General features: G+C 37.0%; 1 protein-coding gene across 7 annotated transcripts; it reads right to left on the reverse strand.

Annotated features, from left to right (window-relative positions):
* Positions 1 to 45,630: 45,630 nt before the first annotated feature.
* Positions 45,631 to 121,182, reverse strand: HACE1 (HECT domain and ankyrin repeat containing E3 ubiquitin protein ligase 1). Of its 7 annotated transcripts, none has more exons than XM_084890522.1 (24): positions 120,840 to 121,181; positions 118,833 to 118,887; positions 117,684 to 117,773; positions 116,943 to 117,047; positions 115,143 to 115,218; positions 107,444 to 107,575; positions 98,870 to 98,952; positions 93,236 to 93,332; positions 92,321 to 92,422; positions 91,495 to 91,601; positions 86,202 to 86,448; positions 81,051 to 81,385; positions 79,908 to 79,976; positions 79,584 to 79,671; positions 73,885 to 73,996; positions 73,693 to 73,790; positions 73,424 to 73,511; positions 68,577 to 68,726; positions 67,804 to 68,000; positions 60,434 to 60,565; positions 56,115 to 56,213; positions 55,767 to 55,837; positions 48,349 to 48,476; positions 45,631 to 47,816 (listed from the first exon to the last, which is right to left on the reverse strand). In XM_084890522.1, the coding sequence occupies exons 1-24, from the start codon at positions 120,913 to 120,915 to the stop codon at positions 47,689 to 47,691; spliced, it is 2,865 nt and encodes a 954-aa protein (XP_084746648.1). In that variant the 5' UTR covers positions 120,916 to 121,181; the 3' UTR covers positions 45,631 to 47,688. The 7 variants fall into 7 exon arrangements, with proteins under 7 accessions (XP_084746648.1, XP_084746653.1, XP_084746650.1 ...); XM_084890527.1 differs by having other exon boundaries at positions 48,349 to 48,462; positions 86,298 to 86,448; positions 120,840 to 121,180; XM_084890524.1 differs by having other exon boundaries at positions 86,298 to 86,448; positions 120,840 to 121,180.
* Positions 121,183 to 121,896: the final 714 nt, after the last annotated feature.

The following is a 121,896-nucleotide window of genomic DNA, read 5'->3' on the forward strand; positions in this document are numbered from 1 at the left end:
CTTATGTATGAAAGATATAATAATATGTCTACTGCAGCTGTGGAGATGGGGGAAGGAAGCACTATCCAGCACTATTTAAACATTACATATTCATCTCAAAGTAACAGAAATAAGCAGTTTGAATGCAAATTAGTCTCTAGACTTTTTGGCTCTTAAAAAGAAATGCAAAGGCCATAATCTCTTAAGGAAATGTAAAGGCTATAGTGCTTCTGGGCACTAACAATTTTGAAAAATTCTTACTGAGATGAAGCTAAAATGATAGCATTCTGAAGTTTGCAGCCAATTTTGTCATACACAGAAGTGCTTTACTAATATTTTTTCACTCCTGTGTTCTAAGAGGAATTCTTCAAAATAAAGCTATTAGTTCAAATAAAAAGACAAATTATTAATAACCCAACCTACCAAATATTTAGTGGCTTTCTAGCTCCTTATAAGGAAAATTATTGGAGATGGGATTAGAACTTTTAGAGGCAGCTATGGGAATGTGATGGAGAACAATCTTACCCAGTCCGGAAAGTGGGCATGGAATTTCTTAGGTCCAAGAATAGTGGTCACTCTAATATGAAAGTGAACAGATATTTACATTAAGAAAAAAATGAAGCTCTTTTCCTTAAGGAAAAATTTAAGGAGTTTTTTAAATTGTACTTTTGCTATATAAGACATAAACATCTGGGAATCTGGGTGGAGGGTGTACAGAGTTCTTATTTTTCTAATTTTTGAAAAGTCTGCAATTATTACAAAATAAAAAGTTTTAAAATGTTTTTTAAATCAGTGTTTTTCAACCTTTTTTGGGCAAAGGCACACTTGTTTCATGAAAAAAATCACGAGGCACACCACCATTAGAAAATGTTAAAAAATTTAACTCTGTGCCTATATTGACTATATATAAAGTAATTCTCTTGAATAGGAATCAAATAAACACAAAGAAAGTATTTTATAATTACTTTATTATGAAATATTAAGTAAACAAAATAGTGAAAAATTATAAAATTCTTGTCTTGTCTGCACCTACGGCACACCAGGCAACATCTCGCGGCACACTAGTGTGCCACGGAACAGCGGTTGAAAAACGCTGTTTTAAATATTACTATTTTGGCATGAGAAACTAACTCACTTATCTAAAGGGCTTTCCTTGCTGACCAAGGTGACACCAGTTAACAAGAGCACTGTGCTGAAAAGGCCTCAATGAGTGTCTAGACTCTAGAGCTCAGCTCTCACTGGTTCTCAGCAGTATTTAAGGACATCATTTTCCCTAGAAAGATAGATTTTTATTCTCACAGAGCTGAGTTCTACATAGAGGAAAAACCAAAGCACTACATGTAGAGTACATCAATTATTTTTCAATAAAACTGGGGGAAAGGTTCGTGAACATAAGCCTGAGTTTGGTTGGTATCTGAAATCTGACTTAAATACATTGTTCTTTTTTTTGTGTGTGTGTGTGTGTGTGTGTGTCTTATCAGTTCCTGTCAAATTACTTCCTAACATTCCTACATTTAAAGTTCCTTAAAAATAAATCATAAAATTATAGGCCTAAAATAATCTATAATTATAGACTCATAGACTCTCAGAACTCAAAACAAAATTACTAGATCATCCTATATCACCATGGATGTGAAAGGACTTACCCAAAGCCATGTAGTACAATATAACACATCACATCACACAACTTAACTTGTCAGCCAGCTGCAATGTGGGAACCTAGAATGCATCATATAAAAGACATTCTTGTAACAGCTGGAGATATTTAAATGTGAAATGGCTAATGAATAATGTTAAAAAATCATTGTTACTTTTTCTTAAGTATAATAGATGACACATGTTAAAGTATTTATGGCTTTGGAACTTATCACAAATGTTCAAACAGTACAGTGTGAGTGTTAATGTGTGTGTTATTATATTGAAAGGGCAAGGTAAAGAAGTTATGGGAAAATGTTAAAAATTATTTTATTTATGTGAAGGGCACATGGGAATTCATATTTTTTGTATATTTAAAAATACACAGTAGGACTGTACTTTACTAAAACCCAAAAATGACTCTCAGAAACACTGTATTAAGGACTTCATATAGAGATTTACTAACACTTTTTAAGCAGCGGTAAAAAAAAAAAAAGTTAATTTTTCTTTTTTCTAGAGTACAACAGATTAGAAGCAGGAAGTAAAAAGAGAGAAATAGATGTTAGATACAGTCAAGATCCATTAGACAAACATTTATAACATCTATCAGACTTAGGAGACAGCAATGGCTAAGATATTATCCTGACCCTGGCCACAATCCAGCTGGCAACAGAAACATGTTATCAAGTAGCCATAACAGTAACTAAGATACCTAATATAGAGAAAGAATATTAAAAAGTAGATACAACTGTATTTCTATCCAGTGAGCAATGAAACTCACAATGATAGTCCCAAGTCATAAGGAAAAGGTCAAAATTTATGTCATATACATTTAGAAGGTTAAAGAAATTAACATTATCTTTATAAATACTATAAAAGTATTTTATTATCTAAATGTCTAAAGCTTACAGAGAAATAGTTTTACATACTAAAAATGTATTTCCTGAATAGAAGGACTCAATAGTCTTAAGATGTAAATTCTTCCCAAGTTGATGTACAGAGTCAATGTAATCCCAATCAAAACTCCAGCAAACATAGTTTATATCAGCGTTTTTCAACCGCTGTTCCGTGGCACACTGGTGTGCCGCGAGATGTTGCCTGGTGTGCCGTAGGTGCAGACAAGACAAGAATTTTATAATTTTTCACTATTTTGTTTACTTAATATTTCATAATAAAGTAATTATAAAATACTTTCTTTGTGTTTATTTGATTCCTATTCAAGAGAATTACTTTATATATAGTCAATATAGGCACAGAGTTAAATTTTTTAACATTTTCTAATGGTGGTGTGCCTCATGATTTTTTTCATGAAACAAGTGTGCCTTTGCCCAAAAAAGGTTGGAAAAACACTGGTTTATATGAAAAGGCAAAAGACCCAGAATAACTAATAGAATATTAAAGAAGAATAAAGTCTAAGGACTGACACAACCTGACTTTAAAAGATATTATAAAGTTACTAGAGGCCCAGTTCACGAGATTCATGCACTGGGAAGGTGGGGAGGGTCCCTCAGCCTGGCCTGCGCCCTCTCGCAGTCCAGGATCTGTAGCACCTTACCACCAGCCTGCAGCGGAGGCAGGAGACACTCCCGCCACCTCCACTACACTGGCTGCGCAGTGCTCCTGTGGGAACACTCCTGCATTGAGTGTCTGCCCCCTAATGGTCAGTGTGTGTCATAGTGACCAGTAGTTCCGCCATTTGGTTCATTTGCATATTAGGGTTTTATTATATAGGATAATTGTCAAGGAAGTGTGGTATTGGTAAGAGAAAAGACAAATGGATCGATGAAACAGAACAGAGAACTCAAAAACAGACCCACACAAATATAGTTAACTAATCTTTGACAAAGGAGCAAAGGCAAATCAATGGAAAAAGGGCAGTCTTTTCAACAGTTGGTATTGTAACAATTAGACATCGACATGTGAAAAAAAGTTGAGACACTAGCCTTACCTCTTTTATAAAAATTAACTCAAACATAGACTAAATATAAAACTTCTACAACATAGGAGAAAAATCTATGTGACCTGACAAGTTTTATATTGAACAACTAAAACATAATTCATAAAAGAAAAAAATTTATAAGTTGACTTTAAGAAAAATCAAAAACTTCTACTATGCAAATGAGACTGTTACAATAAAAAGACAAGCTACAGACTGGGAGAAAATATATAGAACATATATGATAAAGGACTTGTACCCAAAATATACAAAATGCTTTTTTTTTAATTAATGATATTAGAGAGAGAGGAAGAGACAGAGAGATAAAAAGAAACTAATTTGTTGTTACACTTATTGATGCATTCATAGGTTGATTCTTATATGTGCCCTAACCAGTCATCAAACCCACAACCAGTCATCAAACCCACAACCTTGGTGCATCTCAATGATGCTCTAACCAACTGAGCACCTGGCCAAGACAAACATCTTAAACTCGACAATAAGAAAACAAACCCAATTACAAAATGGGCAAATGATCCAACCAGGTACCTAACTAAAGAAGATATACAGGTAGCAAATAAGCATATAAAATGATGTCCAATGTCATCTATTATTAGGGAACTGTAAATTAAGACATCAGTGGGATACCACAACATACTTACTAAAAAGGCAAAAAAGAAAAACAAGACAATATCAAATGCTGGCATGGATACTGAACAACAGGAACTCTCATTCATTGCTGGTGAAAATGCAAAATGGTACAGCCAATTTAGAAGAGATTTTGGCAGTTTCTTACAAGACTAAACATAGCTTTTATCATACAATCCAATAATCACACTCCCACGTATTTACCCAAATGACTTTAAAAAAATAATATCCACACAAAAACCTATACACAAATGTTATAGCAGCTTTATTCATAATTTCTCCAAACTGCAGACATCCTTCCAAAAGTGAATAGAGAAACAAACTGTGGAATATATGTTATTTGGCAATAAAAATAAATGAGCTATCAAGCCATAATAAAAATAAATGAGTTATCAAGCCAATATAAAACATGAACGAATGTTAATTGTATATTGCTTAGTAAAAAGAAACCATCTGAAAAACCTACACACTATGTGATTACAACTATATGACACTGGAAAAGTTGAAACTATAGTGGCAATAAAAAGACCAATATTGCCAAGAGTTCAAGGAGAGGAGTGGGACAGGGATGAACAGGTGGAACATGGGATTTTTAAGGCAGTAGAACTATTCTGTAGGATACCAAACTATTCAATGGATACAAAGCATCATGCATTTGTCAAAACCCATAGAACTGTAGAACACAGTGAACCTTAATGTAATCTATGCACTTTAGTTAATAATAATGCATCAACTATTAATCATATAATACCAATATTGGTTAACTATAACAAATATTCCACACTAATACAAGACATTAATAGGAAGAGAAACTGTAAGTAGAGAGGGAGTATATATGGGAAATCTGCTCAATTTTCTGTAAACCTAAACTACTTTAAAAAATAGTCTATTAATTTTTTGTTTTTTTGTGTAATACTCAATTTCCCCAAATGCCAAGTAATGAAGCTCTGTTTTAATAAGCATGTGTTGCTCAGAGTTAAGTCTTTATCTACATTAAACTAACTTTTTCTGAATTGTCAGTCACTTTGGATATGCTCAAATAATGAGCACATAAATTATGAGTAGGCCCTGGGCAGGGTTTCAAAACGTATGGTCTTCAAACTACCTGCACCAGAATCATTTGGATGCTTGTTAAAAATCATATACCTACTAAATCAGAACCTCAAGGGGTGGGCAATCTGCATTTTTAACAAGTTCCCTGGGGACTGTGATACACGACAAGTGTGGAAAGCACCACATTAATAGGGTATAAGGATACTTAAGAAATACTCCTATTTTACTGCTTATAAAAAGCAAACAATTAAAGCACACCAGCTGCCCAGTAATTGAGAACAGGCTTCCCTTCATCTCCCTGGCACAAGATGACAACCAGTGATCACGTTGCAGTTCCAGGAATTCCAGCCGTAAGGACTAAATTCTCTAGAAGCACTTTATTATATAACACCACGTTTTTATGAGTGCTGGTCATTCAAGAAAGAAATAGCTAGACAGTAAAGATCAAAATTATGCTTCTCGCCCTTTTGTATTTTTTTAATTGAAGACATAGTTTTGATAAAGGGTTAAAAAGACTCTTTCTGATGCTTTATCATTTATTACTCCCAAACTGAATAAATAGGTTAATGAAATTTTGGATGGCATTGCCAATTTCTTTTGTTCCCCAAGAAAATTAATTTCTATTAAGTAATTCTGGTCTTGCCCTTTTCAGGAAGATACAATTTTACTGCAGTTATATCAAAGAAGGTCACAGAGCCAGGGTACAGGACAATGCCTCATGACAATGCCCTAGAACAATGATAGAGTGGGCCTAGGCAATCCTCGCTGTCATCATTTCCTTCAGACTTTCCATCTTGTGTGTTTGTGACCTTGGCAATCCACCTTTAAGCTGCATAGTATTGTTATTACCCCCATTTGCCCAGTGATCAAATGTCAAGCAATCTTAGCCATTCTGAACACAGTAGAGAATTGTCTCTTTCGAATCTATGACTTACCTTTCTGCATACTTTTTCCTCTCCCACCAATATTTCAGTTATTGTCTATCCTAAGTGGAAACAATCTGATGTTAGTCGTTTATACTTACAACTGAATGCAACACTGCTCATAATCACTTGGAAGATTTGCTAAAACACCAATTACTGGGCTCCATAAACCCCCAAAGTTTCTGAGTCAGTAGGTCTGGGATGAGGCTGGAGAATTTACATTTTTCTTTCCATGGGTTTTTGTTTTTTTTAATTGATGAGAGAGAGAGAGAGAGAGAGAGAGAGAGAGAGAGAGAGAGAGAGAGAGAGAGAGATTGATTTGTTGTCCCACTTATTTATACATTCATTGGTTGATTCTTGTATGTGCCCTGCCTCTTCCCACCATATATCCAAGCCCCCACTGTCACCCTGCCAAACCTATCCTGCATTTCTGAACTCTAGTCCTGGATCCTCTCCATCTTGGCTCCTGAGGACCTGAGGAGTTGCAGTACACTCCTTCCAGGGTTCCCAGGCTTCTGGGTATGTGATAAATGTCTGGCACAGGCCTCTTGGCTGCCTCCCTAAGCAAGATTTAGAGAAAGGTATTTCCTCTCTTTTTAAAAGAACCAGAAGAATGCCAGGCCTAAGGTGAGGAAAGGGCCACACTGAGAATTGGTCAGTGAAAGTGCCCCCTTGATAGAAGGCAGGAGAAAAGGTAGCTTTCACACGCGAAGTATACTGTTGAAAAAATACCATGTCCTACTTTTTAAAATGTTCTTAGAGTTTCCATAAGTGAAGTGCCAACCAAAATAGTTTCCCTCTTTCATATAAGAGAGGCAAGCTCTACTGGAAGATGTTGCATAAAATCAAGATTAAATCCAGAGGAAACCAAGCAACAAGAAAGTGGGAGTGTCCTAGCTGGTTTGGATCAGTGGATAGAGTCAGCCTGTGGTTTGATTCCAGGGGTCCCAGGTTTGATTCTGGTCAAGGGCACATGCTAGGCTTGTGGGCTCGATCCCCAGTGGGGGGTGTGCAGGATGCAGCCAATCAATGATTCCCTCTCATCACTGATGTTTTTATTCTCTCTCCCTCTCCCTTCCTCTCTGAAATCAATAAAAATACATTTTAAAAAAAAGAAAGTGGGGGCTGCTTTGCCAGGATAGGGCAGCAGACCACATTACAAGAGGGACCTCATCCACAAGCAGTACTGTCCACAGATCTGTAACTGCTGGTAACTGGGGGGATGCTGAAAAAAGTACACTGGGCTATTATTATTGCCTTCATGTTATTATTCCTCATGGTGGGACTACTAACAAGGGAATGTCAGCATCATATAAGAGAAGAGCACATGACCTGGAGTCTGAAAAACTGGATTCTAGCATTGTCATGACTTGGTCAACAACACAGAGCTTCCATTTCATTATCAATGGAATGGAGGAGGGGGATAATCAAACCAATCATGATTACCTGTGACTCATCAAATGCATAGGCTTATTATGGGGGCTAATAAGTAAAAGGAAAAAGTCTATTCACTAACATTAGTTATTTCCCAGGTTGTGAACTCAAAACAAAAGCAGTATGTTAACCCATCAGGTCATTTCAGCTCTTCATTCTAGAGGTTTGACGTCCGAGAATTCTTTAACCTTATCACAACTGTGGAAAGGTATTCTGGCAATGGGCTGCAGAGGTAAAGGGGCTTTCTAGAGTAGGAGTCCATTCAGAGAAACAATAAATCCCACTCAGCAATTAGGGGCACAGACCCCTCTGTCCCAATTCCAGGCACTGAAGTGAGGCTGACAAAAGAGAAGCCAAGAGCCACCGTACAGAGAATTAAGAGAAAAGCTTTAAGAGAAAGACCTAATCAAGGGCTGCCTCTCCTAAACAATCACAAGAAAATACAGATCCACCCCAGGAAACCTCAGGGAAAATACCATTTTGATTATGTGTTGGCATCTTTTACAGAGCACATAGGAGCACCACAAAGCAGAGCTAAGAGACCCTGAACTTACATTATGCCTTCATGGGGCTGTTATGCTTAGCTAATGTTAAAAATAGCACAAATTTAAATGCTGAAGTTAAAATCACAAATTCTGAACTTAACTACAAGACAGAGTTCCACATGATTTCATTCTATTTTTATTTGACAGGCTATTAATTGCAATCATTGCACAGATTTTTCATTTTAGGACAGCTAAGGTTTCTCTTGCCACCAAGTCCCAAAGAACATTGTCCCCTCTCTTGGAGAAATTTCTCTAACCAATCTTCTTGTCATTTGCCTCACGGGCTTGTTTAAATTGACACTTGAGAGTAAATTTACATGTTCCTTTAAAAAAAAAAACACCCAAAAACAATCCCAGATGAAGGTACCAAATGATCTATCCTATTTGAATTAAAAGCATAAATTCTGCTATGGGTTATATAAATGGGAACCCTTGATGAGGAGGCTCAGATAAAGTGGAAAATTCTTTTACCCTATAAATTATTTTCTCAACATATCCATACTGCTACTTTTTTTAAAAATATATTTTTATTGATTTTTTTTTACAGAGAGGAAAGGAGAGGGATAGAGGGTTGGAAACATTGATGAGAGAGAAACATCGATCAGCTGCCTACTGCACACCCTTATTGGGGATGTGCCCACAACCAATCTACATCCTTGATCGGAATATAATAGAACCTGGGACCCTTCAGTCCTCAAGCCAATTCTCTATCCGTTGAACCAAACCAGTTAGGGCCATACTGGTTACTTTAAAATATCCTTCTATATCATCTAAAATCCAGCTAACAAACAAATCATTAAAAGTAGTGGATTGTTAGGGAATCGAAATAGATCACTACTAAATATTTCTAAAAGGAAGTCACCAATGTAGGTGACTGAGTTAGAACAATCTCTGGAACTGACTTTTTTTTTTCTTTCCTGAACCTTAGAACAAACTAGGGACTTTTTAAATTGTAGCGAATAAGTATTAGAATTTAAGTATTAAATAAGTATTAAATAAGTATTAGAATTAAAAAAAACTAATGTATATTTAAAATCAACATAGTTTTCTTTTGAATACATGTGGTATTGTGATATTTACTGACACTGTCTGCTGCCCACCTTCCATGAACATGGTAAGAACTTACCGTTCCCTGTGAAATTAGGCAGGGCCAAGTGAATCGCTTGAGCCAATGAAATGGACACCTTACTTCCTGTCAGAAGGCTAAGAGCCACTGTTTGACTGACCCATTACTTTGCCCAATCAATGTCTCTCTATGTAGCCTGGGCTCTGAGTGAAGAAATCATGAATCAAATGAGCCAAAGATGGACACCGGGGGCCAAGTATCGATAAAAAATAAATCTTTGCTGTTTTAAGCCACTGAAATTTGGGGGTCATTTCTATCACAAAAAAATCCAGCTTATCCTGATACCGTAACACAGTGTTTTTCAACCTTTTTTGGGCAAAGGCACACTTGTTTCATGAAAAAAATCACGAGGCACACCATTAGAAAATGTTAAAAAAATTTAACTCTGTGCCTATATTGACTATATATAAAGTAATTCTCTTGAATAGGAATCAAATAAACACAAAGAAAGTATTTTATAATTACTTTATTATGAAATATTAAGTAAACAAAATAGTGAAAAATTATAAAATTCTTGTCTTGTCTGCACCTACGGCACACCAGGCAACATCTCGCGGCACACTAGTGTGCAGCGGAACAGCGGTTGAAAAACGCTGCCGTAACAGAAAATTTTACCTCAACAATGCACCAGGCCACAGGCCTCTATACCTGGCAGAAATCAGGGAAGGTGTCACCAGGCAAGATTGCAGAGGGGTTTCCTTCTCAAAAAAAAAAAAAGTATCGGAAACTGTAGAAAGCATTAGGCTTTCAAAATAGACAGTCCAGGTTCAAAATCTAAATCTGATACTTACAATCCTTCAATATTCTGGCAAGTTCTCAAATTCTCTGGGCTTCAGTTTCCTTTGCCATAAAATGAGAGAAATACTACCTTTCTTAAATGAGAACTTACATGCAAAATACCTCTCACAAAACAAATTTTCAATATAGATTAATAATAGCTGCCATTATTATACAAAAATCAGTACAAGGTGGACAGTACAAGGGGAGAATAAACATTTCCACTTGTTCATCTTTGAAAAATGTTATGTTAAGCACTGCCACTTATATTTTCTAATTAAACAAGATCTGTACAGGAAATATAAATCTAGTACTGACATCTTCTGAATACACAAAATAATGAATATATAGATGTTAAGTACACAGAAAGTCATGATAGAGAAGGATTTATTTATTTACTCGATTTATGAAATTGTGACTATCCAACTCTTATGCAAAAAAGGCCATTAATCCCATTTGTAAAGTACATGAAACTAGCTGCAAAGTGGTAAGAGATAAAGACACAAGCAGAATTAGAATGGCTTTCAAGGCAACATCTGCCTGCTCCCTTCTCATTAAGCCTGTTTTAAAAGGTGAGGTATACTCCTGATCCTAAAAATTAAAATTTCTCACTCCAATCAATCTGGTTTTATACATTGAGATATATTGCTCTCCTCCACAAACTCTAAAAGAGCTCATAAACCCCAGGGTAACCAGAGATGGGTGTCTTAATAAAAATTCAATTTGTAGGCTTTGATATTATTTACTTCTTGATTTGAGAGCAACATGTGAGCCTTATCCAACATGGCCACATAACTTCTTCCTCTAGCAATGGGAGTAAAGCTGATTGGACCTTTTCATGGAATAACACATAGGTTGATCCAGAGCTTTTTGCTCTCACATATCACCTTGCTATTTATTTTCTGTCAAAATAATCCTAGCATGCCAAGCCACCAAGCAAAACATAGATTTTTATGTAAGAATTTTCAACTTTGTTTAGTAAACGATTCTGTCTGTAACAGCTTCTTTCTGCTCACCAAATCTACAGAAAGAAAAAAAGAGCAGATAACAGGCTTGTCCATTTGTTTCACCTCAGTCAAAAGTCGCAGTCTTTGCTTCTCATTTATACTAAGAACTCCTTTCCTTGTTTTGCGCTTCCAGGGTCACTGATTCTCCTCAATAATCACTCAGGACTAAATTGTACCCCCAGAGCCAGAAGACACATCTACTAGCCACAGCCATGTCAATTACACCGGCCAGTTGGAGGCCCTGACTCTTTGGACTCAGCCATGTTTCATGAAGCACTGGCAAGACAAGATAGATCATATGGTCACTGAAACTCAGGGCTTCCAGAGCCTAAAGGAAAATAAATCCTATCGTGTTCTCTCTGAATTCATCAGTTCAGGTCATAAATACATGGACAGAGCTCCTCTTTCCCACGAGGGAGTCGCTGCTGAGAATGGTGAGCTTGAACACATGCAGCTCTGCAGTGGCACTCTCAGTAAGCTGTGTTCTCGAATGACCTCTCTGACAACTGTAAATCATTCAGCTAAACTTAAAGTAAAACACTTCAATCTCAGAGCACCTTTTAGGGGAGTTTCATGCAGTATCCATAAGCCAAATAACATAGGTAACTATTTCAACGTTGAAATCTACCCTTGCTTTTCTCTCTGGGGTTAGGACAGAGGGCACAGAAAATAAGACTAGATATCTAATTGAAACTGCCCAGAAGCCTCCAAGTGCTTCAGGCTGAGGGTCACAGAGCACGATTAGCAGACTGGCAGAGAAGTCTGCATTTCCTCTGGGCCACGTCCTAGGAATCTGGTTGTAATCATGGTTGTTAATTATCAGAACCGGACTTTGGTTGATGATGTATGAAGTGGCATGAGGATGTGGGCTCTTGTGTGCAAATGTACACAGTTCATTGACTTTACTCTCAAATTCCCACACTGCAATCATCAAAATGGTATGGGAGCTGCCCCTGAGATGAATACCCATCCAAAACAGTCAGTTACAAGATAGGCCAAGGAGACTGCAGCCAGAGAAAGGAATTCCAACATGACAGATGTTTGGCTGTTATAAGTTTAGAGAAAATGAGAAACAGAAGCATGAAGCCGAGGTTAGAAAGGCTTCTTTCCTGGAGGCCTCGACCACAACAGCAGCTGCTCAGAAGGCACCAGTTGCCATGAGGCACCTCTAAAAAGATAATCAGCGAGAGGGCTTTCCCCAAATACTAAAGGTCAGAAAGCTGTAGACGTTTTGATCCCAGTCTTGCACATCATAGGTCAGAGAGACCTGGTTTACAAGCCTTTGGGAAGAAATGTTAATCATTTATTTTGAGAGCATGCAATCCAAATAAAGTGCCTCCTCCTGCTTTAGAACAAGCCTCACTACAGATCTATTTTTTAAAAAGCAAACAAACAAACAAAAGCCTAATTCTGGATGGTTACTGGAGATTTTCATCAAGAGCTAGTTGGGGAGCAAGAGGTATAAATTATAATACACAGTAACACTTTCTATAAACCCTCTGTGTTCACCTCTGTCTTCCAAGTCCTACTTCTTGGCATGGTGGCCCCTGTTCCCATTTTCTGTCTCTTAAAATACTCGAGCATCAGAAAGCTCTACTTCTCAGCAACCTTTCGGCATCTTTCCTTTATTACTCAGAGCTTTCTACTTTATTACCCAGAGCTTTCTGGCCCTTTCTTATGACCAGTCATCAATCCTCCAGGGCTTCTTCAGTTTTAACTCCAACCATGTCCCCACCTGGAACCAGCGGTTTTGCAGGGAAGAATTCTAGCTCCCGATAAGATGGAAGAGGAAAAGGGTTTATATAAACTGCCTTTTGGATATCCGTTTCTTGTACAAACACACACTGGCACTTATAGGCTATATGGAGAAGCTGAAGTCATTAAAACATTCACTGATGAACTGATTTTGTCTATCCCACACCCCTCACAAACTCATCTATCCAATCCTGTGCTCTCTGAGGGTAAGCATTTTGATTAGCATCTGGCTGTATTCATTTCATATTACCACACCCTAAGTGCCTTAAAACACCACAAATTTAGCCTGTTACAGTTCTGGCAGTCAGAATTTGAAATGAGTTTTGAGGGGCCAACATTAAGGTTTTGGCAGGGCTTGTGCCTTCCGCAGGTTCGAAAACAGAATCCATTCCTTGCCTTTTCTTACTGCCACAGGCAGCAGGCTTTCCTTGGCTGGTGGCTGTGTCACTCCAATCTCTTGCTTCCATCATCATATTTACCACTCATGCTGATCTCCTGCCTTCTTCTTATCGAGACCTTTGTGATTATATCATTCCTACACTAATAATCCAGGATAAGATCTCAAGAGCCTTAACTTAATTGTATTAAAGAAGTCCCTTTTATCATATAAGGTAACACTCAACAAATTCCACAGATTAGGATATGAACGTCATGAGGTGGGGTGAGGGAATTATTCACAATATCAGATGTCACAAACTTTATAAAAATCAGTACAAATTCAATGTACAACAACTGCAAAGTGAAATTGCCAGGCTTGCAAAAGAGAATGCATTCATAAAGTCAACAAAACGTATGGGTGAGAGCTGCTAGAATTATGAGCAAAGCCATTGACAAATGGAAATTCAGCAGAGACAGAACAGAACCCCATACAACTGGGGGAAAAAACCAAAAAACAGAAAATCAGCAGGATGGTAACAGCTGGCTAGAGCAAAGAAAAGAGTTATTGAAATACCACCTGATTAAAAGAGAATATTGGGAAAACTGATGAAGCCCTCAAATTTTTGCTGTGATGAAAAAAATGTGAGATAAATATAATATATAATGTCGAATTGTCTTGGAACATTTTTCTACAAAATGAATCAATAGGGTCTTGATTATTTTCCTTGTTCAATCTTTTATAATTATAATTATTATGTTAATTTTATTTTAATAAGACTTATTTTTATAATTTTTAGTTTCATTTTTTAAGAAAAATAAGCAATTTAAACCTTTTTTCACTCTTTATTATAAAGTTTTGGTCCCTATTCTAAGCAGATTCATTTTAAATAGCTATTAGCTAGTAAAAACTAGCCTTAGAAATAAAGGCAGGGGTGGGGAGAAACCTCCCATGGAAACAGAACGTGCTCCAAAGTGCAGGCAAGAGGCTCAAAGCCATCCAGCAGCTGCACAGGGAAAGCTGGGAGAGCAGGGCCTGTGCCACCTGACACGGAGCCCTTCCCCCATCTGAGCCAAAGGTTTTCCTCCTGTGACAGCCTGCAATTTTATCTGGGCGGGGGGTGGGGGGGAGAGAGGATTTCATTAGTCTGGTAAACATCACACTACAAAGTGATCCCCAAAACCACAGTGTCACGTGGGAAAATATTTCACATTTCTGAAGGAGGGGAAAGCAAAACTAAACTAAACTAACAAAAAGAACCACCATTTATTGAGTGCCTCCAAAGTGCCAAATAGGATAAGGTACATTCTCAGTAATCCTCTTCAAATTAAGTACCACCCTCCATTTATTGAAGCTGAGTTTCTTGAATAATTTTCCAGAAACCTCACAGATAGGAAATAGCCCAGTCAGGAGAGAACTGGAGTCTTCCCCACCCGAAAGCCATCGTTACTCACCACGCTTTAGCTTGATTGCACGTGACCACAGGTGCACCCTTGGGCTCCAGAACCTGCCTCTCCCTGCCATAAAGGGATAGATAGACTGAGTGTTCTCTGTCAGAGATCAAGAGTATAAAGGCAGAATACTTAGTCTAGGCCCTTTTAAAGTCTTGACATTTTTGTGACATTGAGGAATAAGGATGTTTGAAATCTCTTAGATCTCTGCTTCCTCTATAAAAAGATATAATTAATACTTGTCCTCATACATTTGCTGATTTCATGAAATGCACCTTAAAATTCAGATGAATAGTAAAACTCAATATTAAATTAAAGATATCCATTTCATACTATAAAAAAAAAAGACATCGATAGGAATTTTTGGAATGAGACAAGTTAATTCTGAAGTTAATATGGAAAAATAAACTTGCAATAATAGTCAAGAATATTCTGAGGAAGGAGAGTAATGAGGTAAGCCCAACAGAGAAGAGGCAATATTATAAAGGTGTATTGAGCTGAAACCAGTTTGACTCAGTGGATAGAGCGTCAGCCTGCGGACTGAAAGGTCCCAGGTTCGATTCAGGTCAAGGGCATGTTCAATGATTCTCTCTCATCGATGTTTCTGATTCTCTATCCCTCTCTCTTCCTCTCTGTAAAAAATAAATAAAATGTATTTTTTTTAAAAAATAAAGGTGTATTAAGCAGAAGGTATTACACCTGAAAGGACAGAACAGTAGAGCAAAACAGAGTCCTAAAATGGACTCAGATACCAGCAGGAATTGAAGATATGATATAACTATACATCTAAATCAGTAGGTAAAAGATGAATTGTCCAATGATGATGTCAAAACAACTTAGTAGCAATCTGGGGGAAATATATACATCTACTTCATACCTTTCACAAAATAAAGTAGGGATAAATAAAGGATTTCAACCTAAAAAGTGAAACCATTATAATTGGAAACGGAAAGAAATTTTCCAATTTCAAATTTTCAAAGAAAACGGAAGAAATTTTCACAATCTTATATTAGGATGGTGTTAACACTACCTTAACATTTTAGCATAAAAAAATAAGGAATTTTACATCTTTTAATTTCTGCTTGAAAAGAACTAACAAAGTAGAGAAAAAAGCCCACTGTTCTTTCTATTCTTCTTCCATACCTCAGGGTACTTTCACTTGCTCTGAAAATGCTTTCTCTAATCTTGCAAACAACAAACAGAAGAAAATATTTACAATGCATATAAAGATTCCAACAAATCAGTAAGAAAATATCAACAACTCAACAGAAAAAAACGGCAAAAACAGTAAGTCATAGAAAATGAAATACAAATGACTCTCCAATATTTTAGAAGAAATTGAACCTTAGAACAAGTGAATCTCTAATAATATTCTGATTCCAGCTTTTGTCAGATTAGAGAAAAACAAAAAAAACTATTGTGTATTATATTGGATAAGTGAAGCAATCACTTTCATACAATGTAAGTAGAACCTCTTCATAGAGAAATTTAAAAATATCTACCAAAAATATATAAAATTTTGACACATAGATTATACTTATATTTACATAGTTCTAATCCTAGTACATCCTATAAAAATACTCTTTTGCATACAAATAAGTATATAAAGGGAAATGAAAATGTAACTTTTTTGTAATAGAAAACAATGAGATAAAAATCAAATACCTTTCTGTTGAGGACTGGTTAAATAAGTGATACCAATACAATGAAATATTCTGTAGTCATTAATAAGAGTGAGATGAGGTATACTACCATTTGTATTTAATGGATATAAGTATAGTTATGTGTGTACATTACAGGATCAAGGATGGGTAAAAACTTGAATTTTTTATCATGTTCATATATTATCTATTCAAGAAATTAAGGGAAAAAATGCTCAAGCAAGGCCTTGAAACATTTGGTCAATTATCTGTGATTTACCATTGCTGGCACCACTAAGCTTTGTTGTTGACATAAATAATGAAAACTGACTATATATATATTTTATTGTTCACTGAGCACTGAACTCAGTGGAGACTGAAATTCAATAGGAGATAGCGTAATGTGATGCAAATGCACAGTAAGCATTTAGAGTTAGAAGACCTGTGTATAGTTTCCAGCTCCATGTCTTAAGAGCTATGTGACCTGGAAAAAGGCATTTAGGTTTTGAACCACATTTTCTTAACTATTTCTTAACTATTTTATTGATTTTTTTACGGAGAGGAAGGGTGAGGGATAGAGAGTTAGAAACATTGATGAGAGAGAGATCAATTCAGCTGCCTTCTGCACACCCCCTACAAAAGATGTGTCTGCAACAAGGTACATGCCCTTGACCAGAATCGAACCTGGGACCCTTCAGTCCACAGGCCGACACTCTATCCACTGAGCCAAACTGGTTAGGGCAGTTTTTCCTTTTTTTTTTTTTTTTTAACTTCCTTTTCATTTTATTGTATCTATATGAGAAGGTGGAAGTTAGCTGAACCTATTGCGGTAATCATTTCACAATATGTATAAACTAGAGGTCCGGTGCATGAAATTTGTGCACTCAGGAGGGGGGGTTCCTCAGCCTGGATTGTGAGAGGGCGCAGGCCAGGCCAAGGGACACAACTGGTGCATGATCAGGGCCTGGGAAGGACGCAGGAGGTTGGCCAGCTGGGGAGGAACTATGGGAGGGCTCCAGGGCATGTCCAGCCCATCTCACTCAGTCCTGATCAGCTGGACCCCAGCAGCAAGTTAACCTACCAGTTGAAGCGTCTTCCCCCTGGTGGTCAGTGCACATCATAGCGAGCGGTTGAGCGGCCTTAGCGTATCATTAGCATATTACAATTGAACAGCCAACTGGATGACTGAACACTTAGCATATTAGGCTTTTATTATATAGGATCAAACTATTATATTGTATGCCTTAAACTTACACAGTGCTATATGTCAATTATTTTTCAGTAAAACTGGATAATAAGTATCTGAGTATAAACTTAAAGTGACATAGACAAGCTAGCTAATATGTAATTAATTTTTAGGAATTAAGAAACTTAATTCAGAAGAAGACAATCATCAGAAAATCTTGTTGAGACCACATAATAATGGGGATCAAATAGATGTTCAATGTACCCAATCAGAGGGTGCTATTCACACTTTTGCCCAAAAGAGGGGGGAGAAGGGAAGTGTGTGAATTTTTTGGGATGGTGATGGAATATATATAATATATATATATATATATATATTTTTTTTTTCTTTTTTTTTTCTTTTTTTTTTTTAACTTGAACCCCAACCAAGAAGTTATTCTTCCTGGTCAAGGAATTCATCGGCCCTGGCAGATGCTGAACACAAAGAGATACAACCCAGAGGCAGCTGGCCACAGAGCAGAGAGCTCACTGAAAGGCAGAAAACAGACATGCCTTTCAGGTGTGCCAGAAGCATTTTGTCAAGTAAATGTGCAAGTCATATTTCCATAGAATTGTTAAAGACATTTTATTTAAAATCTAAATTTGACTAACCACAAATAAAAACTAGGGGGGAAAACCTGCAAATAGTTCTAAGCTTCCTGGTATAAGGAAGAGATAATACACATGCAGCAAGAATGAAGAGAACCATCAGCAGAGCACAGAAAAGTCAAAGAAAGAAGGAATCAGAGGAATCTGGACGTGAGGATTTTAACACACATCTACAAAGTGTCTGACATTCCTGTCCTTAAAAGGTGGGTCTGTGTTCCCTCCCCTTGAGCCTGGTTGACCATAGTGACTGGCTCACCAATAGCATATAGTGAGAGTAGCATTATGTGGCTTTCACGGTTCCATGCTCAGAAAGATTCCATGGTCTTCTGTTTCAATCTTGAAATTCCTAAGAATTTTTGAACAAGGGACCCACGTTTTCATTTCAAACTGGGCCCCACACATTATGAACCTAGTCCTGCTCCTGAGCCTGGATACTGGAAGGAAATGCAGCTTTGCTTGGTTCTCTAGAACGCTCGTGGGAGAGCTATAAGTCACAGGTGCACTGAAGCCTGAAGCCACCAGGCTGAGATGAAACCAACCATCCCACCCAAGATGATCACGGGTGATGATCAGAAACTGTGAAAGATAATCAAATGGCTGCCGATGTGCTACATCTTTACATTTTAGGCTGACTTTAACACACACGCACGCATGCATGAACATAAGCACGTGCACGTGTGCACATGTGCCCATGCGTTAAATGGATCACTGAATTATATGTCACAAATTCTTAATCTTTGGGAAGCTATAAAAGAGAAATGAGTGGTTAAAAAAGAGAAGAGACACTTCCTTTAGACATTTTCTTTAGAGCTTTTTCTCTAGCTGGTAACCATTAAACAGGAAAGGGGGGTATATGAGGGGAGTGAAGGGGCCTGGAGACCAGGAAACAAGGCACAGCCTACCTGACAGGTCACTGCCAGGGATCTAGCCTCTACCTGGCACCTGGCGATCCAGGGGTGAATCAACTCCAACAGCCTAACTGAATGAGGTAAAGAGAGTAAAAAGAGACCATACCTCATTAACCTAACTAATCTCCATTCGGTTTCCAGGTCTCCCGAGATCAGCCCTCACACAGCGGAACCCTCTGCAGCGCCATCCTCTGCCGGGGTCTGCAGGTTTAAGAGAAAGAGGCCACTGTTCATCAAGGACTCATCCTGAGCCAGACTCTCAACCAACACTGGTTCTAATTCCACAAACAACCCCATGGGGAGGTTTTATCGCCCCATTCTAGGAGTTAGGAAAGGAAGCTGAGAGTAATGAAGCAACTTTATAAAGCCAATGTCCACTGAGTGCTGATTAGGTGTAGGCTCTGCTGTGTGCTCCATAACCATTACCCCACTAAATGCTCATAGCTTCACTCTGAAGCAGGGAATAATGTCATCTCTGTTTCGCAACAGATGTACCTACTTTCAGGAGAGTTTGGTAACTTGCCAAATGTCATGGAGTGGCCACTGAGAGAGTAGAGATGCTGGGTCAACACCCAGCTCAGAACCTTTCTACTTTGGCAACACCAAAGGCCAGGCTCAGCCCACAGAACACCTTGCTGCCTCTTTGTAAAACTCTCTTGACATCAAAAGTGTGGTCTTTGGAGGGAGAAGGGGATATATCTCCCTCAAATCCCTTGGCCCTGTTACGAGATTACTGAAATGTTTAGACATTGCAGGTGGGGAGATGCACAAAGGCTATTTGGTAGCAGATATCACAAAACTCAGTGAGTTCATTCTATATCCCACAAGGTTCATCAATGGAGTATGCGATACAGACTAACTATAGCAAATAGTACAAGACTTGGCGGTGGCCTGGGCAAAGCTCTCTGGAAACATACAGGCTCATCTTGCTTCTACTTGCATGAAATGTCTTTGTATATCTGTAAGCCTGACCATTGCTTGGTTCCACTTCTCTCAGAGGATCGAGGCAGCACCTCTTACAACAAATGCAATCAGCTACACCGTCCAGGCTGAGCCCTATCACCATTACAAGATAATGTGGCTCAAACACAGAACTTAAGCCCTTCCTGTCTTTTTAACTTATAGTCACAAGTTTTTTTTTATATATAACTTTCTGGGCTGATTATGCTGTCAGTTCCTAAGGTAGGCAATACCACCCCACAGACACCTCTTCTCCACGTCCTAGATGGGATCTTACACTATCTATTCCCAATCATGGCTTCTTGCTTATTGTGTAAATTGCATTTATCACTCTAAAAGGACATGAAACATCTTGACTATTTTCTCTTATGTGGGGCTTGAAATGCATCGATTTCTGTTGCTACAGCCCTAGTGATTGTTTATTATCTGTCAGTTCTAGTTTACTTAGAAGTTGCCTCTACAGAACCTAGCAGTCTACAACTAGCTCACAAAAAAGAGAGAATTAAGAACCATATTTCATCCACTTGTTGACATTTGCCATCCACCTTCCCGATTCTGCTCAGCATGTTTCTAGTGGAAAGGTCTCTGGCATCCGAGGGCTCTCTCTCTTCCAATGGCAGCAAAGTCCTCTAAATGCCTCCAGTAGTTAGAACACAGTTGTCACTTCTTGTGATCAGATTCAGAACTTCCTGTTATTGCTGTCACTATCATGAATGTATCTCACAGAGCAAAGCCACGTGTGCTGTATTCCCAGGAATAAAGTCAGGAATATGCTTACCCCAGACAGATCCTGGGGAACTGACTATCTCAGAGAAGTAAAGGCAGGTCTAGAGCACAGATGGTGGACGTTGCCAACAGAGATGTGGTGCTGGCAAAGTCATTTGATTTCTCGTGAAGGGTAGTTTTCTTCTCTGTAAATGGTGATGATAATAGCTTACGGGCAGGGTTCATGTTAAAATTAGAAATAAAAATAATAAAATTAAAAATAATGTCTGAAAAACACGTATTTTCATGCTTAGCAGATAGGAGGTCCACAGTAACCAGTTGCTGTTATTATTATGAAAAGAAACTGGTATGGTTCTGGCCAGGTAGAACATACACCACAGTTGCAGGTTAGATCTCCAGTCAGAGCACATGCAAGAATTAACCAATGAATGCCTAAATAAGTGGAACAACAAATCAATGTTTCCCTCTCTCTAAAAATAAATAAATAAATAATTAAAAAGAATAGACACCTTTCTTTAAAATGTTAGTCTTATTTTTAACAAAGTTACACGTGCACTTTTTTTATAGTTCTTTTTTTTTTTTATAGTTCTTTATTGTTGAAAGCATTACATATGACCCCTCTTCATAAGCACATTTTTAATGGTTAGATAGGGCTATTAGTCTTGTTTTAAAAACACTACCCCTAATGTATGTCTCCTTTTTTTGAATGAAATGTATTTCATTTTTTTATTTTTCAATTACAGTTTACTCTTATTTTGTATTAGTTTCAGGTGTACAGTATAGTGGTTAAAATACAGACTTTACAAAATGCCCCCCCACCCCCTATATTTCCAGTACCCAACTGGCACCATAGATACTTAATATATTATTATTTATTCTATTTCCTATGCTGTACTTTACATTCCCAAGACTATTTTGCAATTACCACTATATATTTGTTAATCCCTTCACCTCTTTCTCCCAGTCCCCCAACCCTGCTCCCCTCTGGCAGTCACCAGTCCACTCCGTCTGTGAGTCTGTTTCAGTTTTATTTCTACTGGCAGGCAATACCAAACTATTTCCCACATTGGTTGGATCTGTTTACAATCCGACAAGTTCATGGTCTCTTTGATTCTGGAAACTCTTGTCCTTCAAAAATGGAAAACTGTTTTAATTACTTTTTGGTCTACATTCTGGCTGCTTTCTTAATTTTTTATTCCCGAATGTCCACTGAATTTTTATTTCTTCTATTTTTTTTTCTTCTAGATCTCATTTTCTGAATGTTACTTTTTCATAGCCACTAGTTTTGTCTATGGTAATATAGCAATATCTATGGCAATATCTTCCTTCATCCCCTTAACTATATTAATAATATTCTTTGGTCCTATTTTCTTCTTCCTATTGTCTTCCTAGTGCCTACCCCCAGCCCAACCCCACCCCAGGTGCTTTTGTGGGTTGTTTCAGTCTCTGTCTGCCTTATCAAATGTTTTTCTAAAATGTCTGAAGATCCCAGGTTATCTGCCTCTAACAAGTTTATCAGAAGACAGATGTGCATGGGTGAGGCTTAGCAACTTAGTTTTTTTGTGTAGTCATCAGTCTAGGCTATTTCATTGGCAAACACTCAATGTCAATAAATAAAGATCTTTTCCCCTGGACTGGTCAAACTTTTCAGAGAAGACTCTTTCAGTCTTCTGCACATAGGTGCAGCCTGACTCTGCATGCTGGGCCCAGGAGAAAGGGAGAGTAGAGGCACAACTGTCAGTATGTAAGTATTCACTTTCTCCCTGTTGTTAATATAAATAAACCTGCATAAATAAATCTCCAGTTTCCTGCCAAGCTGGTGCAGAATGGGAGAGAAGTTTTTTAAGATATGTTTCTATGTTAATTAGGAAAACAGTTTCTTTCTCTCTAAAAATAATATAGTTCAGAAGTAGGCAAATGGTCCTGGATGTGTGTGCTTGCTCAATGAGATAATTCAAAGACCCAAGTGTATTCTATTTATTGCCCCTCTTCTCCTAGAAGGTCCTCTTCATCTACAAAAAGTAACATGTCATGCGATATCTACATTCCAGCCAACCTAAGGAGAGGAGGGAGAGAATGAAGGGCAATCAGCTTCTTTTCTAAGGACCCAACCTACCATAGCCATTAGCTGGAATTTATTCATGTAGCCATATCTCTCTGCAAGAAAAACTGTGACATGTAACTGCTAGCTGGGCAGTATGTGCTCAGCTAAAACTCAGTGATGAGGGAGTTCTATTCCAAAGGAGAAAAGGGTGATTGGGTTTGGAGATAGTAGATTTCTCTGCCAGTCTCTAAAAAACAGATTTTCAAGCAGTCATCCTGTTCTTGGCCCCACCAGCACTTCCCCCATTCTTGGCACCCTTCCAACACTTCACACTGATTCTGTGGTTTTCTTGGGGTTTTGCAGTGCTAATCAAATCACTTTTTTAGCTTTCCCAACTCTGGGTCAGGGTTCATATTCCTCCAATCTGCTTTGCTATTTGCAACTAATGGATCTGCTCTCCAGCCTCCAGAGTTTCATGGCTGTTGTCTTTCTTCTCCTTATCTCCTTTTCTTGAAGATTTATTCCTTTATTAAAGAAACCTTTCACTCTTATTTTAATGATTTGGGATTTGGGGAGAAAGTGATTAAATATGTGTGCTTGGCCAATTTTAAACAATTCCAATTTCACCAATTCTGACTTTTAATAGGGATTAAAAGTGATGGGCATCTGGTTTTGGTCTTTCATTGGTCATCTTTCATTTATTCATTTCTTCATTCTATAAGCATCTATTAAGTGTTTATTATATGGTAATCACTGGAGAGACAATGGCTTTATCAAACTCATAGCCCAAAGGCAGAAATAGAACATCAAGACTAAGAGGTAAACATGAAATAACACTTAAGAAACAAGAAACAAAGAAAAACAAACATTACACTGGAACAGAAAATAAAGAGATAAATGCAAGGCATATAATGCTAAACTTGCCTTGTTTTAGGAACTAAAAAGACACTACTGCAACTTTACAGCTTCTTATCTTTACATCTCCTTGCCTTCTGATTTCTAAATAGTTTCCCATAATTTTTTTCTTGTTTTTCCTTCCCAACTTATAGTTAGTGTTATAATGAATAGAACATTACCCTTTGACTCAAAAGGGCTCAAATTCCAACTCTGCCATTTTCCAGCTATGTGACTCAGCCAAGTTATTCAACTTCTCAGAACTTAATTTTCTTTGTAGAAGAATGAAAAATTATAAAAAGCTTATAGTGAGAACCAAATTAGGTAATTTATATAGAAGTATCTGGCAGACAGTAGGTACACAGAAACTGTTTAAAGTAAATCTGAATGTTGAATACATTCTAAGCTAATATTCAACTTGTATTTTCCCTCAAATAGGCAAAGGACTCATGAATTAGTTTTCTGCTCAGATAATGAGAAAAAATATGTAAATATTACAAACAAATATCTTAGGTGAAATCAGAATGTCTGGATCAGATCCATGGCTTCCTCCACTTAGAATTATATTTGAAGGTGACATTCATGCCCCTTGACATCTGTTTCAAAGGTAGGGATGTAACATCCCTATTACAAAATTATAGTTAATGGAGGATCTACTGTGTTTTGGGTAATTCATTCATTCTCATATTCTCTCTCTCTCTCTCTCTCTCTCTCTCTCTCTCTCTCTCTGTGTGTGTGTGTGTGTGTGTGTGTGTGTGTGTGTGTGTGGCATGGATGGACTCTTGGGAAGCATAAGCTCCGATTTGAAGTACTCTTATTTATTTTCCCACTACTTAATGTCTTAAATATTGTGAAATGCCCCTAAGAGATATTATTTAAACTTAATTCAACAAACCTTTATCATTCACTTCAAAGACATACAAATACTGTGTTAATGTGCTGGGAGGAATACTAACATCATCTTAATATTTGTGGTCTAGAATATACTACAGATTACTCCAAAGTCTTTTTCCCCCAGTGATTCAGAGGGCACTTTATGATCTTACAACGTCTCAGAGTAATCATTATGAAAATCAGTAACAATTCTATATAGACCTGCTTATACATAAAGGCTAACAAGGTCTAAAAGACACAAAACATTGGCAAAATGGACTTGCTCTCTTCTCATGCTCCCATAGCACTTTGTTCTAAATAGAATATGGAGATCTGTGCTGTAGTAGCCCAAATACAGACTGTCCCACCCCTGCTTCTAAAGTGTTCAGTGGGCAGATCTGCATCCTGTCCATTTTTGCATCCTCGGTACCTAAAATGCCTCAGGTACATGAGTGTACGTTCAATAAATGTAGACATTGGATGGGTGGATGGATGGATGAGTGGGTGGGTGAGTGGGTGGGTGGACTGGTGAATATCTAAAGGTTTTCTCTTTCTAATTTTTGCCCTAGAAAATATACACTTGTAAATGTTGAAATTAAAAACACTCTAGAAGCACAATGAAGCTTAGCACTTAGCGATGCTACCATTTCTACAGCACCATGTATGAGCGTGAATAAAGGGTTAATATCAGGCCTGGCTAAGGCAGGCCTGACTGAGAATGACCTCAGCTACCACTGCCCTGTTTCCTTGGAAACAGTAGAGTTAAGATAAATGGAGAACAGTTGTCTCTCCTTCTGTATTATGTGAAACAAAAACCTGCTTTGGGGGATCTGAGATTTCAGGCTTGATGAAAACCATATATGAGATTTGTGGGGGAGGGGGCTGTGGTCTCTCAAGGTGACCCCACACACCTTGACCTTGCATGGTTGAGGGGGCAAAAAATGCTGTCCTAGGATAGCTGTGGGGCCTCCTCGGGAGTTGATGACACTGTATCACCTTGTCTCCTACCAGGTTTCCTTCCAGAAAACTGAGTAAGTTTTGGCTGCTTTGGCTTAGTGGCTAGAGCCTCGACCGGAGGACTGAGGGGGTACTGGGTTGGATTCTGGTCAGGTCAGTGGAGGGCATATACCCCGGTTGTGGGCTGGATCCCCAGTAGGGAGTGTGGGGGAGGCAGCCGATCAATGAATCTCATCATTGATGTTTCTATCTCTACCTCTCTCTTTCTCTATGGACTCAATAAAAATATGTTTTTAAAAAAGTAAGGGTAATATTAGATTAAAGCCTGTCTGTGTCTCCTGATTTTCCAACTCAGATTCAAAATAGCAGCTAAACTGTCTCAGTCCGTAATCTTCATACCTGGCTTTCCTGCTCCAAATGTCACTCTCAGTACAAAGATAAAAGAAGGGGGGGGGGGGGGGGGCGGGGGAAGAGAAAAGAAAGATCTCCAATACAGTACTTTGTTCCCAAAGATGGAAAATAAATTGTTTGTAGATTTGGGATGTCATGAAACCCAGGCAAATCCCAAGCCGGCTCCCAAGAGGTCAGCATTATTGTCCCATCAAACACAGAATGGAAGGGATTAAAATCAATCCAAGTGACAATGTCTGAATTAGGCACTGCGCAATTTAAACTGCAGCACCAAAGAAAGGTCATTTGGGAAAGGAAGTGCCAAAGAGCAAAAGCAGGATGAGGGTAATTTGATGACTAGGGAAAGGTCAAGGGGCATATTCACTGAAGGTCTCACTGGATAGGTGAAACAAGAAGGAATAAAAGCGAATGCATGCTCATTGAAATTAAAAACTCTTTTTGGTTGTTCTTTCTGCTAACTTCTTATGGTCTGAAAATGATTCTAAATTCCTGAAAGCAACTCTTTCTTCTCTGAGTGAATGTTTCGATGCTTTTACCTGGGAGTTCCTTTCAGCCAGGAAAAGAGTTCTTTCTAACAGGGTCTAATATCCCTTGCAGGTATATGTAACATTTTCAAGCACCAAAGAGTCCACAAACTAATGAAGGCAAGAGACCATATAGGTGACCAAAAGCTATGCAAAGACCCTGGCTCATAGTCCTTGGAACTCACATCCACTAGGCTGACCATTTTCACTATCATTCATTATCATTCTTTTTTTTTTTTAATGCATTGAGAGCCCACCATGGGAAAACAAATTTGGCCCTAAATTTCTTTTACTTCTTTATTCCATGTGTTTAGTTCTAAAGAGGAGTGCATTAGATGTCATTACTCTCCATATATTTAAAAACATTTACACAATCTTTAGTGGGTCACTCTAAGAAATATTGATGGTTTCAGTTATATCAGCATAAAATAAAGGTAGATGTGAAATGGTACATCTTCCTACAATAAAATGATAAGTACAACATATTTAAAGTAGACTATACATACTATTCTTGTTTTTAGTAAAATTGCTTATATTCCTATAGCCCTTTATATGCCCAAGCATTTTGCATAAATCATCTCATTTGATATTCTAAATAATCCTGTGATATAGTTAGGCAGACATTATTATTACTATTCAGATCTCTTGAAAACAAATAGTGGTTTAAAAATATCCATAGAAACACAGAAAGTTGTTAAAAGACCTTAAACTACAACCTAGATATTCTGATCTCTAGCAAAATAATCTATCAAAGAACTTAATAAAACTAATGCAAATTTTTTTCAGTTTACTTCTACAAGACTTCAAAGTTGGTAAAAACAAATGAAAGTTGTTAAGCATCTCCCTTGATTATAAGGTAATTTGTCTGTACACTATTAATTTAAAAATTCAAGCTTTTATAAAACATAGTCATTTTTGTGAAGCTACTGGGTGAAGAATTTATCCTATTTCTTTTTTATTTCCCAGGAGAGAATTAGTTGGCAAATACAAGTTTAAAAAATCATATAGCTTAAGCACCAGTTCAAAAAATTTAATTCTATCAATTCGAATACTTTAATTTAGTCAGAATAAAAAAATTTTTAAATAAAAATTGAGACCCTGTTCCTTTGGTATTCATTCTAACCACTAAGCTCCATATTTTGTTTCAGAACAAACCTAGTGGGCATTTCAACCCACAAATCTTCAGATTTGCTTTAAATTCTTCTGGAAGATTCATACTTTTATAGGTGGGAAAGGAAATTAATAACTTCTGTAAAAGGGTAGAAAAAAAAGTATTTATAAAAGGATTTAAGGGCAGGAGCTTTGCAATTAAAAATACCATTTAAACATTCTACTTAAATCCAACCAAACTGGAGTGTCAGCGCAATTCTATTCGTTAATTTTGACATGATTTACTGAGTGTAATCCCCTTAAGTCAGAAGCTGACCTCAACAGCATTCAAGCTTCCTGTGGGATCAAAAGGAATAATAAGAAACATGTTACTACTGTAAAATAAGCAAGTCTGGTGTTGTGTGCACGTTTGTTCCTATGTTGTCAAGTAGACAAGCATGCAGCAAATACTCAGCAATAACAAAATAAATGTCCAGAGACCTTTTTCCACCCAACAAGCCGACAACTCAGCAACTTCAAACAGATTTTTTTCCTCTAGGAGCCAATTCACTTGCAGTGTAGGCTGATAAAGCAGTATTAATCTCCTGCTTTAAATCAAGTTTCTGTCACTGGGCTCCATTAATCTCCCCCCTGTTATCAAGTGTCTCCATGGCAGGAAATTATATTTCTAAATTGAATTTTGTTCTGGTTCAATGTAGTAAGAAATATTTTCCAGACTACTAATAGGATGCATAAAGACTGTGACTTTGACAATACTGTTAGATAAATAAAAACTATAAATTAAAACCACCTTTATTCTCGAGCCAGCATAATAGCAGAATAGAAAGCACTGATTACCTGAAAAGAGTAATCAAATAAAAGATTTTAAATGAAAAGTTAAGGTAGCAGATGGTTAACTTTTTAATTTACCTTTTTATAGCAAGTGCCCATAAAGGTAAAAAGAAAAAAAAATCAATCCAATGAGTCTCTTTGTGCTAATAAAACACATATTGATTCTTGGTGCATATGCTTACTCTACAAGATGCCTGAACATGGTCCACCACCGGTAATGGGAGCAGATACTGTTTACGAGCACTTCAGTGGAGACAAATTTACAGGAAAGAAATGTCTTTGAGCTGGATTTATTATGAAAGAACAAAAACTTATAACGATAAGCAACAAAGAGATTTCATTTTATGGGCAGAGATCCACCCTCAGTCGACCAGAACAATACAGCCAAATGGCAGTTCAGTGACTAGGAGAGGCCTTCAAAATTATAGTCTCCTTTTTTGTCAGTGAACAATACAGTGATTTCAATAAACTTTAGTTTATTCTCCATTGACATAAATGCTTTGTACTGCCACCTTTAATGCAGGCGTAGGTTCTCTGACAGTAGCAATTTGGGGAAAATCTCTTCAACATGTTATTGAAAGTGTGGTCCCAAGGTGGTCCACTTAAAACTTCCCATATTTAAAGAAACATTACATGAAAGGAGCTTTTCATCCTGCTTCAATGTGAAGAGTTTATAGGACACGTAATTAATTTTACCTGTACCAAGATGCTTGAAGGATAAGCAGGATCTGATAAATGCACACAGGAATGGGGGGAAAGTTTTGCAGAGATCAGGGAGATGGATGGATACCAGCATCTCTTTCCCACCTATGCATCTTGGCCTGAATAGATAAGATATGTGGATCAAATCGCTATTCCCTCTTCAACTTCGCATTCAGAATATCTCAAACAGAAGGATCGTGATAGACTTAAGTCACGGTTACAGATACTATCTTGGAATACCTTTAAAATAATACACAAATACGAGTCAAAACTGGAAAGCCAGCCGCAATTAAATAAATTGCCATCAAAAGATAAATAAATACAGCCTGCTCTTTTTTTATAAGTAAAAGCTAGGGGTAAATGGGAAGTCAGCATCTGAAAAGCATGCACCCTCCTCCTTTACCCTTTGACCCGTTATTACCTATATGCGTGAGAAAGAAACAGCAGCATCCCAAAGTAGGGGTCATAAGTCACATTCTTTAAAAGCAGCCAACTGGGAATGGGACATTTGAAAAAACTATGAAGCTTATTTTTTAAATTATTATCATTATATAACACAATTCTGACAGGAGAGCAGACAATAATATGCTCCTGGGAAGAATGGCAGCAAAAGAGGTCATTATTTTTCTATACGCTGCAATTCGACAATGAATTTTACATAAACACCACCACCATATGTCTAGCCTCTGGACTCACTTTTTGTCAGAAAGGCCAGCCATCTCGGCAAGTAGGATGTATATTTCAAGCATTTACACCGTGCTTCATTCAATGCCATTTGGTGGGGTTCCACATGGAATTAATTTGTGATCCTGAAAGCCAGTTAAGAAATCCATCTGCCAAAATGTTGCTTCGCATATGAAATGTATTTTCTAGTGGCTAATTTCCAGAAGCATCTCATAGCCACCGATTGATATATAAAAAGTATACTTCAATTACTATTCATGAAAGGGGGGTGGGGAGATCTACATTGCCTAAATGGAGTAAAAAACAGAAGTCACCCAAAAGCTCTTCCATCTTTCAGAAGAGAGATTCTTATACTGCATTTATTATAGTTCTCCAGCATCAGGCATTCTCTTGGACTGAATGTTCAAGATTCTCATTTTTACCATTTAGTCCCATTTTAAGAGAATCTCATTTGTCAAAACATATTTAAACATCCAGTCGTATTGGTCCAAAAGCTTCTCGTTCTAAATGTTTACAGGTAGAAAAGAGAAGTGTTAGGAGCCTACTTCACCTTGCCTCTTCCTTATATCTGAAAAAGTCTGACCAACCACACACCAGAAAATCAGGATGTAGCCAGAGGTTTCATTCCTCTGCCATGAGATAGTTTCTCAGGAAGGAAATCATCAGAAAGGTATCAGGAAACAAAGGACTGTGGCAGTCATCTGGAAAGAGCTCCAAGTACTGTATTTTAGGGAGCAAAGTGTTTAATTAGCTCTCTTCTGGAACAGAAAAATAAAATCTCCAAGTCAGCCAAGGAGAAAAAGATCACAAGAAATATTCTATCTCTAGCTCCCCCCAAATGGCACCCATTCTCAAATTTTTAAAATGTATCTTTAGTACCTTCCAACTTCAGATTTGAATATATTGAGAGCTTTGCTTTGAGTGATAGTGCTGGATTCTCCCTGAGCAGGTTTCCCAGGCCCGTGGTCGGCAAACTGCGGCTCGAGAGCCACATGCGGCTCTTTGGCCCCTTGAGTGTGGCTCTTCCACAAAATACCATGGCCTGGGCCAGTCTATTTTGAAGAAGTGCCGTTAGAAGAAGTTTAAGTTTAAAAAATTTGGCTCTCAAAAGAAATTTCAATCGTCGTACTGTTGATATTTGGCTCTGTTGACTAATGAATTTGCCGACCACTGTCCCAGGCCATTCACCTTGAATGTCAAATTTCCCAGGATGCTTCTTTATGAGAGCCTCACTTACAAAAGATACCAATCCTTTAAACTTGAGCTGAATAGGAGAATAGATGCTTGATTTTAAAAATATTTCATCAAGTTCTATCTAAGCAGAAGGGACAACTCCCAGGGCTAACATAAAGTGTCTTTAAAAATCCAACTTTATAAATGACCAGTTAATCAAGCATGAAAGCTTGATTGAGGAGGGAAGAAGGTTCACTGACGTGACTTCTTCACACCCATCTGGTTCCAAACAGCCAACACTTATATGAAAAGGCTGACGTTAATAACATTTTTCTTGTCTGTGTCAGTCTTAAGATCTAGCAATACCTACAAACTCCTAAAAAATTTTTAAACTAAATTCTTCAACATCCACAGAATGCTGAGGACAAAGCAGAATGCAAACAAACTAAAAGAGCAGGGACCCAGACCTTAAGGGGATTTTAAGAGTTTTTAATTCACTGCCGCCATTTAAATTTTTGAAGATTTTCCATAAGTATCCAAATTTCTGGCTTATTTTTAAGTTGGAAGATCTGGCATCACTGAGCCCTCCTTCCATTCTGGCAATATTTGATTGGCACTGAGTAGCTGCTGTTTAATCCCCAAGCCAGATAATCTCCAAAATCCTCTGGGAGCAAAATTCCGAACATCTAAATATGACTGTAGTTAAGTTGGTTAAACTTTTCATTCCAATAGCATTAACAAAATAGAATTCATAAGTGTGAAACTCAGAACAATTCTCTGAAGTTAAAATGAATTCCAGAATTGTGATTATTTAAAGTGACAGGATGTTTGCTCTTGTACCTAGCAGGATTACCATGGCAACAACACATCATCAGTAGGATAGAACTAACCTGTCTCATCACAATGTAATTCAAACTCTCATTCCCTATTGGTGGGTGAATAATTCAAAGCTCAGTGGATTCTGCTTCACAATGAACATGGAAAGATCATAAAGCAACCTCCCTATGAACACCTGGCTGCCACCAGCCAGATATCTCTGGGGTAACTTTTCTGACACCTCCTGCTGAAAACCCAAAAAGTCACAAGGATCTGAGCCCTGTTTTCACTGTCCATATTCATATACTGAAAATGAATATCAAGCAAGCCGTTCTGCATCATTAGTTTCAAATTCATTGAGGTTTCTGTCCTCCTTAAGCTTGCTTTAGGACTCCTGCCTTATCATTTGACAGGTATTTCTCCCTAGTCGTGGGCAGCAGTGCCAAAATGCTTGTTGAGCTGAAACCGGTTTGGCTCAGTGGATAGAGCCTCAGTCTGCGGACTGAAGGGTCCCAGGTTCGATTCCCGTCAAGGGCATGTACCTTAGTTGCAGAGTGTGCAGGATACAGCTGGTTGATGTTTCTCTCTCATCCATGTTTCTAGCTCTGTATCCCTCTCCCTTCCTCTGTAAAAAATCAATAAAATATATTATTTTAAAAAATGCTTATTGAAGGAGATATGGGGGATAAGGCATGGACTCATAGTACTCCATGTCAAAGAGGGCTGAGGCACCAACTCCTGTCAGGTTCCTCTGCTCCACATACATGGCCTTGAATGGCAGCCTCTGGAAGACCTCTGTCAGGACCTCACAGCCTCTGGAAGACCTCTGTCAGGACCTCACAGGTCTTAGAGTTGAGCTCCAGAACCTCAGTCCTAAAACTCCACACACACCACCCCATGGAACTTAGGAAAGAGACGGCTGGGATGGAGAAAGAGTGGCCCCAGGTCCAGTCAGACCATCCTCAGGAACTCCACACTCACCAAGTGATTGTACCTACCTGACTTCTTCAGCACCTTCAACTGCACCAGCTTCCCCAGTAGCTTGTGCTGCTGCTCTGAGCCTTTCAGCAGGGACAGGTGATCTCCGCCAAGTGTACTGAAGAGTGACTCTGTGTGGTCCCATCAGCATCGACCGCCTGGATGGACCATCTGTACCGACCCAACCCTGTACCCAACTTCATTCCTACCTGACATGCTGAAGGCGCTAACAGTCACTGCCTCTTCTGAAAGCTGCAGTGGTGGTATTCCTCAAAGAAGCCACTCACATTAGCATCTTCAGGCTGGGCTACCTGCATCTCCCTGCTACTCTTTGACACAATCTTGCTGCTGATGGACACGAGCATGCACTTCATGCTGTGGGACTGCTGCATCCTCTACCATTATCACCTTCATCGTCTCCAACAACATGCTCTCGCTCCTGTCCTACATCTTCATGGAGCAAACGCAAGCAACTTCTAGGGTCATCCAGCTTTTCAGCCTCCTGCCACAGTCGAAGGCTACTATGGCGTCAAAGAGATGCTGCTGCAGGTTGAGGAGGTGGCATGTGCTTCCTGTTTCTGCCACCATCTGCGACGTGTGTCTCCCTGGCCATGACTTCCTGCACATCCCGACCCAACTCCAGGCCTCGGCCCTGCAGGCCTCCAGGCGCCTCACCCTCTACAACGGGGTCAACCTCAAAAGCCTCGGCCCCACCACAAAACAGAGACGTCCCTGACCCAGTGGAGACAGACGGAGCCCGTGGTGCCCTGGCTCCCTGGCTGGACCACACCACATTATCCACTGCGAGGATACCTGCAGTTTGAGTCTGATGGGGGAAGAAGGAGGGTTTGAGGATCGGAAGAGGGGACGGAAGTCCAGCCTGAGGACCCCAGGACGCCCCCATAGAGGGCCTTAGGAACAGCGTGGCATACCGGATGGCATGATGGGCAGCTCCCAGACAGACGATGGTGAGGCCGCAGTGACAGCGGGAACCGACAAGGCAGTTGTCCACGTTGCCGGCAGGAACCAAGAGGCCGACCCGGGGGCCCGGAGGACAAGGGGCCGGGCACATCCTGGCACAGTGCGCGCCGAGCACGTGCAGTTCCGGTGGGCTTGGGCGTGGGGGGGCGGGGCCCAGCGGCGCGGAGGATGCCGGACCCCGAGCCCCGCGGGAAGCCGGGCAGTGCGGCCAGCCCGGCGGAGGCCTTGCCCGGCGGCCAGCGAGCCCGCACCCGGAGCCGCTGAGTGGGCCCTGGGCCCCGCTTAAAGCAGCGGAGGCAGCGAGGAGAGGCCCGGGAGCGGCACGAAGCGCGGCTAGAGCCCTCCTCCGCCTCCACCTCCGCCTCCCTCTCCACCTCCGCCACGACTGCGCGCCCAGAGCGGCTCCTGGCCGGCGGCGGCCCGTGTGGCCACCCCCTAACTGTTTGCTTCTTTGTCGTCATTGTCCTCGACCACATGGTCACCGCCTGGACTGCCTTCCCGGCGCGCTGCTGCCCAGGCTGGCCTTCCCGTGCGCCATGCTGTCTCCCCAGACCCAGCAAAAGCGTTGGGGGGCGGCCGTCATCGTCACTGAGCTCGGCAGTCACCAAGGACCGGTCCTGGTCCGGCCTCTTCCCCTGGGCCAGCACATGGCGCCGCAGCATCAGAACAGGCCCTGCTCCCCGACCGGGCGCTTGGCCAAGTACATCGACGACGCCCTGTGGGCCTACCAGGTCCCCTTCCCCTACCCCGCCCCCAATACTCCCCACACACACACACACACACACACACACACCCACACACACCACACACCACACACACCCATACACACACACACCACACACACACACACCACACACACACACACACACACCCCACACACCACACACCACACACACCCATACACACACACACACACACACACACACACCACACACACACACACACACACACACACACACAATCCTCAGCAATTCCTCACCAAGAGGGGAGCCCCTCCCTTCCTTGCCCATGTGTACAGCAGTTTTCCAATTTAAAAAGTTTTTATCTCTACAAGCGGACAAAGAAATAAAAATTCAGTTTGAGACAGGCAGGCTCATGTCCATCTCTCTCAACCTCCTGGAGCACTTCCTTTCCAAGAGAAAGAGCCCACACAGCCGGTGCTGGCTTATCGCCTTCTGTGGGCGTATCTTTCCTGTTTCAGACTTAAGGAGAGCTCCTTTGTTCTGCTAAAGTGCGTGTAAGTGGCTTTCTGGTGCACCCCCAGCTTTCTGTATTTCAGACGCCACCAGAGGGAGGTGTGCAGGCCAGTTGCCCTCTCAGTTGCCTGGGGCACCCACCGGCCATGAGTGACTGTCAGAGCTGACCTTGCTCTGCTAATTCTCTATGGGAGTGAAAGCATGGCTCCATCCAGTGCTGTGTTTTCCTTGGTGACTCGGATGTGACGATGCAGTGGGCAGGAGTGTTTGGACTTCTATTCCTGAGGGCTGGCATTGTGATGATCTTTGCTGTCCTCCATGTATTTGGAATCTTCCCCTGGCATTGATTACTCGGTGTTCTGCTGGACAGACTACTAATACATATCTGGATCTCATCTGGGTGATGAAAATGGTCTAAACTTAGATCATCATGATAATTGTACAACTTAACAAATATACTAATAGATGGACATGGTAACAATGCTTTTTGAGAAGACATTTACTATGAATTCATTAAAATTAAAACTGCATAGCCGAAGCCAGTTTGGCTCAGTGGTAGAACATCGGTCTGCGGACCGAAAGGTCCCAGGTTTGATTCCGGTCAGGGGCATGTACGTTGGTTGCAGGCACATCCCTGGTGGGGGGTGTGCAGGAGGCGGCTGGTCGATGTTTCTCTCACATCGAGTTTCTGGCTCTTTATCTCTCTCCCTTCCTCTCTGTAAAAAATCAATAAAAATATATATTTAAAAAAGACAAAAAACTATAACCAGTGCCTTTTGTAGCTTATGTCCATGTAAGGCTTATACTCTCAGTAGGCTGATATTCCTAAGGAAGAAGAGAGGAGTCCATGCAGGCAGGTTTCTCATCTCCTCCACTTAACCCAGTCAACTTCCAGGTTCAGAGACCTAGGAGCCTAAATATAAAAGGAAACTATAATGAAAGGGAGAGTATGTATGATACTTTCCTCTTACTCAAACTAGTTACAATACTCTATTTGCTGATCCACCAGAGATAGGTTGCATGTCAGCTTAATGTCACCTCAACCTTGATTTTTTTTTTATTGATTTTTTACAGAGAGGAAGAGAGAGGCATAGAGAGTTAGAAACATCAATGAGAGAGAATCATCGATCAGCTGCCTCCTGCACACGCCCTACTGGGGATGTGCCTGCAACCAAGGCACATGCCCTTGGCCGGAATTGAACCTGGGACCTTTCAGTCCAGAGGCCGACGCTCTATCCACTGAGCCAAACCAGTTTCGGCTCAACCTCGATTTTACCTGCAGCTCATACAGGCTGGGAATGTAATTTCATGCATGAGGCTTAAATTTCACTTAAGTCGGAGATTCTCTCCCCTTCTCTCCCCACCCTTTTTTTTCTTTTAATTATTTCAACTTTTAGCATACTTATATTTCAGTACCCTCGATGCTATTGTTTCTTCTATTAAATTCCTGGGCCTATTCTGAAATGGGGAAGGGATACCTACATTCCAAAACACTTGCCATTGTCCAGCTCAACTCAAATCCTATGTACTCCAGTTCCAATGGTGGTCAGTGTTGTATGAATATGGAACTAAGTGGGACTTCAAACATTGTTTAGTGACCTAGCAGTGCACTGGGCACAGATAAAGTTGCTTTTAAAAGCAATGTATTCCGCCCTGACTGGTTTGGCACAGAGGATAGAGCATTGGCCTGTGGACTCAAGGTTCCCAGGTTCTATTCTGATCAGGGGCATGTACCTTGGTTGCGGGCACATACCCATTGGGGAGTGTGCAGGAGGCAGCTGATTGATGTTTCTTTCTCATCAATGTTTCTAACTCTCCCTCTCCCTTCCTCTCTGTAAAAAAATCAATAAAATATATTTTTAGAAATTAAATAAAAAATAAAAGCAATGTATTCTTCCCTCCCTCACATGTGCCTGCAGTCACTTTTGTTTGGCATCTACACTCCTTCACGTTATTACAAAACCATACCCCAGAGTATAGCTAACTCAGTTTTCCTTTCACTACATTCGATGTAATTTTCACATCAAGGTGTTTCTATAGACTGGACAGAGTTAGAGTTCAGCTTCTTCTAGCCAAAGTGTTTAAATTTGACTAGACAGCAGCAATTGCTTTTTAATCTAAGCAAACCGATCTGTCAAAGGCAATCAACTCAGGGAAGTCACTCCAGGAGGATCCTAATAATCCCAATGAATCACACTGCCCTATATGAAACTCAGCCACTGAACCTTGACACAGTGTGTCACAAGTACTTAGAGGAATAAGTACATTCAGCTGAACCCTGTGCTGACCCACACACTCCAGCCTCTCCTGCATGATCACTGCATTTGGTCTGGTGGGGGAAGCACACTGTTGTGTGTGGTGATGTCAAATCAAGTTCAATGATGTTACATCAACGGGGCTTCCAGTTACATAACTCACCGTCCTCATAAGCATTTATCAACCATGTGCTTGATTCCTCCAAATGTAAAGGTTCCTTGTTGTTTTTAATCACCTCCTATCTGTTGTTGTTGTTGTTAATCCTAACCTGAGGATATTTTTTCCATTGCTTTTTAGAGAAAGTGGAAAGGAGGGAGTGGAAGAGTGAGAGAAACATCGATGTAAGAGAGACATATCTACTGGGGGCCTGCACGGTTTGAGAGAGCCTGGGAATGAACTGCAACCCAGGTGCGTTCCCTTGACTGGAAATCAACCCACCACCCTTCCGTGGATGGACTCTGGCTCTACCACTGAGCACCACCGGCCAGGGCTCACCTGCTACCTTTTAAACAACGGTTCCCAAACTCTTAATAATGCCCATACCAATGTGGGGCTTTATAGTTAGCAAGATCTTTAAATACTTTATGTTGTTTAATTATCACAACAACACTGAGAGGTCAGAAGAGATGGAAGCATCATTCACATCATTAACAACTTGCTGAAGTGAGACTCAAACCTAGATTTGATGGTTTTAGATTGTTAAGGTCTTCCAATGCTGTAAGTCTCATTATCGAAGCTTGTTATTGCTCTAGTGTCGGGATTACAAGGGTCGGCGGGGTAGGGTGGGACAGCAGTGTCGAAAGTCCTGCCCCTGAGTTGAGCAGCACTGTCAGAGGAGCCCCACCCCACCCCACCTCCACTGAACCCTATCACACTTTAGATAAGGAAGCAGAGCAGATGGGGGAGGAGGGGAGGCCAGCAATAATGAGCAGAATATGGTGGACAGCAAAGCTGAAAATTCTCCCTAAGTGATGAAACAGGTGTTCTTTGAGAAAGACTTTCTCTTATTAACAGTTGTGGGAGAGCTTTAAGGTAATAATAATATAGATCAGTCAAGGGCAATAGAAAGCGTAGGTTGGCTAGAAGTTAAGTTTGAAAGAATAATAACAGCAATAATAATAGCTAATGTGTATTAAGCACTTAATATTTTCCACCATTCTAAGTGCTTTATGTATATTCATTTATTAAATTTCCATTACAACCCTATGAAACAGGTACTGTTTTTCTGATGAGAGAACTGAGGCAACAGGAGGTTCATAAACTTACTTGGGTCCACACAGCTAGTAAATGTTAGAAGCAAAATTCTAACCTAGGTAAACTGATTCTCCAACATGAGCTCTGATTATTGTGTAACAATAATGATAAATTTGGAGACTTCCAGAATTGTTAGAAATTTTTCTGACTTAAAAGCAGTAACGAATATTTCCATTTCAAGAAGTATTATAGCATAGTTTGACTAATCCTTCCCATTGAAAATACCCAAAATTGCTGTATAAAATTAAGAGGGGGGAGGGGATTTCTTTAAACATGTTAATAAGCTGCAAAATCAGGGGGAAAAACTGATGTACCTAAAATTACATAAAAATTACCCAGACAGCCCTGGCCGGTGTGGCTCAGTTGGTCGGAGCATAGTCTTATGCACCAAAAGGTGGCAGGTTTGATTCCCTGTTTGGGAGTTCAATACCCCATCAGGTCACAAGTGGAAATGGAAGGCAACTGACCAATGTTTCTCTCCCTCTCTCCCTCCTTCCCTCCTTACCTTCTTCCTTCCCTCTCCCCCTCTCTCCTATCATCTCTCTGAAACCAATTTTTTAAAATTTCTTTAAGAGAGGTGAGCTGAACCCTGAAGTCAAGTTTTACTCTGATATTCACTGATCCTGATTACCTAGATCTTTGATTTTCACAGGGTCACCAGGTGAAAGTCTAATTGGAGACCGCATGACTCACAGGCTCACTTTGTACATTAGAAATAATAAGAAAAAACTATTTTCTCAATCCCTAGTGGTAGTAGATGAGGGGAAAAAAATCTCTCCTAAGAATTCAAAACCAAAAAACAGACCTTCTATTGAGTTTCTAGTATAAATTTACAGTACTAGAGTGGTAACAAACTCTAGGTTAAGAGTATAATACATGATCCTGGATTGGTAGTACACTTAGATACCTGGCAGAATCAGAAGCAACCCTACCCCAAAGGGGTTAAAACCTTAAAATCAATTATCAAAGAATACCCACAAATAAACTACCAAATGATAAAAGCTCAGAGAAAAATATCACAAAATACACAAACAAATCACTATTTGTGCCTGAGTGTAGAGTGTAGGGCCAGTAAAAACTACAGTCATAAGAATCAGGCCCCAAAATACACCGGATAGTGCAATTACGCAATTAAGAGTGACCAGTATAATCTGGTAGTGTTTTCTTCAGTTGTATCTCTTATTTCTTGCTCTCTGGGCCTGGGCTTCTCTGATGTCAGTCATGATGTCTTCAGAAACTAACTAGGCACTCAAGCATGCATATCCTGAAGTACAGGGAAGTTGCCATTCCTGGGGCAAGCTTTGATCGATGGTGTGAAGGATAAATGCTCTCGTCTTTCACTCTTTTGGCAGACAATTGCCAGCTTTTCTAAAGTTCCTGGTGGACTTGAGTCCAGGTTGCCCACAGTGGATCGATTCATAGGACTCCCTTGTATTGGCTTTCTCTCTTTCCTTATTTCACTTTTTACTCCTGACAACAGCTAATAGTAGAAACACTGGAATTCAATCCATGCAGTCTAAGTCTGTATTCCAACCATAATGCTCTACTGCCTTCTTTTGTGTTAAACCATTGTAGTCTAAGTACGGCGGCTTGGTCACAGCAACAGAAGTTGACTAAGATATCTGTGACAGATAAACTCAACAAGAGTTGGAGATGGCCTAGATGTAGAACATGAGAGAAAGAAAAGAATAAAGAATGACTTATTGGTTTGGATCTTAGAACATGAAGGTGGGTGGTGGTCTACATTTACTGACACAGGAAATTGGGATATGGTGACAGATGGCAGAGAGACAATGAGGAAACAAGACACATTTAAGAGTTGAGATTGCTAATAACCATCCAAGTGAAGATGTCAAGCAGGCCATTGCATGTAGAATTTTGGAATTTGAATAAGAAAATCCATTTTGCTTTTGTCCTCTATTCATAGATATACCATATGAGAACACTGTACAGACACCACCTTAAGCACTCCTACCTACTCCTACTATAAGCTTTTCAAAAAGAACCAGATTTGCCACTCTTCTGAGAGAAATGGAGAGCCTCCCTCAAATATGGTTGGTATATGAACAGTCTCCAAATAGAAATCCCCAAGTCAGAATTCTCAAGGAATGATCAGAACCTAGAATTAAGCCAATAATTCACTCATTAAAATTTTGAAAACTCAATAACTAACACACATGAGCCTTATTTAACAGTAAGCTTATCATTTTTAACCTTTCCAGTTATTTGGTCAATCAACAGGTTGATCAATTTATTAGTCTCGAAATACAGAGGGCAATTTAATGATTCAATTAGGTCAAATATTGGAAGCAGTTTTGAACACTGTTTCTATTAAAACCTTCTTTTCCCCACACTAATACATTTCTGTAGCTGGCTTTTATATTTAATCATATGCTATGCTGCACAATTTCAAAAGCTGTTTCAAATATGCCTTCCATCTGCCCAACTGAATTTTATTTCCTTTGAGGGTAGTGTGTGGGTCACAATCTCTAAACCAGAGTTGAATACATACAAAGCATTTAAGGGAATTTGTTGACTTGATTTGAAGTTTTCTCCACTAAATGTATATTCAACACCACACAGGAATACTTCCCCTCCATTGCAGTCAATGAGACTCCATTCACACACAAGTATACATCACTAGTCATTATATTGCTTATGGTTTTAGTGGTTTTGCAACATTAGATGCACAACATATTTCCAAGCAAGCACCAAGTATGCTTAAAATTTAACATTTTATAAAGATAATAAAAGTTAATGGCTGTCCATGATCTATGATCTGACAATACATCTGTTCTTTTTCATTTTGAGATAGTAAAATGCCCACCCTAGCTTATTGTTGCACAGTGGGAAAGAAGAAATATAGTCCTATTAATCACTCTTAACTATTAGCTTATTAAGTTATAGTTTCCCAAAAGGCTTATCATACATGACTGTTAATAGGCTGCAGGTGTTTTCCTAAAAGAGTCTTTTTATAATGCAGTTATGCCATAAAGAGACAGCATGGAGTAAAGAAAACCCTCGTGGACTAAGAATCAGACAATCTATGTTCTAAATTCTAGTTTGGTTAAGGAGCCCTGAATCCTTAAGCCATATACCACCTCACTGGGCTCCAATTTTCTGACCTGTGAGATGAAAGGACTGATTACAATAAACAAATTTATGCCAAATTGCATTGGAACAATAAGCAGGTAATCATAAACTAGGACCCAAGAATTTCACAAAGAATATTTTAACAGATATTTTTCCACATTAAAATAGCTTCAACCAAAATGTAAAATTGGTATTTCTGTTACTGTTAACCTTAAAAATAAAATTTTGTTGCCTAACAACTGTGGAAGTGCACAAGAACAGAGAAGCATGTTTCACATTTAAAAAAAAAAAATGACTGATTTATATTGATACGCCTAAATTGTGGTAAAAATAAGAAAAATTGTAATATTAGCTAGATACCCATTCATAGACAGCTGTTATATTTACATTGTCCAATGATCTAAAAGGTTGCACTCCAAAGCTTATAAATCCACTTTTGGGAAACTATAAGTTGAATCTAGGGGTTTCTAGTTTAACTGATAAGAGCATAAATGACTCTTAATATAGCTCAACTATATCTATACATATAAAAGCCTAAGCGACCATTATGACAGAGTGATAAGAACAACCAGTCACTATGACTTGCACTGACCACCAGAGGGCAAACGCTCAATGCAGGAGCTACCCCCTGGTGGTCAGTACACTCCTACAGCCAACCTCCCATGATCCCTCCCCCAGCTAAGGCTCCAGGCACCAGAGAATCTGGGTCTGGGAAGCCTGTAGAAGAAGAGCGACCCTGATGCTGATGGAGACAGACAGAGTAGCAGCTCAGAGGGGGCAGAAGGGGCAAGGCAGCAGCCTAACTGAAAAGACATAAAGTAAGCACCACTGTCATCTTACCTCTGCCACTGCACTGCGCCACTTACCCTTCTACCCACCCTCAGTCACTTCTAGCTCAGTGCACACCTTTCCAGGCTCCCAACAGCTGATTGGCTAGCATTCCTATGGTGGTGTGCCACCACTGGCCAAAGTCAGCTACTAATCATGCTTGGGGGCAGAGCCCTGAGAAAATGTGCAGCTGAGGTAGGACAAGCAATCTGTCTACCTGTCAGTAACTCCACCTCAGGGAGAGTGAGGCAGCCCCAGCACAGGCAGCAAAGTAGAGCTGTATTTCCACTTCAGAGCATAGCTGGTGTCAGGCTGTTTTGGGGCGCGCTGCCTGTAGTCTTTGCTTGCCGCTACCTCAGGACATCTACATAACTAGACTGGGGCCTACTGGCCAGCTTCCTGCAGTTTCCCCAACCCCTGTGTATGAATTCATGCACCGGGCCTCTAGTAATGTAATAACAAATGCTTGAGCTCTGGGTTCTAAGAATGAGGCTATGTCATATAAAAGGTTGATTTTCTCCCCTGTTCTTGGGATAAAGACTGAAAGTAAGCAATTATCTAATTACCCTTCTACCACACTTTTTAACTATTTTTTACCCTCAGATAGGGCACACATCCCTAACTGTGCTGCTGGAACGAGCCTCCCTGGGCCCATCTACCAAAAGGGGTTCCGTGTTCCAACAGCCCTTCCTTGAGTCTTCCTCCAACAGTAATCCCACAACCATAGAGCACCAGCTCTCCAGTTTACAAATAAGCTAAAATGATGGCAAATGTTTAAAAGATGTTGAATAAATAAGGGAAATACTAAATGCTGTTCTTTAGGAACTTTATGGGAAAAAAGTGCATTGAGAAAGACTAGAAGGAAAGACAATGGCTAGGGACTAGAATTATAACTTACTGCTTTTTTCTAGTTAGTACACAAATCCATGAGTACCATATTTTTGCATATTAAAAAGTAATTTTGGTATGGGGGAGGGGAATTAAGTTTCTAATTCATAGAATTTTAGGAGCCATAAACAGTGCTAATTATCACACAATGTGGAAATGGAGCTTCGTGGGCAAGGGAGCATTCCTTTTTTCACTGTTTGCAAAAGAGATTAAGGACCTGATTTTAAATTAACCACCCTAAAATAAGTTCTGAGATTATAAAAATATTGTTTATCACCATTTTATAGATTCAATAATAGCTATTACTGATACTTGTTTCCCTTGATTAAAGACACTGGGTGTTTATATATATGATACACAAAATAACACAGGCTTGTGATTCAGATAAACAGGAAAAAGAAATGGTTATGTAGTGAAAAATAGTTAACCCACTTTATGTTTTCCCAGATTTAGCAACCGTCTCCTGCTCCCATTTTTTCTTGAGTATAACCTTAGATATTTTGTATTTACACACTATCCACTCTTCTGTACACCTTATTTCACTTAGCATACCTTAGAAATATCGACAAGTCAGTACGTATAGCTCCATGTCATTTTTTATATTAATATTCTATTGCATGGATATAACAATTTATAGGCAACCCCTTCCTGATAAACATTTAAATTATTTCAGTTTTCTCTGACCAACAAGGTTTCATTGATATTCTTGTACAAATATCTTTATGTACATGGACAAGTATGTTGTAAAATAAATTCTTAGAAGTAGAATTGTTGAGCCAAAGAGTGTTTAAAAATATCATTTTTAAAATATATTACCAAATTGCCTTCCAAAGTATTTGTACCATTAACACTCCAGGGGAACATTTCTGGTCAACATAGATTTTTTAAAAATATATTTTTATTGAATTCAGAGAGTAAAGGAGAGGGAGAGAGAATCATTGATCCGCTGATTCCTGCATGCCACCCAATGGGGATTGAGCCCACAACCTAGGAATGTGCCCTGGACCAGAATTGAACCTGGAACCCTTCAATCTGGAGGGCAACACTCTATCCATGAGCCAAACCGCTAGGGCTGGTCAACATAGATATTTAAAAGCCAATTCCAATGCTGTCAATGGCCAGAAAAGTAACATATGTTAGTGAAGCAGGCTGGGGTGAGAAAACAGAAAACTGAAGAGCAAATTTCGTCACCAAAAGAAGTTGCTTCCACTCAAGCCCAGTCTCCTAGCAATGCCTTCCAGGAGTCTGTGCTCAATGCTTTAGATTTGTCTGATTTCTCAAAAGCCAAACCCTGGACTTCTGCATGAACTCTCCAGATTTTTTAAAATGTTGATAACTTATTAAAATTTTAGAATTGGCATGACTAATAAAATACATGTGAGTGAGAATGCTGGTACACAATTTTGGAAGCTTCCCCAGTAATATCTGAAACCAGCCCATACAAGCAGAGGGCAAGAAAAGAGAAAAAAGAGACAGATCAATGATTGGTAGGTGGCAGTTTTAACAAGGACCTATTAGTTCTGAGGCTTGTCTTGGACAGCTGCAAGATGAGTAGATCTTTATTATTATTTTATTATTTTGAGAGAATCAATTTATTGTTCCACTTATTTACCCATTCATGGTTGCTTCTTACATGTGCCCTGACCAGGGATCAAACCCACAACCTTGGTGTTTTGGGATGACACTCTAACCAAATGAGCTACCTGGCCAGGCCAAGACAAGTAGATCCTTGCACCCACCTGTCAAATTCTAAGTTTAAATAGAGGCATTAACTGGGCTCTGTCACATATACTTTACAGATGGTCTCAACACGTTGCTCTCTCAAGGCTATGTCCTTGAAAATGACTCTACTATGGGAATGGTGGGTAGAGCATCCATTCCAAGGACAGGGGAAGGGGTGAGGATTGCCCAGGTCCAGTTCTAAGGTCAATTGGTGGTTAAGTCATCTCCATTACTTCCTCAAACAGGGAATCATCGGTTAGCCCTCCAACTTGTAACCTACACTTTAAAATTTTTCACCCCCACATGGAATAGGCTGATTTCAACATACTGTTTTAAAGCTGGATTTCCTTAATTATATTTTGTTTTTCTGATGAATTAGAAGATGGATTTTATTAACTACATGGTCACTATCCACTCAGACTATTTGACTGACTAAACTTTTACCTGAAAATTTTCATTGATGTTTCTTATAATATGCTCCCTTGACTAACATTTGTTTTACTTTAGAATTCTGTGTTTCTGTTTTCCTCCTTATATGGAACTACCACATATTCTAAGATTTAAGAAGTCATTTTCCTGTTATGTAATCTTCTTTTACCCAAAGGGAAAGAAATTTCTAATCATTTTTCTATGCGACCTTCCAGTCAACATATCCATCTACCCCCAGAAGAAATTGTGGAATAAATTTAAAAGACTTGCTGCCTCCAGTTTAAATAATATTTTTAATCCATGTAAAATATGTTCATATTAACTACATTCTTATAGTTTAAAAATAAAGACAATGTGAAAGAATAAACCCTAAATTTTCTAGGTTTACATAAAAATATTCATATTCATGGATAAAATACCATGACATTTTTAATGTTTTATTATCTCTTGTACATAAATACTTGCAAAAGGACCAACCCAACAAAGCCAACAATTGCATAATTATAAACAGAAATTTAGAGACAGACTCATGGATAGAGATCAGGCTGACATCTGTCTGGAAGGGGGTTGTTGGCTGGGGGATAGTGGAGGAATTGAAGGGGGAAAAAACAACAACTCACTGACAGGGACAGTAGTATGGTTGTCTAGATTGCAGGGGAAGTGGAGGAGGATATAGAGGAGTATAAATGGTGATGGATGCAGACTTGATTTGGGGTGGTGAACACACAATACAGTGTACAGAGAGTGTGTTGTAGAATTGTGCACCTGAAACCTGTGTAATTTTGTTAACCAGTGTCATCCCAATAAATTCAATAAAAAAGAAAACAAATAATGTTTGTAGCATAAAACAAAAAAATATATAGTAATTAATGTTTGTAAACATGAAAACTTAGCAATGTAATATTAAACTCAGTTACTTATTTGAAAAGACAGAAGTCAATGACCATTTTTACAATTAAATTTTGAAAACCAAAATTTAAAAATTATTAGCTTCATTTATTATAAATAAAGCATATGACTCTTAATTTTAGAGCTAATAAATTTTAAATAATTCCTAATTTTTAATGTCATCTGTTGAGATTTTTTAATATAAAAAAACACAATAACAAAAAAGGACCAAAAAACACATACCAGAGAAACTTTATAAATTAGCAAAGCTTTCAATGTATATGTCTGTATACATATTTACACAATAAATATTTGTCTGTATTGACATATACATTGTCAATATTTGTCAGTAACAAATATACCGGCTGCTCATGAGAAAATATGACAGGTATGCATATCCATGGATATGCTATGGGATAGTCTACCTTTGATTTCCAGATGCAAGGTCCTAAGCATTACAAATTTCTCCATTAGCACTTCTAACTATGTGCATGTTCCTACTTCCCCCTAAAAAGTATGCTGTAACTACTCAAGTTTGTCTTTTCAAAATAAAAACTGATTAGGTCACCCTAAAATTTAAAAACTAACACTCTACATTAGGCATATTCACTGGAACTCAACATTTTAATCATAAAAAGCAAATTTAAGAAAAACATATTTAAATTGTAATCTGCACATCAGATTACTTAAGTGTGTCATCAGAACTCACTGATAAAATAAAATAAAATAAAATATGATAAAATATATTTTAGGTCTACCTAAAATATAAATTAAGGCATAAGAGAAACTATGAGACCACAATATATATGGAAAACTGACCATTGAAAAATGCAAATAATTCATACAATATAGTATAAGCTTTAATATATAAATTAGATATCATTTCATCAGCTGTTTGTTAGTCACATCAGTCTAAACTTTACATTACATAGTAAAATATTAAAAAGCTAGAAAACATCATTGCAATATAGATTCAATATGGGAAAATACATATTTGTGGTTTTATACACAATTTCAATTTATCCATTCTATACAATAGTTTTTCAAAATATAAATGGCACTTTACATGCGATAGGACATACCAGTTTGGAGGTCCTACTATATTTTAATATATAGAAAAGTAAAGAGAAAACATCCTTTAATCAAGACAGTTTCATAGCAGAGGTGGAATGTAGAACAAGATTTTGCCTTAACACAATCTTAAATGAGATTAAAGAAATATAAGGACAGTTTCTACTACTTTCAATTAGCATTCTTTAAAATGAAGGCTACTGTGATTTTCTATTTTCTAAGTGTATCACAAACTGAGAAAACATAAAAGGGAAAGGGGGCAGGAGAGAAAACCTGATCCTTGATGAATTTTAAACAGCCCTGCCTGTGAGCTGCCTTGAGGCTGCTTTTCTGTTGACATTTCCTAAATTACTTCTGCCACTCGGACTGTGCATCAGCAGTCAGATGAGCTTTCCAGACTATGCCATCGTGTAGCCATAGCTGCCACAATGCAGTGCCACAAGAAGTCTGTCCTTGAGTATTTCTTTACTTGGGTATTCAGGTAACTTGAGCATGTTGATGCTTTAAAAGTAAAATATACCACCATTAAATAGAAAAACAGGAAAATTTCTGATTGTTTTGTCTAGCAATGAAAACTATGAAAATTAACATAAAACCACCCTCTCAAATTTGCATTCAAATTGGAAAACCCTGAAGTAATATTTAAAAAATAAAAACAAAAGCAAAAAAGCCCCTGCTGCATTATAGTTTTCTTTAGCCTGCAAATGTAGTGGAAGAAAATAAGTTCCTTTCAGCCAAAAATAAGCAAGAACAATATCATTTGAAATGATGGTGTAATTTAGTGACACTATGACAATTTAACTTTAATGCTGGTTGAACAATATTCAATTAAGTTATAGATAGTTTCCTCAAACATATTCCTTACCAAATAAGGGGAAAGCAAGGAACTATGTAGCTATTTATTTGTCAGTGATTCCAAAATGCTGACAGAGATTCTTTCTCTTCTTGTAGAAGTGCAGTAATTAGACTTTTGATGACTCAAAATTAATCAAAACTTCAAAATGCATTTAAATTTAAAAAAAATGTAACATACCATGTGCTTGAAGTTGGTAGAAGATTTGGAGTATATGGCACAGCAGCGATTGTAAAGTTTTGCAATCCACTTCCACCCATGATATTAGCAAATCCACCATGTGGGACCCTGGAACTAACAGTTCATATCTTAATATGTTACAATCATTAAAAAAAAAAAATCTTTGTTTTAGATATATTTCCTAAGCTAGAGTAAGAATGTATTCAACTCTAGGTCACTGGCAAAATAATCCTCTTGTATCTGCAGCACCCCAACTTATTACTAAAAGTCATCATGTGACCAGTTATCAGTTTCCATAGAGACACCCTCCACATTTTTATAAGCTGTACTATGCTTTCAATTAGCCACAGCACATAGCTCTACTATTCATTTAGCATACTCTTAGGTGCAGAAGTAGGACATATTGGGGATCAGCTACAATTATAACAAACATTAATCATGCTCTGTTAACCATGATGGTTCTGTTCTGATTAGAGAAAGCACATTCTAACCTGGCTGAGAGTTGTACACCTTGGGACATGGGAACATTGGAATGCAGTCTATCCTTCTAATGAGAACTGCCTATCATTAGGGAAAGATTTACAACCTCATGGCACCTAGTCCTAGAGACACTTGCTCTTTACATACCTCGGCCCCTACTACCTGTCATCTGGTCCTGGGCCACCCCGTAACTCCCCAGAGCTCACGTGACTTGTAACCTGTAATGATTATCCCATGCCCACTTCCCTATATCTGCAGCTATTTCCCCAAATAATCTCATCCTTCTACCCAATATAAGCAGTTGGCTTATGGTGGGGTACAGAGCAGATATTTGTGGATGACAGGCTGCTCTGCCATACTGCCAGCATTACTGAAATGAACACTCATATGTGATACACCCTGTCTTTGCTTAATTGGTTGAAGTAGTAACAGGCGGCCCGGACCCCTTGGTTGTCCAGTTACAATACTGCGTGTACAATTATTTTATTTCATATGTCTCTCTATTAAACTGGGACTGATTTGAGGGCCCAAGTGTGTTATATTTGTATTTGTGTTTGTATCTCTGGGATTAGCAAAATGATTGGTATCTAATAGACATTCACTAAGTATCTGCTGAATAAATAAAGGTTTGCTAGATTGAAGCAACAGAGCATCTTACATATAATCCAAATAATTTCCCGGTTGAAAAGAATCTAGGGTCAAAACGATTTTGTTTTGTTATTCACAGTGCAAAGACTATAAAATTCTTCAGATTTCTCTTCCCAGAGATTCACAATATCAAATGTTGTTGTTTTTTAATGTCACCTAACATAGTCAAACCACAGGAAGGCTAATATAATATGTACTAGTATAAACACCACCAGAAAATTTAATCTTGGGTACATGGCTGTAGAGGATGTAATTACAACTTCTCAAATTCTATTGTTTACACTTGAAAGAAAATTAGTATTTCAAATTAGCATACACACAAATACACACACACACACACACATTAGTATATATACACACACAAACACACACACACATATCATGATTAAACAAACTGATCCTGGAATAAACTTTGTTGTTTTTAAAATGAGATGTTCTCGGAGCAGCGGCTGCCAGGCTGGGAGCGGCCAGGCCCGGAGCAGCCGGGTCTGGTGCGGCCAGGCCCAAAGCAGCGGTTGCCAGGCTGGGAGCGGCCAGGCCCAGAGCAGCGGCTGCCAGGCTGGGAGCGGCCAGGCCTGGAGCAGCTGGGTCTGTTGCGGCCAGGCCCAGAGCAGCAGCTGCCAGGCTGGGAGCGGCCAGGCCCGGAGTGGCCGGGCCCGGAGCAGCAGCAGCCAAGTCCAGAGCAACTAGGTCGGGAGCGGCAGTGACCAGACCCGGAGCAGCTGGTTGTGGAACGAACCAGAGCAACAGAGGCCTGGCCCGGAGCAGCCAGGCCCGGAACAGCTCGCTCCTCACCTGCACCTGCCCCACGGCTACCTCTCAGACATGGCTGGAAACTTTTGTGGGAACTTGAGGGTCTGCTGAATCAAGTGATGAAGGCTTAGATCTGGATGTGTTGAGTTAGTATAGGGCTGGGGTGTTGATCTGTGAGTGCCTTGGGTGGGGCCTGGATGAGGCTGGTTGACCTATTTGGAAATGTCTTTTGTGTGAAATGTATCATTGGGCATGTGGAGGTATTATTGATATGAGAAAATGCTAAGTAACTGATTTACTATCTGAAAAGGGATTTACTATCAGGGAAAGGGAGGGAGGAAGAGACTGAAAATAAACTGCACCTACGGATAAGGACAATGGGGGATGGGGAGGGGGCGGAGGGTGGGGTGGGAACCTGGTGGAGGGGAAGAAATGAGGAACCTTTGTAATAATATGAACAATAAAGATTGATTTTAAAAAAATAAATAAAAAATAAAAAATAAAAAATAAAAAAATAAAAATAAAATGAGATGTTCTAGTGCTTTTTGGATAAATTAGAATAATGGTAAGCATTTAATATATAGGTGTCAATGCATACTCAAAGACAGTAGACTAATATTAAAAATGTTTTCTAACATGATTCATAGTACAAACCATAATTCAGTTCAGTTAAAAAAAAAAAACTGTTGAAATTTGAATAACCAAAACATCTTGAAAAAGGAGAACAAAGTCAGAGGGCTCACACTTCCTAATTTCAAAACTAAAACTACAAAGCTACAATAATCAAAACAGTGTGGAACTGGCATAAAGACGGACAATATAAACCAATGAAATAGAGTAGAGAACCCCAAAATAAACCTTTACATATATGGCCAAATTATTTTCAACAAGTGTGTTAAGTACATTAAGTGGGAAAAGTCAGTCTTTTCAATAAACTGCTGAAAAAGAACCAAGATGGCAGCATAAGTAAACACCTGTACTTGCTACCTCCCAAAACCACATCAAAATTACAACTAAAATACACACTATCATCCAGAACTGTGGAAAGCTGGCTGAGTGGAAGTACTACAACTAAAGGTAAAGAGGTAAAGAAGAAAGGGCATTGAGACTGGTAGGAGGTGTGGAGGTGCAGAATGGGCTGGCACCCAGGTGTGCCACTTTTTTAATCGGAAGGGAGAGACAAGAAAAAGCTAAAGGAGTTCATCACCACCAAACCAGTATTATATGAAATGCTGAAGAGTATTCTGTTAAGAAGAGAAAGAAGAAGAAAAAAGTAAAGATAAAAAATTATGAACAAAATGACAACAAATACTTATCTAACAACAAGTGAATCTAAAAATCAAATGAATAAAAAATCTAATGAACAGAATAAACTGGTGATTGTAATAGAATCAGGGGCATGAAAATGGAGCGGACTGACAATTCTCTGGGGGAGGTGGTTGTGGGGTGTGCGGGAAGAGATTGGACAAAGATATTATATGCATGTATGCAGTACCTATGGATGCGGACAGTGGAGTGGCAAGGGCCTGGGCTGGGGTGGGAACTGGGTGCAGGAAGCTATGGGGGGGGGGAGGGGAGAATAGGGATATCTGTAATAATCTGAACAATAAAGAATTTAAAAATAAATAAATAAATGAACTGTGCTGAGAAAACTGGATATACCAGAAAAAAAAATGAAGTTGGACCATTATTTAACACCACTTACAAAAGTTAACTCAAAATGAATCAATGACCTAAACTTCAAAGCTAAAACTACAAAGTATATAAGAAAATATATGGGAAAAGCGTCATAACACTGCATTTGCAAATGACTACTTGGATGTGATACCAAAAGCACAGGCAACAAAAGACAAGTAGATAAATTGGACTTCATCAAAGTTAAAAATTTATATGCCAAAAGATACCAGGAATAGAGTAAAAAGGTAACACAAAATGGGTGAAAATATTTTCAAATCGTAAGTCATAAGGAATTGACATCCAAAAAATATACAAAACTACAACTCAACAATAACAATAAAAAACAATTAAAAATAGGGAAAGGACTTGAATAGACATTTCTCCAAAGAAGATACATAAATGGCCTATAAACAGATGAAAAAGATGCTTTCTCAAATCATTTGTCATTAGGGAAATGAAATCAAAACCACAATGATGTATCTTCTTCATACACATTAGGATGACTACTAATAAAACAAAAACCACCAACCCCTACTTCAAAAAAAAAGACCAAGTATTAGAAAGGAGATGCAGAAATTAAAACCCTTATGCATTGTTGGTAGGAATGTAAAAAGGTACAGCCACTATGGAAAACAGCCTGGCAGTTCTAAAAAAAATGAAACAGAATTACAGTATATATCCAAAAGAACTGAAAGCAGAGAATCAATGAGATATTTGAACACCCATGTTCACAGCAGCATCGCTCAAAAGAGCCAAAACGTGGGTGCAACCCAAGTGACCATCCATGGGTGAAAAAATAAGCAAAACGTGGTATATATACACAATGAAATATTATTTAGCCTTAAAAAAGGAAGGAAATTCTGACATTTGCTATAATACAGATGAACCTTGAGGGCATTATGGTAAGTGAAATAAGCCAGTAACAAAGACAAATAATGTATGGCTCCACTTAGATGAGGTCTCTAGAAGAGTCAAATCCACAAAGTCAGGAGAACGGTGGTTGTCAGAGGCTGAGAGAGTAGGAATGGACAGTTAGTGTTTATTGGATACAGTTTCAACTGAGGAAGATAAAAGTTTGGGAGATGGATGGTGGTGATGGTTGCACAAAGTAAATGTACTTAATGTCACAGAAGTGTACACTTAAAAATGGTAGCCCGACAGTGTTGTTCAGTGGTTGAGCATCAACCCCTGAACCAAGAGGTCACTGGTTAGATTCCAGTCAGGGCAAATACCCAGGTTGTGGGGCTCAATAACCCAGAAGGGGACATGTAGGAGGCAGCCAATGAATGATGTTTCTATCTCTTTAGCCCTCTCCTTTCCTCTCTCTCTAAAAATCAATAAAAACTAGTAAATGTTATGTATTTTTTAGCACACACTATAAAAGCTATTGAAAATGAACCAAATTTTCTACTTGAAATCATGGATATGTATATACTCACAGGAGGAAAAATTAGCAATCACTATATATGTATCTCTGAAAATAGCCATTTCTTTTCTAGTTTGGTTGCTATTAAATGTTTTCCTGATGAAATGCTGAGCTTACCTTAGAGATCTAAGAGAATATTAAAAGTATGCCTGGGGCTTACTAATAAAATGCTAATGCATGAGCAATTCCTACTTAGAGCAAAGGAATATCTGAAGAAGACATGAATATGTCTGTCAACTGAAATAAAATTCAACTTTAGTTAATCTATGCACATTAACCTTTGCCTAAAAAATTAACAAAGGCAACCAAAAATGAAAAGGGATAAAAAAAATAAAAATTAAAAAAAAACTAAGCTGTCCTCAAGTTCTTATAGAGGCAGAATTTAAAAAAAAAAGTTGAGAAAATGAGCCTTGACACTTATTCTTACACAAATTATAACAGTATTTCATTATTAGGATAATTAAGCTAATGTCTTCATATACCTCAATTTTGAAAAGTAACCTAAGATTTTACAATTTTGATAGAATAAAAGAAACAGGCCCTCTCTCATTCCCTGCTGATCTGAAAACTGATATCTTTCTGAAGGATAAATGAGCAATATGTACCAAGTCTGTAAAAATGATTATACTTTCTATCCAAAAAATTTCCCTTCTAAGAATTTATCCTATATAAATAATGTAAGCTATTGGCCCACCAAGTAAAGTAGCACAAAAATTCTTAGTTCTGCAGCCTTATTAATAAATGAGGGAATTTAGCAATTAAGGACAATTAAAGGAGGTCTATAAGTTAAAGAGTGAGGCAGCCATTTAAAAATTAGATATATAAATGGAATAATTTTTAGTGATATATTGCAAAATTCAAGTTATAAAACAGGAACAATGTCTTTAAAAAGCAAAAATTTATATATGTGAGAAACATTCTGGAAGAATAATGACAATGTTAACAGTGATTATCTCCAGTGATTGAGATTAGAGTGATTTTTTTAAAATTTGAATTGCCTAACCTTCCTTCACAGAAAATGTAAGTACTATGAAATTATTTTCATTAAGTTATGCAAATCACAGGGTATTTCTTGGCATGAAGAAGCCACCAAAAAAGCAAAACCCCAAAAACTTAACAGTTTTCTTTCATAGCTTTAGTCTATAGTCTGAATATTTATGTTTTAATTTATTCTTTAAAATTAGATGTATGGTGGGACTCCAACTATTTTTCTAGTTATATAGTTAAAAGACTAAGAAAATAAAGTAAAATGTTAATAGCATTTATCTATGTAGTAGAATTACTTAACAGAATTTTCATTTTGTTCTAGTTATCCTGCATTTTCTGAGCTTTTATAATGCTTATATACTAGTTTAAAAGTAAGACAACAGTGTGCCCGGCCAGTGTGGCTCACTAGTTGAGCATTAACCCATGAACCAGAAGGTCATGGTTCGATTCCGGCAGGACACATGCCTGAGGGGTTGTGGGCTTGATCCCCAGTAGGAAGTATGTGGGAGGTAGCCAATCCAGGATTCTCTCTCATCACCGATGTTTCTATCTCTCTCCCCCTCCTCCTTCTTCTCTCTGAAATCAATAAAAACATATTTTTAAAAATTAAGACAACAGTGAACCCTAAATTACATACCTATATTTTATATAGGTACACACTCACAATTATGTTTTTAAAAAACACTGGCTGAGTAGCACAGTTGTTTGGGTCATCGTCCCATACAACAAAAGTCTGTGGGCTAGACTTCCAGTTACTTAAAAAAGAAATAAATAATAAGCAGAGGGGGGAAAAAGTAAACACATCAAATTGTTTATAGTAGATATTGCTGGCAGAGGGTGATTTTTCTTATTCTTCTAATTTTCTGTGGGCCAGCTTTCCTAGGAGAACTATGCACATTTGTAAGAGAACAACAGATCAATATTTTCATAAATAGAACAGATAAAATTCCAAATTAAAAAGAATGAAAATTGAACCTTTTTTTTTTTTTACATCTTTCAGAAATATAACTTAAAGTTTTCTAATCTATGATATTTCATTGGTTGCAAAAGAAGAATTTTCAAAGTGTGGCATCACAATTATTTTTAGGGCATGGATCTTAAAATTCAAAGTAACATTTGATAAGAATTGGAGAAAAACCACTGTGTATGGGTATTATATGTGTTATGATGCACATGTGCGCACGTGTGTGTTGCCCAGCACACACAAATATTAAAAATCTGGCTACTACTATTGACCAATCTGCAGAATTTTAAACATTTACTGAGCACTACTATATATGTTTTATTTTAAATGCTTAAGTAAATCTTTGTTTAATATCATGAAAGTGGAAAGGGAGGTAAGAAACTGACAATTCAGAGTAATAATTCATGTTGGCTGTTTATCTCTAAGCCATTAGAAATGGAATACATTAAACTACTTTCACATTATCATAAAAACACTTCCTACCTGCCAGTAACGAACTGCAGGAGAAGAACTCTCTCCTCTGGAGTAATATCGTCCACAACTTCCCAGAACCACTGACAACAATGAGAACAAAAAACTTAGTTCGATTTCAGAGCAATCGTAGACTTAAAACCAAGAAATATGCAGCATTCATAAAGCACATTTTATTCTAAGAAACTCATTTATCAAAAACTATTCCATACCAAGCTTTCATATGCAATTCCCATAAGAAAAATTTAGGGGGAAACTTTACTTCATTAATTAATGTAGGTTTTCATCCAATAGTGCTGAAAAGCTTACAAAATTAAATGGTAAAACTTAACTTCATTCTAAGCTTTAGAGAAATTTTACCTGAATAACTGGATCTTGTCTTTCATAGCCACTTGTGTATTCTGTATTTTTTATCCAATCACTCACATCAATTTCTGGCATGCCAGAAAGCAGTAGCTCCTTTGGGGAAGAAGGAAAATATTTCATTATTCTTCTTTGGGGACAAAAAACAAAAACCTATTACATTTAAAGAGTAAATTTACCTTAATTAGAAACTAATTCCATGTAAAAGCGATTTATTTTTGAGACAGTGTCTGCATGTCATCAATAACAAGTACTATGTGGGAGAGAACCCTTGATACTGATGATCTCAAACACTGTGAACTGTGCAGATGTCTCTACATTGATACAATTTAATTAAAACATAAGGAGATGATACTTTATGTTTATAGATAAACACTTATGCAGCAACATCTTATATGTGAAGTACTTTTATGAACATTATCTTTATGGTTATTTTTATTTTATGAATTTGTTAAATTATATAAAGAGACCATTCTCTCAATATGAAAGTAACAACAACAAACACCTGAATAAATCCTGGATTAAGCAAAGGAAAACATCATAAAAAAAATCCTAATCATTAGGAAAAAGAAAGTAATAAAATAAAAATAGTTGTATTTTTAAAAAAGATTCAGGCCTTTGAAGAACTATTCTGGAATAATTCGAATCTTTAATGTCAACTTTCCCCAAGGTGAGAGAGAGAAAAAAAGTTGCAATTTCTTAAAAACTTTAGTAGCCTCCTTTTTCCTAGAAAGATAATCAATAAACAAAATAGCAATCAAATAACTAAAAAAATGAAATAAAGAATGGCAAAAGTATTTACCACTATGTTTTCCCAGAGAAAAGAAAACATGAAAAAGAGCTTGTCCACACCTCTGAATCACAGTTGGGTTTGTTTACAGAGCCAGGTGAGGCAATAACCACCAGCCTACACTTAACTAAACCACAGACAAGCTGGAATAGCAGGATGTGTTATTACACAGACATCAATGCAATGTGGTTCAACATCACGTTTCCTACAGCAACTACTCCTAATATTTACAGATAGCACAGAGAGTTCTCTGAGGGTTAATGAAAGTTAATATAAGGGGGTGTCTTGGGTGTTTCTGAGATCTGAATAGGAGTCTGCAAGGTTATCTCTTTTCCAACTTATCTAAGGCTAGATTTTCTCCAAATAGTTCAACCAAACAATATATCACAGCAGATAATGTGCAGCTGCAGAAATAAGTACCCATTTTCTTCTATTAAGCCAGACATTAAATTGCAAAAATGTAAAATAATGCCACTCTTCCCATTATTTTTGTTTCATTCTGAAAAATAGTTTTCAATTTAAAAATTTTTTTTAATAGGCAATAAATTATTTTTATATGAATTAATAAATTATTTTACACTTCTGCTTTAACTTCAAATGCAATACACATCAATTAATATAACTCACATAAACAAAAAGGCTTTTGTTGTCAGGAGGTCCTAAGACCTTTTGTTTGAGAACTGCTAATGTTTTTGTTCTCCTTGCGATGGGATTATAAAATACACTAAATAAAGGTGCTCTATTAGTGTCCATTTACCACCCACAAATAGAGTCTCCACTTTTCTTTGCACTGCTCTGTGCCCTAGGAGGCTGATCCTGGCACATTGGCTCTATCTGTTGGTTCGGGTTGGGCTCTGCCACAGAACAGGCAGGAGCCTGGAGGTGAGAGCACTTTCCGCTCCCTCCCTGCGTTAGCACCTCTTTCCAGTAGCCATGTCGCCTCATCACAGGGCTTCTTACAATAACTCCCCCAACTGTCTCTTCAATTCCAGAGGTGATAAAGACTTTCCACTGCTGCTAGTCTCTGCATGTCTCACCAAATCTTATTTATTCTTAACACTGCCTGCACCTCCATAATAGTCCCTTTGTTAAAGCTCCGTTATTTGAACCATCTGATGAAATTCGGTTTTGTGGCAGGACCTTGATAGAGACCTCTCAAAGGGAGGGAGAATGAATTTTACACAGGTCTTAAATATGAGCTCAATCTTCTTGCCTTCTAAGCTAAAGTTAGCTTTTAATAATATTAAGTATGCTCTCATTGGCAATAATTATGAATAAAAATGACTGAGGCTTTATTATCTTAAGATTTTGAACTATTTCATGAAAATCATATGTTATAACTTTTTATGAAGAGAATGAAAGATCTTTATTATCCTATTTAACACTGTTCTTCCCAAATAATCTTACCATCCAAATCAGCTCAACTTAATTTTAAAGCCAGAGTCTAAAACACACCAGGAATCCTAACCTAACTTCTTATATAAGAAGCACAATTGAAAATTTATCAGTAGCAGACCTAAATGTCAAAGACAAAAGAATATAAAGTTTTTAGAAGAAAACATAGAAAAGTACCTTCATGATCTTGGAATAAGAAACAATTTCTTAAAAAGACACAAAAAGCTCCATTCATTTAAAAATAAATAAATAAATAAAAAAAGATAAACTGAACTGTGCTAAAACTAAAAACTTTATTAACTAAGATTCCAGAGTGGAACACATATATCTAACAAAGACTCCTATAAAGAATATATATAAAGAATCTTACGAATCAGTAACAAAGAAAACAGAAAACACAATAGAAAAATTGACAAATTACTTTAACCAACACTTCAAAACCAGAGTACACAAATAGATAATAAATATATCAAACACACTCAACTTCATTGATCATTAGGGAAATTAAAATCATGATGAAATACCACTACCGATCCACCCCGATGGTAACAATACAAAATGAAATTATCAAATACCTGAGAAGAATGGGAACACCCAGAACTCCCAGCCCTGGCGGTGAGATTGTAACTGGACACACCACTTTGGAAAACCGTTTGCTAGTATCTATTCTACTGAAATAAATGCCCACCATATATGCCAATAATTCTACTCCAAGGTATTATATATAATACAGAGAATGAATGCATTTCTCCTAAAAACATGTACTAGAATGTATGTAGCAGCACTATTTCAAATAATCTAAAAACTAAAAAGTACCTACCAAATGTTTAAGAGGAAAAAAGATAAAACAGTATACTGACACAATGAAATACCTGCCACACAGCAATGAAAAGGAACAAATTACACTGCGTGCAATGACGGTATTACTCTCACAAACAAAAAGCCAAGCCAAAGAAGTCAGATATATTCTAGGTGATTATTCCATTTATATTAAATTAAAAAATGGGCAACCTAACCTATGATACTAAGTTAGGAGAGTGGTTGCCCATGACTGGGAATAGTGAGTAAAAGGGGACAAGAAAGGGGCATCTGGGGCGCTTTCTTAATCTGGGTGCTGTTTTCATGCGTGTAGTCAGCTTATGAAAATGCATCAAGCTATACACTTATAATGCCTGTCCTTTTATCTATGTATACTGTAATTTAATAAGTTTCACAGAACTTATCAGTATCAGTAAATTATGAGGCAAAGTTTTTGTCAATGGTTTATGTTGTTGCTATTGGTTTTTTACACCATAGGTCCAAGAAATAATGTAATTCTCTGTTTAACTGTTCATAAGTACTCCATCATTTTTAAATGCTAGAAGCAACTTTTATGGTTATGCTAAAATTAGACAAGTCTATGCTAAACAAAACCATTAATCCTAAACCTAAAAACAGAACCAAAAAATTCAAAACTGGTTTGTTTTTGTTTTTTTATTATTGATTTGAGAAATAGATTTGTTGGGGATCCAACCTTGGTGTTATCAGGACAATAACAACTGAGCTACCTGACCTGGGCCTCAAAACTGATATTTAATGAAACTAAATCACAAGGGACTTCAAAACCAGCAGTCCTGGATTGTGAGAGGGATCCCAGATTGGAGAGCTTGCAGGCTTGACTGAGGGACACCGACCCATTCCGAGCACAAATTTCGTGCACTGGGCCTCTAGTTAAATATAACAAAACATTCATTAGAGAATGGGGGCTGGCAAAGAGAGTGGCTCTCACAGAGTTTTGAAATGGAAAATTATAAAATTATATACATGATGAAATAAGAAACTGAAAAGAAAAGCCAAATATAACAAGAAAAACCTTAATCAAATCTTCTTTTTGGAAGTATGAGAAGTTTGTATTGGTATTCTTTTTTACTACAGATAGCAAATAAATGGGAATTTTGCTTTTGGGATGCAAAATATGGTTATTAAGCTTAAGAGACGCACAATCACAAATGTAAAAATCTAAACACGAACATTAAACCATATGTTTCATACATTATTCCATGCACTTCAGTACTCCAAAATTATTTTGAGTTACACTGATTGGAGTTTTGTATTGTTGTGTTATGATAAAGGATCTGATGTTCTTCCTTACCAACTCAAATTCATCAAACAGTTGTATGAGGGAAGGTGGAATGAACATATGAAAGCCTTGGAGAAAAGCATTGATCTGTGGTTGAATGGCTCTTGTCATTCGAAGTTCTGTAACAAGCTGAACATACTCCTCCTATTAAAAAATAATAATTTTCACAATGACTTTTTTTTTAATTCCACATACTTACGACCGTGTTGATATAATCACTTCTCATTTAAGAGGTAAAGATTTAGAATTAAATTTGCACCAATGTTCATTTACATCTCAGTAAATCAGCACTCCACCATTCACTAAACTGTTTCCTCACACCCTGTCTGTAACAGCAAGTGCTATCAAAATCAGTGTTCTCACTTCTGGGAATATATCCTAAGAATCCCTGAACACCAAGCAAAAAGAATATATTCACCCCTATGTTCACAGCAGCATTATTTACAATAGCTAAAATCTAGAAATAGCCCAAGAGCCTATTAGTGGATAAGTAGATAAAAAAAGCTGTGGCACATTACACAATGGAATACAATGTGGCTTTGTGAGTTAAAAGCAATATATTGTATATAATCCTCACCTTCCAGGAACAAATACTCTAAACACAAAGAGGAGAAAACCTGCTTTGGGACCAACCCTTCATTTATTTATTTATTTATTTATTTACTAACTGCTTACTGGACACTACATTTTTTGCTCCATCCATTCATTAATTATATGTTTAAGATGCTATATGAGATCCCATCTACCCTTAACAAGAAGAGCTTTTATCCAAGAAGTTTTATTTTCACAATCTTAAACTATTACTCAATAGTTAATGCTCAAGACCTTACTAAATTATGAAGCTTGAAAGTAAAAGACTTGTGAATTGCTCAAGTACACTTAACTTATTTTAATTTGCCATTTTAGTCCATATTTATCAGAATAGTACACATCTCTTATTTATCAATTAATTCTTATTTTTTCATACATTTTATTTTTAGAAATTCGTTTTCAGAAGCATACTAATCTTTGCTCACATGTTACCTTCTATTTAATCTAACAATATTTTCCACATTTATTTCTATAACTCTGGTTCATAGTTATTAAATATCAACATGTGAAAATCAGTTCCTTCAGATACCAGTCTCCATACAAGTTAATTTAAATGTGAAAACAAACAAAAAAACCCTGGCCAGGTGGGTCAGTTGGCTGGATCATTCATCCAGTCAGGCACATATGGAAGGCAACTGATCAATGTTTCTCTCTCCCCCTACCTTTCTCTCTAAAAAAATAAATAAAAACACATTATTGGGTGAGGATTAAAAAATAAAAAATGTGAACTTGGTCTAAAAAATGGATCTTGGTATAAATTATTTCTTCGTAAAATAATGAAATCTTAGCCATCACAAATCCTCCTGGGTGTAGTAAAGTAAGTTTTCCAGGTAGTTGAAAGATATAATTGTGTTTAACTGTTAAAATCTACAGAAAACAGAAAATAACCTAAATCCAACTGCTTCTAAATTAGTTGTTCTGCTTCCTTAAACAGCACATCTTCAAACAGAGTAACACCATTAACATTTTCTTGATGATACAATTATTACTATGAGCAATCCACTATTATTATGCGCTAACATTTTGACTGTTCATACTGTGCTACAGAAACACACTAGCTGCATTCCCACTACATATGAATATCTATATGCCTTAAAGAATACAGTGGACACACAGATGATAATCAGTCTACAAAATACTGGCATAAAGAGCTGCATGATCAGCCCGAATGGCATGACTCAGTGGTTGAGCATCAACCTATGAACCAGGAGGTCACGGTTCAATTCCCGGTCAGGGTACATGCACTGGTTGTGGACTCGATCCCCAGTAGGGCATGTGCAGGAGGCAGCCGATCAATAATTCTCTTTCATCATTGATGTTTCTCTCTCTCTCTCCCTCTTCCTTCCTCTCTGATATCAATAAAAATATTTTTAAAACGTTAAAAAAAAGAGTTGCATGATCAAACGTTAAATATATATATCAAACCTGATATCTCATTTTTTCTAAGGGATTAAAAAGAAATTATATAACTTGGAGGGTGGAGTAAACTTTTATCCCCAACAGAAGGCATGCTTGCTCCCATGTGAATTTTTTTGCTAATTCTTTGAGGGCATAAAATAATACCAGATGCCATAGATGCAACTCGAAAAATTAACTATATACAAGAATCTGAGTTAGGGCTTGTACTAAAATAGTTATGTTAACATATAGAAAGTTTTCAACTTAGAAAGCCTCAGCATGGAGATAAGAATAACAAAAAGCCCTAGCAACTTTTTTTTTTTTAATATATTTTATTGATTTTTCACAGAGAGGAAGAGAGAGGGATAGAGAGTTAGAAACATTGATGAGAGAGAATCATCGACCAGCTGCCTCTTGCACACCCCCTACTGGGGATGTGCACGCAACCAAGGTACATGCCCTTGACCGAATAGAACCCGGGACCTTTCAGTCCGCAGATCGACGCTCCACCACTGAGCCAATCCGGTGCCGGCCCTAGCAACTTTTTTCTAGCTTAACCTCTGAGCCTGATAACTGATACAATATAGCTAAGAAAAGAGTAACTGCAAAAGGAAAGGTACCACTAAGATTAAGGAGATGCAACATCTGACGTTAAGCTCCAGTTAAGTTATAGGTCTAGTTACAGAAACATTTTGTTTTAATAATCTAGTCTTCTGAGTGTATGGAATGAATATCACCCTTCAGAAATATTTTTTAAAATCTAACTTCTTTTTAGGCTTTGACATAAATTATGTCTGCTTATGAGGGGTGATAGTGATGTTGAAACTTGGAATAGTTTAAGCTATTTTTCTTCTTGAAAATCTTTTCTACTACTTCTAGAAAAATATTTAAATAAACCATATTTATATAAAAATTAATTTTTAATAGTGAAACCAAGATATTCCTTCTAAATAGATCAATAAACTAGGCCACATTTGTAAAACTATCTGGAATAGTATTTTTTTTGCAATTAACAGTTTCAATGTCATTATTCTCATAATTCAAATAACAAGAATAGCTTTTATCCAAGAGGTTTTATTTTCACAATCTTAAACTACTACTCAATAGTTATTGCTCAAGACCTTACTAAATTGTAATTGTTTAATTGTAATTGTTTGAATATAAATCCCTTGGTAATAAAAGCTTCCTTTCTGTGCTTCCCCAATTGATGAGTATTGCTCTGGTATGTAAGAGTTCTCACTGAAAATTTCTCCACCCATAACTCAAAAGAATACCAAGTAAGAATAAGTAGGTAAAAGAAACATATTCTTTTACCAGTATATTCTTATTTTTAAGGTCACATATTGGTTATAAAGACTGATAGTCTAGTAAAAATCCTATTACAGTATTTCAGTTTCCTTGAAAAAAGTTTAGTCATTGAAAATAGTGGTTCCTCAGGTTACCATTTCATAGAGTTGGTGAAATTTTAGAATATACTAACTAAAAAGGTAGGGAAAGTGCTTCTTGTAAACAGGAAAATACTAAAGATAATTTAAAATCCAACCAAATAATACACATAAACATTTAATATGGAGAACTTCAGACTTGAACTGTTTTAAAAGTTTTAAATAGTAAAATGATTTCTCATAGTATAATTTTCTGAAGATGAAAATAAGGAATCACTTTAAATCAATAATCTATATACACACACCTGCATTTTATGTGTGCATCAAATGTGTGTGAAATAAATCAAGTGAAATTGGCAATAAAATATCATATGAAAGTAAGTGGAGGAAAACATACTAATTCTGTATTTGCAACTTTGTTCATATTCACTGACTTACTGAGGAAGAGGCCTAGCAGTTACACAATCACACAGAACTTGACTTAAATTGAGGGCTCACCACTTACTAATTTTGAGCCCTTAGACAGTTATTTAACGTCTAGAAATAGTGTGGATAAAAGGGGCCACATGCTAACCTGACTAGCTTAGGGAAGACCTTTGTGGCAGCCTTACAAACTCAAGAGATTTAAAGAGATTTTTTTTTATTTTAAATTTAACAAAAAAGCAGTTTATGGTGGGCAGTCATGTCCTAGGCTGGTATCTTCTCTGATAAAGGCCAATCTTTACCTTAACTGAGCCTGTCTATTGTCATTTTTGCATCTAGGATAACATCATTGGAATGTCAAAGTAATTTCCCTCAAAGCACAAACACTGCTCTGGAGACTACAAATCCCCTCATTGTTATTGAGTTAATTGTCAAGTGTTAACTTCCCTGCACCCACCTAAATAAAAAAAAAGTGTGTGTCTATCTTTTTACTTTCTATCTAACCTCCTTCTGCTTTGCTTTCTCCACCTCCCTAATCTATCACCAACAGATTTCACATAACACACTTACATCTCCTCTTTTGATTGTAATGTATAAAACAAGGTGCAAAACTACCATTCTCCAGAGCATTATCTCAATCCCTTGAGATTCTGCTTCCTGGCATCTGTTGACAGTTTGGCTCAAATAAACTCACAAAAATTCTTCACAGATTAGAATGTTTCTTACATTAACAATACTGTCATAGTTACAAATTCATGCTTGAGATTTATAGACTGCATAGATTCAAATCCTAGCTCCAATACTTATTAACCACATGATCTGGAGGAAAGATTCTTAAGTCCTTTACCCTTCAGTCTCCTGACCTGTAGAAAAGGATATCTACACTTCACAGGACTATTTAAGTTAATACACATGAAGTACTTTGAACAGTGCCTAGCACATTCTAAGCATCTGATAAGTGCCAGATGCTTTTAATATTAAAAGCTGTTTCCACATTCAATAAATAGAAATAACTATCTCAAAAGGCTATTATAGTAAATAGAAACGCACAGAGAACACATCTTAATACATGAAATATATACCAAGTACTCAATAAGCAGTACCTATTATCACTAGACAACAACACTGATGGTAATGAGATTGATGAAGAGGAGGATAGCAACACCAACAGTCATTCTGGGGCCAATCCACAAAAATAGTAGTCCTCTTTGAGTTGTTCTCTTTTCACCTTCCCAAACAATTTTCTACATCCTCACTGGCACTGGCATAAAATCCCCCAAGCATGCTCCACAGACCAATGCCACAACAACCTATTAGCTGATCTGCATTGTCCCATTTCAATCCATTCCTCACACTCCAAGCTGAGTTTATTTGATCATGTGACTCTCCACTATAGGATATTCAATCATCCCACAGCCTTTGGAATAAAAATGTTCAAATTTCTGATTGTGAATTAAAGTCTTTCAGAATTTGTCCCTTTCTACCTCCCTCAGCTAATCTTTTTCCACTAACTCACTTTGCAATCTAAGCTAAGATGTACAACTATCATCTATCTGTGGTTCCCCAAATATATGCTCGGTCAACTCTGTGCCTTCTTGTAGCCTAGAACACTTCCTTCTCCCCTTCCTTACTCCCATTCTGACCACTTAATGGTTCTCTGTAATCCAATTCCCATGGCATCTCCTCCGTTCCCTGATATCCTGTCCCATTCCACTCCCATGTTTTCCCCTTCCAGCAGAATGAACTTGAGGATTAGTATTGTAAGTGTTTTTAACATTTAAAACCCAAGTAGCATACTCTTCAGTTCTAAGAGCTAGATCAATTTATAACTATAGGTTAATATTTAAAAATTAATCAGGCTCTTTATTGAATAAGTATTAACTGTTTAAGCATCATCAATTAGATATAAAATTATATTTGACCCTTACTGGTCATATTCAGTTCTAACAGCTAGAGCTTAAGGTTTGGGCCAAAAATATTACTTTTAATTCCAGATTTCATGGTTCTAGGAGATCACCTTTTTATCAAGAATTTAAAAGTGAAAGTAAAATTAAAAGCAAAACTAAAATGAAAATACTATTTAAAAGTAAATATTTAGCCATTTTCAAACGTGAAAACAAGATTCTTTGTTTTTTCTCATCTAGATTTTAAAACAAAACTGATACAAAATAAATTTCAAAGAGCATTATAGTTCCAATGTGGAACTGGGATATATTCTTCTGCCTTACCTTAATTGTATTTTTTAACTTACTGCTTTCAAGAAAGGGTAATTTCATTTAGTTACCAAAGCTTTTCAATAAAACTTAGGAATAAATGACTCCCCCATGTGGAGATGAGCTTACATAGACTTTCTCTCACAAGCTTGGCAAGTCATTTAGCTTCAATATGATTATAAATTTTGAAGATGAACATAACTTCATACCTATAAACGTAAATAAAAGGCTGACCCTAAAGTGACACAAAGGCTCATGATGGAAATGTATGTTAAAGAATTATTCCTGTAAAGAACTTGGTTTGAAAATTTTATTTGTAAACTGAATACTTTAACAATTTTAAAGTGAGTGGTCAATTTAAGCTATAGGTATGTTTCTAAAGATTTTTAATATTTAAAAATCATTCAGGTTGTTTATTGAATAAGCATTAAGTGCTTAAGTATCAACAATTAGATATAAAATTACATTTGACTCTTATTTGGTAATATTAGAAAGCAGAGGCTAAATTTATTGTGAGAAATGTTTATATTCCAAAATTGAAAGCTAAGAATTTACATATTAATGATTGAGATCCTGCTTTTAACTCTATTACCAAAATAACTATTGAAAAGTTTAACCTGTAATCAACCAATTAGTTAATATAGTTAAATAAAAATGTACTAAACTCAGAAACAAAAGTTTCAAGCTCCTTAATATTAAAATAGTATTCCAACCTCAGAGTAGAAACAAGATGATGAGTATACCTTCAGTGTAAGTATGTTCTCATTAGCTATTATTTTTTCAATGTCTCCCTTCTTTCTAGATTTCCATTAAAAAACACAAATGTAGCCGAAACCGGTTTGGCTCAATGGAAGAGTGTCGGTCTGCAGACTGAAAGGTCCCAGGTTCGATTCCGGTCAGGGGCATGTACGTTGGTTGCGGGCACATCCTCGGTAGGGGGTGTGCAAGAGGCAGCTGGTCGATGTTTCTCTCTCATGGACGTTTCTAGCTCTCTATCTCTCTCCCTTCCTCTCTGTAAAAAATCAATAAAATATATTTAAAAAATAAATAAATAAATAAAAAACAAATCAATATTTTACTAAATTGCTAGTCTACAAAATGGTTTGGTAAACATTTTTATAGGTAGATGATTCTAAAGCTTTCTTAGAATTGTAACTCAACTACAGGAAAGGAAAAAGATTTTAGTCGTCTTTAACCATAAGTTTGATTAAAATATTATTCTTTTATAAAATATTATTCTTTTATAAAATTATTATTCTAATAAAAAATTTTTTAGCTAGTACCAGGAAACTTTACAATAATTAGCCAGGAGACTTTAGAATATCAGGACTAAGTTACAAACAGTGGCTAAAGTAAAAATTCAAATACCTACTTTGTTATTTTGTGTCACCAGAATACTTCCACCCCCAGGTTTCAAAGGCACCTCTTCCATTGCTCCAAATACATCAGTCTCAACAGAAAAAGTCAGCTCTAGACCCAGATCACTAATATCATTATCTAAAATCCACTGCAAATTCTTGGCATATTCTGGATCAATAGATGCCACATCTTGGTAATTTACAGGAATTCCTAAAAATATAAAAATACAGCTGTTATATTCTACATGTTTCTGCCTTTCCTTATCTGTTTAATGGTAAAATACTGCCCTCTACAGATACTATGTAAAACTGCAAAATATAATCAAATTCAAGCAAGGGTAATTTAAGTGGACATTAATTCTTGAATTTGAAGCTTAAATTAAGCTTAGTTTCTTCCACATTTTTACAATGTAATCTTTCTTTAAAAGCACCATTCAGGAAATTATTATAAACTCCAAAAAGTGCCAATTCTCTTAAGTATATTCATGTCAAAATACATTCTTAGCATAAATATACATACACTAAAATGGAAAAAAAAAAAAAACTGTAGGTGATTTTTTTCCTTTCTCTCAGGCCCTCATTTAAATTCCTTACAAACACAAATAGTCTTTAATCAAAATAAAAATGTTCTCATTCAAAATGCCATCACTATTCATCATATTTACTTAAAGACTATAGGAAAAACACTTTAAATAAATAAATTAGAGGGGGTCAACTGAGGGGGAAAAAGACAAATGTAAAACTTTAGACAATAAAAAAATAAAAATAAAATACACTAGAGCCATACCAAGAATGTGCTTATAGAATGATCTTGTGAAGTAAATGTTGACCAGCTGCCTATGGTTCAAAGCTAATCCCAAGATCTGTCCAGCAAAACGGAAATAGTTCAGGTGGTCAGGATTTACATAGGAGTTGCTATTAGGCTGAAAAGTTGTTCCTATTAAAATAAATACAAAATAATTTGTTTTATGCAAAAGAGACATTATTTTAATACAGATAAATTTGTTCATATAAAACTTCAGCAAAACTAAAGTTATGTATTAATTTCCACAGAATGTTCTTTGTGGAATATATAACAGGCAGTGAAACTAGAAGTTCAAAAGACATTAAGTCACAAATGTACTAGTATATCACAGTACATCTTTGTGCAGAGAGAAAGTTTGAGAATATTTTTAAACTTAGTTTTAAGTATTTTAATTGGAAGATGTGTCAGAGAGATCCTGGAAATAATATATTAAAAGATCACACATACATACACACACACACACACACACACACACACACACACACGGTTCCCTGGACAGTGTGGATAAATAACTACTAGGCTATGAATTAAGGCAGACATTGTCTCATTCAGGTCCAGTGCAGTAGATGAAAATAAGAACACAGCACTAAACGAAAATAACTAAAAAACTTTAAAAACTATTCTTAATAGAACTACTAATCAGTGAACTTGATGCCTTTTAAGGAAATCACCAAAAGTCCCCAAGTCAACCAATTCATCCTCAAGGCAAATATTGTTAAATAAGTACCTCTGAGGTATAAAAGTAAAAATGGCAAGGGCAATAGTTACCCATTGCTGTCAAAATCTAAAGCAATGGAGTATATGACTCCACTTACCTGAAAAAGATCTGGAAATAAGACAGTGGTGACAGTTACACCACAACTATGAGTGCACATAGTGCCACTGAATTGTAACACTTCAAAATTATTAAAATGGTAAATTTTGTCACGATAAAAAATGCCTCAAAAGTATCTAGTGCAATGAAAAAAAATTAATACCAAGACCTCAATTTTAAGTAACCCTTCTCCACTGTTTTTCTGTGATAATCACTAACTTGAATTACAAATTCTCTTATCATTCAATAAATATTTATTGAGTTTGTGGTAACTAAAATAAAGAATAATTGATAAGAATAATGAAACTTAATCAAAAGAAAATAAAGGAACAATGAAAAAGTACTAGAGAATGAAAAGTTTGGTCATTTAGAATACGTACTTTGGCAATAGTTCCCTTTGTGTTTCGTTGATCTTTGATTTATCAGTGTTGGCATTGGACTAATAAATTGCCGTGACCAATTTACTGAGCTATAAGGTACAAATTTGGAAGCTTATGGCTGAATGATTTAAAAGAGCTAATCATTCACTATTAAGTACCTTTAGAGAATCATAATGTAGGACTGGGTATTAAAAGTCAAAGCAAAGATGGCAGCATAGGTAAATACCTTTACTCGCTGCCTCTCACAACCACATCAAAATTACAACTAAAAGTCAGAACAACTACCACCTAGAACCATGGGAAAGCTGGCTGAGTGGAAGTTCCACAACTAGAGAGGTGATGAAAGCATATCAAGACTGGTAACAGGTGTGGAGGCATGGAAAGTGCTGGCACCTGGATATGCTGCTCTTTTAATCAGGAGGAACATACAAGATCCACTTGCTCCGAACTCCAGTTCTGGGTGAGACTTCGGGGAACCCAGACATATATGAGGAGAAACTGGGCTGTCTGGCATTGGGGAAGGAACACGAGGGCAGCTTTCTCTCAGAGGTGCTTGCAGAGATCATTGTTCCTACATGGGGGCACGGGGTGTGGAGACCCAGGAACCTCTCCAGTTAAAAGCTGACTGGCAGCCATTGGTGTTTACTCCACTCTGGTGATTCCCAGAGACTCCCGTTCCACCCAATTTACAACCCCACCCAAGCTGAGAGCATCGGCTTTTGCATATGAATGGCCTGTCCTTTCTCCACTTAAAACCTGTCAAACTACAACTGGGTCAGAGAGCCCCAGAGCTTCCGAAAGAAGGCCCAAGGCTTGGCAGCAGCAGCCTTGCTTCACAGCTGGGCCTCATCTAGGCACTTTCAAACACATACAAAGAGGAGGAATCTGCAGAGGTGGTGGCCCCAGACAGTGGCTGACCTTGCACCTCCTTGGAGGTCAAAGAGCCAGTATACCCAGTGGTGAGAGTGAGACCATACTGAATTACAACTGTTCACATCCATAAGAGAAACACTCAAGGGGGAGACTCAGTGAGCACCAAAGCCCTAAGGAAGCAAGTCCTGCCCCATAAGGGTGTCTCCTGCACAACAACTCTTCCATTGTAGACACAACTGGTCCTGGAGGTCAATTCCTCCCAGTGACATCAACAGCAATCAAGGGTTAACTACAACATGACTGTAAAAAGGTATGTGCCAAGAGCATCCACCTCAGGTGATTGGGGAGGCTGAGCCACTGGGCCCTATAGGACACCTACCACACAAGGCCACTCTATCAAATCGAGGAGACTCAGCAGCTATCCAGTACATAGAAACAAACACAAGGAAGCAGCCAAAATGTGGAGACAAAGAAACAAATCACAAATGAAAGGAATGGATAAAAGCAAAATACTGGCTATAGAGTTCAAAATCACGGTTATAAGGTTACTCAAGAATCTTCTAGAAACCTCCAAGAAATTCAGTAAGACCCTCAAGGGTATGAAAAACAACCAATCAGAAATTAAGCATACACTGACTGAAATACAGAATAATATACAGAGATTCAACAGCAGACTACAGGACCCCAAGAATCAAGTCAAATATTTGAAATACAAAGAAGCAAAAAACTCCCAATCTGAAAAGAAAAAAGAAAAAAGAATCCAAAAATATGAAGATAGCATAAGGAACCTCTGGGACAACTTCAAGCATACCAACATCTGAATTATGGGGTTGCCAGAAGAAGAGAGAGAGCAAGATATTGAAAACCTATTTGAAGAAATAATCACTGAAAACTTCCCCTACCTGGTGAAAGAAATAGACTTATAAGTCCAGGAAGCACAGAGAACTCCAAACAAGAGGAATCCAAAGAGGATCACACCAAGACACATCATAATTAAAATGCAAAGGGCAAAAGACAAAGAGATATTCTTAAAAACAGCAAGAGAAAAACAGTTACCTACAAGGGAGTACCCATCTATATGACTATCAGCTGATTTCTCAACAGAAACCATGCAGGCCAGAAGTGAGTGGCAAGAAATATTCAAAGTGATGAATAGCTACAATCTACAATCAAGATTACTCTACCCAGCAAAGCTATCATTTAGAACTGAATGTCAGAAAAAGAGCTTCACAGACAAGAAAAAACTAAAGGAGTTCATCACCACCAAACCAGTATTATATGAAATGCTAAAGGGTATTCTTTAAGAGGAAGAAGAAGAAAAAGGTAAAGATAAAAAATTATGAACAGTAAAGTGACAATAAATACATACCTATCAACAAGTGAACCTAAAACTCAAATGAATAAAAAACCTAATGACTAGAACAGACTGGTGAATGTAATAGAATCAGGGGCATGGAAAGGGAGCAGACTGCCAATCTCAAGGGGAAGGGGCTGTGGTGGGTGCAGGAAGAGATTGGACAAAAAGCTTACACCTATGGATGAGGTCAATGTGTGTGGGAGGGAGGCCTGGAGTAGGGTGAGAACTGAGTGGAGGGGAGCTATGGGGAGAGTAGTACCAGGCCAGCCAATGTGGGGGTGAGCAGGGGGGGAGGGATGGGACCCCTGACCACCCTGCTGGTCATCCCACAGATCAGCCCTGATTGCTGGCCAGGCCTAGGGACCCTACCTGTGCACAAATTTCGTGCACCAGGCTTCTAGTTTCTAAATAATTTCAAATACACCAAGTATATCTGAGGAGACCATCACACGGGTGGATATCTACAGCTGCTTAACATCACTGCAGCCCTCCTCCACTTGCCTGTCTTAGAGTCACCCTTCTTATTCAAAGAAGATGCGCTGCTCATTTGGTTGGATGCAATCAGGAACTACAATTAATAATGCACTCTACCCTTATAAAAAAAAAAATAAGCACTGGGAAAGAAAAAAATTTCAGGGGGGAAAAAGCAACTGTTCATAGCATTTAAAAACTGAAATCCTACCTTCACTTAGATATGTCTCTATTAAGTTACAAAACTCTTAATTATACCTCACACACATGAGGTGGTACACTAATCGTTTCCATTTAGCCTACAATGTCAAATTCAGTTGTGTTAAGTGACAAGTACCATTTCAACAAACAGTTTTTTATCTGTGTTAAATGGTAAAATAAGAACTTCTTGGTTGTCAGGTCTTGACACTTAAAAAAGACTGAAAATTATACATAAGTAAATTATAAGTTAAGATTTGATATGATTTCTAGGCTATTTTGTTATAACCAATAAATTTTGAGACTTGGAAAATTAAATAGCATTAGCAAATTTTAATTTTTCCAAATAAGGACTTGTATTATTTTCACATCCATCTACTATAACTATTTCACTAAAGGAAATTTTAACTCAAGAAAAGCAGGCTAAAGGACAATCCTTAAAGTGAATAAATTTAGTTTTAGTTTACAAAGAGCTAATGAAGTTTCTTGGGGCCAGCACTAGTACTTAAGCACTGGAGAATCAACTGTTAGAGGAAAGACTGATAGACTGAGTCAGTTTCCATTCATTAACTATGCTAACATAGACAAAAACTCTGAATTGTGGTTTTCTTTTCTATGAAATGGGAATACTCCACCTATATTATAGGGCTACTACGGGAATAAAAGAATAAAATACACGGAAGTAGTTTGAAATGTGACAAGTTACAGAAAAAGTCATGGAGGCTGTACAACTTACCATCAGCTGACTGGGTAAACAATGCATAATCAGGATTGACTATTTCATTAGACAAAATATCAAACCATTCACGCACAACGCCTTGACCCTGAGTTAAGGAAAATAAAATTAAGTATCAACAGAAATATATAAGATGGGAAAAATTTTTATAAACAATAAAATTAAAAGGGCACTAAATTTCTTCAATTACTAATTAAATATTAAATTTTATTTAAGTGTATTTTAATCTTTTATATACAATGATCTTCACCACTTAGGTTTATACCCACCATGCCTTCTTCTCCATGGAACCGTACAGCAATTCCTTGCTTTAGCTTTGCACAATTTGCTTTTGACACGACTTCACAGCTACTCCTAAAAATGGAATCTAAATATGCAGCACTGGTTAATTGTACATATTAAAGTTTACAATAGCTAGTGTTTGGAGCCTCACATGCACAGCATTTCTTTTGTAAGCATACCTCTGTGAACCAGCAGGATGTCATTCTCACTCACTGGCCTATGCACCATGTCTGAATCTGCTTGTCCTGAGTGCAAATGTTCATAAAACCATTCACAGCGATCTTTAAATGGCTGCCCCAATAAATAACAGTAAAATATGTTAGTGTTTCAGTCACCTACTAAATTTACTTAATTAACATGCTAAATACCCTTTCTACAACTAATTATCCTTATTCCTTTATTTATACCAAGTAGTTCTAGATAATGTCCTGACATTTCAACAACTATTTACAAAAAGGCATAGCATGGCTGACATACTTAGACTATCTAAAGAATGTATTTATTAAAATTCCTTGCATTTTTGCCCAGCTGGTGTGGCTCCATGGTTGAGCATGAACCTATGAACCGGAGATCATGGTTCAATTCCCAGTCAGGGCACATGCTCAAGATTGTAGGCTCCATACCCAGTAGGGGGTGTGCAGGAGGTAGCCAAAGGATGATTTTCTCTCATCATTGATGTTTCTATCTCTCTCTCCCTCTCCCTTCCTCTCTGAAATCAATAAAAATATATTTTAAAATAAATAAAAATAAAATGTCTTGCATTTCAACAGCAAAGACTTGACAAATTAGGTTATATCTAAGAACTTAAATTTACTCTCATTTTCTTTTAAATCCAAAAAGGCTTATACAAAATGAATTTTCACATCCAGAAAAAGTATGTCACATGTTCCATTTAATTTTTCATGAAAATAATCTTTTACATCCAACTTTATCCTTATTTCTAACCTCTGAATACATGCAGCAACCAAAAAAGAATTTGTAACTTTTTTCTTTATTCCTTCCCTTCCTCCACCCTAAAAATTAAAGAATACGACCTCTTAAACAGTAAAGAAAGTCTCTACCTTTTGTTCATTTGCCAGATATGCAACTGCATGTTATTTGTAATTTTTTTATGATTACTCAAAGTATTGCTGAATAGCCAGCATATGCCAACACTGCAGGTAACATAAGAGATATACAAATCTCAAATTCTTTGTTAAAATTTTTAATATAGTTAAAGAGATGAAACTAGCATTAGAACAATACATATATAATAAGTTCTAAATAGTGAAGTACAATAAACTAGAGTACATTAAGAATGTAAAGAAATTAAGAATCCTCTCAGAACTTTAGTTTTCCCACCTGTAAAGTAGGGGAAATAATACCTTAAGTGATAATTGTGAGGATTAAGTGAAATAATGCATATATAAGGCATATATAAATAAATAATGCATATATAATAGTAACTATAATAATAAATTAGCTAACATTTATTAAAGTACCTATAAGTTTTAAGCACTTAATATGCATTTTGGCATGTATTCCTCACAATACTATGAGGCAAAGGGACTCTTACTGTCCTTATTTCACAGAAGAAAAAATGCAGCATCCAGAGGTTAACTTGTAGAAATACTTAATACCCAAAATGCTCAATGAGAGGTGTTGTTCCTATCATCACTCATAACAATGTTAAAATTATTACTAATAAGATTTAAAATTATGTTAAAATGGCCTTGCCATTATAAGATATTAAATATTAAACTATATCTTTTATCTATAAAATGTGAACCAAAAAATAAAAGCAAATGACAATTTTTAAAGTAGTTCAAATGGAATGTAAAAAAAATATAAAATTCTACCTTTAAAAGCTAATAAGATATATTAAGATATGTAAGATCAAAGCATCCACATACATATACAATACCTACAAAGCCAAAGGGCAGATTTTTGTATATAAACTTTCTCAGTAACTGCATTTCCATAAAATAATTCACAAAACAGGACTGAGAGTTTCCTCTTATTAGCATTTGTACAGCAATACAAAATGTTTCTCCCTTTAACTACAAGCCACCTGAAAACCACCAAACAGCAAGAAGCCAATCCCTTAGCAGAGATTGTTTTTGTCTTTAACTGTTTTTTGGAACAGCCTCCAAGTTACAGAAAATTTCTAAGTATAGTAGAATACTACAAAGTATTTCTTTTTCCTGATGTGAGAGTAAGATGTCAACGGGATGTCCAGTCAAGTCTAAAAATTTCAGTGTGCATTTCCCACAAACAAGACAATTCTTCTACATACCAGAAAACTGTCAAAATCAGAAAACTAATAGCCACATTACTATAGTATATCTAATCCTAATTCAAGTTTTTTCCTTTTCCTAATAATGTCATTTATAGCGCAATACCTCAAGTATTTTATTTAGTTGTCATGTCTCATTCTGGTAGAGTTTTTCATTGTTTTCTTAATTTTCATGACCTTAATACTTTTAAAGATTGCAGGCCACTTATTTTGTTAGTATGTCTGATGTTTTCTCACGATTAAATTCAGGGAGTGCATCTTTGGCAGGAATATTAAAGAGTGATGCCATGTTCTTCTCTGTGCACCAAGTCAGCTGGCTCACTGATAGTTCTGCTTTGGTCACTGCCAAATATGCCCATGGTCAAGTTTTTTTGTTTGTTTATTTTTATTTTAATCCTCATCTGAGGATATGTTTATTAGTTTTAGGGAGATAGATACAGAGAGACAGACAGACAGAGACAGAGAGAGACATCGATTAGCTGACTCCCATATTCACTCCAACTAGGGATCAAACCCGCAACCTAGATATGTGTCCTGACCGGGAACTGAATCCACAACCTTTTGGTGTACAGGATGACACTCCAACCAACTGAGCCATCCAGCCAAAGTGGTAAAGGCTTTTTTTAAATCTTTGTAATTTGTAAGTATTCTATAGGGACATACTTTGAAACAGTAAAAATATCCCTCACATCATCAAACTTGCCATGTATTCATTAAATTTTTCAATACAGACTCATGAATTGGTTGTATTTATAATATTTTGTCATCATTATTTATTTTGATGCCCAAATTGTTCCAGATTTGGCCAGCAGAATACATTCAAACTGGTTCTGAGTCATTTTTAATTCTGAGTCATTATAATTCTTTAAAAATTTTTCTTGCACATAAGATGTTCCATGCTCATCTGTACTTTCACTGACCCAGCCCTGTATTTGCCATTTCTCCAATGAGTCTTGATTCATTAAGAACAGTATTTAGAGACCAATAACTGGATGGTAGGTGAGCTATATCTATCTATCTATCTATATTAAATTAGCCGAAACCAGTTTGGCTCAGTGAATAGAGTGTCGGCCTGCGGACTAAAGGGTCCGGGGTTCAATTCCGGTCAAGGGCATGTACCTTGGTTGCGGGCACATCTCCAGTAGGGGGTTTGCAGGAGGCAGCTGATCAATGTTGCTCTCTCATTGATGTTTCTGGCTCTCTATCCTTCTCTTCCTCTCTGTAAAAAAATCAATAAAATATGTATATTTTTTAAATTATAAGCTCACACTGCCATTTCCAATTCCACTCCAAAGGCACATGGTTCACTCCATTTTCCTCAGTTTTGTAACTCCTTTCTCCAACAATGAGAAACAAAGCTCCCAATATATTCACTATACTTACTTATTTGAGCAACCTGTATGTAGCTTACATGAACCATTTGTTCACTGCATGCATGTCCTGCACCCCATTTGGGCTTTGTCAAACTACTCTGAGCCGCTGTCACCACCCTACACACTGAACATTCTCCATATGCCAATGCAACTCGCAGCCTCCATGCTGAGGCCCTCTTCTACATAGACACCCTCCTTACCCACCCAAGCTCCACCATAAGAGGAACACCACAATGTTTGAGGGCACCTTCCTCTCTCTGGTGAGGAAACAAAATACTAGTACTCTGTGTGTCCAAGAGGTGGATAAGGCAGATAGCTGATGCAGATGCTTTTTGACTGAATTGCTCAGAAAGGGGTGGATAAAGGAAGTGAAAATCAAAGACAATATTAAAAAATAGCAAACTACATCTTTTAAAAACTAAGTTTCTTCCACCCATAATCTCATTTGCCCTAGAATGGAATCACACAATATAGGTTAAGAAAATGAACTTAAGAACCAGACAGATTTTTAAATTCTGGTTCTCCCATTAAGTGCTGAATAACTTCACGTACTTAACCTCCTTAGCTTAGTTAAAAGAACCTATCTCACATGATTATTATAAAAATAAAATAACCCATGTAAAAAAATGTATGGTACCTGGCCTGAAGTTAGCATTAACAATAAATGTAAGTTATTATTACTACCTTCCCTTTTACATTACCATTATTAAACAGATGTCAAAGGATACGGATAGACATTTGCATAATTTTATAAGGTTTAGTTCTTAGCTTTATTTAACTTCTGAAAGAATCCGTGTCCCTGAAGACATTTAAACACATCTGTAGTACTTATCCTATGACTACTAACCAAACCACAACCTGCAGTTTATCCTACATTTCTGACAAAGTGTTTCCTAAAATTTTGCCAGGGTCATGTCATTCACCTAAGGCAAAGCTATCGCAGGCTCCTGCCACCCTAGCAAACAAAGGTTCTTTAACATAGCAGTCAAGGTTAAACAAAGGATGACCTAAATCTGCCTTTCCAGAATTATATCTCATTCCTCACCTACACAAAATTCCTGCTTCAACCACCTACTGTCCACATCCTAACTAGAATGTTCCTCTTCCCCATTTATTCTCTTCAAATTTTGCATGTTTTTCAAGGTCTAGTTTGAAAACCATATCCTCTTTGAACTTCCCCTGGATTATAGCAGCCAGAAGCAAATGCATCATCCCTTAAATGCCTGAAGAACCAGGTGAATACTATAATTACTGTCTTATAGGTACATTTATTATCTCCTCTGCTAGTCTGAATTAAGATCCTCTAGGACAGTGGTCGGCAAACTCATTAGTCAACAGAGCCAAATATCAACAGTACAACAATTGAAATTTCTTTTGAGAGCCAAATTTTTTAAACTTAAACTTCTTCTAATGCCACTTCTTCAAAATAGACTTGCCCAGGCCGTGGTATTTTGTGGAAGAGCCACACTCAAGGGGCCAAAGAGCCGCATTAGGCTCACGAGCCGCAGTTTGCCGACATGGCTCTAGGAGAAAGGATAGACGTCTTCTACCTCCAAAACAACTACCATTAAGTGAACATATATGCCAGTCACTATTTAATACTCTTAACAGTTTTATGAGGTTTACTCTATTTTAAAGATGAAGAACCAAAACTCAAAGAAGCTGGAACTGCGAACAAAGTCACATAACTGTTAAGTGGTAAGACAAGCTTCTTCTAACATATTACATGAAACATGAGCTATGTGGAATGAACCCTGTCAGGGGAAAGGTTCTCAGGCAAATAAATTTGGAGAATTATCAGTTAGATCACTCTTTTAAGTGGAGGGCTTCTCACAGCCTTTAACGTAATGCTGATAAACTTCATAAATCTCCAACAGGGCATATTTCCCAAAGGTATTTGGGGATAAAATCTTTTTCTCAAGGACCATGAGCTTTATAGGGCTAGTGTTCCATGAAGATCATTTCAGGAAATGTGGAAACGTGTTCTGCTATCTTGGAACAGCCACTGTACATAGGACCTCAATACACATTTCTTGAAGAAGAAAAATTACTCTTCATACTAAACAAACATACTAACATAACTTCATATATTAAAGAATAAGGTAATTTTACTCCTTAATAGTAGGAGGTTACATGTACAATATAATAATTTCTTCACTAAGCAGAGCTCAAATTTAGAAAGTCAATTTTCATTAAACAGACTAAAAACAAGATTAAGAGAAATTTATACCTGTGCTTTTATGATATGCATAAATCTTGACATCAACTCAGGACATTCAAGGAGGAAGTGAAAGTGATCAAATATAATTTTGGGATTTCTGAAAGAAAAATACATTTTGTTTATATGAACAGAAACGATGACCAGCATTAAGTGAAATGCAGATTTAGATAGATGGATACTGCAACAGAAGGGTAATACACCGACAATACTTTTACTTGTCACTGAACATTATTTTAATAGTTTAACGGAAGTAATATTTTTCTATTGAGATGAAAACATACGTAAAGAAAGAAAAGGCTACAAGGGCAGCCCATGAATCCAAGAAAGCCTTACCTGTTAACAAAGCATTTTAAGACTTCATCGTGTTTGCAGACAAATTCGATGAAACGAGGTGAGGTCATTCTGTGGGGAGTAAAAAAACAAGTCAGAACACAGACAAAAGCTGATGATATAGAAAATTTGAAAACTATGTATTGAACTGAATTGGCTTCTAGACAAAAATTCGGTTTGGATTGTCTTAACAAATTTAAGAAATTGAGGCATGTCTACCCAATCTATAAAATGAAAAAATATAAATTTTCATTAGCATATAAACAAGTGACCTTTTTAAAACCTTGAAATGTTATAAGCAACTCTGGTCTATACATTTCCAATATATAATAAAGTGATCCTATACAAAGTGGCATTCAGATTTCCTCATGCTAATAACTTACAAAATGCCTATCAAATAATTCTAGATAAGTATGAATATCCTAAAACTAGGTCAGAATAGAACTTAAAATCAACAAATTCCCAGCTGTTTTTACTGAAATTACAAAAAATAAAATAAAAAATCTATCAGAGAAGCAATAAGCATGCCATGTAAGCCTTGACAGTTGGGTTTCCCGTTTTGTAATGCAGGCGCCTGACTTAAGTTTTGGTTGCCAAGGCTTCCGCTTCAAAGAGGCATACACTTCAAAGATGGCTATCTTTAATAAACACATTGCCAGCCACCCAACTAGATAAGAGCCAGGCCACCTCCCCCCATTGAGGCTCCTTTGTTTTAGAGATCTTGGTTGACTTGGATAACTGACCATTTAGGCCACTTGTTTTCTTTCTCTTCCCACACTTTAAATTCCCACTCTTATGTTTTAAGTTCACCAATAAAGACTGAGCACCAGAAAACCCCCACCTCCGACCCCCCAAAAGGCAGAACACCAGGGCCATTCCCATACCGCTTGTGTGCTAGCTCTCTAGTGGGCCACGCTCTGGCTCTCGCTCTCTCCCTGTGACCTCGCTGTGTGGCCCCAGGTGTGCCATGTAATTTCCAGACCTTGTAAGTAATAAACCTTTTTTTTTTCCCCCCAAAGTTTCCTGATGGTTATTGCTGAAGGGCGCCTTGCAATCATAATAAGAACCACAAGGGCTGGTCCAGCCACCAGATTGGTTATTGATAGGCTGAGACTTGCACAAAAAACAAAGCAGAAACCCTCTTACCCTGGAGGCATCTGACAAGAACAGCACATGTAAAAAGCTTGAATGACAGCACTTAGCCGGTTAGCTGTCATAGAAATAACATCCTGACAGTCTGCTCCGGCTTCCTGTTTCCCTCCTAGAGCATCTGGTTTAGATTCCCTGGTGCCAGTGGATAGATTTTCATAGCTCCCAGGTCCTGGAGGTTCAAATGGAGGAATGGAAGTACCATCTTGATCTTGGCCTTTTTGTTTTAGTAAAATAGAAGTGATATCCGTTGAGTCCTTTTTGTTTTTCATCAGTTCAGTAGCTATTAAAACTAGCCATTCATCTAATGAGTGCCAAAGCAATTCAAGAGGCTACAAGAAAAAGAAAAGTTTTTTTAAAAAAAAATATATAATTCTGAAACTCCAGCCAAACAAATATTATAAAAGAGAAAATTTACTCTAGATACTATTATTTTCTCTAATGTGACAGCAATCTCTATAGGTAAGTAACAAAAAGTTATGAATGTCATATAAATGACAATTTCTCCATTTATAATGAAAACTTAATTTGTATTTATACATTCCTTGGAATAAAAAGGGAAAACTAAAACCTAACAAAAATATATAAGCAATCCTCTTTTAAAATGTTTTATTTAGCTTTAAAAGCATATACACATATTCCAGTGGGTTCTTATTTTCATCCCTTTATAGAGATATAATTGGCATAAATATTGTATAACTTTAAGGTATACAATGTGATGATTTGATACATGTATACACTGCAAAAATGTGTACCATAATTTTATTTTTTTATTCTTATATGATCACAGAATGCTATAATCCAAATCATGTATTTTGAAAAGACACACCCTTACTACAATACTTCAACTAAAAATAATATTACTTTTAAAAACCACTATGGGAAGAGATTATGCAACCATATTTGGAACCTTAGAATATATTTAAATAACCTGTTCTGCCAGAAATTTATTTCCAATTATTATCTAACAAATCCCTATGCTACATCTTTAGCCTTCCTCCAGGTTTCCATAACATTCTCTTTTTGAGAATATTTGACTTATTAAATTTACAAACAATTAAATCACCCTTAAGTCTCCACTTTAAATGTAAAACCAAAAAGCATAAGAAAAAAACCTAATTCACTCATTCAGCAAGTATTTAATTAGTACGCACTTGGTAAACAGGTAAGCAAAAAGTAAGCAAAAGAAAACTAATTATACCCTTTCTGAGGCTGACATTAGGCCCCTCTTCCCCACAAGAGAGCTTTTCCATTCTTAGGCACAGACTGCAGCTGGAAGACTCAATGTCCCTGAGCTGCTTAAAGGAGAGGCAAAAGAACTGGCTGCCACAGACATAATACCTTCACTGAAATGTATTTTTTTTTTTTTTTCTAATCCTCACTGGAAGCTATGTTTCTTGATTTGAGAGGGAGAGAAGCAGAGAGGAATAGAGAGAAATAACAATGGGTTGTTTCCTACACTCACCCTGACCTGGGGTCAAACCTGCAAACTGGGCGTGAGACCTGACCAGGAATCAAACCCACAATCTTTTGGTGTACAAGATGATTCTCCAACCAATTGAGCCGCCCGGCCAGGGCTTCACTGAAATTGTCTTTAATTCTAATCATGATTCAAGTCTGAGTCAATAGTTTCAGTTCGTGAGCAAAACACTAAACCTGCTATAAAAGATGAAAAGAACTTATGTCAACAAAACTATTCAGCTTTATATCAGAAAATGAACTTCCTAAACAGAAAGAACAGGTGGTGGTGATGTAAAACTGTTTGAAACAAAAGGAAAAAGGAATAATAGGTCTCTAAATGAGAATGGCTGAAACCTAGAAAATCAACCGTTGGATGGAGATGAGCCTAAGGCAGGAAATGATTCCTGCTGCTCATGCAGGCAAGAGCACTGAGCCTGAACCTATCACAATCCTATTTTCAAATACTGACAATGTTCAAAAATGAAAGGCAAAATTTGAATAATCCAGAATACTAAAGAAAAAAGAAATTCCCAATAAAGGAACACGGCATAGAATTAAAAGAGAATGAGCGGAAAAAAGAGAAGTAGTTAAGTCATCTTAGGCCTTTCTTTTCTCTCTTTACCAGCTTTTCATTTTTCATTCAATGCACTAAAACAAAATCCCAACTTTGAGGTAGTTTTTCTTAGGGAGTTAGCCCTTTAAAGATTTGTGCAGAAAATTCATTCCTCAACCACAAAAGAATACTGTGAAAATAACTTTAATTTTTAACTGTGGTATCAGCCACAGACAAAAAAGATTATAATACATTTTAAAAATTTTAAATCATTGTAAACCATATCTATGATGCTTTCTCTACTCATAAATAATGATAAAAATATTAGTCAAAATACAAAGCTCTGGACAGATCAACTGCTAGTGAAAAACGAGTTAATGACTATGGAAAATAGAAGGCGGCTTCTTGGCACTATGGAAACATTGCTTCATTTCAAAATATTGAGTGATCTTCACCACAGAATTACATTCTCCCTATAGTAACAATGACAATCATATATAATTTTTAAAACATTTGTATATGTAATCCCAACTTGCAAAAAAATTAGAGATTTTTCAAGATCCATGTGCCAAAGTGAGATACAAATCTGACAGGAAAACATTACTAACTTTACTAAGTCCATTAATAGTATCTTGAATTCTTGTAAGTCTGACAATTCTCATCTTGATAATGTCAAATGCCACAACTCAAAAGATAAGATTTTAAAGTTAAAAGTTTCTCAATCTTTCTTGGCTTCCAATTCTCCCCAATTATACTTCTATGAAGTTGCTAACAGTCGCCGCTTACTATTCACAATAGATTCAGGACACCTAAACTGTCTGGCCCATGCTCTCCCTTCTTCTAAACCAGAACTCCCTCCTCCTACATATGCCCCCAGAGTTCCATGGCACAAGATAAAAATCTCTTAACACTAAAAAACTAGCTAAGTGTTCAGACAAATTTAAAGGACTTCCAAGATAAATGAGAAAACTAATAACAGGATGTTAAATAAATTCACCTACTAAAAATACAGGGCCTATAAACTTATTCATTTTAAAGGAAAACCTGATAGTTAATTTTAATAGAGGAACATACTACCTAATTAATGAAATAGAAAGTGGACATCAATTGCTACCTTAGAAAAATGTAGTAAAAATTAAAATGATATTTCCAATTTAACATTACAGCAACTCAGCAAATGTTTAAAAATTTTTACAACTTCAATCATCCCACAATGCAGAGAAGACCTTATATACATAAATGACAATGTAACTTCTATTTTTATTCTTAAGGTGAAGAATGAAGTTTTACAATAAAAATGTTTTAACAAAGTGGCAGGTCAAAATTTACAAGAAAATAAGTGATCAGAGGCAAAAGAAATTGTCAACAATGCAGAAAATAATGACTTAAAAAGAAATAAAAATACTACATATATATATATATATATATATATATATAGATAGATAGATAGATATAGATATAGATATATATATATATATATATATATATATATATTTGATATATACAGAATCTGGATTCCATGAAAAAAAATACTGAGTCTGGATTCCATGAAAAAAAACAAAAAACTAAAGAAAAACAGTGATATCATTTTCTACTTAGTTACATATGTACTGACTAGGTAGGTAAAAAACAATGCCTACAGAGAGGCTACTCAACACATATTTATTTTCTGATCAGCAAATTGATGGCAAATTCAAATTTTAATCCAAAAAATCAAACAATAGTTAATATAATCGTGACCATATCTATACATGATTTGATTTTTCTATTCATAATTATTAATGAGTAGCAAGAATGAGTAGAAAATAAAATGAGGGGTAGATTCAGTAACTAACAGCATGAGCACATTTAGAATAACTTCATGTAAAGTGAATGTTTTAGCAGTAAACTCACAGTAGCACTGGAAAAACAAGAAATCAATAATATAGATTAGAATTTTACACAGACAATAAATTATCACTCCTAATGTTCAAGGAAATGGTGGTATGTGAAAAGCCAAAATTTGAATTACAATAAGATGCATAACTTCCTTCTTCCAGGAGGTGGCACAATAGGGAAAGAAAAAAGAAGAGAGAAAAAGTGAGATCTCTTTCCAATACTAATTTAAAAAAAGACAAAGGCAAGGAAGAGAGAGACCTCTCTAGTTCCTGAAGCAGACAAATAGATGCAGAGATACTTATACATACCTTCCTAAAGGCTATCAGACCTATTCTACCGTAAGTATTCAGGAATCTACTAGTGTCAAAATGCTTACAAACCATTTATTTGTGTCTGCCAAAATTGTCCATGTAAGGATCATTTAGCATAACTCATTAATATAACTTCAGATTTTTTACAGACAGAAAAGCTGTCAATCATAACTCATTTTGGAGAAAGTGGCACATAAAAGGGGTCCTATCAGTTTTTGGATAGAGAACCTATATTTACACTCAGCAGACTATTTAAGAAAATACATCTTTATGAACCCAAAAGCAAACGTTAAACTATGAAAATTTCATAAGATAAAATATCTTAAAAAAAAATAACATGGAAAGTTATTAAGTTACACATTTGTCCAAAATCTGAGTTACCTGAAAATATAATGCCATAAAAAAGCATTAATAATAACAATTGCAGCCATGTTCCTTTTGTTTACTTCATAAAATTATCATTTAACACGAGTAGCAACACTGCCTTGGGTTTTATATGGAATCATTCTTCCAAGGATTCCATCCATAAATGTGCTTATATAACAGGAGCAACTGAAGCAACACAAAGTGTTTAACAAAATACATATCTCAATGATCCTTCCTTGAATGATCCCAGGAATTAACTGTTGGTACCCAGTAACTGAAACATAATAATAAAATCTAAATAAAAACTCAACAGTTTCTTTCCTTCTGAATAAGTTAACATTTTTTTAAAAACATAATGGCTGCATATGCCACCTTAAAACCCTATAAGTCTGATTAAAATTGGTCATGCTTAACACTAAATATCTTTACCCTTAGAATAAAACACTAAAGGAATTAAAAGTTTACTTGTAAGAAAAATATAAAAGCTCACCAATTGAGACTTGCTGTTGATTAAACAGAGATGAAAGGAGGAAAGTGTGTCCTATCTTAAAAAGTGATACCGGTATGAACCAAACTTACGTCCTGTGTATGAGGTTTCTGATTAATGAATGTATGCTTTGTCAAATTCATCTCTTTTACGTCTATCTTCATAACAACGTCATATACTTTTCTGACCTTGAACACCTGGCTTCTTGGTGTTTTATTCCCGTTGTAGCCCATATCGATTCCATTACTGGGAGAGGAGGGACCAATTCGAAAGACGTGACAAAATATCCTCACAATCCTTAAAAGGCTCTTCATTTGGGCATCATAATTACTAGACAGGCTAAAAATAAAAATTAAAAATATGAATAAATTAGATAGAATAAAACAAATTACTATTTTAAAATACCTATTCTAAAAGATTTTTATGAATTAGAGTAAAATTTCTTTCCTTCTTAACAGACAGCAGAATGTTTTAATAGGAAGTTAACAAATATATATTACTTAAATTGCATATGTACAAATTATTAATTTTTAAGTCATCAGAATATAACCAATGATGAAAGCATAAAATATATACATATTTGTTTTAAGTACCTTATTTAAAGTTATCTTAAGGTAAGAAGTATTTTCTTAAAATGGAATTTTAAAATCATCAATTATTAATATAGCCTAATAATTTTGTATTACTTTACCTAGTTTAAACTTCTTCCAAGCTAAATGCTTGGTCTAAAAATTGTTATTTTTCATTTTCCAACCAGTGAAATATCTCTTTTATATGATTCAAAAAGATTATAAAATCCAAACTTCACCATACCCTTCTCAGTTGATTATAAAATAATTTCTTTTCAAGCCACCAGGTCTCAATATAAAAGTTTCAAACTTAATTTCCTAATTTAAAGTCCCCCCTCCCAACTTTGGTTTTTATCAAAGTGCACCTCCATTCAGTGACCTATTTAGCAAAGGTTGTGATTTCTCTGTTCATTTACACATTGTTAACTATCTTTACCTCAATCCCATATAGGAAGATAAGTCATTTAATGAAACAAAATACATGTGAAAAAGCCCTCAGTAAATATTTATTATCTTTATCAAGTACTCCTAGAATCAGTTAGACAAAAGGATATTCATTTTTCAAAAGTGTGCTAAATAACAGTTCAATTATCACTAATTAATATATATTTATTTTCTTAAAATTTCTATTAAAGTAAATGGCCAAAATTACATTACCTTGGGGTTAAGAAACACAAAATTATTCACAAATGAATAAATGAAAGGCAAACTGCAAAAATACCATTAAACATAATATAATATTGTCAATTGTAATTTAATTTTTTAATTATAAATATTATTAAATATAAATTGGAAGGGGGAAATAACTTGTATTTAAGTTTCTCTTAAGAATCTACCTGTGTAGCTGTGAGATAATAGTAAATGTATCTATTGGTCTCTGCCCCCAGTTCCTGGGGTGCTCCTAAAACCCTTATAATTTCCTAAGTGGTTAGAGCACTAGGAGCATCTTTTGTTCTAACAGTTGGTCTTTTATGTCAATTCCTAACACAGAAACCGTAAATCTCTTGGAATTTCTTGGGTGAGAGCATTGTCTGTTGTTCTACTGAGGTGACTCTCGGTGGGCTCCAGGATAGAAAGGAAACTGGTCACGAGAAAAGCCAAGCCAGGACTAGAAGCTTGGAATTCTCGGCTTCCCCTTACCCCAGACCCATTCTCCAGAGAGAAGGGAGGGGCTGAAATGTTAATGTTTCACATGCCTATGTGACAAAGCCTCATAAAAAGCAGAAACATACGGGGTTAGGGAAGCGTCCAGGTTGGTGAGCATATCCATGTACCAGAAGGATGATGTAAGCCAGCTCCATGGGGACCGAAGCTCCTGTGCTCAGAACTCTCCCAGACCTTGCCCTAAGTACCTCTTTAACTAGCTATTCATCTATATCCTTTCTCATATCCTTTAATAAATGGGCAAATGTGTTTTCTTGAATTTGTGAGCTGTTCTAGAAAATAATCCAATCCAAGGGAGAAAAGGTCATCAGAACCTCTGCTTTGCAGTCAAGTCAAACAGAAGTTATGGGTAACCTACTACTTGGGATTAACATGTGAAGTGGGGGAGGGAAGCCTTGTGGGATTGAGCCCTTAACCTGTGGGAACTGATGCTATCCCGAGGAAATTGATTTAAATTGTAGGACACCCGGCCCAGTTAGAGTGGCTTAGTGGTTGGGCATTGACCCAGGAACTAGAGGTCACCAGTTTGATTCCCAGTCAGGGCATATGCAGTAGAAGGCATACAGGAGGCAGCCAATAGATGATGTTTCTCAACGATATTTCTATCTCTCCATCTCTCTCCCTTCTTCACTCTCTAAAAATCAGTAAACACATATTTACAAATAATAATAAATACATTGCAGGACACCCAACTGGTGTTGCAGAACTGCTTGATGTAGGTAATAAGTGTTGTGAGTGTGGAAGTGATAGGAGAGTAAAGGAGAAACAGAAGGAAGACTAGTGTTCTCAAAATAGTAGCAATTCTAATAATACTAACAATCAATACTCACTACTAATCCCAACAAAAATCCATAACATATTCTATAAGGTATTTGAAAAGTAGCATTGTAAGTACAGACAGTACAGTTTAGCAAAGTAGCTTTAAAACTTGTACTGGCAATACTAGTAGGTCCCTTTTTCCTACTATGCTTCGTCTGTTCCACTAATCTCCTTGTTGCTTTTAAGTGCTAGATTGAAATCTAGGATCTGCTTTTTATAAGCAAAGGTATGATCCTGGATCTTCTATGTATTATCTTGGCATATAATTGAGCTTTACAATTTTCTTATAGGTAACACAGATACTACGTAGTAATAATGTCTAAATTACAATGTTATTATGAGGTTTAAATAAAACAATGCATGTGAATGTTCCTTAAAATAAAAACATACATACACACATAAAATATAAATTCTTTCTGATTACTGAAGAAGAGCTAAAAATGGGACAAAGATTTAGGTAGAAAAAACAAGTAAATTTTCTAATGTAGGAAAACAGGTTAAAGGTATTATGGAGGTATTTAAAATAATCATCATTATCTCTAGCATTTTCCATTTATATCATCACAACTATTACCACCATCATCTCCTCTATATGTGCCTGGCACTTCAAAACACCTTATTTCACTAGAGGCCCGCTGCATGAAATTTGTGCAGGAGGGGAGGGGGTGTTTCTCAGCCCAGCCTGCACCCTCTCCAACCTAGGATCCCTCAAGAGATGTCCTATTGCCCGCTCTGGCCCAATCCCACAGGCAGTCAGACATTCCTCTCACAATTCAGGACTGCTGGCTCCCAACCGCTCGTCTACCTGCCTGCCTGATTACCCCTAACCACTTCTACCTGCTAGCCTGATCACCCCCTAAGCATTCCCCTGCCAGCCTGATCTACACCCAAATGCTCCCCTGCTGATCCGATTGCCCCTAACTGCCCTCCTCTGCCGGCCTGATAGCACTACTGTCCTCCCCTGCAGGTCTGGTCACACCTAACTGCCCTCCCCTACCATCCTGGTTGCCCCCAACTGCCCTCCCCTGCAGACCTAGTTCCCCCCAAATGCCCTCTCCTGCAGGCCTGGTCACCCCTAACTGCTCTCCCCTGCTGGCCTAGTTGCTCCCAAATGCCCTCCCCTGCTGACCTGATCACCCACAACTGCCCTCCCCTGATTGCCATCTTGTGGCAGCCATCTTGTGTCCACATGGGCATAGCCATCTTTGACCACATCTTGTGTGTGTTGAAGTGATGACCAATTTGCATATTACCTCTTTATTATATAGGATTCTTACAACAATTCATTAAGACATTTACTATAATTTTTCAAAAAGGAAATAAAATCCTGATTGGACTATAGATTAAACATAGGGAGAGATCCTATATGTATTTTGCATGAGCACCTAGCAGATGGTCTGGTGGATAGTAGGCACTAAAAAATAAATATTAGATGGCCCTGGCCAGTGTTGTTCAGTTGGTTGGGCATCATCCTATGCACCATAGGTTGCTGGTTCAATTCCTGGTCAGAGCACATGGCTCCATCCTCAGTAGGGGGGTATGCAGGAGGCAGCTGATTGATGTTTCTTTCATTGATGTTTCTGTCTCTCCCTCTCCCTTCCTCTCTAAAATCAATAAAAACATATTTTGAAAAAAATTAAGTATTAGACAGATGGGTGGATGATGGTGAAACTATGAAAAGTTACTTGCTGAGATCACAGCAAATGGTGATGTCTGCATTTACACCTGAGTCTGGAGTAAATGGTTTTACTTAGTATGTCTGAATCTTAGAAAGTCCTTATCCAATAAATGGATTAATGGAAATGACTAAATAAAAAGAGAGCATTATGTCAAGCTGGAATTCAATGACTCTTACAGAGTCTAAAGTAGTATCAGAGGTAAAAATAGATTTTAAATATTATCAACTGGTATACTGAGTGAAACTACTGAAGAAAGACTTAATGGCTGAAAGAATACAAGAAGGTGACTTAGCAAAGATCCTTTTGAGTAAATAGTAGAGAATGTGATTCTGGTTTGAAGTATATGGAAAGTGCGAATAAATACATAAGAAAAAGGCTAACATAATGGATTTGACAATGTAGCTGCTTTATAGAAGCAAAATGTAACGGGGAGGAAGAAATCCAGATGCAACTAACTGAGGTAAGATAAGACCATAATCTATTAAGACTATTAATGTATTAAGAATAGAAGTGAAAAGACTATTACAAAGTGGAAATCATCCAAATTAGAAGTGGACTAAATTTGTAAGCTACAAAATAACCTAATTGGAGTAGGTAACCACATACAAAGAAGTGTAATTGCAGGAAAATGTAATATATATAAATGGAAATATTATAAATATTTAATATTTAATATTATAAATGGAAATATTTTAACACCATGGACTGAGAACCACATAATCTTTGGAAGGAATAAAGAACTGGAAAGGGGGAGAGTTCAAGGAGAAAATTTTATAAGAAATTATTAGGATACACTGAGAGGTTGAACACTAGTGTATACCCAATTTTTTATATTAGTTATCAAAACCCCTCAATTACTTTCTTGATTCTTCTTACTGCACATTTTACTTACATGATTGTTCTAAGACACATATGTCCAAATCCACTTAAGTCCCTAGTGTTACCTCTTTATAGAAACTAAAGTCTCCTTAGTAAAAGTTGATTGCCCTCGTCCTTTAAAACAAAACACACAAGGATGTGTCAGCAAATTTTTAGAACATCTTACTACTGATAAAAGGCATCCACCAAAATAAACTATTCCCAGCAATGCCAAAAGGAGATAAAGCTGATAGATATTGTTAACTATTGATCTGTTTATATTTTGAAACACTTACCTAAGCAGTTTATGACCATTTGTTGTGGCAACCTCAGCAAGGCTTGTTAAAATCTTTAGGTACTGGCTTTCACTTTGCTGAGACAAATGTTCTAGAACTTGCCGTAACTAAATTTTTTACAAATAAAAAAATGTGATTATATAAACTTTATCAAGAAATTAAGAACCTATTATTTTAATAAGTATTCCCAAGCCAATTAGCTGAAATCAAGTCCTTTACAGTCATTTTGTCTTGCATAAATTCAAAAGCTAATATAGAGATAAAATGACCTAAAATCTTTGCTCACAATCACCAAGAAAGCAATTAAAAAAATAGAAATAGAACAGAAATCACCATATTTATATAAATTTAATTCTAAAATTTAAGAGAAATATAAACGCTGCAATTTTTCAAAGAGTAGAGCTATTCTAAATACAGAGCTCAATGAACTAGTGATTACAAATCATAACATGATATTCCTTAGATTCTTTTCCTCTAGCTATGGGGAATATTCTAATTATCTTTAGGAGAAACCAAAGACCCAGAGGAAAGAAGATTCATAGGGCCAAATATTAACACAAAGTTTATTAATTATTATATAATTCATACCTATCCTATAATGAAGATAAACAAATTTATTATTACAAATGTTAAAATATTCATTTATAATAAGTTACATTATATTTACATTACTCATATATTTGTAATATACATTGTTTATAAATAATATTAACATTATTATAAATATTTATAATAATATGATTAAGAAACACATTTGTAAATTGCCATATATGTTAAACATGCATAAAGCTTGTTCATTTACAGGCTACTAGCACAACTGCATTACCATGTTTTCTCTGAGATCTTCATTCTGTGTCATTTGAATAATTGTCTGGAAAAGCCTAGGGTGATATTGAATTAATACTTCACAGGTCTCTCCATATCCACCCTAAAAAATATATTTAAAATTATCTGGGTTTAAAAACAAAGTTCCTAAAGGAAAACGTACAGATAGCACAGATGAAAAGTTGGGTTCACACTTTAGAAGGCAGTCAATCACAAGTCTAGACCACCCACACTCTGACTAAACAGCTGTAAGTCAGAAGTTCCTCAACTCCTCTTTGAGTTTGATAATTTGCTAGAAGAGCTCACAGAATCCAGGGAAACACTTTACTATTACCTGTTCATTATATAGGATACAACTCAGGAGTAGCCAAATAGAAGAGATTCATAGGGCAAGGTATACGGGAAGGAGCACAGAGCTTCCATGCCCTCTCTGGGCATGTCATCCTCCCAGCACTTTAGCATAGTCACCAACCCAGAAACTCTCTGAGAACCCCACTGTTTACGGTGTTTAGGAAAGTTCCATTATATAGGCATAACTGATTAAATTACTGATCATCAGTGACTGATTTCAAGCTCCAGCTCCTCTCCCCTCCCCAGGAACAGGAGAAGCTGCCCTCTAATCCCGTGGTTGGCTCCTCTGCCCGCCAGCCCACATCCTGAAGCTCTCTAGGGACTTTCATTAATATACAAAAAGACATTCTTACCTTCTGGAGAACCTAAGGGTCTTAGAAGCTCGTGTGTCATAAATTGAGATAAAGACCAATATATATTTTCTTATGTCAATGTTCCCTTTAAAGAGCATATTCTTTACAGAATAAAAATCTTTGTACCCATTCTCTCATTTGAGAAAAAACATTGTTTTATCAGTCTCTTTCTATTAAAAGTAAGGGGCTAAGAATATATATTAACAACATACTTGTACACATAAATCCAGAGGGGTTACTCCATTTTTATCTGGCAGATATTTGGCTCCTCGTAATAGAAGAATCTGTGCTGTGTCTCTCTGACCATGACTGTACAGAAAGAGAACCAAGTTAAAAATATAATCGTTTTAATTTAGTATTTTTCTACGAATTATGGACAGTTAATATGAATCGAGGATTAAAAATTTTTAAGAATTGAGAGGAAGATCTGAACAATATCCTCAACAATCAGGAAAACACTTCTCAATGTTAAGTCATACTTTCACTATGTAGATAAGAAAATGGCCTATTAAATATAAGTATTGAACTTGAGACACATTACCTACAATAAATCATAATATTTTGGGATAAGTAACTGCTACTGAAGACTGTGCTTTGGTTTCTTTCTTCCAGTCACTTCCTTCTCAACTCTAACCAGATTTGTTTAACAATCTTTTTTCAAAGAGATCCAATGTTTGCTAGGTAAAAACTTACTAGTGATGCCACCCTAGCTGGATTACTCAGTGGTTAGAACATTGGCCTGCAGTCTGAAGGGTCTCAAGTTCTATTCAGGACAAGGCTTGATCCCCTGCCCCAGGGCACATGCAAGAGACAACCAATCCATGTGCTTCTTTCACATCAATGTTTTTTGTCTTTCCCCCTTCTCTAAAAATCAATGGGAAAAAAATATCCTTGGATGAGGATTAACAACAACAACAACAAACTTAGTGATGCCCTCATCTGGTGGCTCAACTGGTTGGAGCATCATCCCATACACCAAAAGGTTGTGGGTTCGATTCCTTGTAAGAGCACATACCCAGGGCACAATCTCTAGTTGGGGCACATATGGGAAGCAAACAATTGATATTTCTCTCTCACATTGATGTTTCTCTCTCTGCCTCCTCCCCCCACATTCCTCTCTCTCTAAAATATTAATAAAAACACATCCTTAGTAAGAATTAAAAAAAAAAAAAATCATTATGACGGGGCCTGACAGGGTACCTCTGTTGGATAGAACATCATCCTGAGACACCAAGATTGCAGGTTCATTCTCTGGTCAGCAACCTATACATAAACAAGTAGAACAACAAATCTCCCTCTCTCTCAAATTAATGAATAAAAATAAGTACATAAAACTTGATGAGAATACTAGCAAAAAGTACTTCTATAAAATTCTTTAACCATATCCCTATGCTTAGAGTAACTATATGAATTCCCCAGTTCTGTACAATACTAATCTATCTATATATATATATCGATAGAAGGCTAAGCAACTGTCCAACTGTCTGACCGGTAGCTATGATGCACAATGACCACCAGGGGGCAGACACTCAATGTAAGAGCTGCTGAGCTGCAGTGACTTGGTTCTCGAGTGACACACCCTGGAACCAGAAAGGAGGAAGCCTGATTCTGGGGTGCTCCGGGGTGCATCACTCAAGAACTGCCCTCTCGCAATCTGAAACCTCTTCGTGGGATACTGGAGAGTAGGTTTCAGCGCAATCCCCACAGACCAGGCTGAGGGACCGCGCGTGCACTGGGCCTCAAGTATACTCATCTTTTACTACCCTGTTTCCCCGAAAATAAGACAGTGTCTTATATTAATTTTTGCTCCCAAAGATGTGCTAGGTCTTATTTTCAGGGGATGTCTTATTTTTCCATGAAGAAGAATACGGTACACATTTATTGTCAAATGAAAATAAAGGATATTACTTGTATACGGTACGGTAGTACAGTAGTTGTCAACACAAACCAGACAAACTGAATCCTACAGTATCAAGAATTTACTCATTTATTCAATGACAATCATGTCATCATCTTCTGGAACATCATCATAACAATCCAATTCCTGAATTTCCTGGTGAATTTCTTGTGACTCCATTTCTTTCAGAATCAGTGGACCAAATCTCTCATGTTTAGCCTAGGAGGGTCCTTATTTTCGGGGAGATGCCTTATATTTCACTCAGAAGGAAAACTGTAAGTAGGTCTTATTTTCGGAGGATGTCTTATTTTCAGGGAAACACGGTATTATACATGGCATTGTTCTATATAAGATATTTTTCAAACATGTAATTATAGTAATCTGTTCCAAACATTTACTAAGCATTTCAGCAGAAAGCACTGTACTTCACATTGACTTTAAAGTGGTGAATAAAATAAGCAAAATTCTTGCTTTCACGGAGCTTTTCGGTCTGGTAGGGGAGACACGCTGTAAACAAGCAAATACACTATATATACAATAGGAAATTTGGGGAGAGGCTTCCTTGGATTGCTGAGGAATTGCCTTTCTACAAAGGAACAGGTAAGCAGTGACATGAAGGGGGAGTCAGCCATCTAAGAAGCCTAGGGAAGACCTTTTCAGGCAAAACAAACAGCATATAGAAGAGCCTGCTGGAAAGAGTCAGCTGTGTTTGGGGAACTCGGAGAGAACCAAGCAGGGCTCAGACCACGCAGGTCTCACGGGTGAATGCAGATTGGATTTTATTTGAAATATAACAAAGAGGCACTGAAAAGTTTTAAATATAGGGTTTAAACACAAACTGACCAGACTGATTCATTTTTTAAAGATCACTTTGGTAACTGAGGAAGGAACAGGTGGAAAAGAAAAAAGAATCAGGAAAACCACTTATGAGACTACTGCAGTACTTTAGATAAGAGGTAACTTATCCCATTGGAATTGACCAAAGTGGTTTTAGTGAGTTGGAGAGAATAAAGAGATCAGAATATATTCTGAAGGTGGAGTTTATAGAACTGACTAATAAATTTCAAGTGAAGGGTTCAGAGAAAAAAAGACATAAAAAACAATTACCTACTTTCTGGTTTAAATGGAAAGGATATGGGTTCCAATGACTGAGATTAGAAAAACTGGAGGAGGTTTGAAAAGAAAAATCAAAAACCTGTATTTTGGACATGGTGACATCTGAGATTCTATGAAACTTTCAAGTGATGGTATAAATTAGGCAAGTGGACATTTCAAATCTGAAACTTAAAAGAAAGGTCTTATCTAGAAACAACCTCTCAAGATAGAATATGATTTCAGGGAACCAAAAAAAGATATTATTCATAAACTCAAGATACTATGGAAGGAACTGGTTTTCTTAAGTATAATTTTAGAAAATAACTAAATTCAGATAAGATCTAAAGTCTAGAGATCCAAAGTCCCTGTATTGTAATTCAAAGTTGTTCCATGATGATTTGAATCAATCTAATCAAAGTAACATCAGAAATCCTAAAGAGAAGCTAAACAAGAAGAAAAGCAGGTCTTTCAGTCTAAAACAAATCTCCAATAAAATGTTATAAAACAGAAAAAAAAGGATAAAGAAATAAGAGATATTTGGAGAGCTCTGTATTTTAATTTAAGAGCCTAAATAAATATTATAATAAATATAATCTAAACCAAAGGGAAGAATCACTAGTGTATTGTGAACTGTTCCTAACTGCTAACTACATTTATATAATATTGTGTGTGTGTGTGTGTGTGTGTGTGCGCGCGCGCGCGTGGTGTATGTGTAAAATTATTATATTGCTACCTCCGTAAAGACTGAGGTATATTTATTACTGTATCAATAATGGATGGCAAACAGCAAGTGCTAACTAAATGTTTGCAAATTATATAAATGAATCAATGAACAAAATAAGTGCTTTAAGAAAATGTACCCAGATATAGTACAAAAATAACTTAGTGCAGAATTCAATATCTAACAATAATGATTAAAAAAATTTTTTTTAAATTTACAAATCCAGAGAAAGTAAATACAAGGCTCTGGACCAAGACATACTTAATAGCTTATCCCATTGGAATTGACCTTAATAAAGACAACTAGAAAAATTAGTGGAATACGTCTTTTCTTATTAGATAATAAGTAATATAAAATTGAATAATCAAAGATATCAAAAGCTCCACTTACACCATATCAAAACACTGGCAGTATAATAGAAAATACTTTTCCTCATGTGGTTAAGTAACAACCATAATGCTATTATTAGGTAGACCAACTAATGTGGATTTTTTTCAATAAATGGAGTTACACATATATTGATATATAAGCGATTTGATATGTATGCTATTTGGTTGTATTGACAGCAAGCTTCAAAACTTCATATGTCGACTTTGCTGAAGGTGTTAACATCAGATATTTTTACACTTAAAAATGTCAAATTTCGTGCCAAAAAAAAAAAAAAAAAAAGAGGATTTGCAGAAAGTTTTAATTTATTACTTTATTTTGAAGAAAAAGTAATTGTATACTGCGGGAAGCTTATGATGAACATGCTCCATCTCAAGATAGTTGTGAATGCTGGTTTAAACGCTATAAAAGTGATGATTTCGATGTCAAGGACAAAGAACATCCAGGTCAACTGAAAAAGTTTGAACACCAACAATTACAAGCATTATTGGATGAAAATGCGGGTCAAACTCAAAAACAACTTGCAGAAAGATTAAATGTTACTCAGCAAACAGCCAAAACCGGTTTGGCTCAATGGATAGAGTGTTGGCCTGCGGACTGAAAGGTCCCAGGTTCGATTCCGGTCGAGGGCATGTAACTGGGTTGCGGGCACATCCCCAGTGGGGGGTGTGCAAGAGGCAGCTGGTCGATGTTTCTCTCTCATCGACATGTCTAGCTCTCTCTATCTCTCCCTTCCTCTCTGTAAAAAATCAATAAAATATATTTTAAATAAATAAATTTTACTCAGCAAACAATTTCCAATCACTTACAAGCAATGGGAAAGATTTTAAAGGAAGGAAAATGGGTGCCATATCAACTAAACATAAGACAAATGGAAAATTGAAAGGTCACCAGTAAAATGTTGCTTCAATGGCACGAAAGAAAAGTCTTTTTTGCATCAAATTGTGACAGGCAATGAAAAGTGGGTTTATTATGAGAATCCCAAATGCACAAAATCATGGATTGATCCAGGTCAACCATCAACATTGACTGCAAGCCCAAATTGCTTTGGAAAGAAGACAATGCTCTGTGTTTTGTAGGATCAAGAAGGTGTGATGTATTATGAGCTTCTAAAACCAGGTGAAACCATTAATACTGATCGCTACCAACAACAAATATTCAATTTGAACCACGCTTTGATCATGAAATTACCAGAATGTGCCAGAAGACACAGCAAAGTAATTTTGCTTCATAATGCCGCACTATCACACACTTCAAAACCAGTTAAAGACAAGTTAAAAGATCTTGCCTGGGAAGTATTAACCCACCCGCTGTATTCACTAGATCTTGCTCCTTTATATTACCACTTGTTCCAATCAATGGCACATACACTTTCTGAGCAGCACTTCAAAACATACGAAGAAGTGGAAAATTGTGTCTCTGATTGGTTTGCCTCAAAACAAGAAAAGTTCTATTGGGACGATATCCACAAATTACCTGAAAGATGGGGGAAATGTGTAGCTAGTGATGGATATTACTTTGAATAAAACACTTTCGATGGTTCTCTTGAAATTATCATGTTTTCTCTGATTACAAAATCCACTATTATTAACCAGCACACCTAGTATACGTTATCTTCAAAGACAGCACAATATTAATGGAAAACCAGAGAGCCTTAGAAAATATACAGAAATGTTTGTGTTTGGAAATAATAGTAGATACACGACATTCTTTAATGACAATATCTGGAAACATAAAATCTCATACCTGCAAGCAAAGTACAATGGAGTGGCTCCTGATACATTTGGCCTGTTAATATCAGCACCACTGTCTAGCAAGCATTGCACTGTCTGGGGAGAAGAAGAAAAATTTAAAAGTAAACCAGGAAAGTAAAAAAAAAAAAAAAAAAAAAAAAAAAAAAGGACACAATTATCACAATTTTAATCCATATAAGAGAAGTTCTTGCCACAACTTGAAGCTTTAAAGAGTGAGTAGGAACATGACAATTATGATGGTTAAACAAATTCAATTTTTGGTAAGCTCTCTGTGTCTCTCAGGCACTACACAATTTTTGTGGAATTGTCAATATAATATAAACTATACTAACCTGGGAAAGCTCTAAACAACTGACACATGTAGGACTTTAAATTTGGCTAATACAACTGAGGAACTAAATTTTAATTTATTTTAAACAGCCATATATGGCTAGTAAATTGAATAATCCTGCTCTAAATATCTGAATTTAAAAAATAGGTACCAGCCCAGCCACTGTGGCTCAGTGGTTGAGCATTGACCAACGTACCAAGACCAGTTCGATTCCTGGTCAGGGCACATGCCTGGGTTGCAGGCTTGGTCCCCAGTAGAGGCATGCAAGAGACAGCCAATAGATGCTTCTCTCTCTCTCTTTCCCTCTTTCTTCCTCTCTCTCTAAAAATCAATAAAATCATATTTTAAAAAATAGGTACCAGAGCTATAAATCTCTCAAAGTCAAAGAGCATAATTGTTAAAGTACAAAATGTTAAAAAGCTGAGTCCTTTTGTTGTTAACAGCACCCAATACTGACTCAGTTTTTCTGATCATTATTAAAATGTACTCTGTCCTCTAAGCTTTTCTTGTACAATCATCTAACTCAGTGGTCGGCAAACCATGACTCACGAGCCACATGCGGCTCTTTGACTCTTCCACAAAATACCATGTGCGGGCGCACACGTAAAGTGCGCCCATGCACAGAGTCGGTTTTCAGCTCTCAAAAGAAATTTCAATCATTGTACTGTTGATACTTGGCTCTGTTGATTAATGAGTTTGCCAACCACTGATCTAACTAATATTAACAAAAAAGTAAGCTAATATAAAATCTTAAGAATACATATCTTATGATTAGGGATTAGGCAAAGCTCGCCTGAAAACCTTAAAAAAAAAAAAAAAAAAAAAAGTCTGGTTATATTCCTATGATCCTCATTTGAGTTTCTCCCATAAAAAGAAAATGCACAAAAACTTAAGTTTTTGGAATTAGACTATAAAACATTATGTCTTGGTTGAACACACATATTCATCTTTCTAAAGATGCTGCTCTAAAACCTAGTTCAATGGTAGTAAAATAATAAGACTATAGCTCTGGCCAGTGTTCTCAGTGGTTAGAGCCTGCACACCAAAGGGTCTCGGGTTCAATTCCCAGTCAAGGACATGTACCTGAGTTGTAGGTTCTATCCCTGCCCAGTTGGGGTGCATGCAGGAGGCAATCAATCGATGTGCCTGTCTCACATAAATGTTTCTCTCTCCCTCTCTTTTCCCCTCTCTCTAAAATCAATGAAAAGAAACACACAAAGAAGGCTCACCAAGTACCCAGACTAATAAATTAAAAAAACTTTCAACAAATTACATCAAAGTGAAATTTCATAATACTGAGAAAATTTGATTCCAGGGACAATTAGAAATCAGACTGGCATTAACAGCAACACCAGAATCTAAAAGATAAAATGCCTTGAAAATTGCAAGTTAAATGACTTCCAACGTAGAATTCTATAGCTAGCCGCACTATCATTCAAATACATAGTTTTAAATTAAAACACACACGCAAAATATGCTTACCTATATACTAGTGATATTTCAAAAAAAATTTACCTCCAATGAACCTTTCTGAAGAAATCTACTGAAGCATATCTTCCTCCAAAACAAGGTATTACACTAAAATATAGTAAGATGTGGAATCCAGAGTACTGGAGATCAAATACAAGAGAGAATAAGAAATGTCCAGGTGTAGAGAAAAAGAATAAAACTGATATTACCTAATGAATCTGTTTTTGTAGAAAACAGTTCTGAGATATCTCTCAGCTCATATTTTCATAGAATCATATAGGAAAAATTATTAATAAAAAGAAAATTGAGCAAAGTCAATTTTAAGAAAAATAGTCCCCTAGATAGAAAATGTTATAGTTCACTACTTGATTCAGCAGAAAACAATATTTACCCAATTATATATACAACTAATACTGTCTAAGCAAAATTTGTGATATAATTAATTTTAAAAATTGGGGAAGAGGGCATGGGAAGAGGATTTAAATGAGCTAAACACCGCATGCACCATAATAAGAACTGACCCAAAGATATCTAAAAGTCATGAATTGAGAAAGAGCAGAGGAAGCATGTTCTTTGGAAATAGATATCATAAGAAAAGGTGCAAGAGTTGAATATTGTTGCCTGGTGATCATGACGAAACAAAGACTGATGATTTAATGGACTATTATTATTACAAAGGTTTTGATTAAAACATTTTAAAATATACTATTCACATCTTTTTCTTTGAAATTTACTTCTATCCCAAGAGAAATTCTAAAATCTATATAATCTATGTAATATAATAAAAATATTACATAAAACTTTATTATTGGCTATAGAATTCCTTTAAACTGGGCATAGTGGTCTATTACCACTTTCAAAGACAAGAAAAATAAGCATTTGGGTCATTTTATAAGATAAGGCCTATTTAAGCCTTTAGATCATGGTATATCCCTTTTTTATTTTTGACCTAGGAGTTCTCTATATAATCCCAAAAAGGGAGACGGAAAGCCGTAATACTGTTTACTGTTATTGAATTTATAGACAATAAACTATCTCTCAAAAAACTCAGAAGAGATGAAAGCAAATATATCAAATATATGTAATATGCAATTAAAACCTAGCAATCCAGAGAGAAGCTGAAATAAAGTAATTACTTATAAAACAAATATGCATCCATAAAAATTATAGTTGTTAAAACTAATTAATAATATAATAATATTAATCACCTTAACATGTGCCTGGACTCTGCTAATAAGGATTTATCATTTCATTTATCATTTCATTTAATACATCAATATTCATTGCACTTGAAGACACAAAAGAAAAAGGAAAGAAAAAGGCAAGGGGAAATGGAACTGCTTTTGACTAGTCTATTCCATCTTTCAACAAAAATTCCAATGTCTATTATGTACAAGGTACTACTCTAGATGCTGGAATTACAGCAATGAATAAAAGACAAAAATCTCTGCCTTTATGAAGCTTACATTCTAGTGGAAAAGGAAGACCAAGAAAAAAAAAGAAATAAACAAAATATGTACTGTGCGAGATGGTGATAAAAACCTATCCAGGAAAATGAACAGAATTCGAATGACAGATTTCAATTTGTTTTAGCAAATTTCTCACTCCTAAACCTTTATACACAAGTATTTCTGTAAAAACTACACTGTGTCTGCTTAACAGAATATAAGCCATTAATTAAAAATTAATAATTATGATTTACAATGTTCATAAGCTCTGTTTTCAAAATTGTTTGGCTTCTCAATTACTTGTAAAAATTAAGCTCAGCAGTTTACAATTTAATAACTGTAAACATGTAAAAGTATACCAACGTAAATATTTGAGATTGTAGCTGAATATATTTTTCAAGTTATCACAACACATTTTAAGCACTACAGTAAAATGAAATAATTTTATGTGACTAATTTAGATCACCAAAATATACTTTTAAAAATTCCCTCCTCCCCGTAAAAAACAATAATTATTCTCGGATTCCTAGGTAATCTACTATAGAAGGGTCTTCTTCCTCATAGAATAAGAAAGTGCTGGGAAGGAACTTGAAGGAAAGCATTGAGAGAAGATTATTTTTATATGGCCCTCAAGAAATTCTTAAGCAGAAACAACACATTTTCAACAGAATTCATGACCTTTCAAGTGATAAAACAATATCCTGAGCAGAAAACTAATGTGCAAAGCTAATGTTCAGGTCAATCACAAAAGTCATTTAATTGAAGGCAGTGACTAACAAAGACCACCTGTGCCCAATATGCTGATAAATTACAAAGAAATCCAAGGCAGCTCTACTTTATCAATGTCAACATTCTAAACAACACTAATCAAAGTAAAAAGGAATAGATATTCAATATTAAAACTACAGTAAAACCTATCATGTACTATCATTTGCTAAAAGACCAAACAACAAAAAAAGCAAGCATCTTTGTTTTATTGTCTATTAAAAAAAACTGTGATTATTAACTAATGTCACTTCAATAAATTTAATTACATTTTAAAAATTCTGAACATTAGAAAAAAATTAGTAGCAATGCAGAAATAACTTAAGCACTAAGAAAAACAGCCAACCCTCTAATGAGTGGCTGGTTTACATAAATCTTCTCTAGAAATCTGTCCACATAAAACTATGGAAACTTTGAACTCTTATATAACATCTAGAAAAAAAAATATTATCCAGTTCTGTGAGAAAAAAACAGAGTAAAGAGAACTTTTTATTTGCTTACATTGCCTAGAAGTGATAAGGTAGAGTTCTAATACAAAAATACATAAAATTACTCTAAACCTAAAATCAAAAAAAAGAAAGAAAAAAATGCTGGAGTGTCTATCTTTGTGCCTCAAGGCAGATCTAATTAATGTTTTTGCAAAGCTTTCAATTAAGCCTGGTCTATAATCTCTGGATGGAAAGCTTGGGAGTTGGCTTTAGATAGCAAGAAAGTTATCTGAACATAGGTGAGCACTGTTCCTTAACAAGCCTACAATTTCAGCAAAAAAAAAAAAAAAAATGCAGTCAATTCTATCAAAGATAGTCTATAATACCATAATTAGTATCATACAGCTAAGTAACAACTGACCTAAGGAAGTTGTGTCTAAAGAGCTTAAATCTACTCTAAGCAGGTTCAGCTACCGTTTTATGTTTGTGAAACTTCATATTCAACTATATAAATTTAGAAATATAAAATTTATTCTGATAGCAGTAAAATTTATTGTACAAATAAATTGAAATTCATCCCTAAACTAATCCTGCTGTGTACTCTAACTTAAATAAATTGAGAATGAACCGTGTGAAAGTTTTCTAGGGTTTATAAATGCAAAGTATTCCAGAAATCAGTAAGCAACTATTTGTGGCAATTCAACACATCAATAAATTTAATTAATAACAAAGAAAAACATTACCAAAATATTCATTCAACTTATGGCCCTCCCAAAAAAATGGAGTAAATTATACTATGTAGAATAATATGAGGCTTCACTACTCTTTCTAAAAATGAGATTAAAACTAAAAAAATAGCTTATTCCATAAGAGTCAATCAATTAAAGATCCAGATAGTGCTCTCTATACTTTGCTTGCAGAATCCCATTATCCATATTAATAATGACAGTAATAGTACCAATACTATTAGTGCTCTTAAGTGTTTTCCAATGTGTTCACAATGCTTTTCTTAATTATGTGATCAGTAAACAGAATATACCTTAGGAGCTACAAAAGACATGGGAACAAAGAGTTGCCAAAGACTATATATAATAAGCCAGCTGAATAATCAAACTCTGAAATGATATGTCAAAATCAATACTGAAAAATAAACCATAATATTAGTATCATACAGCTAATTAACAACTGACCTAAGATAAGTTATAGAAAATTGCATTATTCAAGAATTGTTATGATCACTTCTTTGATCTGATCACTTACAAATAGGAATAGAAGTAGTTTAAAATCATAGTGCTATTATGTTGCAAGAACAAATAAAAGATCGGAAGGTACTTCAACTGCCCAAACTACTTCCTTCCAATAAGAGGATGATGAGACCTTTACTGCTAAGAAACTGATGCATCTATAGTGAAGATTGCTCAATTTTTTAGTTATGTCAAAAATGAATATACCAAATCTTTTAACTTTAAAAAAGTAATGTATGTAATTATTGGCCTAAGAGCAAAAATATAATCTTCAATTACAAATTCTACAAAGCTTAAGAGCTCTTAGGTAGTTACTCAAAATCTTATCATGCCCCTTTGAGATTTACTCTAAAATGAGATTAGATTGAAACTTCAGAGGATTTGTCATAGCTCTCTCTATATTGAAAAGAAATGATATGCTTTTTTAAATGTTTTAAAATAGTTTCTTTCCCCCTCTAAAGTTTCCTATTTCATTTTATAAAAAATAGATAATCAATATGCAAGCTTTTAAGCTTAAGCATAAACTGAAATCTTGAAACCTGTATCTACATGGACACCAGTTTTAAATACTTGTTAATGATTTTATGTAAGAACTGGCTACTTTGAGACAATGAAAAGGCCATTTTCACTTGCCACTAAAGTCCCAACTGTGATATCTGACATAGCACTTTAGACTCAGTATTCAACTTATGGAAAGATACACAGAGTTTAAAAAATCAATAATCCCTATCCAGTAATAACTTATCATATCTTATAATACAATAAATCATATTCACTTCTAGATAAAAAGGATATGCTTATCCATGGAACTGTGAACATGGACCAGAAATACATGAGTAATTATGAGACACAGGTAATATTAGTACAACTGTCAACACAGATTTTTAGAAGTACGATTCAGCCTTGAGGCAGAAGGTACACTAATTTTTCAAGATTCCTTCTTGCCCTAATTGAAGGATTAAAGATGAATACAGTGATTCCAAAAACAGTTTTAAATACTATCTGTATTTATTCTTGCAGATAACTAAAATCGATCAACTATGACAGAATGGAATCTGACTCACTAATATAATCAACCACCAGTCAACATGGTTTTTTGTACACTTCCTCCTCTACTATATCTGCAAAATCTCACCCTGTAAAACTCATCACCACAGTAAAGTCAGGCTCCCTATAAATCTTCTGAGAATATAGTTCTTCAAAGGCATTTGGCTATGAGGAATTCTCCCGTACTTTACCACACCTGCTTTAAGTTGCAAACCATATGGAATATATTATACTTATACTACCTACCTTTCAGTAACTTCAGAAGGCAATTCTAAATTTCTAATGCAGCCTGAAATGCACATGTTTTGAAATAAGATTTTCTATGTAATTCTTGCTTCTTCACTGATTCAAAGCAGCTCAAATGAGATTTTGTAGATCATTCCTAATCTGAATTCCAATTTTTAATACACTAGTTCCTGGACAACAAGTAGAGTTTGCAATCTTAGTACATGACACTCCACTTACCTGTTATAAGGATAAATTTTTAAAAAATAAATAAAGTCCAGTATAGAACACAGAGGGGGGGGGGGGGGGGAGGGAGGGAGGGAGGGAGGAAGAGAAACCCTGGACCACTCAAGAGTAGAATATTTCAGATCATTTTTTATCATACAAAATATTTTTTAAATTTAATAGTGTAGACTCTGAGACAATGAGAAGAAATATTCCTTGAAATAGTCCTTGAAAATACTGGGTTACTTTTCAGATGATAAAAGTCAAAAAATTTTTTAAAAATGATGTTCAGAAGAAATTCCATGTAATAAAAAAAAAAAAAAATTCCTACATCCCTCCTCTTATCAAACTCATTAAACATAAGACAACGTCAACCTTGGCTTCACAATCTTAAAGAAGTGAAATATTCTGTGAACTGAAGTCATACATAAAGCATCTAAACACGAAGGAACCTATATCCTGAACCCAGGTTAGGAAAAAAGTGTTGCAGAGCAGAAAATCAATTTCTCCACTAAGAATTCTCCCACCAAAAGATGAAACTCAAACAGTATACAAAAAAATAAATATAAACAAACAAATGTTGTATCTTTACAGTTGTTGTATTGGGTTGGTCTTTGTTGTTGTTATTTTTACGGTTAACAAGTAAATAAGCAACATTCTATTATCAGTAATAGTAAATGGGGGGTGGGGGGGAAGACAGCCTGAAAGTAACCAGGAAATTACAGCAAAGAAGAAATTCATTTATAATTGTAGCTAACAACCTTTACAGAAGGCAGTAAAGTCTCCTAATGAGAGAAAAATATTAGCAATTTTAAAAGCCAAATGTTTGCATATAGGATTAACAAAAAACTATTGCTATAAAAGAAATGCATGATTTTAGAAACCTAAAATAAGAAAGAAAACAACTGTCATTCTAGTGCTTGCATCATATTCTGAGACAGTAGACAAATATGATCCCCCAGGTTAAATGATTTAAACAATGTCAGTATTCACTTTCTTTATATCTAATCCCAATAATTGAGGCTTACTAATAAAAAATAAAAATATGAAAAACTTAGTTGATAAAGCATAATTGCTAAAGTTATATATGAACATACCACATTTACATTTTAATATATTCCACCATTTAAAAATCTATGAATCAAAAATGAATTTGAAATCCAAATTAGAAATATTTTAAACAGATGCAAAAGCACCATTTTCTATTCCTTTTTTCCACATAAAGTATATTAACCAGAAGTCTGTGTGATGCAGAAAATGCTGTAACAAGATTTTGCTATGATGCTTCATGTTTGCAATTATGCACAGTGAGAAACTTTTCATGGATTCAAAGTTTTCAAAAATAAACACATGCTGAATTAAAGTTCTCACAGCTGAATTTACCGTCTTGTGCCCATTCTGGCAGGCCACATGCAGCGCTGTCTGCCCCATTGCGTCCTCAACGTCGACATCACTGACGTGCTGTACAAGGTCATGGAGTAGTTCTGTCCGCCCATTCACAGCCAGCCAGTGTATCTGTGCAGTCATTTAGTTACTTAACATTTATGCAAGAGTGTTTCATATAAAAACAGCAGAAATATGCTATTATTTCCCAACTGTGTGCATAATACACACTAAAGACTAAAATTAAAACTTATGCCTACGTATATATATCTTCCTATATTTTTATAGGGGAAAAATATGCATCAAGATATAGGTTATACCACCATGTATTTCAAAATCAAGCACTTTATGGTTCAAAGTAATTAAGTTTAGACTTAGGACCACCAAATAGTCTCCTTCTTAGATGATCCTGCATTCTCATGAATAGCTTTCCTTTATAGAAAAGGTACTGAATAACTTTCCTTTCCCAGAAGCAAACATAAATTAAAAAGTAATTAATAAAGTGGGCGTCATAGTCTTTACTTCAGTTGGTTAGACTATCTACTTCATACTCCAAGATTTTATATTTTATCCCTGGTGATGGTACATACAAGAATCAACCAATGAATGCATAAATAAGTAGAACAACAAAGCGTTGTTTCTTCCTCTCTCATCTAAAAAGCAATCAAAATTTTTATAAAATCCAATTAGAAAATGGACAAATGACACGAATTACCATCTATATATATAAAAGCCTAAGCAACCCTCGCAACCAAATGGATGACCGAACAGGCTTCAAGGGGCAACCAGGCCGGCAGGGGGGTGCAATGAGGAACAATCAGGCCAGCAGAGGGCAATGTGGGTAACAAGGCCAGAGCGGGGGCAGTTGGGGGCGACCAGGTTGGCAGGAGGGGCAGTAAGGGTGACCAGGCCAGCGAGGGGGTCGAGGGCGATCATGCAGGCAGGCAGGTGAGCAGTTAAGAGCCAGTGGTCCCAGACTGTGAGAGGGATGTCTGACAGCCAGTTTAGGCCTGATCCCCAGGATCAATCAGACATCCCCCGAGAGGTACCGGATTAGAGAAGGTATAGGCTGGGCTGAGGGGAACCCGCGACCCCCACCCCACACCTCGTACATGGGCCTCTAGTTTCATATAAGAGGATGAACAAATGGTAAAAAATACACCTAAAAAGATGTTCAACAATATCGGCAATTAGGCAAAAGCAAAGTAAAACTACGAGATACCAGGTGTACCATTTAACAATGTAGATTTTGTAATCAAAGAAAACACGATAATTTCAAGAGAAACATCAAAAGTGCTTTATTCAAAGTAATGTCCATTGCTAGCTACATATTTCCCCCATCTTTCAGGTAATCTGTGGATACCATCCCAATAGAACTTTTTTTGTTTTGAGGCAAACCATTCAGAGACCCAATTTTCCACTTCTTGGAATGTTTTGAAGTGCTGCTCAGAAAGTGCATGTGCCATCGATTGGAACAAGTGATAATCTGAACAAGCAAGGTCTGGTGAATACAGTTGTTGGGTTAATACTTCCCAGGCAAGATCTTTTAACTTGTCTTTAACTGTTTTTGAAGTGTTTGATAGTGCAGCATTATGAAGCAAAATTACTTTGCTGTGTCTTCTGGCACATTCTGGTAATTTCATGATCAAAGCGTGGTTCAAATTGAGTATTTGTTGTTGATAACAATCAGTATTAATGGTTTCATCTGGTATTAGAAGCTCGTAATACACCACGCCTTCCTAATCCTACCAAATAAAGAGCATTGTCTTCTTTCCAAAGCAATTTGGCCTTGCAGTTAATGTTGATGGTTGACCTGGATCAATCCATGATTTTGTGCATTTGGGATTCTCAAAATAAATCCACTTTTCATTGCCAGTCACAATTTGATGCAAAAAAGGCTTTCTTTTGTGCCATTGAAGCAACATTTTACTGGTGACCTTTCGGTTTTCCATTTGTCTTTCATTCAGTTGATGTGGCACCCATTTTCCTTCCTTTAAAATCTTTCCACTTCTTGTAAATGATTGGAAATTGTTTGCTGAGCAACATTTAATCTTTCTGCAAGCTGTTTTTGAGTTTGACACGCATCTTCATCCAATAATCCTTGTAATGTTGGTGTTCAAACTTTTCCAGGTGACCTGGATGTTCTTTGTCTTTCACATTGAAATCATCACTTTTATAGCGTTTAAATCAGCATTCACCAGTATCTTGATATGGAGCATATTCACCATTAGCTTCCCAAAGTATACGATAACTTTCAGCAGCACTTTTCTTCAAAATAAAGTAATGAATTAAAACTTCCCACAAATACTCTTTTTTGGCATGAAATTCAAGATTTTTAAGTGTAAAAATATCTATGATGTTAACACCTTCAGCAAATTAGACATTTGAAGTTTTAAAGCTTGCTGTCAATACAACAAAATAGCATACATATCAAATCACATACATATCAACATATGTGTAACTCCCATCTATTATATACAATAAAAGACTAATATGCTAAATGTCTGGTCATCCATTCAACCAATCAAAGCCTAATATGCTAATGATATGCTATGGCATGCACTGACCAGCAGGGTGCAGATGTTCTGACCAGTAGGTTAGCTTGCTGCTGGGGTCTGGCAGATCAGGACTGAGCGAGGCAGGCTAGACTGGCCCTGGAGTCCTCCCATGTTCCCTTCCTGCCTGGCCAACCTCCCTCGTCCCTCTGTGGCCCCAATCGTGCACCAGTGGGGTCCCTCCACCTGCCATGCACTCCCTTGCAATCTGGGACCTCTCGAGGAATGCAGGAGAGCCAGTTTTGGCCCAATCCAGTAGGCCAGGCCAAATGACCCTACTGGTGCACGAATTCATGCACTGGGCCTCTAGTACCTATCATAATTGCCAAAATAAAAAAGTATTACCACCACCAAATGCTAGTGAGGATGCTGAAAAACTAGATTCCTGGAGGGGTGGTAAAATGATACAGTCACTCTAGAAAAGTTAGGCAGTGCATTTGAAAACTAAACATGAAAATGCCATACAAACCAGCAACTGCATTCCCGGCCATTTATTCCAGAGAAATGAAAATGTATGTTCACCAAAAAAAACCTGTACACTAATGTTTATGCTTATGGGTGCTTTATTTGCAATAGCTACAAACAGGAAACAACCCAGTTGTCCTTCAGATACACAAAAAAATATGAATCAATCTCCAGGGAATATGATGAGTATACAAAAGCTAATCCCAAAAAGTTCCACACATTATATTCCATGTATATATTCTTGAAACAACAAAATTTCAGGAAAAAAAAAAAAATAGATTAGTGATTGCCAGGGTTTAGGCATGGGAATTATGGGGAGAAAGGAGTGATTAGAAATGATAAGTGATTAGATAAGGCATCTATGTGAAATTGGAAATGTTCAGGATATTGACTATGGTAGTGAACCCATGGATCTACACAGGTAATAAAGCTGTATAAAACTTAATGTATGTACATGCATACTCACACAGGTAAAACTGGGTACAAGTAAACAAGTAAAACAGGAAATGAGTAAGACTGTATCAATGTCAATACTCTGGTCATGATATTAATATTATACTATGGTTCTATAAAATGTGATCATTGAGAAACTGGGCAAAATATACAGGGGGCGAGGGGTTCTCTATTTTATAACTGCATATGAATCTACAATTACCTCAATTTTTTTAATGCAATTCTTAACTACATGAAAAATAAAATGCTTTATAAGACAGAAAAGTAACTATAGAAAACAACTTAACCTAACAATTATAGTTTTCACAAAAACTAAAACATTGAAAAATGAGGTAACTAAAATTATGAATCTATTGTAAAGGTCTGAGGGAATGTGCTTGTATATGAGGGATATGGGAAGAGAAGGTGAAAAAGAGAGCAATAATCTTATTGTTCAGAAAATCAATAGGTGATGCCTAAAACTGAAAAAAAATCAAAAGGTAGCAACATAGCATGTCATTTAGATACAGGGAAAACAAAATGCTTAAATCCATTAAAAATAGTTGAGAGGAGCTCAACATGGAATGAGAATTTTGGAGGTTGGGAGGAAGATCAAAAGAATGTTTGTTTGTTTGTTTGTTTGTTTTGGGGGGGGCAAGGGTGTCATAAAATATATGTATATTTACTTGAGGCATGATGCCATACAATTCACCTATTTAAGTATACAACCTATAGATTTTTAGTATATTCAGAGTTGTGTGATCACCACCACCATCAATTTTAGAATACTTTCATTTCCTCAGAAAGAAAACCTGTACCCATTGGCAGTCACTGCCCGTTTCCTCCACTTTCTAATATAGGTAAATATAGACAAAGCATGAATAAAATAGATTAAAAGTCACCCTGACTGCCAGCTGTGTGAAAAGAGTCACCACTGACATCAGTATTTCCTACTGACATTCTTTTGCTTCTCACTGAACTTTATCTTAGAGGCAATGAATTCTTTGACAGTAGTTGTGAGATGGTGTTGGTGACAAAACAAGCAAATATTCCAACACTCCTATTGTATTATTTTTATAATTGTGCTGAATTCAGAATAAAGCAGATCAAGTCTAAATACTTCACCCCTAATAGCAATATGTATAATACAGAAAAAAAGCCAAAGATTTGAAGGATAGAGTCTTTGCTAACATCAATATTTTGAGGGGGGGTTTTTTGTTGGTTTTTTGGGTTTTTGTTGTTGTTGTTGTTTACTCCTTATCTCACCCCATCCTTGACAATGTATCTTGGCAATATTCAGGATGGGTGAGTATACAATGTACTTTGTTCAAAAACAGTGGTGGGAAGAGTGATTTTAAAGGTAAAAGTGGAAAGGGCTGGCTCTCTACCAGAGGATGCTCTTGAGCAAATCATCTTAAGAAAGAGCACAGAGAAACTGAAGATCTGTAAAGTGATACTTAAACATACATGCCACAAGCTTTTGGAAATATTCAAGAAACCCCAGGGATATGTGAATACCATGTTAAGCTCACTGCTCTAATGTAGCATGCTCTCTTTCATTTCCAAGGTTTCACCAATCTATCCCACAGAGCTAGAACTCTCTTTCTCACTCCCACTCCCAGTCCCACCCCCACTCCCACCCCCACAGCCACCACTTTTAACACTCCAATGTCTAACTGTCCCTTTGCCTAGGCTCACATGCTCCTAGGTAAGAATGGATGCCCCTCCATTTCTTCTATAGCTCTCCTTCTCCTATGTTGACATTACAATGTGTCACCAACACCTGCTGACTTTCGTGTTTGGAGATGACAAGGTCCGGGTCAGAGATATTTATTACTCTATCCCAGACCAGCAAAATGCCTACCTAGCATGTATAATAAGTATTCAAAAAATTCCTGTTGAAAGAACAAATGAAGAAACATGAAGAGTCTTTTGTGAGGTTGACCAACCTAGAAAGCATGCAGTCAACGATTCTCTCCTTTCATAAAAACAATCCTCAGGCTCTTGGCTCCCTACTGAAGGTTACTTCATCTCAGCAGTGCTTGGCTTTACTCCCCTGCATGTGTGGTGACAACTATTCAATTCTGTAGCAGCACATTTCCACCATCCCAGCTTCCTTCAGCCAATGAGGTCAATGAACCCGACTACTGAATTAATTCCTCCATGGTGGTCTGGGACAAGGCAGGAACATGCTTGGCAGCCAGGAGAGAACACCGAGGTTGATCTCAGGTAGAAAAAGAGTAGAGGCTTTTCTATGACAGTTTTGTATAATCAAATGACCCTTTAAATATGTACATGAATAGTTTTTAGATTAAAATTTGATGTTTAAAAATGTCCTACTCTATTTAGTTTAAAGTTTAGGAGTGGAAGAAATTAGCAGATAAAAACTAATGTGATAAACATTATGCAAATATTGGACACCTTATCTTGCCTACTAGTATACTAGACAGTGCTCTAAGGATAGACTGCTGACAGTTCCATAGTTTTATAACTCTCTGTGATATCTAGCACATCAATAAGCAATAGATACTCAAATAAGCAATAGATACTGTTTTTCTTTACAGAGTAGATGGTGTTATACTGTAAATATATAACAATATCTGGATTATCACAAGAATTGGGGATTTCATATAATCATGATTGAGCTTATTCTTTAACAACACATTCAGAGAATAATTCAAATCTTAGGGAAGCTGTTTTTTGAATGCCCTACCACCCAAATCCCCCCTCCTGCCAAAAAAAATTTAATCAGAAAGGTCTTGAAGCCGAAACCGGTTTGGCTCAATGGATAGAGCATCATTCTGTGGACTGAAAGGTCCCAGATTTGATTTTAATCAAGGGCAAGTGCCTTGGTTGCAGGCACATTCCCAGCAGGAGGCAGCTTATTGATGATTCTCTCATCGATGTTTCTAATTCTCTATCCCTCTACCTTCCTCTCTGTAAAAAATCAATAAAATATATTTTTTTTTAAAAAAAGAAAAGAAAGTCTTGAAAACTGGTATGGTCGGTAAATGCTTAAGATTCTTTTTTATTCACAAATTAAAAAATTCAAAATCTACAAATACAAAAACTGGGGGGGGGGGGCGCGTATGGGTGGGGGGGACAATGGAAAGATATGTACACATATAATACCTTAATAAAAAATAATTTTAAAAATCTACAAATACTTCCAAGAAAGGTAAATTTTTTTCCCAGCCTTATTGAGATATAATTAACAAATAAAATTATAAAATACTAGAGGCCCGGTGCACAAAATTGGTGCACGGGTGGGGTCCCTAGGCCTGGCTGCTGATCAGGGCCTATCAGGGCTGTCTCACCGAGTCCCAATCGGCAGCTGACTGCTGGCTGCCTGCCGGGGCTTCCCATTGCCAGCCAGGGCCAGAGGGATGGGGAGAGGGACTGGACCTCCGGAGGTTACCTAGCCGTTGGAGGTTGGCAGTAAGAGTGCACTGGCCACCAGGGGGCAGCTCCTGCACTGAATGTCTGCCCCTGGTGGTCAGTGTGTACACATCATAGCAACCAGTCCTTCCACTGTTTGGTCAATTTGTATATTAGCCTTTTATTATATAGGATTTAAAGTATACAGTGTGATGATTTCATATACATTGTAAAAGGATTCCCACCTTCTAATTAATTAATATTTCTATTACCTCACAAACAAGGAAGTAAAATTTAATAAGTAAAACCTAACATCTTCTGTAATGACTTCAAAACAATCCCTCAATAATCACAAAATTCTACTTTATCTCTATTTAAAAAATGAATGTTTCATTAAGTAACCATTTGATTAATATTTTTTATTTCAATAATCTCTTCAAATATCCTATACGATCTTTTTATAATACCTATGTAGATCAAAGTATAACAACCACTTGGCCTGTGTTGCTCAATGGTTAAGCATCAACCTATGAACCAGGAAGTCATAGTTCAATTCCTAGTCAGAGCACATGCCCAAGTTTCAGGCTCAATCCCCAGTAGGCAGCCATTGAAAGTCAATGACAAAAGCTAGGGGAATAAGACTTCAAAACAAATGAAAAGGTATAAACTCAAAAAGGAGAAATATGGTGGGCCATAAATTCTCTTAATAAATACAGCTGAGAACTATATCTGAAATTATTTTGCATCTTCTTAATTATCACAAAGAAGTAACCTGCAAAAACACTTGTACTGCACTTTGCATTACTATCACCTTAAATGTTATTTTCTAAAAAACATTTTAAAAATCTCATGAAATTCTTAGCACTTACTGCTGTAAGGCCTTCATTATTACAAATGTTGACATCAGCACTATATTCTAATAATTTACTCATACATTTCTTCTGCCTAAAAAGAAAGAAAGACAATCACAAATAACTGATACTAGAAATACAAACAAATAACTATTATGCTAAAATATTATACTATTCAATAAAATATTATGCTAAAATATTAACTACACTCAACATTAGTTGAGTGTAGTTAATATTTAAGTATCAATCCATATCTTTAATATTTAAATAAACACCATAACATTTGAAATAATATACAAAATTGTTTCTAGACTTGAAGATAACAGGATAAAGAAAAGGCACAATAAGATTTTCATGTCATTGGACACTCATCATCCAAAATGCTGAGAAATTTCTAGTGTTGACTGAATGTCTGAAATAGTAATCTCCATTAGCAATCCTATATAATAAAGAGGTAATATGCAAATTGACCATCACACCCTCACACAAGACGGCTGGCAGGGGAGGGCAATTGTGGGAGATCAGGCCAACAGGGGAAGGCAGTTAGGGGTGACCGGCCCAGCAGGGGAGGGCAGTTGAGGAGGACCAGGCCTGCAGGGGAGGGAAGTTAGGGGTGATCAGGCCAGCAGGGAAGGCAGCTGGGGGGGGACCAGGCCTGCAGGGGAGGGCAGTTAGGAGCGACCAGGCTGACAGGGGAGGGCAACTGGGAGCAACTGGGCCGGCAGAGAAGCATGAATTCATGCATGGGTGGGGTGCGGCCAGCCTGGCCCAGGAGAGGAGACATGGGCAGTTGGCTGGCCTGCCTGCTGGTCAAACTTCTGGTCCAGGGGACAATATGCATATTAGCCTTTTATTATATAGGATATACACTGAATGGCCAGATTATATTATGCATTCAGAGATCATAATCATCTGGCCACTCAGTATATATATGCTTTGATTAAGGAGATATGATATAGTCCATGGCATAAAAAGTTTATTATCTACTTGAATAATTATATGCATAAAAATACATAATAGTGTATGTGTACTATATTATGTGTACTATATTATGTATATACTAGAGGCCCAGTGCTCAAAATTCATGCATGGGCCATGGGGGAGAGGGGTCCCTCAGCCCCACCTGAACCCACTCCAATCTGGGATCCCTCTCACAATCTGGGTCCACTGGCTCCTAACTGCTCACCTGCCTGCCTGTCTGATTGCCCCTAACCACCTCTGCCTACAAGCCTGATTGCCCCTAACAACCTCTGCCTGCCAGCCTGATCGCCCCCTAACTGCCCTCCCCTGCCAGCCTAATCACCCCTAACTGCCTCTGCCTTGGCCCTCTACCGTGGCTTTGTCCAAAAGGACATCTGGAAGCTGTCTGGTCTAATTAGCATATTACCCTTTTATTACTATAGATAGTATTAATCTATGAGTACAGTTTTCACATATGTAGTATATGGCATTCAGAGTATTTAGTACATACAATATACATGTGTATATATCACTACTCAATTAGTAAATTTCTTCATGCCATGAATTATATCATATTTCTTTAATCAACTCAGTACTAAGCATAGCTAGGCATTCTCAATAAACTTTATAGATTATTATTAATCTTACAAAGTCAACAGCTACAAATTTTATTGGCTGAAGAATCCTATCAAATAAAGAGGGAATATGCTAATTGACCATCACTCTGTCACAAAGATGGCTGCACCCACAGCTGAGGCCAAGTTCCCATAAGGAACCTTAGCAAGCAATCAAATAAATTTAGAGTACCTTGAATAATAACAACACAACTTAATCTACTTAAGAAAACAAAATATTTACCCATTTCTAGCTGCCAAATGAAGTGGTGTGCAGCCTGAAATATCTTGATAGTTAGGATTTGCTCCTTTCTTTAACAGCAGAACCAAGCATTCCACAGATCCACAACTAAAACAATATTAAAAATAGATCAGATACATTCAACAATCAGCCAAGTTGCTATAGCAATTATTAAAGAACAAAAAGACTTATTAAACACATTATTTTTGAGGTCCATATTAACCTAAAAGATTACTTCTGTCAGAAATAATAAATATCCCCTACTTTAAAATATAGGATGGGCAAAAGTAGGTTTATAGTTATTCTATGGAAAATAATATTGTACCTAATAAATAATAACATAAGAATAAACTCTGTTTCATGTACTCACAATTGAATACCTATTTTTGCCCACCCCTGATTAAGGCCAATGACCATGTATAGTTAGCATATAAAATCTCATATTGGTTGAGTAAAAGAAAAATTTCAATGAATGAGTCTAAATATTTCTAAAAAAGACAACCCAGTGCCTAACATACTCTGCTCTGATCTACAACAAGCTAAGAAGATGCGAGACTTGAGTACAATCCCGAAATTAACAATACATTTAGGTAAAGAATGTAAGCACAGACCTTAATCTATAAAGAACCATTCAGATGTCTGTACTCATTTCTCTCCATAACTACCCTGGGCAACACTGATTCAAATCCTACTACTGATCATTACTTTAGACCAGAGTTCAATTCAAAATAGCTTTAATCTTACTTTGCTGCAATGTGAAGCAAGCTTCTTTTCACACGTCCAAATGCATAATTAACATCAAACTTTGAATTTGATAGTAGTTCAGAAACAGATCTACAAAAAAGAATATTAAAAGAGTTGATACATTTTAAAAGAGTTTTAAAAAAACAAAGATCTAGAGTTCATAGCTCTTTAGTTACGCTTATCAACATATTTAAAATATATTGTACTATCCCAAATAAACCAAAAAATGGACACTGTTTTCTAAGTGTAGCATGACATCCAGCAAAGTATCATCCAAAAACCAATGCTCTGACATATAAACTATTGCTGGATGTTTCTTCGTCTGCACTCTGTGTAACCTGCTCTGAGGATATCCAAGTAGTCCTCAGCTCCCCCTTAGAATTTTTTTTTTGAAGAAATAGTACTTCATTTAAAGAATATATATGTTTTTATTGATTTCAGAGAGGAGAGGAGAGGGAGAAAGAGATAGAAACATCAATGATGAGAATCATCTAACAGCTGCCTCCTGCATGCCCCCTACTGGGGACGGAGTCCACAATCTGGACAGGGCATGACCAAATCTAACCATGACCTCCTGGTTCGCAGGTCAACACTGAACCACTGAGCGACACCGGCAGGGTTCCCCTAAAATATTGACAAACAAAGAGAGTAGTGCTTGCTGCTCCCCTTGCAGAAACCTGAGCCCATCCATATTAATTTTGTCCAAATAAGAAAAATCAAAGACAAAAAAATATATTTTAATTATATCAGACAGGAGGTTTAAAGCAAAAAACTGGTTTCAAAATATAGTTTCTCTTCACTTTCTTCTCATTATACCAAAGTACCCAATGGCTAACCATAGCAGAGCTGTCTGCTGCAAGTATAAACACCTCATCCCACAGTCAGATAACTGTATCTTATATGACCAACCAAATACCTGACTTAATATCTGACTATTCATTTAGAAAATCTCTTACCATAGGATCTCAGAAAATCTTTTTCCTTAATTCAGAGACAGAAAATTATAACAGGTTAAATAACTTGCCCCAGGACATCATCTATGAACAAACTGTTTGTGTGTGTGTGTGTGTGCACGTGTGCATGTGTGTAGACACATTTAGATAAATTTATACTTCTCAAAAAGTATAAATTTGTAGAATAGGAACTCACCTGTGTTGATCAGCCATAACCATTGGCATTAATGTGTAAACTGCAGTTTCATTATCTGAGTAAAACAAAACAAAAACAGAAAAGAATTCATTTATTTCAGACTTTATCCAAAGGGTAATGCCTAAAACTATCTTAAAATTTTCTTAATTTCACATAAAAAGTGAGAAGAGGTAAAAGTTAAGGATAGTGTAGAATACCACAGGTATTGCAAAATTTGCAATGCATAACTTCTTATCCTCTCTACTTGCTCACTCCCTCTGCATCACCACAAAACTGCTTAATGTCTAGATCTGAGGGAAAAATTAGAGCCCTAACAATTTCCGTACCTTTAACAACTAAAATTTGTTTTAGTTCCAAAGAGATTGTTTATTGACTTCATGTTTTATCATACTTACATATACTTTGGGGAAACTTATCCTATATAATAAAAAGGTAATATGCAAGTCGACTGGACAGCAGAATGACAGGTCGCTATGACATGAACTGACCACCAGGGGCAGATGTCAACGCAGGAGCTGTCCCTTGGTGATCAGTGTTCTCCCACAGGAGGAGCTCCGCTCAGACAGAAGTAGGTTAAGCAGAGCGCAGTGGCAGGAGGCTCTCCCACCCTCCAAGGCAGTGCTAAGGAGCAGCGAGCCTGGAGTAAGGAGCAATGGCTAATGGACTGCAATAGGGATGTCTAAGTGCTGGCTTAGGCCCCAGGAATTGGCCTAATCAGGCAGACATCCCCCGAGGGATCCCGGACTGTGAGAGGGCACAGGCAGGGATGAGGGTACCCCAAACCCCCTACTCCCGTGCATGAATTTTCATGCACTGGGCCTCTAGTAAGTATACACGGATATTAAAACTATATATGCTAAATAATTTTAAAAACCCTAAACACACATGCTTGCTTCTTGACGATATTATAAATGAAATATTTTAGAAGCTTTTATGAAACTGTTAAAATCTTACTTTGACTTATTACTTTCAATTAGTCACATCTTCACTTATATATTTTATAGAAATAAATTCACACAAGCATGATCCAAAAGAAAACATCAATGATGCCATATTATACTTACATAAGTTTCGGCCAGTTATTTACAAAGAAGTAACACTGACAACTCCCATTTAGCTCTTAAAACGTTAAGACCATCCTAGCCAGTTTTGCTCAGTGGATAGAGCTTCAGTCCACAGAATGAAGGGTCCAGGGTTCGATTCTGGTCAAGGGCACGTACCTTCCTGGTTTACAGGCTAGATCCCTGGCCCAGGTCGGGCTACACGCAGGAGACAACCAATAGATGTCTATCTCTTACATCCATCTCTCTCTCTCTCTCTCTCTCTCTCTCTCTCTCTCTCTGTCTCTGTCTCTGTCTCTGTCTCTCTCTCCCCTCCCTCTCCCTTTCACTCTCTCTAAAATTCCTAAACTGCAGGGATCACGCCTTGTTTCTTTGTAGAAGCTCCCAGCCCCCACCTAGGTGTGATGAATAGATCAAGAATGATAACGGAAAGGCATATTAAAGAAAAGATGTAAATATGTCTACTAGTACACGGAGTATTTTAAGAGTACAAGTTTGACATGTGCCACCTTATTTACCTACTGTCAAAATACAATAGTGCTCCACGCTTTCCCAAAAGCAAAGACTGCTGAACGGCCCTCAGCAGCCTAGAGTAAACAATCCTCTGAGGCGAGCATCTCTCCCTCCCGGGCAAGCAGCGGCCGTGAGAGGACCCACCGCTGTCATGTTTCTGGGACCCGGGTCCCCGCCATCCGCCAGGAGAGGCTCCGGTCTCTTCTGCTTCTTCCACCCGGAGGACCCGCACAGCCCGGCGCTCCCCGCAAACCCCACCTGCCCGGGCCGGCGCGGGGGTCCCAGCCCGGCCCCGCCCGGCTCAGGAAAGTAACCGGGGGCATGGGGCCAGCTTTCGGTGAGTTCCCCAACGACCTCCCCGGGGCCCGCGCTCCGCCCCCGCCCCGGCGCCCCCCGCTCCCCGCTCCCCGCCGCGCGGCCCCGCTCGGCTCACCGTCCGGCAGCTCCACGGTGCGGGCGCGGCGCAGCGAGCGAGTGAGGCGGTTGAGCTGCTCCATCGCTCTCTCCATCCTCGGGGCGCCCTCCGCGCTCCTCCAGCCGCCCCGGCGGCCTCCGCGCCCGGCGCCCTACATCCCGCCCCGACCCGTCCTGCGGGCGGAGGCGCCGGCCGGCCCCGGTCAGCGCCCGGGACTGAGAGAGAGGACCGCCGGGGGCCGCGTTCCCCGCCCGGATCGCGGGAGTAGCCTGACAGACCACCGAGGGAAACACACCCAGCACCGGCGCCTCCGGGGCTCTTCCGGCCGCCCCGGTCCTTCCCTGCTCGACTCGCACGGCCTTCTGGGAACTGTAGTTCCGAGCCCGGCGAGCCGGGCGACTCGGGCGGAGCCACGCCGGGTGCGCGGCTGGCTGACTCTTCACTCAGGCCCCGCAGAAACCCGGGGCGGTGTGTGCGGAGGAAAGCAATGCCATGCCGCCGGGGCGTGCCCCCCAACTTCCTGGAGAGAGTTTCGGGGTGTCACCGCGCCCACTGCTCTCGTTCTCCAAAGTTGTACGCGAGACACTTCCTTGGCCTTCAGTTCTATCACTTTCCAAGTTAAAACAGAAACCATCATCTCGGTTTCGGTACATTTGTTTTTCAGATATAAACTGTTGAAATATTATACAATTTTCATATGTCAAATCTAAAGAATAATGTCATACAAATGGAAAAGCAGAAGATAGTAGTACTGCAGCTTCATAAACCTTGGAGTAGAGCAATTTGAGACATCATGTTGCAGAATTTATCAATGACAATCTACAGTAGCATTCTGGAATGTTCTTCTAGCATCTTCTGCTCCTGTGGCAAACAATGAGCAGGATGGGGAGTGAAGCCCACCTTGGAAGCTTTTGGGGACTTCTGCCCCTACCCACAAACTTTAGGCTTGGTGTGCACAGGACACTGGAAATAATTTATGTAGAGCAACAGCTTAGGTAGTGGTGGTGATAACAGGGACTGAGGTGCTAGCTTCTGTCCAGCACCGGGCAACTTGACTTTATGAGTGGTATTGGGA

This window comes from Pipistrellus hanaki, assembly GCF_964339955.1.
Source record: "Pipistrellus hanaki genome assembly, chromosome: 7".
Taxonomy (NCBI): domain Eukaryota; kingdom Metazoa; phylum Chordata; class Mammalia; order Chiroptera; family Vespertilionidae; genus Pipistrellus; species Pipistrellus hanaki.

What these genes read in the sequence shown, in the direction of transcription:
- HACE1 (XM_084890522.1), bottom strand. Translation starts at nt 120,915, where the DNA reads ATGGAGAGAGCGATGGAGCAGCTCAACCGCCTCACTCGCTCGCTGCGC. An exon ending in GTTTACCCAGTCAGCTGATG is followed by an intron (nt 68,727 to 73,423) that starts GTAAGTTGTACA and finishes TTATTTTAATAG; the next exon opens with GAACAACTTTTCAGCCTAAT. An exon ending in CTGCAGTTCGTTACTGGCAG is followed by an intron (nt 48,477 to 55,766) that starts GTAGGAAGTGTT and finishes TAACATATTAAG; the next exon opens with ATATGAACTGTTAGTTCCAG.